This window comes from Scardinius erythrophthalmus (assembly GCF_964197995.2).
Source record: "Scardinius erythrophthalmus genome assembly, chromosome: 1".
Taxonomy (NCBI): Eukaryota; Metazoa; Chordata; class Actinopteri; order Cypriniformes; family Leuciscidae; genus Scardinius; species Scardinius erythrophthalmus.
Window position 1 is genome coordinate 68,707,311 of NC_138221.1, and position 144,179 is coordinate 68,851,489.

Genomic DNA, 144,179 nt, shown 5'->3' on the forward strand with positions numbered 1-144,179 from the left:
TATCAAAAATTAATTTCAAAGTGAACTATCCCTTTAAGCTTCAGTTGCATTAACGGTTGTTTTCTCTAGAAATGTTTTAGAATGTTTATCAAATTAAGCAATAATAATGACTAACCATTAAACATAAAAAATAGGCCTACATCTTATCAGTTTAGTAATGTTATCATTCTTATATCATCTTTTTGTAAGTAAGTGTTTTTGTAAATAAGTCAACACAAAAACATATTGGTGTAGAAGACTCAGGTAGCCTATACCAAAAATGAAGGAAATGTATAGTTATAAATGCATAAAAAATATATATATACACTTTTAAGACACTATCTAAAAGTAATTTTCAGTAAATGAACGCAAGAATAAAAAAAAAAAAAAACATTTTACACAGAAATATGTTGAGGGAGATACTTTTTGTTTATCAAATTTAAACAGTATAGTGTTTAGGATATTTAGTTTACCTTATGTATATTGTATTATATTATTAGCACGGTATATGCTCTTCTTTAAATTACTTTAAATTATATGCCCATGATCAACCACACCTGAGAAAGTTCTTTTGTGACTTGAATATCTGTTCAATTCTTTAATGAACACAGCTATGGCCAATAAAAAAAATTACATTCATTACATATAGTTAGTGAAGCATTCAACATCCAATTATCTATGGAGATGTGTTAAAAGAATAACGAGACTCAATCACAATTCATATAAATAAGCCTACCCATCTTTGCTGGATTTTCATTTTGGCTGTCAATATGGAAAAGCAAATGTTTCAAACCTTGTACGAATTAAAAAAAACTGGAAAGGTTCCCCATGGCATTTCTAAAAATGAAAAATATGTCCTTCTTAGAAGGGCACAGAACTTCACAATCAAGGGTGAGAAAAGTCACACTTAGTGATTTCTCTGACAGTCTCTTCATTACCAAAACGTTAAACTTCTTTCAGATGAGGTTTTATACTATATACGGAAAAGAGGAGAGGGTGTACTGGCCAAAGTTTTGGACTCAGCAGAGGAGGCCAAACGGGTATTTCATGAGTTCCACAGCAGTCCAATTGGTGAACACTGTGGTGTTCAGAAGACAACTGATGCCATAAGTAAAAGGTTTTATTGGCCTGCCATGACCATTGATATTAAAACCTGGGTGAGTGCAATTAACTGACATTCGTGTCTTAATACTTTCCTAGCTCTATCAAAAATTAAACCATTTTAACAAAAATGTTTTAGGTTATGCACTGTGTAGCATGCCAGAAAAAGCAAGCTGAAATTAACCCTCTGAGGTCTGAGCTGTTTTCAGGGCCCTGGAGGTGTTCTGACATGCTCTGACATTTCTGGTTATTTCTGTTGCTTGTGACATTTTCATGGGTAAAGTCTAATTAAACTGTATTCAGCACAAACTCTGCTACAACAATATATCAGCAGCATGTATGTAAAAGTTTGTAGTTTTGAGATAATGACATTTATGCGTGGTTTGTGAAAATACAAAAAAAAAAAAATTCTCACTGAAATAAGGCCATGAAACCCATACTGATTATTTCTTCACAAGACTTTTGAAAATTGTATCACGTAGCCTAGAATATTTGCTCTAAAACGATGTGAAAATCACCCTGACTGCTCATTCAGATAAGACAATATATTGATTTAAAAATTTTACGACGTGTTTTGTGTGAAAAAGCCTTATGCGGGACCTCATTAATATGTAAGCTTTTCTCACCTGAGAAAGACAAAGACACTCCCTAATGGTCCTATTAGGAGCTATCCTAATATAGCTCCTAATAGCCCTGTCATTCTGAGCAACCTTGCACAATACTGTAAATGAGGAGATTTAAAAAAAAGAATGGCTTTTAAATTGTTTGGATTTATTTACAACACAACATAACCCAAAAATAACACAACAAATGCCAAAAAACACTTCAAAGACAGACCTTTGTGCCATTCCTAAAAACATTGTACATACCTTTCATTTCTAAGGTGTTTGATTTTCACTTTACCATGTTCATGTTCCAGAGACTCATGTGTATGTTGAAGTCGGCAGGACTCAGTGGCATCTGGGCCCTGAAAAAAAAGTGAACATACTGATATCAAGAGAAAGGCCTGCACGATTTTGCAAATAAATATTAGATTTTTCTGGTTAAAATTGCTTTTTAAAATTCACAAAATACACACACACACACAAATGTTTCCAAATATATATTATATAATGAACACCAGGTTTGTTGTGCCTTGTAGGCATAAGCTATGCGCAGTGCTGGGTAAAATAATAATAACAATAGATAGCAGTATAAATCTTTCAAAATATTTCAGTAACAACCAAGCTAGAGAAAAATATATTGATTATCATGTTACTTAAAAATGTTTCGATTCGTTATGATGATATGAAATGAGATAATAGTAAAAACATGAAGCCGTTTGGTGTGTTTTGCTTTTCAAATTTTCAAATGATACATTCAAACGCGATCGCGCTGCACAATCTGATACATTCAAACGCGATCGCGCTCAAATATAAAACATTATGGTTACCATACATATCTACGTTTGACCAGATATCCACAAACACAGTAGGCTTAACAGTAAACACGGGTCTAAATATTATAATATTCCCCAATATTCAAATCGCGTTATTCTTCTTCTGAGGTAGCCTAAATCCAATGTAAGCTCTGGCGCGTCTTTCAAACACAGTAAGGAGTAAGTTACGAAGTCTCTGCTTCTTTGTTTTGACGTGATGAGGGCGTTTACTGGTCTGCGTTTCTCCGCATGGATCATTTGCATGTCAATCGCTCGTGTGCTCGTAGGCGTGTTCAAATTAAATTAAATTAAATGAGGACGCGTTTGAGAAACTGTACTTGCCGCTGTTTTCGTATGGATTACTTAAAAATAGAATATTTGTTTTTTATATAATTTACATGCTTTAAAAATAGAGATTCCAAGCGTTGTATAGACATGCGTTTCAAGTCTGTGTGACAAACATTCGCTGAGTTACAGGTCATTTTCTGTCGCGTTTCAGAATGAGTTTCACATTGAGAGAGATGGCAGAACGCGCATCATGTTTATTTTCTTTGTTTTACGAAAAACACAACATTTTGTTTTTATTATGAGTGTACACAAATAAAAGAAGACATTTAACAGTTTTGAATGATGTACAATACAAGTATGTAAAATCAAAATCAACAGAGTATTTTGCACTGATATAAAAAAAACGAGCAGATCACGCTGGCGTGATCGTCGACCTCAGGGGGTTAAGGACAAAGCTGAATATACCCCTATTGAGGTAAGTTGTGTGTTTGTTTAATGAAGAATATTCTCACTTTAAGAAAGTAATTTTTTATTTATTTATTTTTTATCAGGTGGCTGAGCCATGGGACATTGTTGGCATGGATTTAGTGGGAAAGCTCACACCAACTAAAGAGGGCTACCAGTACATTTGTGTAATGGTAGACTATTTCACAAAGTGGTGTGAGGCTTTCCCACTAAAGACTAAGCGTGCTGAGGAGGTAACAGCCTGCATTGTTAAGCTATTTTACAAATTTGGTGCCCCAAAAAGGCTTTTGACTGATCAAGGCAAAGAATTTGTGAACAAGGTTAGAGAATTACGCCTTTAAAATTTGAATAATTGGAAAAATATGAATAATTAAAGTCTTGTGTTGGTTTGTCTAGATCAATATGGGTGTCTGCCAAGTACTTGGCATTAAAAGAAGTTTATGTGCCCCATACCATCCGCAGACCAATGGACTGGTTGAAAAATTAAATGGCACAATTCAGAGGTATGTAAGTGACCATTCAACTGATAAAACAATACATGAATGGCAGATGAAGAATGTATCTGCTCTTGTCTGTTCATTGTATATTAACTCATTTATCAGGTACATTTAATTGAAATGCATAAGTCTCACACTCACTATAGGTGATTAACTGTAAGACTTGTTTTTCAGGTCTTTGAGCAAGCTTGTGGGAAAACGTCCAGACACATGGGCAGATTATTTGGAGGCTGCAATGTTCGGTCTCCGAACTAAAAAACAAATAACCACCAAATTCTCGCCCTACTTTTTAATGTTTGGCCGTGAGGCAAGGTATCCTTGTGAGGTGCCAGACAATTATGAGGTAAGCACAATGCATCTAAATTATTTTTTAAAAAGCAATCAAACCTGCAATTGCCAATCAAATAAAATGTCTTTATATAGATCAACGAAAGTGTGGAGGACATTGTGGCAGAGGAATGTATCACAGAATGCATTAGAAGGCAGGACAGCATTTTTAAAACTGTGCAGGACAACATTACAAATGTGCAAGGTAAAGTTAAAAAAAGGAAATTGGAGAAAGGAATGGCCATTGATATTCAGGTTGGAGACAGGGTCCTGCGGCAGAACATCAGAAGCAAGCAGAGAAAGGGGGGCAAGCTGGACCCAGATTATTTGGGTCCATACACTGTTACAAACGTGGAGGGCAAATCCATTGATGTGGAGGATGATGAAGGGAAACAAATTCCCAAAATCAATATTGACCATTTAATTCATTTTTTGGAGGATCCTCCTCCAAAAGTTCAGAAGTTTTGCCCTCCTGCTACTGTGCCTTCAGTCCCTCACGTTCCTCCCCAGTCCCCTGTTCTACAATCACTTCTCAAATTCATGCCTTTCCTCCACCCTGTTACCCTGCCCTATACACACCTTTCCCTGCAGCTGGTATCACTACCTCTCAATATGCCTTTTCTCATGCCCCTCCCTCATGTCGTGATGCATCCTGGAACACAGTGTTCTGTTCTTTTTAATCCAACACCTGCTGGCCCACCATCTTCAAAATCCATTTCTGCTGCCTGCCTTGACCCCCAGCCTACCTCCAGTCCTGCCACCCAGTCTCCACCGTTACCTGGCCTTGCACCTCATCCTACCTCCAGTCCTTCCACCCAGTCTCCACTTTTACCTGGCCTTGACCCCCAGCCTACCTCCAGTCCTGCCACCCAGTCTCCACTTTTACCTGGCCTTGACCCCCAGCCTATCTCCAGTCCTGCCACCCAGTCTCCACTTCTACCTGGCCTTGACCCCCAGCCTACCTCCAGTCCTGCCACCCAGTCTCCACTTCTACCTGGCCTTGACCCCCAGCCTACCTCCAGTCCTGCCACCCAGTCTCCACCGTTACCTGGCCTTGCACCTCATCCTACCTCCAGTCCTGTCACCCAGTCGGACGTACAGCATTCCCCTCAAATATCTTGTTCTTCAGGTATGTGTTGTACGTGTTTTCCTTCGTAATTTATATCTCCTACATGTAAATGACATTTGTTGAAGATTGTCTTCCCTCTCTCTGTAGTGTTACAAGACATATGGGCAAAGAAAATGGGTGGGAAACTTTGCAGTAAAGTTGGCCCGTACAAGGTCTTTACCTGGGATTTGGAACGCCTCAAACCTGGGGTGAAACTTGAAAGTGAGGTTTGTGCTGCAGTTAACATGATTGATACAGTTTACTGTAGTTCACTTTCATTTTGCTTTTAGAATAGACCATATTCTGTAGTCATACAGTTATACCTTGCAAGTCTGTCATCCTTCCTTTTCACCACAGGTCATTAATGCGTACCTGACCTGCCTTGTGAGGAATTATTCAGGCAGGGCATTTGTCCTGGATTCCTTTCAAGCCACCAATATTTGGAAGAGGAAGGCCAGTTTGATGAAAAGGGTAAAAAAACAAAATCCTGATGCCATACAAGTAACTCATGTTCTCAGATAATTTGGTAATCTGTTATTGGAATGCCACATTTATACCTGTATGCTGTAGATGGATCTAGAGACATATGATGTGCTGGTGGGGTCTGTTAACGAGACTAACTACTGGACACTCCTGGTTTGTTCATTTTTAAAAAAAAAAATTCTCCATCCTTCTCTGTAAACTACAAAGGCTTAAATGTGAGTCATTAATTCATGACCCCATCTTGACAGATGATATATCCCAAAGAAAGGAGAATTTTGTATGTAAACTCCCTTGGTGAAAGCCGAGCCAAACTGCTTCACTGCAGAAAGGTTGTAAGGTAAGGACAAATGTATGAAGATACTCAAAATGTTGATCTTAATTTTTATTAATCTTCTTTTCTTCTACCCAAGTGAATTTATGGCCAGCAAAGGCACTCCAACCACAAAGTGGCAATGTCAAACATTACCACACAGCATCCAAAGGGATGGGAATTCATGTGACCAAGGCTGTATCTGTCACGTTTTGATGTGTTGAGTTCTGTTCTGTGATCTTGTTTCCCCCTGTCTTTGTGATTTTTGGTTTAGTCCTGTTAGTTTTTCCCTGTCTGTTTGATTAGAAATGCCCATCACCTGTGTTCTGTTAATTATCTCATTAGTCCCAGTTCTTTTAAGCCCTGTGTTTTCCCTCAGTGTTTGTTGGTCGTCGTCGTCTATGTATGGTTGTGTGTTTTGAAGCCCTGGAGTTTATTTTCCTTTGTTCCTGTATGTTCATAGAAGTTAAGTTTGTAAATAAATTACCTAAACCGCAGTTCCTGTGTCCTCGTCCTCGTCTCCCTACACAAACCTGACAGAACGACCAACCTTTAAACAACAACTACCCTAGAAGAACCAAGAATGAGCCAGAGGAGATGTAACCGGAGGAAAAAGGTGAAGTCATTTAACACACCTATCCTCTTTCAAGGTGAACGCTCACTGGAAGAATTTGTGGGGCTTTACCTGGAACTCTATGATGACGTGACGTGGGAAGAAGAGGAATTGACACAGAGTTTCTGGGGTGGATTAAGGGACCCTCTTGCCCAGCTGATTCTGGTAGAAAATCTCGATCAGACTTTCCTGGAGTTTGTGGACCACACGCTGTGGGTGTGTGGGTCAGACTATGTGGTGGAGGATTTTCCACTCAAATCAGTTCCGAATCCGGTATGTCCTGAATCCATCATCTATCCGCCAGAACCAGAACCCATAGTCTGCCCACCTGAAGCTGAACCTGTCACCTGTCAGCCAGAGATTGAGCACATTACATGTGAGTCCACTCAAGAAGACACAGCGCTGATTGTGATGTCTGCGGCGATTCTGTGTGTGTGGGCTACACACACATCAGTTCTGGCCCATGAGTCCAATCCCGAATTCCCCAAGATGCTGGTCCTGTCCAGTCCCGAGTCCAATGATGTGTTGGTCCCGTCCAGTCCCAAGTCCCATGATGTGTTGATCCCGTCCAGCACAGAGCCCGCTGATCCAGCGCCAAAGCCCGTTGATCCAGCACCAAAGCCCGTTGATCCAGCGCCCGTTGATCCAGCGCCCATTGATCCAGCGCCCGCTGATCCAGCGCCAGAGCCCGTTGATCCAAGGCCCGTAGAGCCAGAGCCCGTTGATCCAAGGCCCGTAGAGCCAGAGCCCGTTGATCCAGCGCCAGACCTACACAAACCTGACAGAACGACCAACCTTTAAACAACAACTACCCTAGAAGAACCAAGAATGAGCCAGAGGAGATGTAACCGGAGGAAAAAGGTGAAGTCATTTAACACACCTATCCTCTTTCAAGGTGAACGCTCACTGGAAGAATTTGTGGGGCTTTACCTGGAACTCTACGATGACGTGACGTGGGAAGAAGAGGAATTGACACAGAGTTTCTGGGGTGGATTAAGGGACCCTCTTGCCCAGCTGATTCTGGTAGAAAATCTCGATCAGACTTTCCTGGAGTTTGTGGACCACACGCTGTGGGTGTGTGGGTCGGACTATGTGGTGGAGGATTTTCCACTCAAATCAGTTCCGAATCCGGTATGTCCTGAATCCATCATCTATCCGCCAGAACCAGAACCCATAGTCTGCCCACCTGAAGCTGAACCTGTCACCTGTCAGCCAGAGATTGAGCACATTACATGTGAGTCCACTCAAGAAGACACAGCGCTGATTGTGATGTCTGCGGCGATTCTGTGTGTGTGGGCTACACACACATCAGTTCTGGCCCATGAGTCCAATCCCGAATTCCCCAAGATGCTGGTCCTGTCCAGTCCCGAGTCCAATGATGTGTTGGTCCCGTCCAGTCCCAAGTCCCATGATGTGTTGATCCCGTCCAGCACAGAGCCCGCTGATCCAGCGCCAAAGCCCGTTGATCCAGCACCAAAGCCCGTTGATCCAGCGCCCGTTGATCCAGCGCCCGTTGATCCAGCGCCCGTTGATCCAGCGCCCGCTGATCCAGCACCAGAGCCCGTTGATCCAAGGCCCGTAGAGCCAGAGCCCGTTGATCCAAGGCCCGTAGAGCCAGAGCCCGTTGATCCAGCGCCAGACCCTGCTGATCCAGAGCCAGAGCCCGTTGATCCAAAGCCCATTGATTCAGCACCTGTTGATCCAGAGCCAGAGCCCGCTGATCTAGAGCTTGCTGATCCTGCGCCAGAGCCTTCTTCGCCGCTAGTCCTGCCCAGCTCAGAGCCTGCACTTCACGCCAGTCCAGCCGAGCCTGCACTTCATGCCAGTCCAGCCGAGCCTGCACTTCACGCCAGTCCAGCCGAGCCTGCACTTCACGCCAGTCCAGCCGAGCCTGCACTTCACGCCAGTCCAGCCGAGCCTGCACTTCACGCCAGTCCAGCCGAGCCTGCACTTCACGCCAGTCCAGCCGAGCCTGAGACCAAGAGCGTCATGCACGCCGAGCCTGAGACCGAGAGCATCATGCACGCCGAGCCTGAGACCAAGAGCATCATGCCCCCAAAGCCAGAGCCAGTCATCGGCCCAGATGTTCCGAGTCCAGTTCCGAGTCCAGTTCCGAGTCCAGTTCCGAGTCCAGTTCCGAGTCCAGTTCCGGAGCAAGAGCCAGAGCCAGTCTTCCCAGAAGAGTTTCCTTCGCCTCTGGTCCCGTCCAGCCCAGAGTTTCCTTCGCCGCTGGTCCTACCCAGTCCAAGACCCTCTTTGCTGTTGGACCTCCCCTTTCCTGTCAATTTCCCCATTAAAATTTTGGGGGGGCGCAGTATACCTGCTAGGGGGACAGTGGAGGGCTCGCCGATGCTGTTCCCAGTACCACCATGGCCGCCCGAAGGGTCATCTCCGCCATGGCCGCCCGAAGGGTCATCTCCGCCATGGCCGCCCGAAGGGTCATCTCCGCCATGGCCGCTCGAAGGGTCTTCACCACCATGGCCACCCGAAGGGTCCTCACCACCATGGCCACCCGAAGGGTCACCACCGCCCTGGACTCCCGAGGGTCCGACAGCTCCGCCCTGGACGTCTGAGGATCTGACAGCTCCGCCCTGGCCACGTCCACAACCTGCTCCATCGTGGCCACACCCACAGCCTGTTCCGCCCTGGTCCCCTGACCAGCCTACTCCGCCTGGACCATCCTGGAGTCCAGGATGCCCACCCTCCCACCCCTTTGGATGTTATACGGCGCGAGGACGCGCCTTCGGGGAGGGGGGGGGGGGGGGGTACTGTCACGTTTTGATGTGTTGAGTTCTGTTCTGTGATCTTGTTTCCCCCTGTCTTTGTGATTTTTGGTTTAGTCCTGTTAGTTTTTCCCTGTCTGTTTGATTAGAAATGCCCATCACCTGTGTTCTGTTAATAATCTCATTAGTCCCAGTTCTTTTAAGCCCTGTGTTTTCCCTCAGTGTTTGTTGGTCGTCGTCTATGTATGGTTGTGTGTTTTGAAGCCCTGGAGTTTCTTTTCCTTTGTTCCTGTATGTTCATAGAAGTTAAGTTTGTAAATAAATTACCTAAACCGCAGTTCCTGTGTCCTTGTCCTCGGCTCCCTACACAAACCTGACAGTATCTCAATATTAGTTTTACTTGATCTTAGTGCTGCGTTCGATACTATAGATCATACAATACTCTTAGATCGATTACAAAATTATACTGGTGTTCAAGGACAAGCATTAAGCTGGTTTAGATCGTATTTATCTGACCGCTACCATTTTGTTTATTTAAATGGAGAAAAATCTATCATAACTCCAGTAAACTATGGAGTGCCGCAGGGATCTGTGTTAGGCCCTCTATTATTCTCAATATATATGCTGCCACTTGGAAATATTATAAGGAAACATGGAATTAGTTTCCATTGTTATGCTGATGACACTCAAATCTATATTTCATCACGGCCAGATGAAAACGCTAAATTATCCAAATTGACAGAGTGTGTTAAAGATATAAAAGATTGGATGACGTGTAATTTTCTTTTATTAAATCCAGACAAGACAGAGGTACTACTTATCGGTTCAAAAAACCACCCACAAAACCTCTCACAATACAACTTTAACATAGTAGGATGTCCTGTTACTTCATCCTCTACAGTAAAAGACCTGGGTGTTATATTAGACTGCAACCTGTCTTTTGAAAATCATATTTTATATGTTACAAGAACAGCCTTTTTCCACCTTAGAAACATTGCTAAGCTACGTAATATGCTATCTGTTTCTGATGCAGAAAAGTTAGTTCATGCATTCATGACCTCGAGACTAGATTACTGTAATGCGTTATTTGTCGGTTGTCCTGCATCCTCAATAAACAAGCTACAGTTAGTCCAAAATGCCGCCGCTAGAGTTCTAACTAGATCAAGAAAATATGATCATATAACACCGATTTTATCATCACTACATTGGTTACCTATAAAGTCCCGTATTAATTACAAGGTATTGCTACTGACTTATAAAGCCCTAAACGGCTTAGCTCCAGTCTATTTAACGGATCTTCTATCGCCCTATAATCCATCGCGCTCTTTAAGGTCACTAAATTTGAGGCTTTTGGTCATACCTAGGATATCCAGATCCACCAAAGGAGGGAGAGCATTTTTACATTTAGCACCAAAACTCTGGAATAGCCTTCCTGATACTGTTCGTTGCTCAGACTCGCTCTCCCAGTTTAAAACTAGATTAAAGACGCATCTCTTCAGCCAGGCATTCATATAATACTTTTAATCTTACAGTTAAATCCGACCTCTAGTTCATAAACGCCAGAGGAGAACTGGCCCCCGACTGAGCCCGGGTTCTCCCAAGGTTTTTTTTTTTCTCCATTAGGTCACCTGATGGAGTTTTTCGGTTCCTTGCCACTGTTGCCTTTGGCTTGCTCAGTTGGGGATATTTGGGGATATTTGGGGATATTTAATTTAATTAATCAATCAACGATACTATTGATCAGCATTACCAAACGTAGACGTTCCACTAGAAACAAACATTGATGTATTGTTCTAATTTATTACTGTGAAGCTGCTTTGATACAACCTATGTTGTGAAAAGCGCTATATAAATAAACTTGACTTGACTTGACTTGACTTGGTGTATTTGTCTGCAAGGTACAGAATTGATACATATATGTATATGTATATGTATATGTATATGTATATATGTTGATTTTGCTTTATCAATGCTCTTTGTAGTTTGCTGAATCAGTTCTAAATGGGGGCAGCTTGGAGTTTCCATGCACTGACGCAGATGTTGCTCTGATGCGGCAAAACATAGGCCTGTGTGTGCTACAGCAAACTGGTGGGTTTTTTTTTTTTAAACCCAAGTTATACATGATATTGCTTGGTGATATGCATCATTACACAAATACCTTGATGCTTTTGTTTCCACAGAAGACCTGTCTGACCTATGCTTGTCATGTGGGGACAAATATCCTTACACACAGGACAACATTGACTCTTGGGTATTTTAATCTGTTCTTTATTTTTTCTAACTTTGCTCATTTAATTTTTCATAATGTCTGTCACTGTCTCTTTCAGATTGAATGTGACAGTTGCAATGGCTGGTACCATTGGATATGTGTGATATGGTTTTCCTTTGCCCTGCATGCCAAAGCCCTTAATTTGGTATTCCCATCCACAGCATGATATCAACGACCATCAGAAATTTGACTGTGCCAAATAAAAAATGAATCAATTTTCTAGCGTTTTTTCTTGTTTTATTACAGTTTAGTGCACTTACTTTTGGATTGTTACATTGTTTTGAATTATGCCTTAAAACATAAGTGGCCTCTTCTTTGTTTCTTTTCCTGAGTACTGTTCAATGCACACAGAGCATGCCTTCAAGAAACATCTCACAGACTCCTTAAAACATTTAACCACAAGTTCCTATATATGTGAAAATGCTAATAGCTGAGTTTCAATTTAGAGCTACATTCATGGAGCAAATTCTAACCCATAATGAGTTAGTAGCCTAATTATTTGGTGACCAAACTTGGCTGTTATTATTACATAATGAGGTCAGAAAAGGGAAATATTACTACAATAGAAAATGGAAATAATTCTCACTTAATTTGACAACATTCTAAAACATTGCAAGAGAAAACAACGGTTCATCCAACTTAAGTTTAAAATTTATGATAGCCTTCGAAGTATGAGGATGGTATATCAAAATGATTTTTTGTTGAGTGTAAAGCAACATTCAAAACATGCATCTTCAAGTTCTTGTGTTGTCTTGAGCAATCAGCCTATAAGTTTTAATAAAGACTATTCGAATATGCAGACAATTTCGTTTGACAGAATAAAAACAAGAATATATTTTTCAATATTTATTTAAAGATGCAATCATACACATTTAAAAAGCTTTTTTTAAGTCATTCTTGAGAAAATTGAGAAATATGCATTTTATTGTAGGTGTGTTGTCTTCCAAGGCGTCCTAGTGATCAGGTCTGTAATAGTTAAGGTAAACACATGCTACAAAACCGATTCATTAACATGTAAATGTAAAATGTGACCACTGACCAGTTATAGGAGTATTTTAGCAAAACGCGATCTGAGGCGCTCGCTAATAATTTCTGTTCCACTCGCCTGTTGCTACTCGCCTGTTGGTCGCCCCGCCCGCGATTTGATCTCATGAATATTCATGATAGCCCCACCCACTGGAACCAAATATTTCAGAAACCGAATATATTGTAACACCGGCAGACGCATCAGTGTCTATTGAGAACGTTTTGGTTGCAATTGGCAGAGAAATAGGTGCACAAAACATCATGTCTGCTTCTAGAATGAATAAAGCAATGGTTGTTTTTTTTTGAAAGAAGTTGAAATGGTCAATCATTTAGTAGAGTGTGGTTTGACTGTTCATGATGTTTTTATTCCTGTATTACCTTTGTCTAACCTCTCGAAAAAAGTAATGTTGTCAAACGTACCCCCGTTTATCTCTGATAAAGCGCTTGAGGGTATTTTAGCGCGTTATGGGAAATTGGTTGGGACGATTAAGATGATTCCTCTGGGTTTGAAAACCCCAGAGTTGAAACATATCATGTCATTCAGACGTCAGGCTGTTATGATACTGAGTGCTGAATTTGCAACGCTTGAAGTGTCGGTTAAACTAACAGTGCTTGGAAAAGATTATACGATCTTTATCAGCACTGAGTCCATGAAATGTTTTGTTTGTGGAAAATTTGGTCACATTAAAACAGCCTGTCCTCTGGTTAAAGAGGCTCAAACTCCAAGAAATGGAGTTGAATCTGATTCAGGGCAGATTTTGAATGATGAGAGTAACGTTAGCGATCTGGCTGCAGTAACTGGTGAAAGCGCAGCGCCCGGTCCGAGCACTGAAAGGTCCGCGTTTACTGATATTGGAGAGCAGTTGCATCAAGGTTGTAGTGTTGTTATCACTGAGACTGTTGATTCTGGACAGAGTGAAACCAACGACAGTGGGCAGGCTGTTGTTGAGTTAGAGAAATCTAGTGATCAAGATCGGCCTAAAGAGAGTGATGGCTTGAATGAAACGCAGGCTTTAAGTAGTAATGTGTGTGATATTGATGCTTCAAAATCACAAGCAATGGATAGTGAATCGGACAGTGATTGTTCAGAGTCGATTGCTGATGAATTGTCTGAAGCTAACTCTCAGGGAAGTACTGTTGGGAGATTTGCAAAGTCTCGACTTTATACAGTGGAACAACTCAATGATTTTTTAGACGCCACAAAAAATCAGAGAAAGCCGGAAGTTGAAAAGTTCTTTGTTGATTTAAGGCTTTTTGTTGAGTCCTCGCTGATGGCTATGAAGAAAGCCACTTTAGAGGAACTGGATCAGCCTAGGCGCTACCGCCTTAAAAAGTTTGTGAGTGCTGTCAGAAAAAGACTTAAAAACCCTTAAAGAGTTATGATGAACAGAAAATATCGGATTAGGTATCTTTTCTCTTTTTTAATCCTGATGGCATCCTTTAACATTGGATCTTTAAATATAAATGGCTGTAGGGATGTACAAAAGAGAACTACTTTATTTAAGTATTTACACCTTAAAAAAGTAGATGTAACTATGTTACAGGAGACACATACCGATGCTTATAATGAAGTCGACTGGACAAACGAATGGTCAGGGAGCATTGGCCTTAGTCATGGCACAAATCTGAGTGCTGGTGTTGCGTTTTTATTTTCAAAACATGTAAAAAATGATCCAGACTTTTTAGAAATAATACCTGGACGCCTATTGCGTGCGGATATAACAATAGACAATACTAGTTTTTCATTTTTTAATATTTATGCTCCTAATATAGGAAGTGAACTAAGTGTTTTTTTTGGAAAATTTTCTGAAGAATTGTTGAAATGTCCTCAGGATAACATTGTTATAATAGGTGGTGATTTCAATTGTACTGTAGATCACAAATTAGATAGAAATCATGAGGAACCTCATCCTAGTTCAGCGGGTGTTTTTAAATCTTTAATTAATAGACACAATCTGTTCAATTTGTGGAGAGAGGCTTACCCTCATGTTAAACAGTACACCTGGTTGAAAATGAATTCAAATAAGGTCTCTGCTGCGAGACTGGATCGTTTTTTTGTTGAAAAGGGTAACAAAGGAAGATTTTATGGCAGTTGTATCTCACCAACATCTATGTCAGATCACCATTTAATTTCAATGTCTATGTCTGTTCTGTCGTCTAAACCCTATCAGACACACTGGCACTTTAATAGCAGATTACTGCACGATCACATCTTTGTGCACTCTTTTGATCTCTTGTGGAAATCTTGGATGGAAGAGAGATTTAGCTATACATCTTTAAATCAGTGGTGGGACTTGGGAAAGGTGCAGATTAAAAACTTTTGCCAACAATACACTGCACATAATACAGAAAATTTGAAAATGAAAATGAAGATTTTGGAACAAGAAATTCTTCAGCAAAGCTACATCAACGAAGGAGGCAGATTATTGTCAGCTGACATCATCAAAGCGAATAAAAGCCTTTTGAAGGATTTATTGGATGAACAGGAGAAGGAAACTCTTGTGAGAACAAGATATTTAAAGCACAATGAAATGGATGCTCCAACTGCCTTCTTTTTTGGACTAGAGAAAAAGCCAAAAGAGCAGAAGTTGTTCCATAAGCTGAAACTTTCTAATGGCAGTGAAACTACTGACCAGCGAGAAATTATAGCTTCTGCTATTTCTTTTTATGAGAACCTCTATCAGTCAGAACACTGTGAGGAAGCAGCAGTTGAAGAACTTCTTCAAGGTCTTCCGCAGTTGTCAACGACTGAGAAGAAGGAGCTGGAGGGATTTCCGACCTTTGCTGAGCTGTCGAGTGCTGTGCTGGGGCTGAACAGTGGCAAATCACCTGGGCTGGATGGTCTGTCTGCAGAGTTCTACAAGGGTTTTTGGAATGTGCTTGGACAAGACTTGTATCATGTTTTTCTGGAGTCCTTTAACCAAGGTACTTTACCCTTGAGTTGTCGAAGAGCTGTGCTGACTTTAATACCCAAAAAATGAGATCTTGGATACTTGAAGAATTGGCGTCCTGTTTCATTACTGTGTACTGATTTTAAAATACTGTCAAAAGCCATAACCAATAGGTTGAAGAAATGTATGGCAACTATAATTCATGAGGATCAGTCATACTGTATCCCCAAAAGAACAATTTTCGACAACCTATTTTTGATAAGAGACATTATTACAGTTGCCAAAATACATCAAGTTGATATTGGACTCTTATCTCTAGATCAAGAGAAAGCTTTTGACAGAGTGGACCATTTGTATTTACTAAAGACTTTGAAGGCTTTTGGTTTGGGCCACACTTTATCTCTTGTGTTAAATTATTATATAGTGAAACATCTAGTATGCTGAGAATTAATGTTTGCCTGACTAGACCTTTTGCACTAACTAGAGGCATACGGCAAGGATGCCCTCTTTCCGGACTTTTGTACTCAATTTCTTTCGAACCTTTTCTGTCATCTTTAAGGAAACGATTGCATGGACTTGTTGTTCCTAGGTGTCCAGAAATTCCACCTGTGAAACTCACAGCATATGCAGATGATGTTACTGTATGTATCAGAAACAATGATGATATATCTGCTTTAATTTTTAGCTTGGAAATTTTTCAAAAAGCAACATCTGCTAAAATTAATTGGGATAAGTGTACATCCCTGCTACTAGGTGAGTAGCAAAATATAGACCCTCCTCGGCTTCCACAACAATGTAGCTGGATTAAGGATGCTTTTAAGGTTCTTGGGGTACATTTGGGAACCGACCTTTACATGAAAAAGAATTGGGAAGGTCTAGCTGATAAAGTTACGGGCAGACTACAAAAGTGGAGGTGGATCCTTCCAAAGCTATCTTATAGAGGGAGATGTTTAATTGTCAATAACTTGGCAGCCTCAGTGTTGTGGCACCGGTTTACAGTGTTGGATCCTCCTGAAGAGCTACTTGTTACAATTCAGAAAAGTTTTGTCAATTTTTTCTGGGATGGGTTTCATTGGCTTCCTCCTGGGGTTTTATATCTCCCAGTGATTGAAGGAGGACAAGGACTCATAGATTTAGAAGCAAGAATTAAAACAATGAGACTTCAAAAGTTACAGAAATTGCTATACTGTTCAGATAAGATTCCCTGGATTGCATATAGCTTGTCTATTCTCCAAGATATAGGAGGAATCGGAATAGATAAGCAATTGTTCTTAATTGAAAAATCCTTTGTTTCAAAAGTAAGTTGTTGTCTTTTAAAGTTGTATGAGTCTGTGTTTAAAGCTTGGCAACTGTTAAAGAAGGTTAGAAAGGAGAGTGAACATTATGGGGTTTTGGAACCATTATTCTTTAATTCTCTTTTTAAAATAAACTCATCGATTTCAAGTACAGTAGTTGATATGTTTCTAAAGACTGGAATAGCTACTGTAATGGACTTAATTGATACTACAAAAGGTCAATGGCGTGCGGCTGTATCAATAGCTGATCAAGTTGGGCTGAGATCAGAAAGATATGTTGAAGGGTTCGTGGAGGATCTTAAAAAAATCTTTTCCTCAATCTTTCTTGACCTTTGTACAAACTTTTTTTGAAAATGGTGAAAAGTCCCTGACCTTTCCAGATCTTAGAGTAGAAATAGGATCTGAATTGGATGAGGATTTAAATATGTTGTTATTGAAGGGATTTAAAGATATTTTGTTTCAGAATGTGGAAAAAAAGATGTTGTATGGAATGTGTGTGAAATCTTTGTTTTATGCTCAATTGAAAAGACGCACTGATACCAAATGGAGAGAATACTTATCCATTTCTTCAGAATTAGCTCCATCATGGAGGTGTTTGTATAAACCCCCTATTCCTAAGAGATCTGGAGATCTCCAATGGAGAATACTCCATTGTTCTGTGGCAACAAATAGTCTTGTGTCAAAATTTAATGCAAGGGTTTCATTTGCATGTCCGTTTTGTAATGTTCTTGATACTGTTTTTCATTGTTTTTCTGATTGTTTTAGATTAATTCCTTTGTTTGAACTGTTGGAAAAAATATTCACTGAACTTGGGTTTATTTTTACCAAAAATCTGTTTATTTTGGGCTTGAAATACAAGAAGGAATGGAAAGCACAGTGTACTCTGGGTAACTTTCTATTAGGGCAGGCAAAGTTGGCAATTCTAAAATCCCACACATGTAAAAATGAGGGGGAAAATATTGATTTGGTTGGAATGTTCAAATCATTGGTAAAGTACCGGGTCGCTGTAGAATATGCCTATTGTAAATTAACAAATAATATTGATTTGTTTGATGCAAGGTGGAGTGTGAAAAATGCTCTTGTGGTGAGAAATGTTTTTGGAGAGTTATCGTTTAATTGGTAATATTGTGACTTACTGTCATTATTATTATTTCATTTATTTATTTATTATTATTATTATTATTATTATTATTATTATTTGTTTGTTTGTTTGTGGTGCAAATATTGTTTTTAAACTAGTTGTTTGATTAAAAGAGTTTTAAAAGTCAAAAAAGTCTCTCTCTCTCCCTCTCCCTCTCCCTCTCTCTCCCTCGCTCTCTCTCTCTCTCTGAGAGCACAGTGAACACAGTCTCTGTACACACACACACACACACATACACACACACACACACACACACACACACACACACACACCTCTCTCTGAGAGCACAGTGAACACAGTCTCTGCTCTCTCGGCTGCCATCTCTGCCTGTGCCGGCCTCTCTCTACAGCCAGACTGTGGTCACTCACACAATTCAATTTCAATTTCAATTCAAATTAGCTTTATTAGCATGACTGCGTAACACAATGTTGCCAAAGCATCAAAATATTATATATAAATAATAAAACAAACAAAAAAAACATATATGTGTAGATCATGTCATATGTAGCATATTAAATATAAATAAATAGATAAATAAACACAATCTATCCTAATAAATGAATATATACAGTGGGTCTCTCTAGAGAATTAGCTGACTCTGGTGTTGTGAATAGCTAACACATATTTAGCCGCTAGTGCAGCTGTACTATCATCTACTCTCTCTCTCTCTCTCTCTCTCTCTCTCTCTCTCTCTCTCTCTCTCTCTCTCTCTCTCTCTCTCTCTCTCTCTCTCTCTCTCTCTCTCTCTCTCTCTCTCTCTCTCTCACACACACACACATATTTAGCCGCTAGTGCAGCTGTACTATCATCTTCTCCCAGTAAGAAGAACATTTTTTCAGTGTCACTCAGTTCAAAGAACGATGGAATCAAGATTTCAAATCTGGGCAGAAAGGCTTCTCTTATACTGGAGTATCTGGAGCAGAAGAGCAGAAAGTGTTCCTCATCCTCGATGTGCTGTAGATCACAGTGTCTACAGATCCTCTGCTCTCTCTCTGTCCATGTTAGTCTATGTCTTCCTCTCTCTATCTCTAGATCATGGTCACTTAATCTGTATTTGGAGAGGATTTGTCTTTCTTTAAAATGTTTAATAAATAGATAACTGGCCAATTTAGTGGTTCTATTGAGGGTCGAGTAACATTGGAGTTTATTCTGGAGGGCAAAATGTGCTTTTAGTGCTTCATCATGAGTGACTTTTAGATGTTTGTGGATTTGGTTAATGATAGGTTTGGGGTTGATGGGGAGTATAGTCTGATGGACGAGTTGGAGAGCGAGTGTGTTCAGAGGATGAGGTTCTGCTGAGGTTTCATTGGCGAGGAGGGCTTTATATTGCACTGACTCTGGATCAGACTGATGGAGGTGATGCCAGAACTGAACACATCTCTTCTGGATCTGGATGTTCAGCGGGTACAGGCCCAGCTCAGCCCTGCAGGCGGCAGTGCACGTGTTTCTGTGAACCCAGAGAATATTTGTGCCAATTTCCAATTGTAGTTTTTCTAGTGATGTTTTATCCCAATTTTTACACTTTAGTACTGGTCCCCAAATTTCACATCCATATAGAAGAATTGGTTTTATTATTGAATTATATAATTTTATCCAGGTTTTAATGGGTAATTTTAAGTGTCCACATCGTGACTTTATAGCATAGAAAGCCCTCCGAGCCTTTTCACCGAGTGTTTTCACAGCCAGACCGAAGCGTCCCGAAGCGCTGATGTCGATGCCCAGATAGCTGTAGCTAGTGCTGTACACACACACACACACACACACACACACACACACACACACACACACACACACACACACACACACACTCAGATAGCTGTAGCTAGTGCTGTACACACACACACACACACACACACACAGATAGCTGTAGCTAGAGCTGTGCTGCAGGACCTGGCCTTTACACAGGAACTGGTGTTTGTGTGCCTGAGATCGGGCTTTCTTCTGGAACACATGGGGCTTCAGATAAAGCACAGTTTGGCAGTGATCGGACATCGGGAGCTGAGGTCTGACTGTGAAGGCATTAATAAAGCTTTGATCAATATCTGTTATTGAATAATCAACCACACTGGTTCCTAATCTGGAGCAGTGAGTGAATCTACCTAATGTGTCTCCACGAGTTCTGCCGTTAATAATGTATAATCCTAAACCTTTACAGAGTTTCAACAGGTGTTTTCCACTAATGTTCACTGAGGTATCGTAGCTGTTTCTCGGTGTGATATTCGATGAGGGATGAAACGTGGTGTCATTGGGGATGTGCTCATTATCTACAATATTTACATAATCAATTTCTCGCCCTGTTCTGGCGTTTAAGTCTCCGCAGATGAGGATGTTTCCTCTGGACTGAAAGTGTAAGATGTCAGTCTGTAATGTTGGGAAGCTTTGCTCTTCGTAATAGGGAGAGTCATGAGGGGGAATATAGACTGCACAGAGATAAAGACTAGACTGATATATGACGGATTTCACTTCAAGCCAAATAGATGATTTTCCACTTTTAGCAACTTTAATCAAATGTTTTAAAACGTCTTTGTGCCATATAAGTATTCCACCTGAGTCTCGGCCACATTTAATTTTAGAATGTTTTTATGAGGGAACCATAATTTCCTTGTATCCTATTGGACAATGTAAGGTCTCATTACTACGACACCACGTCTCCTGAAAGATACAGATGTCCATATCTCTCACACTGCTGAGTTAGTCTTGGTCTGCAGTCTTATTACCAAAAGTAGAAGAGTGCAGACCTTGTATATTCCAACAACTGATTTTAAATGATTTCATGGATAGGTGTGTGTGTGTGTGTGTGATGCAGGTTATGTCCTCAGCCTGGAGCAGATGACGTTCAGCAGATGTCGTGTCTGGTTGAGTTCAGCGGCTGCAGGGTTCTGTGGTTGTTGAGCGGCCGCTGTGTAGCTCTTGTGTAGTGATGGAGGTCCGGCGGTCCGTCTGGGCTCTGCTGGAGGACGAGGGCTTCTTGGTGGCTGAGAGCTTCGCCTGTTATCGGAGTTTCTGCTGTTTCTTGCTGTGTTTCCAAGGGCTGTGATTTTCAGCACTCTGGCAAAGACTTTCACTCCTTGCTTATTGAGATGTACGTGGTCATACATATGATGAGGCTGTATGTCTTTGTGATGGGCGAGATGAACATTAGGAATGAGTGCGCAGCTTCTGGAGAGTCCACATTATTCCCGTGGATCACGTGGATCGGCACATCGGTGCGTGGCAGCAGTGTGGACAGAGTTACTCTAGCCTCTGGGAAGCGTTGTGTGGCTCTGATCGCCACCTCTCTCATCACAGGAGCCACACGGCCCTTCATGGCCCTTAAATCACTCGTCCCTGTGTGGATTACGATGTGCTTGTAGTTTTCATGTTTACTCTCAGACAGGATCTGAAAAGCACTTCTAGTGTTTGGGCACCAGATTTTCTTGGCTCTCATGTTTGGTAGTAGAAGTCTCTCATTGACATATTTCCCATTAGAGTCCGTCATGATAAGAGCATGTGTTTCTCCCGGGTCCTGTGCAGAGGAGCTGTGGATCTGGGGTGCTGGATCAGTCGAGCAGTGAGGCTCTTCTTCCACTGGCAGCTGTTCAGGTTGAGGATTTTCCATGAGCATCTCTGGACGAGTCAAGGGTTTGGCAGAAGACTCTTTAGGTGCTGAAACAGAATCGAGTCTTTCTTTCAGATCTGTGATGAGTTCATCTTTGGTCTGGAGTACTGACTTCAAGGCCGATAACTCCTCCTGCATTTCTTTTCTAACGTCTGTTAGTTGTCTTCCTAAAGTAGATTTTACTTCCCTCAGTTCATCTTTAGTTTTCTGAAGTTCTTCTGTCATTTCTTCTCTGTGTCTCTGCAGAGATTCAACTTCTTATTTTAAGTTCTTTATGTCAATTGTCACTTGTTCCATGTTGTTGTCTTTCAGGTGGGATAGTATTAATTCTTTCATCTCCACGACTTCTACTTCCAGAAGTGAAAAGTTGTCTTTCATTCTTGAAATTGGAGATGGGATCGCAGTTGCTGAAGTCACTGTCGTCTTTTGGTTTTGATTTTCCAGAGGAGGGAACAATGTTCGCATTCTTGTCCACTTCATCAGACAGTGCCAGCTTTTTTATTAATTCAAAATCTTCAATGAAGACCTTGAGAGCAGACTCTGATCCCTGGACCATGACAGTGCCATTTTGATATAAGTTCAGGGTCAAAAATCTTGTTTCATCATTTTTTTCAGCATCTTCAAATGCTAAGATCTGTCTGCCTTTACAGATGCCTCTTTTCTTGGTAAAGGTGAGATGTTGACAGAAGGCAGTGTGCCATAAAGGGCTGTGTTCGGTGTAAAAGAGCAGGTTGTTGATGGCACTGTGGTCCTGTTGTTCAGCAAACAGTGTGTCGGGCCTCTCCTTCATCTGCTTGTGTCTGAGCATCAGCCTGGAGGCCTCAGAGCTCTTCTGAGGGTAGATGAAGGGGCGGGGCCAAGATGATGCGCTGGCCATCATTGATTTGGAATGTAAACAATCAACTGAAATAACTGCCACTGTTTTGAATTGTTTTGTTTATCATCTCTCAGTGGAGATATAAAACTGGTAAAAATGAGTAAATAAGCCAAAAATGGGCAAAATATGAAAAATTCCAGTTGTGTCCAAAATGTCCAAAAATGTTTTTTCTGTGCTGTTCTTTCAAACAGGAATCAAGCAAGAAGTAGTAAGAGCTGCCCTTGAAAGGAAGCTATTGGCCTGTTCCAGCTCTTCACCAACAGTGTTTCCTGCACCCTCCTGGCTTCTCCCGCCCCACCTAACCTGCTCCCAAGAAGAAGACCAAGACCTTTATCATTCAAATCTTATTTATTAGTTTGTGTATCATCAATTGAATTTGGTGCCATGAGCAAATTTTGATATGTTTAATATTTGAAAATATAAAATGTTTTGAGGTAGGATAACAATGAAAGAAAAGCTTTCACAACTGCAATTGTGCAGTCAGAACTTTTGGACGGGATCAGGAAGCATATCCTGCAAACAACCCTGCGGTTAAACCAGAATGACCAGTGCTGTTGTACCAGTGTGATCACTGATAGTAATGTTAACTATGTTTAAAAAGTTCATAAGCATATATACACACACACACACACACACACACACCCAACACACAGACACTAAATAAGTGGTTTTAAACTTGTCCTTGAGGATACCCAGCACTACACATTTTGTATATCTCACTTATATGACACACTTGATTTAAAGGTTGGGTAAGAATTGTCGAAAGAACTTTTTTTCAAATTGGCTTAAACTGTCTTTATATACCAATACATAATTAAAATGTAAGTACTTTAAAAAAGAGAGTATAAAAATCGAGTGACTATAGTGTTTTTAATCTTCAAAAAACACAGCTCATTAATTCCTACCAGGACGAAACAAGTGATTGGCTTGCGCGACTGTCACTCTCCGTCGCCATGACTACCGCCGCTATTACTGGCTCTGACTACGTGCGCGCAGTCGCGCACCCGTTTTTAGGTGGGAGTGAATGGAATTAATGAGCTGTGTTTATTGAAGATTAAATACACTAGAATCACTCAATTTTTTATACTCTCTATTTCAGAGTACTTGCATTTTAATTATGTATTGGTATATAAAGACAGTTTAAACAAATTTGAATAAAAGTTTTTTCAGACAATTCTGACCTACCCTACCTTTAACTCATCAGCTCATTAGTAGAGACTGCAAGACCTGAATTGTGTGTGTCAGATAAGGGAGACATACTGTACACAATGCAGTGCTGGGGTCCTCCAGGACAGGTCTGAAAACCACTGCATTCAAGTATTTCAATAATGTTTACTACTTCTGACTTATGAAACGTGCATATTTACCGAGATAATAATCAAGCTACATGTTTCTGATGCTGTAAGGATGTTTCATTAAAACATTAAAACGTAAACTTAACTCACACACAGTACCTCACATTTGCCAGTGTGAGCCTTGGCATGCATTACAGATAGAAAAGGCTTCATCATGGTAAGTGGTTGGAGCTCGGATAACTTTTCTGCCATCTTTTCCAAATAAGGCCAGTGCCTGTAAAGGGAAAATGGCCAAAACTGGAAAGGAGACAAACCAGGATCTAAGTGACTAGTACAATTCCTGTAACACTACAGTATGTAGTCATATGTATGGTAATTTGTCATATCAGCACTGATAAGGTAGTAGCCATATTCATTTTCTAATTCCATAATATAAAAAATGTGTGATTTTTAGCTAGTCATGGTGTTATTCCCATGCATGGCATATATTAATAAAGGTAAAACATCAGTAAAAACTTCAGTTATCATTTGGAAATGGCTATCTCCCTGCAAGCAATGTCCATACAAAAGAGTGTGTCATTTGCAGCGTGTGCCAGCTCCTTCTGCAGGAACATTGGGTCGGCATATATTTCACCACGGTAGAGGCTCAAGCCTTGCAGCGAGACTCATGTCTGCACACAGCTATTTCAAGGCCCTCTTCATCCACCTTGGCCCTGGACTTCTGTGCTATTTCTCTGCCTGCTGGAAATGTTGCCGGTCCGCAGACATCATGACCTGTCCTCTGAAAGTAGAAACAATATGTTACATGTAATCCCAGGACAAGAAAACATTCAATTAAAAAGAGTTAAAGAAATCCCTACACTTAACATCTGGCTTCTAGTTTGGTCAACAAAGGCAGATACTTTGGCATCTTGTGCGATGAACAGTCCATCAAAAAGAGATGGTTCGTCTGTCCTGTTAAATAAGAGGAATTCATCGCCAACACAATTACATAATAATGATTAAACGTTGCACTCGCCTAAATTAATATGACAATTAACCATAAAGGTGCCACACATTTTAGTCTGTATGAATCACATTTGATCTGGATCACTGTGTTTAGAGTATCAGCTTGTGTTTGTCCTGTGGAAATGAATGCTGTAATGTGGAATTAACTCGTGTAAGAAGTAAAAAACACACTGTTTAAAGTACAAAAATAAATAACTAAATCTGTATTTGTGTTTGTGTCTTCAGGCTACAGAAGGGAGAAAAAGTTCCTGAACAATTTACCAGATTGCTGTCGTAGAACTGTAATATAACAAGCTTGTTTAAAACAGTGCTATATCTCTCAAAACACTTTTTAAATTTTAAAAGCATTTACGTTTGAATGTGAAGCAATCACACATTTGACACATTTTGTTACTTTCCATGAATTTCAAATAAAAGTATAATTATATAATGACTAGAGCCAAAGAAAATTATGTTAAAGAAATATGTTTAGATGCCATAAAATGATTGATATTTGTTTACAGAAATAAGGTAAAGTACAGTTGCTCTATAAATAACTATCAGTCCATTCAACCAATAGCTATACTTGCTTTTCCTTTAGAGGGTCATGGCATGGGGGGTCTAGAGCCCATCGCATCTAGCACTGGGTGACAGGAGAGATGCAGCATGGACACAAAAATACCACTGCACCACCCTATATCCAAATTATAAAAGAAAAGAAAGAAAGATTACACTTACCCTTTGGATTTCTTGAACCGGTGATGTTTTCTATTAGCGTCTGCAGATATAGCCAGCATGTCTGGTGTGCATGCTGGGCATTTAAAGGGCTCCATCAGGCACAGATCTTCTTTCTTAAAATTGCAGAAGGCAAACTCCCGAAAGACTCTGTGGAAGGTATCACCACAAACACTACCCGTCTGGAAAGAAGGATGGTATTATTTTGGTTAATAAAAGATTTTGAAGTCTGGAATTGAAACACTTTGGAAATAAAAACAGCCCTTACCCGACCAGTGCAAAGACATCGATGTTCAAGCACTCTGAGAAATGCTTGTTGGGATAAAGCTGGGCTGGCTAATTTCATCTGCTCAAATGATGTGAACAGATCAAACTTAAACAGCATTTGGCAGCTGGTGGTTGCTGGCCAGTATCTGTATTGAAGCAAGTCACTAATCCCAGGAGTCCATCTGGAAGAACAAAGTGGACAGCTTATACACGGCAGACACAGGTTGTGTGGACCTTAAAACAAACATGTGTTTACTATTTGACCAGTATTTGTACAGCACAGGACAAAAGAATATAGTCAGCCATTATTATGCTTGACTTCATCTGGTCGGATATAAAAAGGTAGAAGGAAGTGACAAGACATGCCGTTGATAGTCACCAATACGGTCTGCTTTCCTGGGATAACTGTGAAGTCTTGGTTTGGACCACAGGAACAGATTTGTATCGGTGGAGGAACTGGAAGCACACACACTGCAGTAAATCACATTTCAGAAAGTAATATCAGTAATGTCTACACATTTACTCAACAAAAGATTCAGTTAAAGGAAACTGCAGAGGGCACCCACTACATTATCTGAACATGCCTTGTTCACGGAGTTGATATTGGCCACTTTCAGCCACCACTACGGATGTTGGTGGAATGGGTTTTAAAAACCATCAAACATCGCTTCCCTATCATGGAAAACAGTTTTTCTGTGGATCTCGGTGTCACATGATGAACAGAAACACTGATTTCCTGAGGGGACACAGTCTAAGCACCGGACAACAGCATCAGCAGTTCTGCATTGTTGACAGCAATACTGGGTAACTGTCTCTGCAGCCGACATGCAGTTCAAGATCTCTGGCATTGCAGCTCTGCATTTCTTTTCAGAGACGACCTGTCTTTTGGTCCATGCAGACATGCTGGGTGTCTCTTCTACTTCCACTGATGCAGAGACAGTGACAGAAGTTAGCAGGTTTTTTAGCCTCTGAAGATGTTGATCTAAATTAATAAAAAATAAATAATAATAATAATAAGGAAAAAGCCAGTTGCAATAATTCATTTTAATAAAGCAAATTAGCAATTTCTTATATGGCTTTGTCACTTCATATGCATTATGTAAATGGGAATTACATACTTTTACAGTTGCCTATGTGACATTTTAAATTTAAATATAAAAGCTGAAATTATTTAGGCTTTCAATTCAATATGCTTACCAAGACTTGGCACCTCTTGTGGGATATCATTAGTTTGCAGCTCCTCGACCTCTGAGAGCTCCCTAGTGCCGGCAGCTTTAACTGCAAACACAACATGTAATGATATATAAAACATCACTGCTGACCAAAAGCTGAGACACTTGTGAACAACAGTATGCAGTGTATTTCACTGACCAGATCGACTCTTCTGAACACGTTGTGGTAGGATGAACCCATGCTGGACTCTCTTCCTCCAGGAAACACTGGAGACTTCAGTTCCCTTTTTTTTCCTTTTAGTCTGAAAGTAAAAACTAAATGATACATTTGGGGGAAGCATTTGCAGAGGCATTTTCTTTTAAATTTAGGTAAATACCATGATAGAGAAATAATGAAATATGTATAATGAACAATGAAAAACTTTACTTTTTGGGTTTCCAACTCATCAGCCATGGTTTTTGCTGCTTCCAGACATTCATTAAATTGTTTTAATGACTCTGATGCCATTTGTAGATGTTTTTAAATAGAAATAATTGAAGGATAAAGTAAAAGCACAAAGAAATACAACACGGGAAAGAGAGAAATAGAGAAAGAGAGAGAGAGGAGGAAAAAGAAACTGGCTCTTAAAAGAACCGATTGATTTGTAAAATATTTCAGTGATAAAGGATGGGTACAAACACCTGAAAACAAACAGATGAGATGATTAGACTAAACAAACCAGGGCTCTGTAAGAGTGGGCACGGACTGGTCCTTGTCAACCTGTGCGTGTCTATAAATCTGAATGCACTAGTGGGTATTATTAAATACATTTTATTTTGCATGTGAAGTGGGGACACTTAATATTCAACAATATTATTGATCTGCCTGCATTGGCACCATTATATGAGAACTGAGCTGAGCTGGATGATGACATCACTGTTTTCATTAACTAAATTAATATGTTTTTTTTTTTTTTCAAGCTGATTTGAAACAATCTGTATTGTAAAAAGCACTATATAAATAAAGGTGACTTGACTTATGGCTATAATCTAAAATAGGCAATAACAATGAATCTGAACTAGGGATGGGCGTATCGATCCTGTGGTATCGATAGATCGATATACTCGCGCTACTCATTTGGCATCGATTTCCTTAAAAAAATATCGATATAAACTAAAAAATTATAATTGGGGGTATGTATCACTTTCAGCTGTTTTAGATTACTTCCTTAAATTACTATGTGCCGGGACACCCCTGGCTGTACCTGGCGGCATATTGAGCTGGCCCATGTCACGTGACAGGAGACGAGCGAATGAGCGACATTGTGCAACACAGCCGACAACAACACACAGTCACACACACACACACACACACACACACACACACACAGCCAACCAAGGCCACCAGCCCAGCACGAAAGCGGGAGCCGGAGGGAAAGAAGCGTATAATATGGCAGACAAAAAAACGAAGCGTGGTGTGGTGTTATTTTTCACCAGTCGATAAACTCACGGCAAGGTGCCAAGTGTGTGATAAAAAAGTTTCCCACAGCAGCAACACAAGTAATTTATTCAAACATCTAAAGACGACGCACCCCGAGAGCCACAGTGAGCTTGAAAAAAGACAGGCTGCTGTGAAAGTCCAGTCTCCTGCACCACCCGCAGTCCGGCAGAAGACCCTGCACAGGAGTCTGCACAATAGCCAAGTGTATCCAGGTACAGACTTGACAGTGGAGTGATAAAGTCTATAAATATTACGATCACAATCTAATTTTAACAGACACTTCAGGTGAAGGGGATAATTATATCCAGTAACGTTACTGTCCAGTTGTTGATTAGCCTACTTAAAACAGGCCTTGGTTTTTAGTAATGTTAATGAATATTTTGTTTAAGTAATTATCCGAAATTCAAATAATTTCCATGCCTTAAAGGGGAATTTATTGAAGTTGAAAATTGCTGGAGTATTAAAACAAGATAAGAAAATATGAGATATAATTTTGGGGATTTTTCATCTTTGCATGACAGTTTTATTTTTTTCCATTGAAAAGAAAATATTATAAACTATGATTTTAATCTGTAACATGATTTCTTACATTTGGAAAACATAATTTCATATTTCATTAATTATATCACAAACTTCTGCAGCTTCTTTCGATTTAGATATGACAGTTAATTGGAAAGTGACGTGAAAACTTTATCCTTTTCAGGTGAGTCTCAAAGAGCACGTGATATCACAATGGGCCTGGCCAAAATGAGTGTGAGGGACTTACAACCCATTTCAATGGTAGAGGATCAAGGTTTCCGGCATTTTATGAAGGTGGTGGAACCCCGATACCAGATCCTTGTCGGAAATCCATGATGACAGGTGAAATTCCCAAACTGTACGAGCAAGGACAAAAAACAGTAAAGGACTCCATACAATCAGCAAGCAGTCTGGTTTTAACAACCGACATGTGGACTGCAAGAACCACCGAAGCTTATTTGACTCTGTCAGGACATTTTATTGAGGAGATACTGGCAGATGCAGTCTTGCAATCTTACAACAATCCATGTAGCTGTGCAGCACACAGCAGACAATATATCTGAACTCCTCACAGAAATAACTGATGAATGGGGCATCACCAGTAAGGTTCATGCCAATATGGTCTCTGCTGTGCGTAAAACTGGTTTGAAACATATTCCTTGTTTCTCTCACACACTCAACCTCATTGTGAAGGACTCCATTAAGGCTGACACAAGTCTTGAGTCCAGCTTGGAGAAATGCAGTGCTATTGTTCGCTTCTTCCACCACAGCACCAGAGCGACTGACAAACTAACAGAAGTACAAAATCAGTTGAACTTGCCACAGCATAAACTAATCCAAGCACTGGATACTAGATTGAACTCGGTGTTGTACATGATTGACAGACTGTATGAACAACAACAAGCCATCACAACAGCACTTTGTCTTCTTGGGAGAAACAACATGTTTCTAAGTGATGGAGAATGGTCCCACATCAGTCAGGCCATTGACGTCCTCAGGCCTTTTGAAGAGGCCACTAAGGAGATTTCAGCAGAGCAGTATGTGACAATTTCCAAAGTCATACCTCTGGTCTCTCTTCCCCAGCAAGCAACCGCATCTGCTGGGCAGAGTAACAGTCTGGCTTCACAACTTGAAGCACAAATGCAAGTGACGGTTCCACAACATTGAACGCAACCACACTCTTGCAGTCAGCACCTTTTTGGACATTCGCTTCAGAAACATTGTGTTCTGTGATTCTGCAAATGTGGAAATGATTAAATCACGGATCATCACAGAGATGAAACACATTCGAACAGACATGAAGCCGCTGCGACTGCATCAACTGTGACACAAGGGTCACCTGCTGAGTGTTCATCATCCAAGGGATTATGGCGGGAGTTTGACAGTCGGGTTATGGCTTTTCAGAGCAAACGCACAGCAAACACGAATGCATATATTGAAATGAGAAGATACATGGAGGAAAAGGTGATCCCAAGGAGTGAGGACCCTTTGATTTGGTGGAAAAAAAATGAAACCACATTTCCACTGCTGAACAAAGTTGCGAAAAAATACCTCGGACCTGTTGCAACGTCTGTTCCAGCAGAGAGACTCTTCTCTAAGGCCGGAGAAGTAATCAGCCAGAGGCGTAATCGTCTTAAAGCAAAAAATGTGAATATGATACTTTTTCTGAACAGCAATCTGAAACTTCAGTAAAGTGTGACGGCATATCTCGAGTGCACTAAAGGCGTGATGGTGTCAGAAAGTTTTCTAGCTCATTTTTCCAAGTTCATTTTCTCAGGGAACAACTGTCTTTGTTATGCAGGTTTATAGGATACGTAAATCCTAGTTTATTATGATCTTTATGACGTCTTGTTTTTGCTTCAGTGAAGTGTTACATGTTTACTTCTACAAAGGGGCTCGAAACGTAACATTGTTATGATGTATTAGGGTTTTTTTTGTTTTAGTTTTTTTTTTCATTTTAGCTTTTTCTACCAATATTGGTCTTTTTTTTTTGGAGAAATAAGAAAAGTGAAAATGTGTATGTTTTTGTTCATATTTAATTTATACCACGGGCTGTTTAAATACTCGATTCTGATTGGCTGGAAGGTGTGCAGTAAAACCGTTTAATGCACAGGTAGTTCCAGTCAGTTTGATTACAGTTTGAAATTAATCCGCTACTATAAACATTGGTAACCATAGTAACACAGTTACACTTGCAAACAGAGTGAGAGACACATATGCAAACGTTTATTTAGGTAGGCTAAATGGATGATTTTTGCATATCGTTTCATTTGTATGGTGAATATGCCAATTTTGAGAAATGGGCCCAGGCACAAGATGAAATAGAAGACTTGAAGAAGACGTTGAATGACAAAAAGCGGCACAAAGACACCGGGAGAGCTAGATAAGATCGAAGACGACAAAGATGAGGTCAATACGAAAAAGACAACTAAATGGGCAGTTAACACTTTCAGTGACTTTCTGCGCCAAAGACAGAACAATTGTGATTTTGAGACCTACTCTGCTTCTCTTTTAAATGAGACATTGCGGGAGTTTTATGCCTCTGTTCAGTCTACCGCTGGACGCAAATACAGTGTTGCAAGTTTGATGTGTCTCAGAGCAGGTATAAACCATCACATTACAAAATACAACATCATAAGTGATAAAGATTTCAAGTCAAGCAATGCCGTCTTTAAATCAGTTTTAAAGCGCTACAGGAAAAATGGAAAAGACACCAGCGTTCATCATCCGCGTATTACTGATGGTGTGTTCCAGGCAACCTGTAACCCGTGTTTTTCCAACCTTATACCCGTGAAAGTGCACTGGAACGGCCGTCAAACCCGTGACTTCCCACCCGTGAACTCGTGCTAGATCGATGTACTCCCAGTTACAAGCTCTGACGTCACATAGCCCGCAAAACCATACAAAACAACAATGGCAGCCCCTACGGATGCAGTGTTTCTGCAGGCGGTACACGGTGAGAATACACTTTAGGACAATATAACATTGCAGTTAAATTAATAATAATATAATAATATTGTATTGTTGATTATGTATTACAATGTTATGTGTCTGAAACAATAAGTATGTCGAGAAAGTGTATTGCCGCATTGTTTACATCTAGCTACCACAATTCCTTGCATATTGCATAGGTATGATGGCGTGACTGGCCTGGAACGCTACAAAGTCGTGAGTCGTGGTTTGAAGTCGTGATTTACGTGCTCAAAAACCTGCCTGGAACGCAGCATGAGTCTGACTTGGAGAAAATTAGAAATGCACCTGCACTCTCCCCTTTCACACCCACAGGACTTGTAAGAAAAGTTTGGTTTGACATACAGCTGTGTTTTGCACGGAGGGGAAGAGAAGGAAACCGTAACCTAGAGTCTTTCGTTCTCCGGCAAGACGAGAATGGGAAAGAGTACCTGACCCTGGAGCATAACCCAGAGACAAAAAAACACAAGGATCCCACTGCATCGGATAGGGAAAATATACGAGGATTTATGTTTGCGAGCCCCGGCGACCCACTTTGTCCCGTGGACAGCTTTAAAAAATATCTGTCAAAGTGTCCAGAAAATGCCGGAGCGTTCTATTTGCATCCGAGACGCATCCCTCTGTGCAAACTTGAGAGCACCGAAGTGTGGTTCACCAGGGAGCCGATGGGGCTCAACTACCTTGGCAATATGCTAAAAAGTATTTGTGAAGAGGTTGGTAATAGATATTTAGTTTTTGCCCATGAATTTAAACTGTGTTTATATTATTTTCCAAATCGAAATTGTATACTTTAAATTCTTGTTGTTCAGGTGGAAGGTATCTCACAAATGTACACAAACCATAGTTTGCGGAGCACTGCCGTTGGACGACTCTCTGATGCAGGACTAGAAAGTCGCCAGATCATGTCAGTGACAGGCCACCGATGCGAGGCGAGTTTGCGGTCATATTGGGCCCCATCTTTGTCAGAGAGGAGGGCATGGAGTGACATACTGACATCTAGAACCTCAACAAGCAAAGCTAAACATAATTTCACCTCCAAGCCTAAACCTGAAATTACCCTTTTCCATGTCTAACTTCACGATAAATGGAAATGTGGAGTTTAACATCAATTAGTATAATGATGAGTAAAACAATCCCCTATCGAAATCTCCAACTGTGTTTTTTTTTGTTTTCATTTAATTTAATGCATTTCAATAAATGTAATGTGTCTTTATCGTGGTTATAGACGCCGGTTTTATTTCACACTCTACATAATTCATTTCAATAAATGACATGATTAGTTCAAATAAAGATTGCCTTGTCACTGTCAGTGTTGCCTGTCATTCATAAATAATTTTGATAAATCCATTAAAGAATCATTAAGTTAGCTATATGCTTAAAGGGATAGTTCACCCAAAAATGAAAATTCTGTCATCATTTACTCTCCCACAAGTTGTTCCAAACCTGTATGATTTCCTTTCTTCTGCTAAACACAAAAGAAGATATTTTAAAGAAGGTTGGTAATTAAACAGTTGCTGGTCCCCATTGACATCCATAGTATTATTTTTATTTTTTTTCCTACTATGGAAGTCAATGGGGTCCATCAGTCATTTGGTTACCGACTTTCTTCAAATTATCTTCTTTTGTGTTCAGCAGAAGAAAGAAAGTCATACTGGGGTGCGTTTCCCGAAAGCATCGTTGGCCAACTATGGTCGCAAGTTCATCGCAATGTCCATTGAACTCTATTGGTAACGACGGAACTTGCGACCATAGTTGGCCAACGATGCTTTCGGGAAACGCACCCCAGGTTTGGAACAACTTGAGGGAGAGTAAATGATGACAGAATTTTCATTTTTGGGTGAACTATCCCTTTAAGCACCGAGGGGACTGTAGGCTTTATAGAAGAGACGCACACAGGTACTCGCGCACGCATCTCTCTCTCTCTCTCTCTCTCTCTCTCTCTCTCTCTCTCTCTCTCTCTCTCTCTCTCTCTCTCTCTCTCTGTTCCTTCTCTTTCAGTTCTCTGTCTCTCTCTTTTAATAATGAATTTAAATAAATGTGTTAATTCATTCAAATAAAAGCAAGATGGCTCTACTTTATTTAAAGCGGTCGGAGTGCTAGAACTAACGAGCCGTAACTTAAGAAAATAACCGTCATTTTTACCCGTCTGTTAAAAAAGTACACTGTAAACATCAGTTACAGCTTTAACTTGTTTTTAACTTGGCAAATAACCAAGGTATAAGCGGGATAATCCACGGCTAGCCATGCATTAAAGGATTTTAATGCACGACGTAGAGGCAACCACCCTCCGCTTCGCGTAGTAAGTAGGTAGGACTGAGAAGCTTTAGTGGTGTTGATGGACTCGATCTACTCCGTCTGTGTTTTGATCGTCGTTCTGAATCTGATCCAGACACAGTCTTTGATAAAAAAGGGATTTTCTCAGCTTTTTGCTCAAAATGTTGCTTTTTTATGAAACTTACCCACATTAATGTGTTTATAAAAATGAAGCTAGAATAAAACTGGCTGCCAACTTTTTTAAAAATCAAACGCAGACGAGTAAAGAGTTAAAAATAAAGCTCAGTCTCGTGATTACGCTGGAGTCCTGTGGAAGTCTGTGCAGAAACTGTACACTTTCACAAACAGCACAACGTCTTTTTATCCTCGACAACTTCAGCTTTTTCTCTCTAGTTTAGCAGTGCTTTTGAAAAGCCTGACGTGATCTGCAAACCTCTCAGCGCTTGACTTCAACATTCTCTCGTTCCCTCACTGCCGCTGTGGGCCGACTGAACTGATCAGCTCAAATAAGCTTTAAAGTGCTGTTGTGGAGACGCTCAGATGTAGATATCTGTCGCAGTGTGATGTAAAATATGGGCGGAAGTGGAAAACAAGTCATTTTGGCAGCTTGGTTTCAACAAATGCTGTTCAGTTAGGATGCTTGTTTCAGGTCTGAAACTTGTGATATGTTTTTATAGTGCAATGACCTTTTATAAGTCGAAAGACCAAAGCGAATGTGAATCCTCATGTCATGACCTCTTTAACACTGAGGATTTTGCCGTGTTTGTTACCAAAGGCCCCTGTGGATCATTGTTGGCAATGCTTTCCTGATGAAGAGATGAGGGTCGAAACATTGCTTGAATAAATTCTTTTGGAGCAGTAATTTTCAGTGTGCGGACTTCAAAACACCCGATGACAACGCAGTGCTGAAGTGCCAACTAGTCTCTCCCTATGGAGGATCCCTTTCCCACTCTACAGATAAAGCGTCGTCGGGAAACTCAATTCGCGTATCTACCCCGAATTGATAAAATTAAATTAAATTCTGTATCAAAAATTATAAGGAAACACCAGTACTTTGTTTAGGCTTGGTTTGTAGGGAATTACAAACCTGCACACATATATTCAAACGCACATAACTATTGAACCCGTTCTTAATGCGCATGTGAACGCCATCAGCGTTTCTCACAGGTTCGTGTTTAAAGTCTGTGTAGAGAGAATTGGGTCGTCTTAGCGGCCCCTAATTTAATAACAAATGATCGTTGTGACGGAAGCGAATCAATCAAAACTAACTTTAGCTGGAAAATAACTTTATTAAAGAACCGCTATAAAGCCCAAACAATCTCTGTTACCATAAATTATACGTTTATCTCTGTAAAGCTGCTTTGAAACAATCTACATTGTTAAAAGCGCTATATAAATGAAGATGACTTGACTTGACTTGACTTCACACTTCTTTATTTGTCTATATCATTCAGTTGTCCTGCACCTGTGCCCAATCTGGGTGTTTGGGATGTGCACACCATTTTTGTATTTTTGATTCTTTAGCAATGCTTTCTGAACATTGTAATAATATGAGACTGAAACATTGTTTTCTTTGTGACAGACTTGTTAGCAATAATGAAATTTAGTTGATGAAATTTAGTTATAATGACCTTCTTTTATTCGCAGGTTTCCTGCAGTTTGACTAATTTGTTCTCCTCAACCTCATCATCACCATATACTCGTGTGATGGATATTAACATAAAACTGTGTGATAGAGTTGAATTGTACACATCAGAGCCTATGTGTCCCACATTTCCATGATTCACACCAATTTATGTCCGTTTGATTTACTAATTTAAATTTTTACTGTTGAATACATGATTTATAACATCTGTCTTTATTTCAGTTTTAATTGAAATGCAGTATTGAGTATCTAGTATACAGGTGATACATATCCACATAATAGGCATAGCTATGATCTTGAATATGTGTGTTCTTGTAACTGATAGAGAAGAAAACACCATGTTGGACATTGAGTGGTTGGGCCGACGAGTCGCTTTGAGGGCAAACAATGGGAAATATGTCTGCACAAAGAGAAATGGCCAGCTTGCAGCTGTGAGTGATTCTGTGGGTGAGTGCACACTGATTCTTCTCTGACCTTTTACTAAACTTCCACTACTGGATACAACACGAGTCAGATAAATCCTCTCATGTGTTCGGCAGGGGAGGACGAGCAGTTTGTGCTAAAGCTGATTAATCGTCCTATCCACTGACTCTGTTGGGCACTTCTGAGCTAAATTCCTGATGCATGTGTTTTCTTTTTTTCTACCACAGGTGAAAATGAAGAGTTTTGGTATGTCTCCGGCAGTGGTCTGGTGTGCTCAGATGGGGACAAACCGGAGGATTTCTTCTTTGAGTTTGTGGAGTATGGACGGGTTGGCATCAAGGGTCAGAATGGCAAGTACCTGCGTGGAGACCAGGGAGGCACGCTGATGGGCGATGGGTTAAGCGTGGACGCCTCTTCCCTGTGGGAGCACTGAGTGCTGAACCAGAGACACAAACACAGACTCACTCAGAAACAATCAGTTCTCGCACTGACACCTGTTAAACTAATGACTTTCAGGAGAACGCTGTTCATTCATGTTCTTTCCTCAGGCTTTTTTGTGAGTGAGTGAAATATGTGTGGTTTTATCTGTTTCTAATACTGTAAATGTTAGTGTCACCCTTTGATTCATCAGAAAAATACAATATTACACTTCACTCCTTGCAGTGGCGGATCTAGAATTTTCTAAAAGCATGGCCACAATCGGGCCACCCTTCACAGAGAGCGGCCAAGCTTAACACAAGTCATGCACAATTCTTAAATCAATGAGGTTTTCATACACTTTCCTGAGTTTCTTTGCTGCTGGCTCTACCACTTTGTTCATTCACTGTTATTTATTAAACTACTACAATAACAGCTTAAATATTTCCATGTTTATTTATTTTTTTTCTTCATTAAGAATAACATATGAAACAACATTTGAAGATAAAAATGTTCTGTTTTCACACGTTGCTGTGTTTTGAGTTCCAACAAGAATATTCATGAGCATATGATAAAATAAAATAACTATAAATTAATGTTGTTCTGATCATGTTTTATTTCAAATCTGAGGATAACTCTTAAACTTTTTTACACCATGCCATGTGATTTTGTTTAGAGGAGACTAAAATGCTAATAATAGTTACTCATATGAGACTTCTTATTACAGATTAAGGTAAGAAATACATTATTTTGTAGTATTCTACTGTGATAAAAGCTATTTCGATTAGCAATATAGCTGGGATTAGCTAAATACTTTATTCTTATGAAAATACCTTTTATGAGTCTTCTTTGTACTTTCTGTGCGAGAGCGCCCTCTGGCTTCGAGTATGAATAGAGTGAATTACACACCAAAAAATTTTTTTCAACTAAAAACAAAATCAGACATAGAATAATCTTATTTGGATGTCAGAACAATGTTATAAAGAACCCTGAAACAACGAAATTCACAAACCAGTCGGTATTGATCCACTCCAAACTTCGAGGATTCGCATCACCTGGACGAAAGTTATATGGCCTGAAGACTGAGCACACGATTTCAGTTCGACTGCCTATCCAGCAGAGTCAATATCTCCTTCTCAGTTAATATTCATCTTGATAGTCATCAACAGACAGTTTTTCTCCATCATTAAAGGCATCTGCTCCACGAAAGTAAGCTCTCTTCCCCTCTTCTCCCGCCACCTTTACCCATGGCCATAGCAGCTTCTTCTGTAGTCTTTCAAATGCCAGGTCCTCTGCCAGGCGAACACCTCTTTCATTGAGTGCAGGATGATCCCGTGCAGCTTTCCAGACTTTCTCTCTGAAGGACCGGAGCACGAACTGGATGATGACCGGCCTAGGACGGTTACTTCCAGAACCAGGACGTCCAATCCTGTGGATTGTGACAATGTAAAAACGGATGTCATCTACCTCGTCTGGAGTCTGCATTTTTAGGATTTCGAGCATTTTGACTCTGATATTTTCTCCATCTGTTTCTCTGAAGTTGTTTAGCCTCAAATTCCACCTCCTACTGTAGATCTCGGCTTGATCGCACTTGCCTTGAACCGTCCGGAGCACCTGCTCAATCTGCGATACCTTGTTAGTCTTGACCCTTGCAGATAGAGATTTCATCTCCTCTGCCACAAAGTCAGCCGTCTTTGAAAGATTAAGCGACCGAGTTCTGGGCTATTTGTTGTAACTTTCTGTCTTTGTTCTTTGGCATTTTGGAAAATTCGCACATGGGCTGGCAGTGTAATTAATCAATATAGAGGGTTTTCACTACACTTCATCAATCCGGAAGTCGGCCATTTTGGAGGCACTGAACGTGAACAATGCCACTGAACTGAACGGACTCGCAAATTTGGCTGATTATTGCTGCTGAAAAATGCTTGTGTTTTGGTCTGTACTAATCGGTCGCACAGAGAAAAAACATTTCGAGTTCTATAGACGGCCGAAAGTTAAGAGTGCAAAAAACTGATGAAAGATGGTGTTTGTGGTTGAGAGAGGCACAGCATCAGCTACATGTGTAAATGAAAAGTAGCCTTCCTGTGTTCTGGAGGAATTTATTCATTACATCTTGTTGTATTACATCACACCTTCCAAGTTTGTGTCTTCTTATCTTTTTTATTTTGCTTTAAAAATAGCTTACAATATATTGATTAATAATACAATAATTGCAGATTAAAATAATTGATTGATTAATAAAATTATACTTGATATGTAAACAGCATGTCAAAAACAGTTGCCAAAGTTATTGTCTTACTGTATATTTTGTAAATTCAAGTGATGAAGAAAGTGGATACAGGATCCACTGTGTGTTTCCTATTATACATTAAAACTGAAAGTGTACTGGAGACTCACTTCAAGTTAAGGCCTAAACTTTAAGAATTCCTAGATGCAAAAGGAGGGTATAAGTGTTCTGGTGTGTGGAAGTGTTTGATGTTCATTTTGCAGGAGCTTTGGTGTTTAGAGTGTTGAGAAGAAACTGAAACGGTTTTATAATCTGGTGATGGCAGCGCGGATGCTCTGGTATCTCCTGCTAGAGGGTAAGAAGGGTGAAGTGGGTGTGTAGAGTCCTTCATGATGCTGACGGCCCTCCAAATACACTGAGCATTGTAGATGTCATAGACTGGTGGGAGTGCAGATCCTATGATCTTACTAGCTGTCTACACTATCCGCTGCGGTCGGAGGCCCTACAATTCCCACGCCAGAAAGTGATGCAGCTGAGCTGACTGAAACATTCTCTATAGTATCTCTGTAGAATGTGGTGAGGATGGGTGGAGGGGGGCTTTCCTTGCTTTCTTCAGGCGCCACAGGAAGTGGAGACGTTGATAGGCCATCATCTGTGCATTATGGAGAGGGGATATTTTTATAGCAGGTTTAAAAACGGTCTGAAAAAAAATCCCACTATAACTTTTGTCAGGAAACAAGAAACTTGTCCATATTCACTGCTGTTATTAGACATGATGTACAGTATTCACACAATAAAACACTTGATGATAGTCCATCATCTGTACAATTGCTTTTTGTGTATGACATTTCCCACTATTTAAGTGCAATGGATTATTAAATGATTTTGATAATAATTCACCGTGGAAGTTGGAGGGGGGATTCAGTACAATTTTATATCCAAAGGCTGTGAAACGTATGGTCGTCTTAGTTTTTCAGTAACTTTAGATATTCTCAATTCAGAGCAATGAAGTTCGATCTTTAACCTACAGAAGAATAAAAGCATTTATTTTGATAGATGCCACGTGATAGCTGTCTTTGCTAAACCTCGTTGATAAAACAATATCAGTAAAACGATAACTGAAACAATTCACTTGTTATAGTTTCAATTACTTTGGTCAAACCAATTTACTGCTAAATGCGTGCGCACTCCCGCGACCGGGGATACATTTCCTTTCAGGGGTAAGTACCTTGGCACCACACCTGCACCACCCCATTAGACGTCCTGAGAGGAGGAGCTGGACGTCATTTGACCAAGTTCAAGTACCACTTGATTTTTTTTGACACTTTTATCCCCATGGACACTTTATTCCCCTTCTTTGGACATTTTATTTTAAATGTCCAAATGTCTTTTATGTAATTTTATGTTATGTCTCCAAGGCCTGACGCCGCACCCACTGTGGAGATCTTTGCTTCTCCAGCCACAATAGTGCACAGTGGGGTTGTGGGTAATATTAGCCTTCAGAATGTGCACGGATCCACACTTCGAAAATCCACCAGAAATAGTAGACCATCCGGGGAATTCTGGCATACTCTTTTCAACATACTATGCTTTGGGACACATTTATTTTAATCTCACATAGGCCTACTGTTTAGGATGGATAGTATGGACATTGAGAGGCAGGGTATTACATCCATATCCTGGTAATCCAGAGTTCTCACGAGAGCACAAGTTGAATTTGCTCAGCGAGTTACTCTGGTGTCGAGTAATGATGCTCATTAAATATGTCCCTCTATCTGAGCAGCACCAATCACATCAGGTTATCTGATATAGGCGGGCCAGAGGCGAGATGACGACAGTGCTGTGACGTCGAAATCATTAATAAACATTGCAAGATGGCTATGGATGAACACCATTTGTTTGATACGGCTTTGGACGCTACAATAAAAGATTTAGACTTTTTCTCTAAAAAGGAACAGAAGACGCCGCTAGATCGTTCCTTTGCAAGAAGGACGTTTTTGCTGTTTTGCCGACCGGATACGGCAAGAGTCTAATCTACATAGACAGTATATAAACTGGACACAGCGACCCCATAGGTTTCAACGGAGAAAAGTGAAGTCAACTAGATGTACCGCATGGCGGTACAAAATATGACCGCCGCTCAGGCCTGCACTGGCTTTCCACAAAAAATATACTTATACATACTAAGTATGAAAAATCTGTGATTTTTTTTTTTCAAAGGACCCTCCCATTCAATTTCTACAAACCTCTACCAAACGGTTGAGGTACCTGTTGATGGTAAAAGTCAGTTATCTGACTTTGGCATGGGTTTGTTGTGTTTTACTGAAATAAAAAACATTTTTCCCCAAAAAAGTGGTTTTATCTTGTAGCCCTGGTCCCAGAGTTTTAAAAAAACAATGTTAACAAAATTAAACTCATTCCCACTGTACCTAGTAGAACACTTAAGTAAATGTCCCATTGAAATTAATGGGATTTTATGGATTTAGGTGAAGAAAGTGTACACATAATACATTTTGGTCTGTACCATGAAGAGAAAACTGATTCAACTATATAAACTATATATTTTCTGAAAGCGTAGACTCTCAGGATGTGATCTAACATGGCATGAAACATGTCCCACCCACCTCATTAGTATACTGCCCAAGCATAACACATTGGGTATTGGTAAATCGGGTATATGGCTGATACCTAAAAAAAGTAGTAGTATGTGTGTGTCTGTGTGTGTGTGTGTCTGTGCGTGTATGTATGCGTGCGTACATGTGTGTGCGCGTGTGTGTTTGTGTGTGTGTGTCTGTGCGTGTGGATGTCAGTGTGTGTGCATGCTTGCGTTTGTTTGTATTCCAGCATGTGTGTGTGTGACAGTATCATCCTAAACCAGCAACCCTTCGCTCAACAGCACCATCTACAGGCCGATGAGTGTACAGTCACTAAATGTGCACATAAATGCATTTATTTTATACCCCCCCCCATGGATGAAATTCTACGAAACTTAGCATACCCCCAGAGGATGTCAAGTTAATCATACACATGAAATATGGTGCAGTTCTGAACATCTCAACTGAAGATAGAGGCGATTAAAGCAGAATAATATTGTATTTTCATTTTTTATGGGAGGGGCGCAAATCACAAATGAGTGATTATGGGCTAGGTTGATGTGGGCCCTTAAGAGCAACATACCATAAAAATTTCTTCATCCTCGGTGCCACGGTTCAGGTAGTTATTTAGGAAAAACTGCATTTTTTGGGTTTGGGGGGGCCCAGCGCGGGGGGGGAGTGGCCCCCGGGGACCAAACGAAATTTTTCCGTAAAAGTCTAGTGGGGCTACATGCCCACCAAATTTCATGTTCCCCGGTGTTTCGGTGCCCCTGGTATCGTTGACGAAAAATTCAGTAGATGACGGGAAAACAAAAAAAAAAAAACTTTGACAATCCCTATATGACCGCTTTCGCTAGCTACGCTAGCGGCGGTCATAATTAGAAGCACTCACTTCCTGATGGCTGAGCGTACTGCGCAGACTCAAACTGAGCTGGACGACGTAGATGTGACGTGAGCAACCCGTCTGTCTTCTAGTATCTGTGCCAAGAGAAATCTGAATCATTCCCTTCCGAAACTTGCAGAGACAGAGAGCGTGAGTAGGAGGTGTCCATGAGCTAGAAGCAGGAGCAACTTTTGCTAAGTATTCTGATTAATTACTTTGTCATTTTGCCCCCACGTCCCCCCGATTGCCCGCGAGCTTCTGCTCCTGTCCATACGGTAATTCTCTACTGTGCGACAGAGAGTCGCGTGGTTATGACGCAATCGTTAGCCTATTTTTACAAAAACTGCATCTACGGGGCCATAACGTAAGCTACAAGGTAAGGAGCCTTTTATACATTTTCGTGTTTCTTTAGAAATAAATAATGGACAAATGGAGTCTTAAAACGCCTCAGATGTAAAGTTATTCACTGTCAAAGTGACGCCAAAATGAATGGGAGTCAGTGGAATGCTAACAGCAGGTGGGGGTCCGCTAGCCAATGGCGGCGCCCAGGGAAGCTTCAATATTTTATGAAACCCTGCCCCCCTGAATCTACCAGTTAGCTCCGCTGAAAGCTAAGCGATAACCTGTTGTGATTGGTCGTAGTGTTATCCAATTGCGTGCAGTGAGATTTTCAAACGCATGCTTGGTGCCGCCCCTCGAGCTCGCTGATTTTCATTAGTCGAGCCAGACCATTAATCTTTTAGATTTAGTTCTGAATTTCCAGGCTATTACATCCATACATGAAGGTTTACAATTTTAACATGAACGATGTCAAATGCATGTTTACTAATACCAAACTTTATGGTTTTGTTGACAGAAGACGCTAGAGAATAAGAGACTCTTTTTATTTATTCACTTTTATTTTTACATAGCCTATAATGTCTGTTGGAGGACCATAACAATAAAGTGTTAGAAGATATTAAGCAGACTGTCTACTAATATCTAATCTAATGACTGATATGGAGTTGCAAAGTTAATCAACAGAATGTTCAAATTAGTAGGTTTCAAGTAGTAGTTTGGTAATTAGCAAAATTCTAAATTGTAGCATTTTTTTTTTTTTTTTGTATTTCCATTAAAATGTCCAATATTTCCATTTAACATGTTCAAACAAATGAATCCCCCTTTTTTTTTTTTTCTTTTTTTTTACTTTTCTATTTTTTATAGCCTAATACAAATTGTGGAAGTGGGGATGCATTTTCTTTTAATATGGTCTCGCATTTATATGGCACAGCTGTAATTTATTTCCTGGTTCCAAACCCGGAAGTGAGAAAAGAATCCATTCGAGGAGGAGCTGCTGGATGTTTACCTGTGACATTTACCTGTCGCACAGTGAAATCGAAAGCAGTCGATGACTGTAAAACGCCATTTCGGAAGATAGAAAATCAGCAATCGCTTTACATGTGACAGTAAGTTCGTTAAACTTTTCATAGCTGTAATGTCAATAAAGTATTTGTGTCTCAACACACCTTGACGAACTCAAACTCAAATACATGATAAGTGTTTAAGGTATACTTTCGTTATCTAGTCCTACTTCACGACACGTCAACTGTAACACTCATAAAATGGCAGAAAAACTTACTTTTTTCTTTAACATGAGAATATTAGTTTAATGTTGAAATCTTCGGTTGACTTTAAATACGTATTTAATTATTTTTTTTATAATATTGTAATGTGTGTTGAGTGACGCAGTGAGACTGGGGAAAGGAAGTGTGGCCGTAGGATAAACAAAAATAACATCATAAAGCGAGACGACTAAACGGATTGTGAAAAACACCTGCAAGAGTTCAGCAGTGTCATTAAAGTGAAGGTGAATCCAGTGTTTAAACGCCGACATGTCGGACATGTTGCTCTACAAACATAACTGCAGAAAAACTGTTGACGTTAAGTTAAAATGAATTAAATGCCATTTAAATAAAATGTGTCAAAATTCAATTGTGTTTTGTGCATGTTTTCTGTGTTCACATACAGGCCTTACATAAAGTGTCACGTCAAGGAGGAAGAGGAGAAATGTACCTGTAAAATGAGTGTGTGTGAGGAGAGAGAGGAGGACCTTACCTGTAAAATGAGTGTGTGTGAGGAGAGAGAGGAGGACCTTACCAGTAAAATGAGTGTGTGTGAGGAGAGAGAGGAGGAGGAGAACCGTACATGTAAAATGAGTGTGTGTGAGGAGAGAGAAGAGGAGGCGTCTGTTCACTCCCAGAGAGCAGCATCTCTAGTATCCAGCTGTGTGTCCATGAAGAGTAACCACTCCAAGCATGAGCCCCTTAAAATCAGTGATGGACCATCTTCAGGATTCAGCTGTGTGTCCATGAAGAGTAACAGATCCATACGTGAGCCCCCTGATCTCAGTGATGGACCTGCTGTGACCTCTGACCCTGTGTGAGTAACATGAAGTTCAGGGCTTTCTGGTCAGTCAAGATATTATATTGGTTCATCGCCTCTAAAAACTGTTAATAACACCCATATAGACAAAAACAATGTATGGTTGCACAAAAAGTTGTTCAAATAAGGGCAAAAAGGCTATATAAAATCCAGATAACTAGTTAGTCTCATTAGTATGAAAGTAAAAAAATGACAAATGTTTTTGAAACAAAAAAGCTTGTTGATATGCACTACTTGCAAAATGCAAAAATATGCATTGCATTAAACCCTGCTTGCATTTTAAAACATTGTATTTTTAGGGCTTGCATTTTTATGGGCTGAAATTCAGGGGATATCCGGGAACGGCAGGAATATCAGTAGATTGCCGATTGATAATCTCCATCTGCTGTTAGTCGCCCTCACCAGCTGAGTCAAGTCAAGTCAAGTCATCTTCATTTATATAGCGCTTTTAACAATGTAGATTGTCTCAAAGCAGCTTTACAGAGATAAGCGTATAATTTAAGGCAACAGAGATTGTTTCGGCTGTACAGCAGAGTTAAGTTATTTCCATCTAAAGTTAGTTTTAATTGATTTGCTTCCGTCGCAATGATCATTTGTTATTAAATTCGGGGCCGCTAAGACGACACCATTCTCTCTACACAGACTTTAAACGCGAACCTGTGAGAAACACTGATGGCGTTCACATGCGCATTTAGAATGGGTTCTATAGTTATGTGCATTTGAATATACGCAGGTTTGGAATTCCCTACAAGCCAAGCCTAAACAGAATACTTGTCTTTCCTTATAAATTTTGATAAGGAATTTTATTTTATTTGTTGCTTTGGGGTAGGACCGCGAGACGAATTTTCCCGACAACGCCTTATCTGTAGAGTGGTAGTGGGATCCTCCATAGGGAGAGACTAGTTGGCACTTCAGCACTGCGTTGTCATCGGTCCAGGCGAAGGTCCTTCGTCAGATCTGGATACGGCCTGGATCCGGCAGGCTGCAGGAAAACCTCGGGATAAACACAGACACTAAAATTAGCGTAGATGCCATTCTTCTCATGATGTAACGAGTACATCAGGATTTTTGGGAAGTGTTCCCGGTTCCGGCTGACCTACTATATGCAGCCTAACATTAAATTATAGAAGTCTATAATGTATTATGTGAAAGCTAGGTCAAAGAGATGTGTCTTTAATCTGGCTTTGAACTGACAGAGTGTGTCTGCTTCCCGGACAATGGTAGGAAGACTGTTCCAGAGTTTTGGTGCTAAATAGGAAAAGGATCTACCGCCAGCAGTCGATTTTGATATTCTAGGTATTATCAACTGGCCGGAATTTTGAGATCGTAATAGACGTGACGGACTATAATGCGTTAAGAGCTCGCTCAAGTACTGCGGAGCTAAACCATTCAGTGCTTTGTAAGTAATCAGCAATATTTTAAAATTGATGCGATGTTTAATAGGGAGCCAATGCATTTTTGACAGAACTGGGCTAATATGGTCATACTTCCTGGTTCTGGTAAGAACTCGAGCTGCTGCGTTTTGAACCAGCTGTAGTTTGTTTATTAAGCGTGCAGGGCAACCACCCAGTAGAGCATTACAATAATCTAGCCTTGAGGTCATGAATGCATGAACTAACTGTTCCGCATTTGTCAATGAGAGCATATGGCGTAATTTAGATATATTTTTAAGATGGAAAAATGCAGTTTTACAGATACTAGACACGTGACTTTCAAATGAAAGATTGGTATCAAAGAGCACACCCAGGTTCCTAACCGACGACGAAGACTTAACAGAGCAGCCATCAAGTGTTAGACAGTATTCTAGATTATTACGTGAGGAAGTTTTTTGTCCAATAATTAGAAACTGTTTTTTCAGAATTCAGAAGTAGGAAATTACAAGTCATCCAATTTTTTATATCCGCTATGCATTCCGTTAATTTTGTGAATTGGTAAGTTTCGTTAGGTTTTGAAGAAATATAGAGCTGAGTATCATCGGCATAACAGTGAAAGCTAATGCCATGTTTCCTAATGATATCTCCTAAGGGTAGCATGTACAGAGTGAACAGCAGCGGTCCTAGTACTGAGCCTTGTGGTACGCCATACTGAACTTGTGATCGATGAGACATCTCATCATTTACTGCTACAAATTGATAACGGTCAGATAAGTATGATTTAAACCATGCTAGTGCATTTCCCGTAATGCCAACATAATGTTCTAATCTATTTAAAAGAACGTTGTGGTCGATGGTGTCAAATGCAGCACTAAGATCGAGTAACACTAATAGCGAGATACAACCACGATCGGATGATAAGAGCAAATCATTTGTGACTCTAACGAGAGCTGTTTCGGTACTATGGTACGGTCTAAATCCTGACTGGAAATCCTCGCAGATATCATTTCTTTCAAGAAAGGAACACAGTTGTGAGGATACCGCCTTTTCTAATATCTTTGACAGAAAAGGTAGATTCGAGATCGGCCTGTAATTGACTAATTCTGAAGGATCAAGTTGCGTTTTTTTAACAAGCGGTTTAATCATAGCCAGCTTAAAGTTTTTTGGTACGTATCCTAGAGACAAAGACGAATTAATGATATTAAGAAGAGGATCTATGACCTCTGGAAGTATTTCTTTCAGTAGCTTAGTCGGTATAGGGTCTAACATACATGTTGTAGATTTAGATGATTTAATGAGTTTAGTAAATTCTACCTCTCCTATAGCAACGAATGAATCAAATTTTTCCTCAGGGAGACTACAATGCACTGCCTGATGTGATACTGTAGTAGACGGTTGCATAGTTATAATTTTGTCCCTGATATTATCAATCTTATAAGTGAAGAAGTTCATAAAGTCATTACTGCTGTGTTGCTTGGAAACTTCGGTGCTTGAAGCTTTATTTTTCGTTAGTTTAGCCACCGTTTCAAATTAATACGTAGGATTATGTTTATTTTCTTCTAATAGGGTTGAAAAATAAGCAGATCTAGCAGCTTTTAAAGCCTCTCTGTAAGTAATTGAGCTCTCTTTCCATGAAATGCGAAATACCTCTAGTTTTGTTTTCTTCCAGTTGCGCTCCATTTTTCTGGCTGCTCTCTTAAGGGCCCGAGTGTGCTCGTTGTACCACGGCGTTGGACTATTTTCTTTAATCTTCTTTAAGCGCAACGGAGCAACTGTGTCTAAAGTGCTGGAAAAGAGAGAGTTAAACGTTTCTGTTGTAATATCTAGTTCTTCTAAGCTATCTGAGATGCTGAGATGATGAAACTGATTAGGAAGATTATTAATAAAGCAATCTTTAGTAGCAGAAGTGATAGGTCTCACATATTTGTAACACGGAGTCGGCTTTGCAGCCTTGGCTAAATGGAAATTACACGAGACTAGGTAATGATCTGAGATGTCATCGCTCTGCTGCAGAATTTCAACGGCATCCACATCTATTCCGTGTGATAATATTAGATCTAGAGTATGATTACGACGATGAGTAGGTCCTGACACGTGTTGTCTAACTCCAATTGAATTTACAATGTCTTTAAATGCCAATCCCAATGCATCTTTTTCATTATCGATGTGTATATTAAAATCACCAACAATTAGTACTTTATCTCCAGTCAATATTAATTCTGATAGAAAGTCCGCAAATTCTTTGATAAAGTCTGTATGGTGCCCTGGTGGCCTGTATACAGTAGCCAGCACAAATCTCAAACGTGATTTATCGTTTACACTATATATTTTTACATTAAGCACCAATGCTTCAAAAGAATTATATTTAAAACTTGATTTCTTAGTGGTTTTGAAACTATTACTATAAATTACAGCAACACCACCCCCTTTGCGTTTCAGACGAGGCTCATGTTTATAACAGTAATCTTGCAGGGTTGATTCATTTAAAGTAATGTAATCGTTTGGTTTTAGCCAGGTTTCTGTCAAACACAGCACATCTAGGTTATTATCTGAAATCATATCGTTAACAACGAGTGCTTTTGAAGTAAGCGATCGAATATTCAGCAACCCAAGCTTTAGCATTTGCTCATCTGTATTATAGCTGTTTTTTATTTGTTGAACATCAATAAAATTTTTAACCTTAGTTGGGTTTAAATCTTTTTTTGGTTTCCAAATTCGGGGAACAGACACAGTCTCTATATGATGATAGCTAGGTGAAAGAGGCTCTATGTGATAGGATTTATCTGACCTTGGTGACGCGAGGTCGCTAGCAGACAGTCGGTTAAGCCAGTCTGTCTGCTTCCTGACCTGAGCCCCAGATTGTCATGTTTGAGCTCTAAGACTATGAGCCATATTACTAGAGAGAAGAGCAGCACCATCCCAGGAGGGATGAATACCATCTCTTTTCAACAGGTCAGGTTTGCCCCAAAAACTTTTCCAATTGTCTATGAATTCTATATTATTAAGCGGACACCACTGAGACAGCCAACCGTTAAGCGAACATAATCTACTAACTATCTCATCACTCCTGCGAACAGGAAGGGGGCCAGAGCAAATTACAGTCCTTGACATCGTACTTGCAAGTTCACACACCTCTTTAATATTAATTTTGGTGATCTCCGACTGGCGGAGTCGAACATCATTAGTGCCGACATGAATAATGATCTTAGAGAATTTACGATTAGCATTAGCCAGCACTTTTAAATTTGCTTTGATGTCAGGCGCTCTGGCTCCCGGCAAACATGTGACTATGGTGGTTGGTGTCTCTATTTTCACGTTCCGTGTAATAGAATCGCCAATAACTAGGGCACAATCATTCTCAGTGGGTGTTTCACTGAGCGGGGCAAATCGATTTGTTATGGTAATCGGAACGGAAGAGTGGTTTTTAGATCCGCGACTAGAGCGATCCCTCACTGTCACCCATTTTCCCGGCTGCACGGGCTCTACTTCAGCCGGAACCACGCTATGTAAAGTGTTCGCTATTCTATGCGCATCCAAAACATCTAAAGCACTAGCACTCTTACTATCCTCAATTAAAGTTTGGATGCGTGTTTCTAATTCTGAAATCTTCTCTGTCAACCTAACTGTCTCCTTACATTTATCACATATAAATCCTATATTGTCGACAGAGAAGGCTATACTAAACATGTGACATGAAGTGCAAGTGACAATAACAGGACAAGACATTACTCACCGTGTTTGTTGACTGATTCTTACTCACCTGAGCTTTTTATGAACTCAAAGGCGCGGACGCGCGAGAGAAAAATAAATAAATAAAATAGCTGAGCGCACGGGTGGCGCGTTAACAGGCTAGCGAATTACTAGTGTTTTGTGCTAGTAGTACTAATAACAAAAGCTAGCGATGTCAGGTTAATCTGAGATGTTGGGTAAAATGTAGTAGTATAAACAACTAGAAATAGTAGTAAAATGATGGTTCAAAACAAAGAAATATAAGGCTAAGACGGAGCTTACCGCACCGAAGCACACAAACACACTCACAGCAGGCAGCGAGGCAGACAGGAGCAATCGATCAGCGATCAGACAGCTGAGGGTGCAAGCGGCTGTTGATGGGAGAAAAAACTATAGAGCAACGGGTGAGAGACTCATTCATTCATAAAACCGGATTTACAGAAATGGAGAAAGCAGTTAGACTGGGTAAACCCAGCCTTATCTGGGGCGTTTTGATTTCGCCCTGCAGCTCAGGCTGGAAACCTGTACATTTTATATCTGCTACTTCAGTTACAAATTTGCGGGAACCAATCACAAACTGGCTTATCCACATGGCGTGCTATTGGCGGGTTTAACCCAATGACAATAGAGAAGCAAGCACACTCTGATTTACCCGTCTCTCGCACAACCGTCAATCCAATTCCGTTTAACCTCTCAACGATGCTCAATGGCTTATTTAGTTCAGCAAACAAATCGCTCGAGTGGCTGTATATACCAATCACTTTTATGTTTTATTTGCACAACCTGCAAAAATCGCTCGATGCACTTGCTGCTTTTGCAAACCGCTGATCAATGCTACAAACCAACACGTATGTTAAAGCTCCACTATGTAAATTTTATTGACCACAAGAGGGCGCAGTTTCCAACAATAACAAAGGCGAAGCTTGATGACGCTATGAAGGAGGTGACGATTGGAGATGTCGTTTTTGACAGCGTTGGCTGATTCCGGAGAAACATACGATGTAAACTTTCGTTCCTACCAAAACATTAGTTCTGAGAAAATGTAGGAGAAGCTGATCATCGCCGTTGCTGGGTTTCCTATCATTATCGGATTAATTGCACAGTTTAACAATCATAGAGTGAAAGTTTATAATTTGCATGTGTTTTAAGTCCTGTCAGTTTAACAGGGCGCGCTTGACAGGGCATATATATACGAATGAGCAGAGAGAGAGAGAGAGAGAGAGAGAGAGAGAGAGAGAGAGAGAGAGAGAGAGACCCGGCCGCGCACGCGCACTCACTATTAATAATAATAATAATAATAATAGCTAATTATTTTTCCCCCGACCAAATGTGACCAAAACGATTATAAAAATGCTGTCATTATTAAAGGTGTCTAGTGTCAATGTATTGCTTGTTTTTTTCTGTTTACATTTCATGGTGTGACACAGACTTCAGAGCGCCCAAAGCGTCAGCAAGCTTCTCCGTACTTTTTGACAAGCGTCCTTGACAGGGCGGCCAGAGCTTCTTTGCAGCGGCGGTGTGAACGTACAGTAATGCGTTTTCACCATCTAGCGATGTATTTAAATGGAATTAATGAATCATGATCACGGATGAGGTAATTTATTCGTTTTTGTATTACTTGTATGTCTGATCGTATTATTTTATGTCATCATAATTAATGAACTGCAAGGAACGTGAAATGTTATGCTATATTATCCCGTTACAACTTACAGCTATTTGTCAAATGATTTGTTGGGTTAATGTTGTGCAGTTTTACGTGTTTATGGTTAATGCCGTGTTGTTTTACGTGTTCAAACCAATCGTTCTAAAAGTATATTTGGACGAACATTTGCAAGTAATGACTAAATATATTTTTTAACAACACATATCCGATTGTATTTAATTGTACTGCCATAATCTCGGTCACCACACGTGATAAAAAGCCTTACCGAAGTACAAAGAGCAATATAACTTTGTTTATAAGTGCTATTATTGACAGTTGCATGTGTTGCAGGGAAACACAGATGCATAAAAAATGCTACAGTGACAGAATGTACAGGCATGTGGTGTAATTCATATCTATTAAAATCATCTTTACTGTAACTATTACGTTACTTGTACAATAAAAAAATAATTGATTTGCTTACCTGTCTATCAATACACTCGCGAGAGCAGAGTCTCTGCCAAGTCCAAGATTGTCGCGCAGCTCTCTCCATCTCGAAAACGCCTGGCCGATATTTATCCAGGTTTTATTCCTCCATTTCTTGTCACACAGTCTGCGTGTATCCGAATATGGATGCTATCGTTTTGTTGGCACTTCAATACTCGCCAAAGAGTAATCATGATCCATAACAACGCAGTCTATGGCTATAACGCTATAACCACAACTTCCGCATTTGATTATGTGATATTCCAGTGTGGTGGAATATCACATGGTCCACACCGGAAAACAAGGATAGTGCGGACATTGCGTCACTGAGAGGCGACATTTCTTTTCCGGGACGGACAGTTATTTAAAATCGGAATTTCTCTGAAATAAAAAATCTTTAGAGACTTTTGAGATATTGTAAGTACACAACTGGAGGAAATATATCACACTGTGCAAGTTATTTTCGGAAATTTTATTACAAAATTATTACATATTGGAGCTTTAACACGTTTCCTGCCTGGAGTTTTCGTGTCGCTGATTGGTTGAAGGACTATCCAATTGCGTACAGAGTCATTTGAACTATGCCTGTTGTATGGCTGCAAATCAATGACAAAATTAACGGAGCGCACAACTGACGCGCGCAGTAAATGACATTCGCGAAAGGATAACAGATCTACACACGAGGAAACTGGAACTCGCAAGCTCATTCAAACCCTGCGCACGCACATGACATCTCTACTGTTTTATTAACCTCAAATGTCATTGGTTACAATGTGATTGGAAGCCTCCTTGACTTCAGACATGAGACATCACTTAATTTGTTTTATTTATTTATATTAACGTGTAATGTGATTTAATGCATTGTTAATATGGAATAGATTCTTACCAGATACTTTATTAACAGGAAGTCTTACTAGTGATTGCATTGTGTTGTTAAGAGATATTTACCGACTGTAATGATGCATTTTCATGGTTATTAGCATTGTAAATCTACCAAAAATTCGTATAAATTTTTACGTAAATCCTAATTTACTCTCTTACCTTTGTTCTTTGATTACCTTTGTTCTTTTGATCTGCTGACAGAAACGCGGTCTGACACGCGTCCCATTTTCTCACAAATCTTTACGTTCATTTAAGACTTTATTTAAATCATTTAAGACTGCTCTTATGAGGACGCTCGACAAAACGGACATTTTGGCATATGTGTGTGTTACGGTTTGTTCAAGCCCGAAAGAGAACTCGATACTGACACACGTCTTTTCTCTGTGTGTGTGTGTAATAGGCAGGACTTACAGCGTGGTCTCTTTAGTCTTGTCGTGCTTGAATGGTTTAAAAGCATTCACATTAATAAGAACGTGATCATACAACGCTAGTCAACGGGTGACAGAAAAAAACGGATACTGCATAATTGCGTTAAATATTTTTAACGCTTTAAACTTTTCTTTTTTTTTGATACCGCAGTGGGCAAGTGATGAAACCGGTGTTGCGACTGAACACTGTGTAACACCGGTAACACCGACTATCGTAGCAAGCCTATTATTTATGAACCGCTTTCTGTGCATTTGTAAATCTCTGCACACGTTTGTGAATCTCTTCTTGTGCATTTGTAAATCCCCTCAGGCATCTGTGGATTTTGAAACAAAAATCACTCAAAAATAAATATTACATAATAAAATAACTTGAGAACTGGCTGACTAAAATCAGCTTGAAAATGCTATCTCATGAAATAAAGACGAAATCGAAAAATCATTTGTGATTAATTGCACAGCCCTAAATGATAGAATTATTGATTTAATTGCAGTGACAAAAGCTTGAACTAAATTGAGCTGGATGATCATAATACTGCTTTAACAACCTGCTTTATAGGTGAATTGAATTTGATAATCTCTGGAACATCGACACAGTTATTGAACTGAATTGAATCAACATTTAACTGACTTGAGCTGAAAAACAACACTATCTTTAGTTGAGCTGCTTATTCTGTAGCTGAATTGAGCTCTTCATAACTGGTAAACTGCTCTGTTATTGAACAACAAACACACTAATCTCAGACAACATTGAACTGCATTAATGGTTTCATTCTGCTTAACTTTTAATTGGAAAACTTATTTTCATTTCTATAAGAAAACATGTCAACAACTCAGAGGGCCCTATCTTGCACCCAGCGCAATTGACTTTGTACACCGACGCATGTATCATTCCTATTTTGCACCCGCGCAAAGCGCGTTTTTTCCTCCACAGAAGCACGTCGCTAAACTAGGGAATGAACTTGCGCTCCCTGGGCGGTTCAGCGCAAAAAAGGAGGCGTGTTCCAGCGCAAACGTTCCTTCATGCTATTTTGCAGGTTTAGAAAACAGTTGCGCCACTAACCAGGAAAAAATGGTTTAAAGTCAATGGCGCGTTGCGCATGTTATTCATATGCTATTTTAAGGGCGCATGCTTGGCCATAATCAATGTAGCGTGTGCACAACGCGCATACACTTTGATTCTCTCATCTACACAGAAGCAGCAGTTTTCATTTTTGCAAATCATACATTATTACGATAGATAGATAGATAGATAGATAGATAGATAGATAGATAGATAGATAGATAATTTATTATAAAAGCATACATCTAGCTTACACATTTACCCAAATTATCATACGCCTTTTTAACCGAAGTTAATTTGGGTGGGTTTCTCCATCCCCAACGTCCCTGACGAGAGCGTTGCTCTCCTCGGCTGTGAACCGCTCCTCGCGTGCGTCTGGCAAACCCGCCGTTATAATAGGAATCCGCTTTAGAACAAGCGCGCCTGCTCTTAAAGGGAATGTGAGATGACGCTCTGATTGGTTTATTTCACGTTTCGCCCAAACCACACCTATGAATAATGAAGCTCTTCAGACCAACCCATTTTAGATTTGCGCCTGGCGCAAGAGTAATTTATCCCGCCGGGAAAATAGCAACAGCGCCAAGACCCGCCCACAAAGTTACTTGCGCTTTGCGCGTTGACACTTGCGTTTCAGATCGTTAAAATAGGGCCCAGAGTGTGCTTGTGAGGGCCTTAACCAGTTAAACTTTCAGATGCCTGCTGAAAATCATCTGTATGACCTCTGACATTAAAGCTTAGAACTAGGAAGTTCAGTTTCCACTGTGTAAAGTTCCTAGTACCTGGTATTTTTTTTAGTACCACCTCAGTTGAGGTTCCAAGTGAGCCGTACTGAGACTAAAATGTGACGTGTAAACACTGCAGATCACTAATTTGGCCAGAGAGGATCTTCACTGCAGCGTCATTGAATTTGCGACACGAGACACCAAACCCGCCAGATTTAAATAGTCAGCAACAGCCACCGCAGGATCATTTGTCCGCACAACTTTTCTAAACGACCGTTGCACGCAACCTGAAAAAAGAAATGTCTGTTTCGTGGTCAGTAGACGAGGTGGCGGCACAACTATAACGATCAGTCTATAATCCCACCCATAGGCACTGATTTATGTTTCTGCCGGTGCCCACACTCCATACACAAAAAGTGGTGAGGACATGTTACCCACCCACAAGTTACGCCTATGTTACCAACCAAACAAAAGCACATTCCATGAGTGTTGTCGCTCTGAGAGTCGCGCTCTTGCTAATATCTGATGATCCATAATGGTTCACTAAATAAAATAGCCTAATTCAGTAAATACCTATTTACAATAAGCACTTAACTCAAAAATAACTATTAAATAATAAAATAACTTGAGAACTGGCTGACTAAAATCAGCTTGAAAATGCTATCTCATGAAATAAAGGCGAATCCATAATTTCTTTATTTGAAAGGTACACGTGTTATTTCGTCAGTCAGTCAGTCGTGAAAGTCTGGTGGTTGAAAGCTTCTGGCAACATTAAATCCAGGAGAGAAGAACATTCATCAGACAAGAGCCTGAGACTGAGATATTTGACAACGATTGTCCAGTTCTGTGTGAGAGTGAAGGAGATCCGCCGGCGAGTTGAGAGATTTGTGCTCGCGCATTACTTGGATGCGCTCTCGACATTTGTCATTAAAATAACGCCATAGAAACGGCCTCAAATAAACTATAAAAAGGTGAAGATAATCGTGTCTGAAAACTGCAATAGATTTTTTTATTGGTTAAAATCAATACAATATATCTCGTATTTTTCTTTGGGTGCTTGACCATGAGATCGGCGCCTATGATCACCGAAGCGGTGCTAAACTGCAGTGGAAAAGCAAACCAAGCCAAAAATAAAGAGAGCCGAGCTGAGCCCAGTCGTGCCGAGTCGAACCACGCAGTGGAAAAGTGCCTTTAGACGTTCTACTAACTATAAGTAAATCACAACTACATGTCAACTAACTCTCATTAGAGTATTAGTAGACTGTAGTGGACTGTTAGGTTAGGGTAAGGTGTTAGGGTTCGGGTTAGTAGAATAAGTTGACATGTAATTGTAAAGTCACTTATAGTCAGTAAAATGTCTGTTGAGGATCATCAAAATAAAGTCTTAGCAGAGATTAAACAGTCTACTCATACTCTAATGACTTGTAGTTCACATGTAGTTGCAAAGTAACTTCTGGTTAGTAGAATGTCTAAAGTGAACCATCGAAATAGTTACCACAGTTTATTTGTTTAGCACTTTTTAAAGGTGCTCTAAGTGATGTCACGTGTTTTTTAGGCCAAAATATTTTTTGTCACATACAGCAAACATCTCCTCACTATCCGCTAGCTGCCTGTCCCCTGAACACACTGTAAAAAAACGCGGTCTCTGTAGACACCACAGGCTCCACAAACGGCAACAAAAACAAACTGGGCTCACCCGCACCAAGAAACACAACAAACAGTGTTCCAGCCAATAACTGGTGAGAAGTATTTGAGGGTGGGGTTTGGGGTTTAGTGCGCATGCACATGAAGGGGGTGTGAGGAGGAGAGTGAAGCATGAAGAGGGATGTTTGAATTATGGCCGACACACGACAAAAGAGACGATGTTCCGATTAACAAATTGCAAAGAAGATGGACAAGGATAAAGAACGCGCGAAGTACCAAATTTACATCGGAAAAACCCTCGAAAGGTGGCGAGAACTCTGCCGGCAGAAGGGCTTCCAATCCATCATTCAGGTTGCTCTGTTTTTGCATAACAGGTAGTAAATCCATTTTTCTTTCTAAACTGACGTTCATGTTCGCCAAACCAACACAATGATGTAATTAGCTAGAACTATTCAGTCAGCGTTAACTTTGGTGAATACAACATATATGTTTCTAGCAGCGATCAATCTCTATTGTAAATGATCAAGCAAATTCATAGTAGGGCGACAATTTGTGTGAATGATTGTTTTCACCCACGGTTTGTTATGGATTTGAATGTTCATTTATAGGCTATTCCACTTCCTGCTCAGCTACTGTTCGGACGCTCTTGCTTACTGCTCCGCGCTTTGCTCTATCGCTTTTACATTTTATCTCCTATTTTTTTATATTTTATTTCCTTTATTTTATTTCCTTTTATCAGCTAATTTTAACTTCAGCAAATCAGCACAGTGCTCATACGACAAAGTTTGGATTACTACAAAAATTGAGAATTCTTTTACCCGACCAGCTTACATTCCGGGAAAGGAAAACACAACTGCCTACAAGGATAAGAGAAAATGCCTCTTCTGGAATCTACTTGCTGCACCAACTGCCACAGACTTCTACAAAGGATTGCAGTTCTTGAAACAAAGTTACTTACGGGACCACCAAACCAGACGGAGTACACAACAGAGCTTCGTCATGGACACCCTCAGCATACCGGTGAGTCCCATGAAATTAGTGCTCCTCGACAGGTAGAGAAACAAGCCGATCGACTTACTAATCGATGGCACAAACAGGGAGCGAGACCCAAAGGCACTCGAGACATCAGATTGTCACAAGCAACACATATTGCCGCAGTAGCATCCTCTACCCCAGATACAGCTCTGACAAGGATTGCAAACACTGGTCTACTACCACCGCCTATACATCTTGAGAACAGATTTGAAGTACTAAGGAATGTAAATGAGGAATCCCCAAACGTGATGAATGTGATCGAACACAGACTGAATGGGCCAGTGGCTAACACTGATGCTAACTGGCGCTCAAGGTCGAGCAGACAGCGGCACTCAGCTCAGAGCGCAGCCGAGCCCAGGACTCTGATAGTGGGGGACTCCATAATCAGAAACATTAGCAGCAGGGATACAACTACGTGCTGCCTTCCACAAGCAACAACTTCTGATATAAACAGGGAACTTCAGAACATTCTGATGAAACATAAGACTGCAAATCGACTCATCATTCATGTGGGGAAGAATGATATTCATAAAGAGCAGTCAGAACTCCTTAAGAAGGATTTCCATGAACTTTTTGAAACACTTAAAAGACTGAAAGTCCAAACATTCATCAGTGGACCTCTCCCAGCAAGAGGAACAAACCGGTTTTCACGGTTACTTGGGCTTAATACGTGGCTGCAAAAAACCTGCAATATAAAAGCAGTGAACTTCATTGACAATTTCAATCTTTTCTGGAGTCAGAGACAACTGTTTCATCGGGATGGCCATCACCCAAACAAACTTGGTTCAAGAGTGTTAAAGGACAATATCTACTTCTCCCTCAATCATCCTTCTGCAGTGTGTGCCAATCCACTCAATCTGAACGGCACACACACACCTGGACACAGTATGAATGACCACGGGACTTCACTTCAGCAGCAAAATGGACATGATAACACCACTCCACCACAACAACCTCTGCTCACGGACACAATCTCAGCTGAGCCCTGCCCACAGAGCTCACCACAGACAGACATATCAGAACTGCTTGAAGATTCAACACCCAAGGACGACTTCCTGGAAAACAGCCAGGGAAGCCAGGACAGCATATTACAGCCTCCGATAACACCAGAGCAACAGCCCCTTTCACCAGACACGTTAACCCTCTCCCCAGCATCGCCACTTCTGTGCTTCTCACAGAAAATGGAAGAACTGGTGCATGCTGGAACCAGACTATCCCACTCTTTTGCTGCAAGCCCCCAGATACCAACCAAAAAAAGACAGGCACCATTACCACCAAAGCCTGCGAGCCCAGCTCGCCCTCCCCCTCCTGTGAGAGCTCTTCGGCCTCTGCCACAACGCCAGGGCCCACACCCTCCTCCATCTGCTCGAGGTGAACCAAAAACAACTGATACCAGCTCTCAGTGATATGTGTCGGGTCCCCGTTTTGATAACAGTAACTTTCTCAAATGTTTACAGAACAAACGGGAACCCAGTGTGCCTGTATCTTTCTCTATTGCTGTTCTATTACAAGATAGAAAGTCTAAGGCCTTCAATAGCCGTACAGCAAACCTAACTAATCTGGTGCCTATTACACGTCAAACTAAGATTGATGTGGGGAAAAGTAAGTCTGTTAAGTTAGCACTCTTTAACATCCGCTCACTTAAAAATAAATCACTTCTAGTCAACGACTTAACCACAAACAATCTGGATTTTATGCTTCTGAATGAAACATGGCTAGAAGACAGCTGCAGTGCAACAGTCCTCAATGAAGCAGCCCCTCCTAACTTTACTTTTATGAGTGTCTGCAGAGCTGGTAAGAGAGGTGGGGGTCTAGCTGCTCTTTTTAAAGATATCTATCAATGTAAGCAAATATCATTTGTGAATTACTTGTCTTTCGAATATCTGGGTATTGTGTTAAAAGGTGCTCCACGCATTTTACTTATCATTATTTACAGGCCTCCAAAATACTCTTCAGCCTTTGCTGAGGACTTTACAGAACTATTATCAACAATTACATCAGAGTTTGACTGTTTTGCCATTGCTGGAGATTTTAACATCCACATAGATAGTGCAGAAAACAACATGGCTAAAGAAATCAAAAGTGTTTTAAAAACTTTTGATCTGACTCAGCATATACATGGACCCACACACAATCGTGGACACACTCTAGATTTACTTATCAGTAAGGGTCTAAACATTTCATCGATTGTTATTAAGGATGTAGCACTGTCTGATCATTTCTGTATTTTCTTTGATATATTGATCTCTCCTGCCATTGAAGCTAGATCTGTGTCTGTCAAGAAGAGATGCTTAAATGAGAACATTAGTGTACTATTTATGAAGGCTATATCCTTAACACCAAGTATATCTGCTGACTCTGTTGATTTTCTCCTTGATTCTTTTAACTCAAAAGTTAAAAGTGTAATTGATGATATTGCTCCTGTCAAAGTCAGGAAGAAGAATGGCAGACAAAAAGCACCTTGGAGAAACTCAACAGCAGTGCAAAATATGAAAAGACAATGCAGAAAAGTAGAGCGCATGTGGCGGAAGACAAAACTTGTAGTCCATTATAACATCTACAAAGACAGCATCCATGCTTTCAATATGGAACTAGGCAAAGCTAGACAGACTTTCTTCTCAAATATTATAAACAGTAATTTAAACAACACACACACTCTTTTTGCTACTGTAGAGAGACTTACAAACCCCCCAAGCCAGATTCCCAGTGAAATGCTCTCAGACAACAAGTGCAGTGAGTTTGCTTCTTTCTTCTCTGAGAAAATCAATAATATCAGAAAGGTGATCAGCACATCCTTGAGTTGCACTGGGGTCAGACAGATCAAACCACCTGAGAAAGTAGTTACTATGTCTGATTTCAAAGAAACTGATGGCAAAATTTTGGAAGAAACCGTCGTACAGCACCTTAAAACATCAACCTGCGCTCTTGACACACTTCCCACATCATTTTTCAAAAGTGTGTTAAACAGTTTAGAAGCAGATCTTCTAGAAGTGGTAAATGCTTCACTTCTCTCTGGGAGTTTTCCAAACTCCCTGAAAACTGCTGTTGTCAAGCCCCTCCTGAAAAAGAGCAATCTGGATAAGACCATATTAAGCAACTATAGGCCGATCTCAAATCTTCCTTTCATAAGCAAGATCATTGAAAAAGTTGTCTTCAATCAGCTGAACAAATTCTTATGCTCGAATGGATACTTTGACAATTTTCAATCTGGTTTCCGACCGCACCACAGCACAGAGACAGCGCTCATAAAGATAATAAACGATATTCGCTTAAATACTGATTCAGGCAAATTATCAGTGCTGGTACTACTCGACCTCAGTGCTGCATTTGACACTGTCGATCATAACATACTTCTTGACAGGCTGGAAAACTGGGTGGGGCTTTCTGGGATAGTCCTAAAATGGTTCAGGTCATACTTAGATGGGAGAGGTTATTATGTGAGTATAGGAGATCATAAGTCTGAGTGGACATCCATGACATGCAGAGTCCCTCAAGGCTCAATTCTTGCGCCACTCCTGTTCAACCTGTATATGCTCCCAATGAGCCAAATAATGAGAAAGAACCAAATTGCTTACCACAGCTATGCAGACGACACACAGCTCTACCTAGCCCTATTGCCTAACGATTACAGCCCCATTGACTCCCTGTGCCAATGCATTGACGAAGTCAACAGTTGGATGTGTCAAAACTTTCTTCAGTTAAACAAAGACAAAACTGAAGTCATTGCGTTTGGAAACAAACATGAAGTTCTCAAGGTGAACGCATACCTTCACTCTAGGGGTCAAACAACTAAAAATCAAGTCAGGAATCTTGGTGTGACACTAGAGTCAGACCTTAGTTTCAGTAGTCATGTCAAAGCAATAACTAAATCAGCATACTATCATCTGAAAAATATTGCAAGAATTAGATGCTTTGTTTCCAGACAAGACTTAGAGAAACTTGTGCATGCTTTCATCACCAGCAGGGTGGATTATTGTAATGGACTCCTCACTGGCCTTCCCAAAAAGACCATAAGACAGTTGCAGCTCATACAGAACGCTGCTGCCAGGATTCTGAGCAGAACCAGAAAATATGAACATATCACACCAGTCCTCAGGTCTTTACACTGGCTCCCAGTTAAATTTAGGATTGATTTTAAAGTATTATTACTGGTATATAAATCATTCAATGGCCTAGGACCTCAATACATTGCAGATATGCTCACTGAATATAAACCCAACAGATCACTCAGATCACTAGGATCATATCAGCTAGAAATACCAAGGGTTCACTCAAAGCATGGCGAGTCTGCTTTTAGCTATTATGCCAGCCGCAGCTGGAACCAGCTTCCAGAGGAGATCAGATGTGCTCCTACTGTAGTCACTTTCAAATCCAGACTCAAAACACATCTGTTTAGCTATGCATTTAATGAATGAGCACTGTGCCACTGCTCGTCCGACTATCTGTACTGTACTGTATTTTATTTTTTATTTTTCTAAACTGTTTTAATTATTCTTATTTCTTTTTATTATTTTAATTTCTTCTATGTAAAGCACTTTGAATTGCCATTGTGTATGAAATGTGCTATATAAACAAACTTGCCTTGCCTTGCCTTGCCTATTGACAACTTTGACTAAATTTGTTTACGCCGCCGCCGTTGTTTATGCTTACTGGGAAACGCGAAGCTAGCGTTATCTTGCTATTATTGCGTCCTTGTATGGGAGCTAACGTTATAGTTATAACCTCAGGTGGCGAGACGATTTTAAGACAATGTTTCTCTTTTTCTGCATTCTGTTCTGCAATATATAAAAGCATTTATCTAACTTGGTGACATTACACATTGAATGAAGTATCAGTAAACCTTAACTTTGTTTTTAGTGACTACTTTGACTTTCCTTTATGCCGGAAGGGAGGGGAGGAGGGAGGAGACGGGATGAGGAGGAGGGAGGGTCTAGCTAGCCTCCGTTTTGTTTGACAACAATTCGAATGTCAACACTCCCGGCATCACTTAGAGCACCTTTAATATAAACTGTTTAAAAGCAGTGTAACAGAAGATGTATGTATCATATATGCACAAAACAGCATAATTATTTGGATTAATGCCAATATTATTTGAGGTTCAGATGAATGATGTTGCTGTCAGTGAAGAGTCTGATCAGAGCAGCATCTAAAACTTCTCTAGGCCGACAGAGCTGATGATATTGATCAAACGCTGCTGTCTGACATTATTGTTATGTTAAGGGTCTAAACACTGTCAAACTGTGGTGCAGTGAAGGTGAACTCAGGTCTGCAGTTGTAGATTTAATAATAGTATTGATCTAATATGTAGCCACATTGGCTATGAATCATGGCTCATTGAATCAGAACACAAACGCACATTCCTTCTTGCTGTCCCACTCTGAACCCCCGAAGGTAAATCAGTTGTGTTGGCTCCAGCTAGTCGGCGACAAATGGACTTTTACGACACTAATTGCACCTCAGAGACATTCCAAACCCCTTTCCCCTCTCTGGACCACAGAGAGATAACGAAACTTGAAACTTTCTACACACACACACACACACACACACACACACACACACACACACACACACACACACACACACACACAAACATCCTCCTATAGAAATATAGTTTTAATATATGTAACTCAGATTTGGGTTTGACCTTCCTGTATGCATGTTTTATTAATTTGTTTGATCATATAATTATGATTTTCTAGAGGTGTGGTTTTGAAATGTGTTCTTTAATCAATAGTGTTTTAGTTAGAGAAGGTGCACTAACATTCTCTGGCAATCCCTTCCCCCCTGTGTTGAACTGTGTTTTATTGCCTAATGGAATGTCCAGCAACAGAGATTTTAGGAGTGGAGCAGAGTTAGTGTTAATCTTTAACCCTACTTAAATCCTACATTTTCCATATGTATAACCATTGAAGAAATATGTAAACCTGAATGTAATTTCTCTTTTCCACGATTGTTCTTCTCTGTGATGGGTTTTTGTATTCTTGTAAACCTTAAAGGAATAATGTTTCAGATGTGCACCCTGTTGTAATCATAGATATGCCATGTGGATCTTTTTAAAAGTCCAATTTTCATTTCCATTTGTAAATGTACATCACATTTTGGGTTAATCTTATTCCTAGATTGTTAGTAGAACTCTTAATGCTTATTTTACAGAATAAGAAGTCATTTCTATGCCGTAGCTTTTAAACATACCAAATGTGGTCTTGAATTGAACCTCCATATACCCGTAGGAAAGATATGGGTACCAAATTATGATAAAATGCATTTTACTGCAGTTATAATTGTTTAAAGTAGAAATGGCATGATCCTAAGACTGTCATAAAACATGCAAATCGAACTCCTAAGTGAGACAAAGGAAATTTCTCCCGCCTGGAATTTCGCGTTCCAATTGGCCCAAGCGCCAGGGAGGAGGGAAATTTCGGTACCCTAGAAAAGCGGAACGCTCCGCGTTCCGTTCAGTTGAGTTCGGTATTTTCTTTCGTCTTGTTTGTTCCTGCTTGTTCGAACCCTCCTCATCAGGGAGACCATCAATGGCTCCCGTTTAGGGGGCTTTATATTTTATTTTCTTTAAGTCTTTTAGTTTTGTTTCGTCTTCGAACTTCAGCCGACAACTTCAACTCAAAGGAAAAGACTCTTTTGAAAATCCCGCGGCGCGCGCTCCTCTTCATTGAGGACGTGCACGAGCACTGCGTCTGAGGAAATTCCTGGCTCCATGGGACCTAGGGAGTCCTCATCTCCGTTTTATTTTCTTTACTAAGTTTTATTTTCATATTCGTTACTCCCTCCACAAAGGGAACTGAACTCTTAATCATGTTTCTGGCCACTTCACGTTTCAGTGAACCTTTAAACTGCGCGCGAGTCTGCTCGCCCCGAAGACACGAGGAAACACGCCCCGCTCTTAAAGGAGCTCTTCTTCAGCAACAAAGAGAACCATTTTGCAAGATAAGTTTACTGAACTTTTAATGTGATTTGATTTCTTGTTGTCTCTCAAGGTTACTGCCTGTGTTTTTGCCATGCTGAGATCATCTCGGTGATCTCTCTCGTCCTGAAACTTTAGTTTCACTTTCTCCCTTCCTCTCCCTCTCTCATCTGTTATCCGTTTAGTCTTGTATTTTGTTTACGTGTCCTGTACATACATATTTACTCGTGTAAATTGTAGAACTTGTATTCCTTAGTTCGATGTAGTATTAGTCCAATTATTAAAAAAAAACATTATATCCTAGATTGTCTCTGTATAAGTGTTCATTGTACAAGTCAATGAAATGATGATCAAGCTACGCTTTACAAAGGTGCTACTGTTAAGTAACCTACATTTTATAAGAACAAGAAGCTAATTTTCTTGGCCAGAAAACATAGCTTTCTTCGAATTATAAGAAAGAGTTAATTTTGTTGAGAAGTTGATGGAATTAATTTTACGACCAGTTTGCGGGACAAACAACTGTTTAATTAATACATTAATTTCCCTCAAAATTATTTTGATTAATTGATCTGAAAGAGGGACATTTTGGTATATTAATGATTGAATTATAATTCATTGTAATTGAACATTGATGTATACGAATAAGTCTAAATTTCAGCTTCAATAATTTATTAATATTGTAAGAATATAGATGAATCAACCCGATTCATAATTTTGATTCCCTATAATCATTTGAGCTAAGTCATATTCCTTACAAATATTAACTGAGTATGTTTTTCTGGCTGCCTCTGGAATCTCACTCTCTATTCAGAGCCATTTGCTCTTTATGCATAGTATATGATTGCAGAAAAAATACATGTTTTTACTGAATATTGATGGATCAATACATTTTGTGGGAAAATAAATCATTAACGTGGTTTGTTTTGGTAAAAAATCTTATACATGTATGAGGCGGCGATAACCTTTAAGCCTTTTACCCCCGACTATCCAGAGTATGGGTTAAAAAAAGAAAAAAAACTTATTGCCACATCATACATTTATAAGATTTAAAAGACTCACCAGGATGGGGCAAAAGGCCCCCAGTATTTATACAAATACTTTAGCAATAAAGTAATGTGTTTTGCATAATATCTAAGTTAGTACTTGTTCAAAACAATCACTTTAGTTTTGTTTATTTTAATAAATAATTATATATAATTGATAATTGATAATAATTGATTAATATATACTGTCATTAAAATTAAACTGTTCATTATAAAAACACAGAAACAAATATTTAAAAACTAAAGATTCTGAAAGCTTTGAAGGAGATCCCATAAAAAAATTATATTGGGTTTACAGTAGTAACAATAATTGTGATATTTTATATGATTAATATAATTTATTTTTTTAAATACAATTGTTTCATTATAAATATGATGATTATCTCTAAGTTGGACACCCAACTTAATACAATATTTACCATCTGAATCCATGTCATGTATACAAATGGAAAAGTAAGCCAGCTGTTGATTATCATGTTAATTATTTTTGCCTTTAGCTTCAACAGCAAACTTTACATATTCTTCAGAATAACTGTTGATTTAAGTATCATCTGTCACCATTTACAAGTAATTCAATTACATGTAATCATTCCACATGAACACTGCTTTTTCTTCATGTCAGTGTTTCTGTGATATTTTAAAATAATGGTTTCTGATGAATCTGGTCAAGAATTTTAGCCGCCTTTCTCTTTTATTCGAACATTTTGACTACTGAAATATTGATTTCTCATTAATTTTACTATGCAGGTCATTATCTGCCCCCAAATGCCTGATGTGCATAATTAATTTACAGTTTGTTGGCAACATGGGTAAACAAAATCTATGCGAGAACTTGCAAGGATCTCCATGTGTGATATTAGGAAGTCAGTTTCTACATGTAGTATGATTTTTATATTTATTAACAGAGGTTTTTGTGTCCCTGTCTTCTTAATGTGTTTTCAGTGGTGGGAGAGCTGACCAGATCAGAGATGTGTCCTGTCAGACCAGCACAACCTCCTCCTGTCAGAAACACATCAGTCATCATGACACAGAAGCAGCCCTGCAGCTCGATTCTCACCAGCCAGTGCATGATAATCTGCAGAGAGTCAAAGACCAGCACAAAACCAGCATGAAGAACAAGTATGAGAGCTTATTTGAGGGAATTAAGCTACAAGAGAATCAGACCCTCCTAAACAGAATTTACACACAGCTGTACATCATAGAGGGAGAGAGTGAAGGAGTGAATGAAGAACATGAGGTGCAACAGATGGAGAAAAGTTACAAGACCCTCCAAGACACTCCAATCAACTGCAATGACATCTTTGATCCTTCACCTGAACTAGGGTATGAGGAGAAGAGAAGAGAGAAGAAGGACAAAATCAAGACTGTTCTTACTAAAGGCATCGCTGGAATTGGAAAAACCGTCTCTGTGCAGAAGTTCATTCTGGACTGGGCCGAGGGAAAAGCCAATCAGGGTGTAGATTTCATGTTTGTGCTTCCATTTAGAGAGCTGAACTTGATTAAAAATCATCAGTACAGTCTTCACAGACTTCTGCTGGACTTTCATCCTGAACTTCAAGATCTGGACTCAAAGATTTATGATGAATGTACAGTTGTGTTCATCTTTGATGGTCTGGATGAGAGCAGAATTACACTGATGTTTTCAGACAGTGAGAAAGTTTCTGGTGTGACTGAGTCTTCATCAGTGGGTGTGTTGATGTCAAACCTCATGAAAGGAGATCTGCTTCCCTCGGCTCTCATCTGGATCACCACCAGACCAGCAGCAGCCAATCAAATCCCCTCAAACTACATTAACCGTGTGACAGAAATTCAGGGATTCAATGACCCTCAGAAGGAGGAATATTTCAGAAAGAGAATCAGTGATGAGGATCAAGCCAGCAGAATCATCTCACACATCAGAAGAGCAAGAAGCCTCCACATCATGTGCCACATACCCGTCTTCTGCTGGATCTCAGCCACTGTGCTTCAAAACATCCTGAAACAAGATCTCAGTGCAGAAATCCCTCAAACTCTGACTGAAATGTACATACACTTCCTCCTCATTCAAACTAGTATGAGGAATCAGAAGTATGAAGAGAGAGATCCAGAGAAACTCCTGCAGTCCAACAGAGAAGTGATTGTGAAACTTGCTGAACTGGCTTTCAATCAGCTGATGAAGGGCAATGTGATGTTCTATGAGGAGGACCTGATTGAGAGCGGCATAGACGTCACTGATGCCTCAGTGTATTCTGGGATTTGCACTGAGATCTTTAGGGAGGAATCTGTGATTTATCACAGGAAGGTTTACAGTTTTGTACATCTCAGCTTTCAGGAGTTTTTTGCAGCACTGTATGTGTTTTTCTGTTATTTACACAAGAAGAGTGAAGTTATGAAAATGTTCCTGAAAGGAAAATCCAGAATTTGGTGTAGATTTGTTTCTCTGGATGTGTTTCTGAAGGGAGCAATGAATAAAGCCTTGAAGAGTAAAAATGGACACCTGGATCTTTTCCTTCGATTCCTTCATGGCATCTCGCTGGAGTCCAATCAGAGACTCTTACAGGATCTGCTGATTCGCACAGAGAACAACCCAAAGAGCATCAAGAAAATAATCCAAAACCTTAAAAAACATGAAAACACAGAAAGTCCAGAAGACAATGTCAGCCCTGAAAGATGGATGAATCTGTGTCACTGCTTGATTGAGATGAAGGATAGTTCTCTTGTTGACGAAATGCAGGCATTTTTACAATCTCGAACAAGTAACCAAAACCTTTCTCTTGCACAATGTTCAACTTTGGCAAACATGATCTTGATGTCAGAAAAGGTGATGGATGAGTTTGAGCTTAAAAAGTACAGCATCAGATCATCACAAGAGGGTCGAAGGAGACTGTTACCTGCTCTGAGGAACTGCAGAAAAGCTCTGTGAGTGTGAAAATATGAAAATATCAACTGATTTGGAATTTGAACATAATACCTCTCATGTAGGCTAATAGTTTAGCTGAATGCACTTTAATTACTTTTTTATTTACATAAATTTGAAGAGTCTACAGATTAAAATATTTAAAATAATTATGTTAATTTGTAATTATAATTGAAATCCAAGTAATTACATTTCTGAAGTTTTAAAAGCGGAATATCTTTTCAACCAATGAATTTACATGACTTTTCCATTGTTCATAATTTGCTGGATAAGGATTAAGCATCTTTAGAAAAATATATTCATTTTCCTGGTCTAGAAATCACACTTTTAAAATTAGGCTACCTTATATCTAGTTGCGGTGATGATGTATTAAAATAAGAAATATCTTGATTTAGGTCAGTGGTTTTCAATCCTAGCACTGTAGATTTTTGATGACTCTTTTATCTAACACACATATTAGAGGTCTTGGAGTCTTTACTAACTAGCTGATGAGTTGAATTTGAAAATGTGCAGTGCTGTGGGTACTCCAGGAACAGGATTGAGCAGAAACTGTCTCTGAGCCTTCTAGTCCGGGCCTTAATGCTATGGTACTGTAACCGTGATAAGAGCACTGAAAATGTTATGTGACGGATGGCTTGAGTCCTTGTAGAGTAATTTACTACGGCTTAGAACACGGCTCAACCATTCAGAATCAAGGTCCAGAACTATCTGTTTTATAACTAATTATTGACATACAAGAGGGCTTTTCACACTAATAATAGTTAACCCTGGGTCATTGTAAACCTTTACACTGGTCATAATTTACCTGGGGTTAACAATTAATCCTGGGTATTTATAAACTGATGTTTCATGCTGTACACTCCTAAACCCTCGATTAACATTCGTATTTGCACATTTGCAGTGTTAGATTCATTGATTAGACGAACGCTGCATGCAACCTGTTTACATGAAGGCTCTTGCATCCTCATTTTATATTGCCAAGTTGTAAAGTTTTTCACGATTAAAACCGTTCCAAATTATCTTACATCCAATAAAGGACATATAAATAATCCCACGGTTACTAAAGAGCCTATCCTTTAGTCGTGACTTTAAGAGTTAGGCGATCAGTCTATACGAATTCGTATTCTATTGTAAAGATAATATAAGATATTATAAAGATAACATAAGATATTATAAAGACAATATATTCACCCTTCGTATTGTAAGTCTACCTGTGTAGGTACTCTTGGACCGTGTTTGCTATACAACAACACTCTTTTGTAAGCTGCCTCTTTGGCTAGGCTTTCTAATCAATCAAAATCTCACAATGCATACATTTTCTTCTTAGAAAAGAATGCTTACCCTCCTGCCGTTTTCCTCCAGCTAGAATCTTTTTTGATCCAGATGAAAGGAGGGTACACATACTCAAAAAATCCAAGTTCCAGTCAGATGATTTTATAATAAATGGTTAACAATATTTATTAAAAAGAATCAAAAGTGAAAAGAATACTTGTTACAGATTATATCAGAGTACTATTCTAACAGATAAGTAATAGCTAGGCTTAAAGCTTCTTGCATCCGAAAACTGCTGGTGTTCCGGAGTGGTGGTTGCAAGGAAGAGCACTGAGTCCTGTCCAGGGCTCATCTTAAATAGTCAGAATTCAGAAATCTTCATCATATTTACTTTAAGGCATGATTGTTCATTTCAATGTCACATGTACAACTGCGGGTCCCAACAGTTAGAAATCCTGTGACTCCTTTACAAACATGACTCTGTCCAGTTAGTAGTTTATACAACAGTTCCTTTGTATGTGTGAACAATGACTCTAGTCACTGTCCTCGCATGTGACTTGAGCAAGACAGAGATGAACAGTGACTTCTTTATTTCAGCACAGTATTTTTAAATAGTTATTGGTTTAAACAAACCAGCTAGTTCCTCAATGACAGCAGTATTCACAGGTTTCTTATTGTGACCCTTTCTGCGTTGACGTCGGGTTTGAGGAGAAAGATAAGTGAGGGCAATGCCACTCTCAGGTGGGCCTTTTTCACAAATCACTACAAAGTACTATCAAGTTTTTTTTCTCTATATGGACTTTTTGGACAGTAAAGTTAATAATGAAAAGGTATCTTCTTCACTCCAATTGCCTAATTTTCTGTTGCCATTTAAATTGTTTCCCATTAAACGCTGAAATAACTGTTTACACAACACTCATGGTGGGTCCGCAATTGTGTACCTTTCGAGGAGGCACTACATTTGAATTAGAATATCCTTTGCAACCGTTAAAAATATATGATATATATAGTATGAATTAGGGCTGCACGATATTGGAAAAAACGTACATTACGATATTTAGTTTTTCTCCTATATATATTGCAATATTTAAATGAACAGTTTCACCAGTTGATTTGAATAGCTCTATTTGAATAGAATTAATCAGTCTAGAATAATTGGGGTGATTTTGTAGGGAAGTGAATCTGCATAGTAAATAATAATTTATGAGCATAGAAAAATTAGGTCCACCTTTGTCGAGTCAGAGTCAAATCCAAGTCCTTAACAATCGAGTCCAAGTCCGAGTCCTTAACGCCCGAGTCTGAGTCAAGTCCGGCCGAGTCCACAAAGATTTAAATAATTTGAAATTGACCTTTAACAAAGACCCGCCCCTCTTAGTTACTGTTGCTACATCCGACAAGCCATTCCGCACTCACACCACACATCATGTTCTCACACAGTAAAAAATATATTGCAGAGCAAAGAGGACACTGACAATGCGCCAACAGACAAGACAGAGCAGGTTACTTTTGGTGTGAAATAAAGTCTCAGTAATTTCAAACATGACTGACACTTTAATGTGTAGCACATCAGTTCAAGCAGCACGTGAACTGATTATCTCTTCTAGTTATAGTACAAATTAAACATGAATGAACATCAAAACTGCAAAAAGAATACACACCATTTTTCAAGTTCAAGTCCACTAGACTTTAATCTACTAACTGGTTTGGTTTGTTTGTTGGACAAAAATGGTGGATATCTGCATTATAATTGGTCAGGTCGCCTCTCAATCAAATTCCGGTGAAAGGTCTCAACACTGAGCTCTTAAATTAAAGGTATAGCGGAGGATCTTTCCGAATTTTAGATAAGTCCCGCCCTCTCCACTTTTTGAAAAGTTTGATTGATTCACCAGAATGATTGACAATTAGGAGGACCAATAGTATAGGGTATCCACCCGGAAGTAAAAAAATCCTCCGTTATACCTTTAACCCTCTGAGGTCGACAAACGCGCCGGCGCGTTTTGCTGCATTTTCTCCACATTGTAGCACTATAAACTTAAATTTCTCCGTCATTTATGGTCATACAGAAAAAAGAAATATAAAAAAAGAATCTGTGGTATTTCTACTTTTGTATGTGTCCACTTCCAATCAAATCAAAACATTGTGCTTTTGTAAAATAAAGAAAATAAACAGGGTGTGCGTTCTGCCTCTCCGTCGCGGTGAACTTTTTTTTCTTGAGCACGTCTATAAACTGAAACAAAACTCAGCGAATACTTGTCACACATTTATGAGCCATACACCTTTATAAACATTTAAGTGTGTACTTTTAAATGATCGGATTCAAAACGAAAACAAATATTCTCTGTTTAAGTAATTTGTATAAAACCAACAAGATGTCCAGCTTCTCAAACGCTTCCTAATTATTTTTTAATTTACCACGCCCACTCGCGCAAAAGATATTCACATGCAAATCTCCACATGGAACGCGATCGCCCTCATTACCTCAACAACAAAACACTTCACTTCACTTTTCGTCGAGTTTGAAAGAGTGTCTGAGCTTAGATTGGATTTACATCAGAAGAAGAAGAACGATATTTGAAGACAAGAAAGATAAGGTAAGATTACATATTAGTTTGCTATTGTTGCATAAATTTCACAATGCAGTTGAACTGTTGCTAGATATATGGTGAATATTATAATATTTAGACCCGTGTTTACTGTTACTGTGTTTGTGGATATCTGCTCAAACGTAGATATGTATATGGTAGGCCTAACCATAATGTTTTATATTTGAGCGCGATCGCGTTTGAATGTATCATATTTTTGATCGCGATCGCGTTTTAATGTATCATTTTTGAGCGCGATCGCGTTTGAATGTATCATATTTTGGAAAAGCAAAACGCTCCAAACGGCTTCATGTTTTTACTATTATCTCATTTCATATCATCATAACGAATGGAAACATTTGAAGTAACATGATAATCAATATATTTTTCTCTAGCTTAGTTGTTACTGAAATCTTTTTGAAAATATATATAGGCTGCTATATTGTTATTATTTTATGCAGCACTGCGCATAGCCTATACCTACAAGGCACAACAAAACTGTTGTTCATTATATAATATATTGTTGGAAACATTTGTGTGAGTGTGTGTATTCTGTGAATTTTAAAAAGCAATTTTAACAAGAAAAATCTAAAATGTATTCCCAAAATCGTGCAGGCCTTTCTCTTGATATCAGTATGTTCAATTTTTTTTTTTTTTTTTTTTTTTTTTTTCAGGGCCCAGATGCCACTGAGTCCTGCTGACTTCAACATTCACAGTACATGTCTCTGTACATGAACATGGTAAAGTGAAAATCAAACACCTTAGAAAATGAAAGGTATGTACAATGTTTTTAGGAATGGCACAAAGGTCTCTTTCTTCAATAAGTGCTTTTTTGTTGTGTATCTTTGGATTATGTTGTGTTGTAAATAAATCCAAACAATTTTAAAAGCCATTCTTTTTTAAATCTCCTCATTCTTTGTGCAAGGGTGGTCAGAATGATGGGCCCTGATAAGCTCCTAATAGGGCCATTAGGGAGGTTCTTTGTCTTTCTCAGGTGTGGAAAGCTTTCATATTAATGAGATGATCCGCCCCTTCGCATATTGCTTTCTAACACAAAACACGTCGTAAATTTTTTAAATCAATATATTGTCTTCTCTGAATGAGCAGTCAGGGTGATTCTCACAAGTCTTGTGAAGAAATAATCAGTAGGGGTTTCATGACCTTATTTCAGTGAGAATTTATTTTTGTATTTTCACAAACCACGCATAAATGTCATTATCTCAAAACTACAAACTTTTACATACATGCTGCTGATATATTATTGTAGCAGAGTTTGTGCTGAATACAGTGTAATTAGACTTTAGCCATGAAAATGTCACAAGTAACAGAAATAAGCACAAATGTCAGAGCATGTCAGAACACCTCCAGGGCCCAGAAAACAGCTCAGACCCCAGAGGGTTAATATTTTAACCCTTACAAAATGATTGCAATGTATAGTTGCAGTCATACGTTTACCTATTATACATCTTTCAGAATCTGCAAGGTAATGCTGAAGAATGCAACACGATGCATTAAGAGCTAGGGGCAAACTTTTGAGCAAGATGATGGTGATGTTTAAATTTTCTTATTTTGTTTTACATGCTAATATCTTATTTAGCCTCTGAAGGGCAGGACTACATTAATTAACTTTTAAACAAAATAAGAACAATTTACACGAACGATCAAGTTCAAAAGTTTAACCCCCTGGCTCTTAACGGATGCTTCCTTCTTGAGCATCACTAAATGTTTGCAGCGTTTGTTATAGTTGTGTACGAGTCCCTCAGTTGTCACCAGTGTGAAAAAATGGATCTCACAATTATAGGCACTGCTATTAAGGAGTCAAATATGCAGAAGGTTCTGGAAAAGCAAAGAATGTGCAGGAACTGAGGGTTTTTTCTAAAGACCATTGGGCAGTTTAAATGTTCGGGACAAACAAGGGACTCATGAACAACCATTACAAAAAAAACAAAAAACAAAAAAAACAGTTGTGGATCATTCAGGTAATGACACACAATATAAAAAATCAAGCCTATGTAATTTGCCTTGTATTTTGTGTTTGTATTTTGTCTTGTGGACTAGGCTATTGAACATCTGTTATGTGAAAAAGCTTTTTCAGGGCAGTACTAAATAGAATCAATGTCTTTATGATCCTTCTTATTAAAAAAAAAGAAAAAAAAAAAAAAAGAATAATAATAATTTGGGGCTTGCCTGTCCATCCCATCTTGTATACCGCCAAGAGAAATCTGGTTACCATATACACGCAACATCTAACAGCTGGTGCATCAGACAGTATGAGTAAAAATGTATGAAATGGCTGTGCTTCAGCAACAACAACATCATACCTTGGTTCTTTAAAACAGCTTTAAAACATGTTATTTGTATATCGAGCAGAAACAAAGCAACCTCGGCATCCGTTTTCAGGCCTTGGTAGCACTTTATTTTAGAGTCCTTTTCCTCTTGTACATAATATTTACTTATTACATAAGCTAATTAATATGTTATAACAGTAATTACAATAACTGGGTACTAACTAGGTACTAACCATGAACCTACCCCTAAACCTAACCTTAACCCATGCAGTTACCTTATATTACCCAGTACTTTCTAAAGTAAGTACACTGTAAGAACATATAAGTGTATGTAATGTAAAATATAAGTGCAACCCAGGCATTCCCGCTCTCTAACGTCTCTCCAGTATGCAAAAGCTTCTCAATTATTAACAAACTCTTGACTGATCATAACCTTTTAACAAGAGTCCTCTCTTTTTTTCAGATTAACAGCCTGTAATCTCACTGATCAGCACTGTGAAGTTGTGGCTTCAGTTCTACAATCATCATACTCACCCCTGAGAGAGCTGGACCTAAGTAACAATGACCTGCAGGATTCAGGAGTGAAGCTGCTCTCTGGTGGACTGAAGAATCCAAACTGTCAACTCAACATTTTGAGGTACTTAGAAGTTTTATGTATATAGTGCCTTTCCGTAGCTCAAGGTCGCTTTACATTGTACATTACAATACATTTACACACCCACACACACATTGCAAACCCATAAGGATACATATAGCCACATTATCCAAAGTACATGTTAATTAGATATGTTTTTAGCTGAGTCTTGAAGGTAGCCATAGATGAGATATAACGAAGTGTAAGGGGTAGTGAATTCCATAATTTAGGAGCATTAACACTAAATGAACTTCCACCTACAGTGAACAAAAAAAAAAAAAACAAGTTCAGCTGATCTAAGGGACTGGGCAGGGTGGTAGGAGTAAAGTAGATCAGATGGATATGGAGGTGCAAGACCATTTAATGCCTTAAATGTTAGAAGTAATATCTTAAAGTGAATTCATGATGCCACGGGTAACCAGTGATGAGCAGAGGAGTAATGTGAGCAGAATGCCTGGTCGATGTGAGAACACACACTGTAATCGATTGATGCATGAATTAAGGTGTCAGCATCAGCTAGAGAAGATCGAAGATGTGCAATATTAAGAAAATGGAAAAAAAGTGGTTTTAACAACAGAAGAAATATGAGAGCAAAAAGAGTTGAGTCAAATACAACACCAAGGTTACGGATGGATGAAGAAGGCTTAACATGAACCCCATCAATATCAAAGGACCGGCCCATCCTTTAAACTGAGGCAGCAGAGCCAATCATCAATATTTCAGTTGTGTTATTATTTAACTTGAGGAAATTCGGGGACATCCAATGCTTGATATCCCTGATACATGCAGTAAGTGAGTCGGGCAGGGATGCTCTATTAGAGCTGGTGGTGAGGAAAATTTGAATGTCATCAGCATAGCAATGAAATTGAAGTCCATGCATGTTTATGAGGTCACCAAGTGGATATATATAAATGATGAACAATAGTGGGCCAAGAACTGAACCTTAAAGGGGTCATATAATGCCATTTTTGTACAAGCTAATATGATTCTTTAGGGTCTAAATTAAAAGTTTGTAATATGCTTTAATTAAAAATTCTCATTAGTATTGTAAGAAAACACTCATTTTACCTGGTCAAAAACAGCTCTGTTTTCAGCACGGCGTTTCAGTGCATACGGCTTTAAATGATAATGAGCTTTGCTCGCCCCGCCCCTCTGTTCTGTGTGTACACAGTCAACCACGCGTTGTTCATTATAAACGTGGGATTATGAATTATATTGAGAACGTCGTACATAGAAAACATGCCGTAATGTACCCTGAGTGTAAACCTAACGCATTCATCGTGAAGCCTGCAGCAAGGTTTGCAAATTTGCAAAGATTAATATAAATATTAATATAAAGGTTAATAAAACATTACACTCACATCTTCTGGAGGTTCAGCAGGAACACGTTGGTACCGATCCGTTTTTTTCACGTTTGTAATGCTGTCTGGTGTGAAATGATTCGCGCAAACATGAAAGCATGGACGATCGTGGGGAATCCCCGTGAGGGAATCCCCGCGTCAATCCTTTGGGCATATCGCTTCAAAAACAAAACTCAGCCACTGCATCTTCAATGGTTTGGATTTAGGAACATCCAAATGATGCTGTGTTCCTTATTACACCGAAGAACTCAACACCACAATCGCAGACGCCATTCTGCTCCAGTGAGGGTATCAACAGTGACGCGCAAACTATGATGACAGACAGCTCGGTCACGAGCGAGGGCGGGTCTGTGTTGAAACGCTGCACTGTCAATCACCCATCGTGGGAGGGGCGTCAATATTGTGACGTCACAATATCGAACGGCTTGATTTCAGAGAGGGTCAAACATATAAGAAGATTAAAAAAAAAACACTGGATGGATTTTTATCATTTTATGATGGTTGTGTACAGGCACTGCCAACACACATTTCAGTACAATCAACTTGTAAAAGTGCATGTACCATTATATGACCCCTTTAAAGAACACCCAGTGTAAGTGGATCAGTGACCTATAATGATATAATACTTTCTGTCGCTGATGTAGGAAATGATCCAGGAAAGAGCTGAACCAGTGATGCAGATATCACTAAGGCGAGAGATGAGTATTTAATGGGAGACTGTGTCAAATGCAGCACTTGTTTATTAACCCTGAATCCATGGACAGAAGAATGTCATTAACCATCCCAAGATGAGCAGTTTCAGTGCTATGAGATGGGCAAAATCCTGACTGAAAAGGTTCAAAAAGACCATTAGGATCTAAGTATGATCTCAGTTGTGAAGCCACAACTTTTTCAAGTATTTTGCTTAAGAATGATAAATTAGATATTAGATATAAGCTGGCAGGATGTGGAATTAGACTTCATAATTAGATCACTTATGGCAGCAGAGGTAGTCAGAGTGAAAGCAGAGACAGTTTGTTGAATGAGCTGAATCAGCTTACATCAAATGAACATTTGAGTCACTTTGGTGTCTTTGGTAATGAATTCAATTGACTTCAACTTGTCTGAAAATAATTGAGAAAAGCTATTCACAAGCACTGCAGAGCCAGAAATAACATGTTGTGGTGGATTAGTGAGACTGTTACCTATAGCAAAGAGTGATTTGGCTCTGCACATGGAATTCTTAAAAGTACAGTTGTTACTCAACCAGAATAAAACGCCATTCCCGCAGCGGTAAAATTGGGGATGTGTATTTGCTGCCTTTTACCGCTAAGTGGCGCTATAATCACAGACTTTGACAAGTGTCAGTTTATTATATCTATTACGTAATCTGACGCTGTGCTGCGGCTGCAAAGTGAAACATTGTAGTTAAACGAATTCATAATCACAATTCGAAAGCTTACAAAGCAGTCGGCTCTCTAAACGCTCTCGTGGTAATTCTATGCTGTGTGCAAGTGTGTGACATCACGCGCTAGCAACATGTGCAGAACGCAGGCGGCAGGTAAACAGTTTTCAATTCAAACAAGCTAAAGTGCATACCTATCAACACTCCTGTTTTCCCCCGGAGTCTCCTGTATTTCACACCCATCTCACACCCCCCTCCCGGCTTGAAGTTGAACGAACACTAACACGTGCAATTATGCCAAAATGTCCGTTTTGTCGAGTATCCTCATAAGAGCAGACTGAGGAGTCTTAAATGAGTTAAATAAAGTCTTAAATGAACGTAAAAAGTTGTGAGAGAATGAGGCGCGTGTGAGATCCGTTCTCTGTCAGCAGCGGCAGATCTTAAAGGGACAGCAGCCAATGAAGCTTTCTGTCAGTAAAGTTAATCAAAGAACAAAGGGAACAGAGGAAATTACTCACTGCGCTTTTGTAACTTTAATAAGAATTAATCTATATATAATTTTAAATGTATGCAGTGCAAACTGTTTGATAACTTTTTTCAATTTCTGTATATTTCCTACCTGTTAGACAAATATTTAAAATATATATTAAATATAAAATAATAATTTAAAATATTAAAACATTTTGTGATTTTAATCTAGTTATGTTTGCAATCACTAAAAAGAAATAAAAAAGAAACATGAATAAATCTTATACATTCTTTTTATTTTTATTGAATATGTATTTATTTATGTTCATATCTGCGCAATTAATATGTATTTTATCCATCCAGCACCCCCCATAAAGTTAAGAAAGTAATGTTTAAGTCAAGCCTGCCTGATGCCTTTCACAAAAGAATGATCACTCTTCCACACAGTGAGGCATACTGTTTATTAGGTAATTCAGCACTGTTTTTATTTTAGTATCGGATCAGTGATCGGCCGATACTGAATCCCAGATATCGGAATCGGAGGCAAAAAATGCCGAACGGAGCATCCCTAGTCAATAGATTATGTGTCTTATACTTTGTGTTATTTCAATTTGTAAAAAGATTTATTAACTGAAACATAACAGTGAAATAAATTAAATTAAATGATCATAAAATTAAAACATTGATAAGGACTTGCTAACCGATGTTATTAAGAATGTTTCTTTATTAAGAAATAAATAGGCTTACAGTAGGTTGTTATGATTTGCATAATTTTCTTTAATAAATAATAAAAACATTTCAATATAAAACATTGCAATAAAAAATATTACATCAATGAGGCTTTGCATGAGCATAAGCAGGGCTGTACAGTGCGACATATGTCACACGACATAGTGCGACATAATGTCTCCACGATCTGCTTTTAAAGAAATATGATGGTATCGTGCTACAGCGCACATTCAATCAGCTGCAGTTCTGGCGCCTCAGTCCCAATACTGTAAAACCCGACGTACAATCACATAACATGTTAATGCAGTGGTAGAGTTACACTCACAGGACACTGCACTTATTCGCAATCACAAAAGTTGTCACAAATTATTTGCTCGTGCTTTAAAGCTTTGCCGGGTAAACATTTCATTGGTGTTCTCTTCTGACATGATGAAGCCCGAAGCGTGTGCACTGTCAAACAGCGCCAAACTGGACTTTATCTTTCGCGGATGGTTGTGCTAATACTGCCAAATACACACAAGGTTTACATAAACACAGTTGGTTATGTCTAAAGTGAACGAAAACAGTTGAGAGAAAATCGGCTTCGAGTTAACTGATGTCTGTTTCTAGATGTGTGCAGGTCTTACAGTGACCTAGTAAACATGCTGTCGCTTGTCCTTAAAGGGATAGTTCACCCCAAAATAATTTGTCATGATTTACTCACACTCATGTTGTTCCAAGCCTATATAAATTTCTTTCTTGTGACTTCTATTGACTTCCATAGTATTTTTTTTCCTACTATGGAAGTCAATGGGGTCCATCAACTGTTTGGTTACAGACATTTTTCAAAATATCTTCTTTTGTGTTCAGCAAAAAAAAGAAATTCATACAGGTTTGAAACAACTTGAGGGTGAGTAAATGATGACAGAATTTTCATTTTTGGGTGAACTATCCCTTTAATGAAAATGCAATCGCAAGTGTCTTACCTACGAGTGTAAATGCAATTAAGAGAAATAACATTTAAATGATCATGTTGCTACAAATTTTGTTAAACAATTCTTATCATTTCTGTATTACATTTTAATTTTGCAACTAATGCAATATGCATTCAATTTACATATTAAACCTAGTGTATTAAATGGCAAATGTAAATTATATAATTTAATTTTAATTTTAATTTTGCACCAAATGTTGCTCACATGTAATGGAAAATGTAAATTTATATACAGAAATGCATTGCCATTTTACATATTGCATTGTCATTTTGCATATTACGTTTCAAATTGAATATTGCTACCGATATGCTTCCATACAATACAGGAGCAGAAGCTCTGGTTCTGATTTTTTCAGATCTGAGGGGGGGTTACGATAACGTTTTTGTCAAAGACCACATCCAGATCGAATTCAGAACAATGATCAAAACATAGATGGAGTAGATCGAGTCCATCAACACCCCTAATGCTTGTACGTGCCTATAGCTCATCCTGAATCGACATTTAATTCAGTAACATTAGGCAGTTTTGATTTATATGCTGTTTAATGTTGGTGATTGTGTTATTTCACATATGCATATAATTACATATGAGATCCCTTGTTTCTGAATCTTCTTTGTGTTTTGTTCAGGAGATTCAGAACTCTTTCAGAAGATGCGTAATGGTGTGGAAAGTGTTAATAATAAAAGTCATAATTTAATCACCCTGGTGTTCTTCTAATGCAGTATGTCCTTCTTTTTTCGGACCACAGAAGGAGACTTAAAATAAAATATCCCGCTCTCGCTCATCCACATGATGGGAGTGAATAGCGACCAGAATCAAGCTTAAAAAAAGATGCAAAAATATCACAGAAAGGTCCCATGTGACGTGTCATATATACACATATATGAGTTCAAGGGGTATATGACAGCATTTGGTGAAAAACAAATCGAAATTTAATTTGTTACTTAATGAAAATCCTGACATTGGCTTCTGGTATTTTGTGCATGACTGTGCATTCATGAGACATGATTAGCATTGCAGTTCACTTTGACTTAACCAGAAGTTGGATTTGTGCTTGGTTTCATACAGTCTCGCTCCGTCAGAGCCAGTCGTCAACAGCTGGTAACTCAGAGGGTTCCCCTGACCACTGAAATAAAAGGTGTTGAAATCCCAGGACACATTGGAAAAGGGTAATGCCAGTGGAGGGTTTCTGAAGGGAATTTTGAGCATATTCTGCCCAGCGTAAGAAGCGGCTCTAGTCCGAATGATTCTGCTGACAGTACAATCTAAGAAACCTTGTGAGTTCTTGTTTTAGGCATTCGGTATGACCGTTCGATTGTGGGTGATATCCTGATGTGAGGTTTTTATTTACATTGGCGAAAGAAGGTTGTCCAGACCCGAGATATGAACTGGAAACCCCCGGTCTGAGACAATATCTTCAGGTAGTCGATAATAGCGAAACACGTAGTGGAAGAGATATTCTGCTGTTTCGAAAGCTGTTGGAAGCTTGGGTAGAGGTATTAATCAACGTGCTTTAGAAAAATGACCAAAAAAATCAATAGCAATGTGTGAACAAGGTCATCGAGGAATGGGTAGTGGGTGTAGAAGGCCTGAGATGGGTTGTCCAAAAAAATTTGCTGTGTGCAATACTGACAGTTACTAATGTATGTGATTTGTGTCTCTGAAGAAAAGGTAGACCAATGATGACTGGATTGTGAGGGGAACGGTTGAGGTAAAAGCATGTTTGCTCTGTGTGTAGAACTCCAACTACACAGAAGTAGGGTCCGAGTCAAGTAGGGCCGTGGTAATGATGGTACTCATAGAGAACATTATCTTTACAGTTACTTCTATACATGAAGTGTAATGACCAGGAACAATGGAGGTACTCACTAGTGATGTCACATATGACACTGAAGCTTCAAAGCGCTTATCGAGTACACAGCGCAATTTCTCATGAAGCTCCGTGTCGGAGCGCGTATTGTTTTCAGAGAAACGTGATCAACGAAAAAAGAAGCCTCGCTTTTTTTCTAGTCAAGTGAACGCTTCACTTTGCTTTTCAGAATGTTTGAACCCAAATCTATAGCCTATATTACATGATCATATATTCTGCCATAAACACTATAAAAACTACAAAATAATTAGAGCACCATTTACTTGCATCAAACAACTCTATTGGAATTATTATAATAGTATTATTACATTTAATTTACTGCCACACTTTAATATGTCAATTATATTATCAGATAACTGAATATTTTGCCTTGTCAGGCTTTTATTTGTGCTTAATGGATGAAACAATGGCGCTGCGCACTCTGGTTTATGGCTGCTATAAATTTGACCTGCCACAGTTTTCGACACTGCTGATGCTTCGAATCTTTTCCCGAAACAATCAAAGAAAAGCTTCAAAGATTCAAGAAGCTTTGTTTCTCCATCCCTAGTACTCACCCTCAGAGAATACTGTTGTGGTGGTCAAGTTGGGCAGTTTGCTCTCAGATGTCCTGCTTGACTGCAATACAGACATAGAGGTTCCCTGATCCAGCATTCTTGTATGGGATGAATATACTGTAGTATCAAAATGATTAACACGTGCAAGCACACTTATCAATGAACTTGATACGTTGCAGAAATGTTTTATCCATGCTTTTCAACTTGCGTGTGCAAAATTCAAAATTGAATGAATGTGTAGCAATTTGTACAAATAGAGACATTTTTGTGAATACAAATGTTTTCCTTTGTATTAGTGTATCATAATTTGCGCATGCAACAAAGATGTGCATGTGTGGATCAGGTGACACGCGTGCATTCATTGACTTCTGAGTCGATCTCATGTTATTCATTTGGATTTTAAAACTTTCTTTTCGCTTTTTTGAAGCATTTCACAACCGACACACAAACAACTACAAATTAATAGGCCTGGTGCTAATTATTAATGTATGCACAACTATCTATCTATTTGACAAATTCACAAATGTGCGTCACTACATTTAAACTAATACAATACCAAAATCCAAAATCACATGAATGTGCAGCATTTTGTACAAATAGAGACATAGTTGTTAATACAAAACCTCGATTTTGTATTAATGTAGGCCAGAATTTGTGCACGCAACGAGTAAGATGTGTATTTGTGGATGAGGTGACGCGTGCATTCATTGACTCGTTTCTGAGTCGATCCTATTTGATTCATTTGGATTTTGAGACTTTCATTTCGCCGGTTTCGCCTTGCACGATCCACGCACAGCTGTCTGAGAAAACCTGCTACCACTAGATGGCAGTATTCTGCTAAAACAGACAATGGCAGCGTAATCAAGCGTTCTTCCCCATTTAAGACGCTTAATTAGAGTGATATTGAAGCACCAAATTTAGTACACAATATAGGCCTACCATATTAATAAAGCATACTTTGTAGAGGCAAACAGATTAAATCAGATTATGAACATCACCCATTGAAAACCATTATAAAACGCTTAACGTGCAATAGCGCGTTGCATGCTCAATAAGGTGTATTCACGGGTTTCACATGACGTCACACAGCGGTGTGGCCGCCATTTGTAGGACCGAATCCAAACATGCCGTCTATCTGCTATGCTGTAAACTGCGATAACAGCAAATCTCAAAGAAATGAGAAATTAACGTTTTACAATATCCTCAAAAACCCTGAGCGTCGTCAGAGATGGATTGCTGCTATAAAGAGGGATCACTGGACACCTACAGAACACTCTATTTTTTTACACTCTGTTTGAGCACTTTATTTCAGGTAAATAATGGCTAGGTTAGCGTTAGCTGTTCTAACATTAGCACTAGTCCCTTACCAATCAGCCTTTGCATACAAATTGAATTAGTTAATGTGTAGCTAGCTAACATTTCCAGACAAAATAGGTCATCGTTAAGTTAACTATATCCACCGTTAGACAGTAACTAATTCTGAGTAGGTAACGTTAATTGGTGTCTCATCTTCTACCACTGCAGGCAAAAAAAGTGAAAATCCTCTGAACCCCGATTATGTGCCAAGTATTTTTGGCTACCTGTCACCTAAGCAACGACAAAGAAGAATAAATTGCTATAAAAAATATGAGCAGACACAGGCTGTTAAAATGAAGAGATGTACCAGTGATGTGTCAGTGTCACCCCATGATAACCTTACTGACATTGAAATTGACAACACTGACAGCGGGCAGAGTGGGGAACACAGCTACTCTAAAGAACCTATCCATACTGAGAGCCGTGTAGCATGCACTGATGAAGCCTGTCGAGAAACTGTGAAGAAACTGATGGAAGAGTGTACCAGACTGAGGGCTGAGGTTCATCAGCTTAGGGACAGGGCAAGCAAGTTATCAAGCAAGTTATCTACCTTAATTCATAAAATGAGGTATATTACAACTTCATTAAGTCATGGTAAAAAATTTTTTATATACTTCAGTAACCGTCAAATATTATTTTAGTTTGTAATGCACTAGTTTCATGGAGATTATGTTGAAAGGACGCTGATGTAAATAAGGGGTGAAACTGATTAATCAAAAAACTTTTGTAAATATATACATGTCAAATAACTACACGTTTTCTTCTGCACTCCACACATTTTCATGTCTTCGGTACCCTGCTCAATTTAAGGCAAGACTTGTGAAAGTGCTTCCGGGTACATTGTCCAGATGTGCAGGTGATGTCATCTGTGTCACAAGGTATACCACAGTAGCATCCCATTTCAGATGGCTGTTCAGTGGTTGTAGTGTGTGTGGGAGTATGGCGTGTTGCTGTATACCATTTTCCCAGCAGCTCTGGTAGTACTCTAGTCTTGATGAATTCAACCACTTTGAGGTAAGCATTGTGGAAGAAAACAGGATCATACTTGATCCGCTGGATGAAAAACTCCTGCGGTGTCCATACAATAAAGTCACAGTAACTCACCATGGAAACATGCATCTGAACTTGCACTTGATACATGAACTTGTGGTCAGTCTTAAGCTCCATTGTCCCATCCTCTCCTATGCATAGACAGAATGATGAATCTCTGCAGCTTTCGTTGAGTGAACGGTCCCTGCTGTTGAATGGGCATTTTATCTCCAGGACGCCATCACCATGACAAGTGCATGTTACCATGCCGTCGGGTGATGCTCCAATCCAGGGTAGGTCTGGGTTGATGATGAATCCAGATGCTTTATCCTGGAATGTATACACAATATATAGATAAACAGTAAATAAATATTGATAGGCTGTACTTGTATTAATTGTTGATGTCTCCATGGTGATCTTGCATCATAGATGTATTGTGTGCCCTTGCTCTTTCCTCATTCACTTGACCCCATCTGACAAAAATTTAAATACAAACTGTTTATTAAAATGTATTTGTCAGAATGACATTTACTGCCTATCAACATTTACCTTAAGGTGTTGCACTCTGACCGCAAAGCTGTCATAAATGCCTTTATGCTTCTATTTGCTTGTAAACTGCTTCTCATTTACTTGTATCGAATGGCTAAAGATGTTACATCATGGTAAGTAACCATGTTTAACCCCCTGAGGTCGGCTATCGCGCCGGCGCGATAGGCTCGTTTTTTTCCGTATGAGTGCAAAAAATAATTTTTTTATCTTATATGCTTGTGTTATACATCAATCGATCCTGTTTAGTGTGTATTTTTTTTGTGTATGCTCATAATAAAAACAAAGTGTTGTGCTTTTCGCCAAATAAAGAAAAATAAACATGATGCGAGTTCTGCCTACTCTCCGTCAGTGAAGTCAATTCTGAAACGCGTCCGAAAATGAACTGTAACTCAGCGAATACTCAGTCAAACAGGCATACAGTCACACAGGCATGAAGCTTGAATTCTCTTCTTTCAAATGAAGTATTTTTTATAAAAAACAAATATTCACAGTTTATATAATATGTATGTAAAGAGAGAGATGTCAGTCGTTCTCATCTCAGCTAATTAAGTTTTAATGTGACTCCGCCTACGGAGACCGCGCTATCCAAACGCAAATGTGAGGCGATCCATACAAACCTGTGAAACGCCCACATCCGCTGGATAAGGCCGGTGAAACACTGGATGCGTGGCGTAAGCGTCTCAGCTGCGTGGCGTGTCCGTTTTTATTTCGGCTCCCATCCATGTTAACAGTTTAGAGTTTGCATACTGGCTGTGTGAGACGCGCGTCTCAGGCGCGGCACGAGCCGCGTGGAAAACGCGTGCATTCTAGAAATAGAACCGACGCCTATTTTTCACGCGACACGCAAGCGTCTTGGAAGCGTTTCCATGCAAAATTGAATAGGAAAATCTGTTTATTTGTCATTTTGACACAAATACATATTAATAAATGTCCTTTTGATGTTTAAAAGTGTCTAGGTTTTGACATAAATGCAAATATAAATGTAATTTTACAAAATATGATCGATTTTCAAATACTGCTGTATTGAATGAACAGCTTTTAGCAAACTTTATTGCTATACTGAGATGAGGAATATATACTGTATGTGTTTTGTCAAAAATAAAGTCATCAACTAACTAATGAATCCTTTACTTTGAAATACGTATGATAAAATGTATACTTTAGTTTTGAAAGACGTTGACTAGTTTTGAAAAGATTATAAAGTATGTATGTGCATGCATATATATATGTGTGTGTGTATATATGAAGAGTTCAGATGCAAAAGCCTCTAAATGCCATCTGAAATTTTCTCCTAGAATGATCATTTTTATGAAGCTTGTATATTTAAGTTAGCTATAGGTGACACACCTGAATGAATGGCTCATTAAGTATGCAGGGACGTAGTCTCACCAGGTGTGAACTACTACATATGCATGATGCTGTTGGAGCGTTTACGCCCCCCTTCCGCATATTGGCTTTCCAAACTAAAAGTGTTTCACAAAACTAAAATCAATGTATCGTTTTTTTGTGAATGATTAGGCAGGATGATTTTCATATCATTTTGAAGAAAAAACACTAGGCGATGAAATCCATTAGTCAAAAGTCTTATTGCCACATATTTAGTATGTGTTTTGTGGCCTTATTTCAGAAACTTTAATTTTTAGTTTTTTCGATAACCATGCATAAACATTATTCTCTCAAAAATGAAAACATGTACATACATGTGGCTCACATATTATGGAAGTCCTGTTTGTGCTATATAGAGTGAATTTACACCTTTGTCATTAACCCTCTGGGGTCTGGGGTGTTTTTGGGGTCCTTGAGATGTTCTGACATGCCCTGACATTTGTGCTTTTTTCAGTTGCTTATAAACATATTAATGGCAAAAAAAAATTACACACTATTTAGCACAAACAGGGCTACCATAATATGTGAGCAACAAGAATGTACATGTCTGCATTTTTGAGAGAATAATGTTTATGCGTGGTTATTGAAAAAACTAAAAACTAAAGTTTCTGAAATAAGGCCACAAAACACATACTAAATATGTGGCAATAAGACTTTTGACTAATGGATGTCATCGCCTAGTGTTTTTTCTTCAAAATGATATGAAAATCATCCTGCCTAATCATCCACAAAAAAACGATACATTGATTTTAGTTTTGTGAAACACTTTTAGTTTGGAAAGCCAATATGCGGATGGGGCGTAAACGCTCCAACAGCATCATGCATATGTAGTAGTTCACACCTGGTGAGACTACGTCCCTGCATACTTAATGAGCCATTCATTCAGGTGACGTGTCACCTATAGCTAACTTAAATATACAAGCTTCATAAAAATGATCATTCTAGGAGAAAATTTCAAATGGCATTTAGAGGCTTTTGCATCTGAACTCTTCATATATACACACACACATATATATATGCATGCACATACATACTTTATAATCTTTTCAAAACTAGTCAACGTCTTTCAAAACTAAAGTATACATTTTATCATACGTATTTCAAAGTAAAGGATTCATTAGTTAGTTGATGACTTTATTTTTGACAAAACACATACAGTATATATTCCCTCATCTCAGTATAGCAATAGAGTTTGCTAAAAGCTGTTCATTCAATACAGCAGTATTTGAAAATCGATCATATTTTGTAAAATTACATTTATATTTGCATTTATGTCAAAACCTAGACACTTTTAAACATCAAAAGGACATTTATTAATATGTATTCGTGTCAAAATGACAAATAAACAGATTTTCCTATTCAATTTTGCATGGAAACGCTTCCAAGACGCTTGCGTGTCGCGTGAAAAATAGGCGTCGGTTCTATTTCTAGAATGCACGCGTTTTCCACGCGCGTCTCACACAGGCAGTATGCAAACTCTAAACTGTTAACATGGATGGGAGCCGAAATAAAAACGGACACGCCACGCAGCTGAGACGCTTACGCCACGCATCCAGTGTTTCACCGGCCTTATCCAGCGGATGTGGGCGTTTCACAGGTTTGTATGGATCGCCTCACATTTGCGTTTGAATAGCGCGCGGTCTCCGTAGGCGGAGTCACATTAAAACTTAATTAGCTGAGATGAGAACGACTGACATCTCTCTCTTTACATACATATTATATAAACTGTGAATATTTGTTTTTTATAAAAATTACTTCATTTGAAAGAAGAGAATTCAAGCTTCATGCCTGTGTGACTGTATGCCTGTTTGACTGAGTATTCGCTGAGTTACAGTTCATTTTCGGACGCGTTTCAGAATTGACTTCACTGACGGAGAGTAGGCAGAACTCGCATCATGTTTATTTTTCTTTATTTGGCGAAAAGCACAACACTTTGTTTTTATTATGAGCATACACAAAAAAAATACACACTAAACAGGATCGATTGATGTATAACACAAGCATATAAGATAAAAATTAATTTTTTTTTTTTTTTTTTTTTTTTGCACTCATACGGAAAAAAACGAGCCTATCGCGCCGGCGCGATAGCCGACCTCAGGGGGTTAATATGTTTATAAGCAACTGAAAAAGGCACAAATGTCAGGGCATGTCAGAACATCTCAAGGACCCCAAAAACACCCCAGACCCCAGAGGGTTAACCCTCTGAGGTCTGAGCTGTTTTCTGGGCCCTGGAGGTGTTCTGACATGCTCTGACATTTCTGGTTATTTCTGTTACTTGTGACATTTTCATGGCTAAAGTCTAATTACACTGTATTCAGCACAAACTCTGCTACAATAATATATCAACAGCATGTATGTAAAAGTTTGTAGTTTTGAGATAATGACATTTATGCGTGGTTTGTGAAAATACAAAAAAAAATTCTCACTGAAATAAGGCCATGAAACCCCTACTGATTATTTCTTCACAAGACTTTTGAAAATTGTATCACGTAGCCTAGAATATTTGCTCTAAAACTATGTGAAAATCACCCTGACTGCTCATTCAGAGAAGACAATATATTGATTTAAAATTTTTACGACGTGTTTTGTGTGAGAAAGCTCTATGCGGAAGCTCATTAATATGTATGGCTTTTCTCACCTGAGAAAGACAAAGACACTCCCTAACGGCCCTATTAGGAGCTATCAGGCCCCTATCATTCTGAGCAACCTTGCACAATACTGTAAATGAGGAGATTTAAAAAAGAATTGCTTTTAGATTGTTTGATTTATTTACACAACATAATCCAAATAGACACAACAAATGGAAAAAAAGCACTTATTGAAAGACAGAGACTTGAAGATAGAGATGTTGAAGTCGGCAGGACTCAGTGGCATCTGGGCCCTGAAAAAAAAGTGAACATACTGATATCAAGAGAAAGGCCTGCACGATTTTGCAAATAAATATTAGATTTTTCTTGTTAAAATTGCTTTTTAAAATTCATAAAATACACACACACACACACAAATGTTTCCAACAATATATAATATAATATAATGAACACCAGGTTTGTTGTGCCTTGTAGGCATAAGCTATGCGCAGTGCTGGGTAAAATAATAATAACAATAGATAGCAGTATAAATCTTCCAAAATATTTCAGTAACAACCAAGCTAGAGAAAAATATATTGATTATCATGTTACTTCAAATGTTTCCATTCGTTATGATGATATGAAATGAGATAATAGTAAAAACATGAAGCCGTTTGGTGTTTTGCTTTTCAAATTTTCAAATGATACATTCAAACGCGATCGCGCTGCAAAATCTGATACATTCAAACGCGATCGCGCTGCAAAATCTGATACATTCAAACGCGATCGCGCTCAAATATAAAACATTATGGTTACCATACATATCTACGTTTGACCAGATATCCACAAACACAGTAGGCTTAACAGTAAACACGGGTCTAAATATTATAATACTACTTTTACCATGCTGTGTTTTATTATAGAATATAAAAACATCCTCGTGTTGAACACGTATACAAGCACTGAAAGGTTGCCTATCATTCTAGTTCACATTTCACATTTCATGTTTCTGTCTATATATACATGTACATATATGAAATTAGGCTTAGTTCATGTTTTTACTCCAAACTCATTTCATAACATACATTTTAATCTGGCACGACCAGTTTAACATGTCTTACCTTAAAAATCTTCTCATCTTCAAATCGCGTTTGAAGTAAATCCGAGGCAAATTCAAGGTAAACAGCACAGCACAGTACAGCTTACAGTCGTCCAAACGCGATGAAAAGGAGTAAGTTACGAAGTCTCTGCTTCTTTGTTTTGAGGTGATGAGGGCGTTTACAGGTCTGCGTTTCTCCGCATGGATCATTTGCATGTCAATCGCTCGTGCGCGCGTAGGCGTGTTCAAATTAAATTTAATGAGGACGCGTTTGAGAAACTGTACATGCCGCTGCTTTCGTATGGATTACTTAAAAATAGAATATTTGTTTTTTATATAATTTACATACTTTAAAAATAGAGATTCCAAGCGTTGTATAGACATGCGTTTCAAGTCTGTGTGACAAACATTCGCTGAGTTACAGGTCATTTTCTGTCGCGTTTCAGAATGAGTTTCACATTGAGAGAGACGGCAGAACGCGCATCATGTTTATTTTCTTTGTTTTACGAAAAACACAACATTTTGTTTTTATTATGAGTGTACACAAATAAAAGAAGACATTTAACAGTTTTGAATGATATACAATACAAGTATGTAAAATCAAAATCAACAGAGTATTTTGCACTGATATAAAAAAAAACGAGCAGATCACGCCGGCGTGATTGCCGACCTCAGGGGGTTAATTGTGCTTTATTCTATTTACCTTGTTGCCTCAGTGGAAAACTGAGAAGAGTGTGGATAGCAAATTCTTTTGATCAAGGATACCGGTCTGTTTGCTTTGGCTGCCTCATAGAATACTGACCCTGTGACTCTCCCTGCCCTTTGATCAAACCATACCCTACTTTTACTTTGCTCCCTGGTCTCCTCCTCAACTACCAAACACTAGAGAAAGGTTTGTTAGTTATTTAGTCAATTATCTAGATAGTCATGAATTTAAACTGCACAGGTAGAAATATTAGTAGTAATTAGTTGGTAACGTTTTTATACTAACCTGTTGCTGTGTCAGATGTAGGTTATCAAAGACCTTGGCACTCTCAACCAGTAGCGTGGGCAAGTCCATCTCCAGCCAGGTGCTTGAATGTATGTTTGACAAAGGAGTGGGCAAGTCCAGCTGCATCACCTTTGGCGCGTACCTGCAGTGGTGGAAGATGTATTCAGATATTTGACTTGAATAAGTGATAGTTATCATTTACTCACCCTCAAGTTGTTCTAACCTTTTATACATTTCTTTCCTCTGCTGAACACAAAAGATGATATTTTAAAGGTATAGCGAAGGATTTTTTTACTTCCGGGTGGAATACCTATACTATTGGTCCTCCTAATTGTCAATCATTCTGGTGAATCAATCAAACTTTTCAAAAAGTGGAGAGGGCGGGTCTTATCTAAAATTCGGAAAGATCCTCCGCTATACCTTTAAATAATGCTGGTAACCAGACGTTTTTTTTTTTTTTTTTTTTTTTTTTTTTTATTTATATAGCGCTTTTTACAATGTAGATTGTCTCAAAGCAGCTTTAAAGAGATAAACGTATAATTTAAGGTAAGATTGTTTTGGCTTTATAGCGGTTCTTTAATAAAGTTATTTTCCAGCTAAAGTTAGTTTTGATTGATTCGCTTCCGTCGCAACGATCATTTGTTATTAAATTAGCGGCCGCCAAGACGACACCATTCTCTCTACACAAACTTTGAACGCGATCCTGTGAGAAACGCTGATGTCATTCATATGCGCATTAAGAATTGGTTCTATAGTTATGTGCGTTTGAATATATGTGCGCAGGTTTGTAATTCCCTACAAACCAAGCCTAAACAAATTACTGGTGTTTCCTTATAGTTTTGATTCAGAATTTTATTTAATTTTATTTTATCAATTCGGGGTAGATACGCAAATTCAGTTTTCCCGACGACGCTTTATCTGTAGAGTGGTAAATGGATCCTCCATAGGGAGAGACTAGTTGGCACTTCAGCACTGCGTTGACATTGGGTTCAAGCGAAGGTCCTTCGTCAGATCTGGATACGGCCTGGATCCGGCAGGCTGCGGGAAAACCTCGGGATAAACAAAGACACTAAAATTAGCGTAGATGCCATTCTTCTCATGATGTAACAAGTACATCAGGATTTATGGGAAGTGTTCCCGGTTCCAGCTGACCTAATCTATGCAGCCTAACATTGAATTATAGAAGTTTATAATGCATTATGTGAATGCTATGTCAAAGAGATGTGTCTTTAATCTAGCTTTGAACTGACAGAGTATGTCTGCTTCCCGGACAATGTTAGGAAGACTGTTCCAAAGTTTTGGTGCTAAATAGGAAAAGGATCTACCGCCAGCAGTCGATTTTGATATTCTAGGTATTATCAACTGGCCGGAATTTTGAGATCGCAATAGACGTGAAGGACTATAATGCGTTAAGAGCTCGCTCAAGTACTGCGGAGCTAAACCATTTAGTGCTTTGTAAGTAATCAGCAATATTTTAAAATTGATGCGATGTTTAATAGGGAGCCAGTGCAGTTTTGACAGAACTGGGCTAATATGGTCATACTTCCTGGTTCTGGTAAGAACTCGAGCTGCTGCGTTTTGAACTAGCTGTAGTTTGTTTATTAAGCATGCAGGGCAACCACCCAGTAGAGCATTACAATAATCTAGCCTTGATGTCATGAAAGCATGAACTAATTATTCCGCATTTGTCAATGAGAGCATATGACGTAATTTAGATATATTTTTAAGATGTAAATATGCGGTTTTACAGATACTAGACACGTGACTTTCAAATGAAAGATCGGTATCAAAGAGCACACCCAGGTTCCTAACCGATGACGAAGACTTAACAGAGCAGCCATCAAGTGTTAGACAGTATTCTAGGTTATTAAGTGCGGAAGTTTTTTGTCCAATAATTAGAATCTCTGTTTTTTCAGAATTTAGAAGTAGGAAATTACAAGTCATCCAATTTTTTATATCAGCTATGCATTCTGTTAATTTAGTGAATTGGTAAGTTTCGTTAGGTTTTGAAGACGGTTGACGGTATCTACTGACTTCCATAGTATTTTTTTTCCTACTATAAAAAGTCAATGAGTGCCATCATCTGTTTGATTACAAACATTCTTTAAAATACATTTTTGTGTGCATATGCAAGATGTTGTAAGCATGATATTGTATATCAATTTATACAGGTTTGAAACAACTTGAGGGTGAGTAAATGATGACAGAATTTTCATATTTGAGTGAACTATCCCTTTAAAAAAATACCATAGTAAAATATGTTGTGTCAGGTAAAACTGACACAAAACTCAGGTATATACTTCATTAAAGTATCATATGCATTATGTTATTGGATGCACTTAGTTATATTTCAACACGGTGTACCTGTGGGAGTGGCCCTCAATGACAGAAAGGATGGCACTTTTCTTTGGCTTTGACTCTTGCATTTCACTGTGATGAAGCATCTCAAAAAACACCCTGCACTCTTCATCTGATGGTGTAATGTCAGGAAAACCAGGGCCTTGAACATGACGGGGCTCTTGTTTATGACAGAAACTGATGTTACGGATCTCTGCATATTGGACACCTCGGAGAGACTCCATACTTGGCTGGGCCCATGCACAGGGCTTCTGGGTGCAAGCCTGCCCATTATTGACATCAACAGAAGCCAAAACACAATACATTAGAGCTGCTGTATGAGAGCAAACCTCTCCTAAACCAGCCTTACAGGTGCAATGAGCCATGAGAACAGTCCCATCTTCCTGTACTGTTATCCAGGGGTGTGTTGGTGTTACACTGAGGCTTTGTGAATGCTTCACCTGGAAATTTAATAAAAGTAAAATTACTTTTAATTTTACATTATTATTGCATATTACAGGTTACCTAGCTAAATTAAAACATGTACTTTACAATTGGAACACGTATAACGTCATTCTAGACAGCTATCTATTTTTACATTACTAAACTTAGTTGTATGTATGGCTGAATGATGTTGTTGTTACCTGCTTCAGTATGCTAAACTACTGCTCACTGTTTCTGCCTTAAATTAATACATTGTTTAAATTAATAGATTATAGCTAACTGCGTGATTTTTAAACATTTCTGAAATGCATAACTTGGACCCTCTAAGTTGTAATGTAGACCCATGCATTTTCTGTAAAGCTGCTTTGAAACGATATTGTGAAAAGCGCTTTACAAATAAATGAGAATTGAAAATAAAGGTGTCCAAACCTCACTAATAATACAGGAGATGTGCTTTACCGACATTATTAGCAATTCAGTTCAGCGATGCAGCGATTACTCGTGTAACGTTAATATCACTTACCCGTCCTGTTATCAAGAACATTTTCTTCATCTCCAGATGATAGATTTTGGGATCATTAACCCATCCCAAAGTGAAGTAGAGGTAGGCTTCAGTGCTTTTAAATGCCTTGAGAGCTTCGCCGGTGTATGGAGAGGGATTGTGGACGAGGTAGATATAAATATCAGCAAACGTCAAATCTGGCAAGTTTTTACAAGACTTTAGTGGAGTCAGCAGTTCGTTTGGCAGTAAATAAGGATCTATACTAGAGGTGGGCATAGATTAATTTTTTTATTCTAGATTAATTAAATCTTTGAGAACGGGTTTCTCAAGTCAGACCAGGGGCTCATTAGACCAGGGGCTCATCTCCTGTTTCCAAAATGCATCACAAACTGCTTGAGAAAGCTGTTCTACTCATAGACTGTAAAAGGTTACTACTGTACTGTTACCGTCCGTAGGCAACATTAGGTAGGCCTATGTTATTATCAACTACTATAGGCTATCAATTAGGGATGGGCGATATGGCCTAAAATCCATATTGTGATATACAATATATATTGCAGCCTCTTGTGATAACGATATATATTATAATAAAACCATTTCAGAACAGGTTACACAGACCCTGCTAAACAACTGCTAAATGTACTTTTTTTTTTTTTAAAGGGTGTATGTAGTTTTGAGAACATATATTGTGCAAAACTGTAAGTATACAACATAATTTTGCAGATAAATAAAATTGAAGTAGGCTACACTAGCTGCAGAGACTTAAGTAGGTGTAATGTTTATTATGGCTTGGAGCTTATGAAACCCCAAATTTAAAATTAGAATATTGTCTAACTGATGTCTTTTCAGTTAAAAAGAAACACAACAACGATTCTTAAAATCGGGCGCAGACAGAGATTATGTGCAACACAACTAAGATATATTGGGAATAATACGCGCGCGCTGGTATTCAGTGATATCATGTTTCGTTTTGAATTTGAGGTGGTAGAACAGATTAGTCGTGTGTTAACTTACCGAACTGTTACCCCACACACTCTGTCTATATAGTTTGCTGCTGCTCGTCGGACGGCTTAAATCCGAACCAAGTCCAAATAATGGATGTTGCACCGATCTTTTTCACCAGCTTTCACTTTCAGCCGTGTTTACTTAAAATGACGACGAATATGATGCGTTGCAGCTGGGTTTACCTCGCGGCCGCGGATAGATTGCGTCATCATTGCTTGTGTAGTATAGAGCAGCTCCCAACCCAACTTGGAGAATAGATTAACAGCGATATTTTTTTTATCGCGCGATAAGAGTCTCACGTTAACGCAGCACGTTAACGCCGATAACGGCCCACCACTAATCTATACCTAAAGTATCTATTTTATTTAAATACTATTGCTTTTCGTCTGTAGTGAGGTGTGCTATTTTAGTGTGCGACATCTTTCCAATCACCAGGGAGAGGCTACTCAATTTAACTCAAAGGTCCTAAAGATGGCGACCACAACAAAAAAGTCACGTGACTGAAACCCATGAATAGGCTACTGAGTTTAAATATCACCGTCTTACTGCATTGACATTAAGCTTTTTCTTTATAATATGCTCTATGGGAAGAAAACTATAGCCTACAGACAAGAGCCTATATGAACACGACGTGCGGCGTTTCACGTTAATGGCATTTTTTTTAAAAAGTGAAATTTCGCAGTTGCGTTCATTTTATAGGCTTATTTTTTCTAGAAGGTAACTAGAAGGTAGTTTTTGTAACTATCTAGAAGTACAGCGATCAGTTCAGGTGCAGAGATGCACAGATGCAGAGATGATCAGTTCAGGTGCAGAGATGCACAGATGCAGAGATGATCAGTTCAGGTGTAGAGATCATCAGTTCAGGTGCAGAGATGCACAGATGCAGAGATGATCAGTTCAGGTGCAGAGATGCACAGATGCAGAGATGATCAGTTCAGGTGCAGAGATGCACAGATCCAGAGATCATCAGTTCAGGTGCAGAGATGCACAGACACAGAGATCATCAGTTCAGGTGCAGAGATGCACAGATACAGAGATCATCAGTTCAGGTGCAGAGATGCACAGATGCAGAGATGATCAGTTAAGGTGCAGTGATGCACAGATGCAGAGATGATCAGTTCAGGTGCAGAGATGCACAGATCCAGAGATCATCAGTTCAGGTGCAGAGATGCACAGACACAGAGATCATCAGTTCAGGTGCAGAGATGCACGGATACAGAGATCACCAGTTCAGGTGCAGAGATGCACAGATACAGAGATCATCAGTTCAGGTGCAGAGATGCACAGATGCAGAGATGATCAGTTCAGGTGCAGAGATGCACAGATGCAGAGATGATCAGTTCAGGTGCAGAGATGCACAGATGCAGAGATGATCAGTTCAGGTGCAGAGATGCACGGATACAGAGATGATCAGTTCAGGTGCAGAGATGCACAGATGCAGAGATGATCAGTTCAGGTGCAGAGATGCACAGACAGAGATCATCAGTTCAGGTGCGCTCCATGTTTCCACTTAAACAGATATGCAGCTATAGCGATCTGTCATATGCATTAAAGAGTGTCAAAATGTTTAATTTAAAAGTTATGACCTTGTTCTTATCAAAAAAACAAAGCTCATAGCAATTATTTGATAGGTACAACAGCCAAAATTCCTCAATAGCTTATTTAATTTGCTTCTTCGGCAAGTACAAGAGATTGCATTGTTCCACCATGTTTTCAATTTGAGAGTTTCACGTGCACTGAAAGTTGATTTGCACGCACCCTGCCTTACCTAGACAATCACTTAGTGAACTCAGCTACTATAGTAACAGCCTGACAGAGTATCCAGACAGAGGGCACGCCACACACAAGTCTGAAAGACTAATTATTATTTATTTATTTTTTATAAAAAATGTTAACCATAGCTTCCAAATTCTTACTGTTTAATAACGTGACCATTGTAATCACGGTCAATTTTGAAATTGGGTAATCTCAACATTACTAATTGCAATCAATCAGAGGTCCTTGTAAAGATAATTGATGGGTTGAAGAGCCGTGTTGTTTATTGTAGTGTATATTCTCTAAAAATGAAGCACACTGACATGAACACTTAATGTTGTTGTAGATTATCTCAGTGTTTGGTGACAGAGGAAGGTTGTGCTGCTCTGGCTTCAGCTCTGAGTTCAAACCCTTCACACCTGAGAGAGCTGGATCTGAGCTACAATCACCCAGGAGAATCAGGAGTGAAGCTGCTCTCTGAAGCAATGAACCAACCAGACTGCACACTGGACAAACTCAAGTAAGTGGATCAGTAAGAATCATCCTGGCTGTTGTGTATGTGAGAGAGACTGAGAGTTTTTAATAGTTTTTGAACACTGAAGGGGTCCCAGTGTGTTAAAAAATGACACCAAACCGTCCTGACAAAGCATCCAGATGAGTTGTTAGTGAGAATGTGTTGAGAAAATAATGTATAGACTCTGATAATATAGAAGCTGTAGAAACCTCACAAAGACGTAGTACTGGAACTCCATCCTTCATTTCCCAACATACTCTTTAAGAGACCCCCATCTTACACCGATCACATAACCTTCTCGAACATGTCTGTGAACCCATTTATGACACGGCGCGTGTGTGAGAGAGGTTATTTTATATATATATATATATATATATATATATTTAAAACTTTATTTCACAGTCAATTTACAAATAAATAAAATACAAAAATGAAATCCCCCATAAAAGTACAGAGAAAATGTTATTATAACAGCAGTGCATTTCAAAAGATGTAATATTGTTCATTGCTATAATGTTAAAGATCAACAACAATCCTAGACATAAACGCATGAACAGCCAAAATTGTTGTTTTGGAAAGCAATTTTCAGACTTTTCTTTTTTTTCACCCATTCAAGCATTTGCCTTCAGACAGTATCACTTATCACATTTATTAAAAACTGTGACAAAGCATTTTTAATAATGTATAACCAATTGCACACGTTTATGTTGAGTTTGAGTGTGATGGCCAATCAGTGGCGTTCAGATTAGTCATCGCTGAACCGAAGTGCTCGCTTTCTCTGCTGAATTCTGACTGAAACTCGAGAATTATCCCATCATAAACAACAAAGTGTCAGGGTTCTGTCACTTCTGTCTAGTTCAATTATTGGTCTGACACTCTCGGTTTTGTCTCGTCTTTGTCTGAGTGCACAGTTACGAGCGTGCTCGAGCCGTGCACTATGACAAGCCAAAGTATTCATTAACGGCTGGTCAGGCGTCTGCTTGCACACTGACATGTCAAAAGCGTGCATTTCGACAGCCAAACGCGCGATTTGCCATAAAAGCATGTGTTCTTAACGTGCACTTAGTGGTCACGGATCAAAACGCGCGTCCTCGACGTGTGATCTGCTATTTAAAATGCACATTCTCGACATGTGCTTTGGGGTCACCGAAAACGCACGTTTTTGACGCGTTTATCGTAACAAAAATGGGTGTCGAAAACGTGTTTTGAGTAGGACAAAACGCATGCAATCAAGTATTTTCTTTTAGTGGCAACTTATTTGGCATTATTGCAAATGTATGTGGCATTATTGCAATAAGAAGACACTTCAAAAACTAAAAAATCTAAACTTTGACAAAAATACTGATTTAACCCTCTAAGACCGCGTGTGTCTGTTTAAGAGCCTATAGAAACTGAAACCAAATGGCTAGCTCAATAATTATTTTTGCATACAAAACCAGAGATGTAACATGTTCAGATCAAGCCTCCAACATGCTCCTGTTGCGTTGTTTTCACCCTCTAATGAGTCTGTACAAATTGCGTAATATGCGTTTACAAAAAAAACCACAAAAATGCATTGCGCGTCTTTGCACACATGTTCTGTAGATCTGCGATTGATAGTTACATCTTCCGATGCTCATTGACGTATCACTTTCTGTGCACTATGACCCCAGGAGTTGTCACATGTTGTGACGTCACAAGCTGCGTCATTTGACCATGCGTTTGACTCCCATTTGCTGTACCGGTATGTTTCTTTCTTTTTGTTACTGTCTTTTTATCATTGCTTCATTTTATCATTTATTTCTCATTTACACACACACAAATACACGTTTACAAATGCAAGCACATTCAAGGACGAAACCGACTTTCTTGAAGGAATAGAGATCCATCCCAGGAAGAAAGCCAGGTGTGCAGCCAAAGAAAGAAATGACGTGCAATGCGTTTTTGTGGTTTTTTTTTTTGTTTGTTTGTTTTTGTTTTGTATTTGTAAACGCATATTACGCAATTTGTACAGACTGATTAAATGAGTGTATCTTAAAAACTAGTTTATGTAAACAGTTCAAATCAATTCTGTATAGTTTTAAATTGTTTTATGCACGTTTTTCACATTGACAAGTTTGAGGTTGACATTTATCAAATTTCTGTATTGAATAAAATATGTAGAAAAAAAATATTAAAAATTGTTTTTCTTTTTGTTAATTGCAATTTTGAGATATTTATCTAGTTACTATTGATTTATTACAAACATAGCCTTCAAATTTGGAAAGTAAGGATTATTTTGATGTATGGCATATGAAAATGCTCAAAAGAATGACAGCACAGCATGTAAAAATACAAAGATATACTCTGGCAGAACTGTTCTATGGTAGGTCATAAAGGGTTAATGTATTTTAAAACGATTAAATATATATTCATAACAAAAGCTGTTAGAAGAGCAGTTAGTCACAACCAGAAAAATAAATGGATCTCTATGGGGCAATTACACTTTCTGGCTAAAACTATATTATCTGCAAAACAAATTCTAACCAGGTGGCAGAATTATGCATCTAACAAATAGATCAATATCCAGAAACAACTCATATTGAATTTTGATCATTATTAATGAATGTTTTTTTTTTTTTTATGTAATATTTCATATGCATGCTAATGGTGTAGCTGAGGAGTTTTGCAGTAAATAGGAAGGCTACAAAATGACAACATGCGAGAGATCTCTTGAGATTCTTTGTGCTACAGTGCAGAGAACTGTGGAGAAGCTTTCCTTGTGTACAATGTCCAGCAGATGCTCCATATTGCAGATGTTGTGTGTGTGTGTGTGTGTGTGTGTGTGTGTGTGTGTGTGTGTGTGTGTGTGTGTGTGTGTGCACACATTTAACATTGTGCTTGTAGTATAGTGTTGCTTCATCATTTCTGTGATTTTCATGACAAGTTATCGGTTTTATGGTCTAGTGGGGTATTATGGATCCTATATGGGGTCAAAAAAGACCCCGAACATCCGGAGTGTGACTTTAACAACATAGAGCCAGATATTTATTTATTTATTTATTCAAACCTTGTTTGGGGCTGTCCAATAGCACATAACTGTGACAAGCCTTTTTACATTTCCTTGATTGGAATACTAGCAGGGTAAACTTAGTGGCATGGGAGGACAGAGCAAATTAATTTACCATTTTATCAATATAATACGATTTTTTCAATATAAAATAAAAATAGAGAAATGGATTAAGGCAGCCAGAATTTACTGTCACTCCCTCGGCAGCGCTATTAGAAACACCAGTTACTGTTACTTTATTTAATTATTCATTTTATGTCAGGGCAGAATAACGCAAGGGATATTAAATGTATACATTCATTTTTTCAAAAAATAAGAAAATATATAAACTGTATAAAGTTATATAGTTTTTAAATTCTCACTGAAAGAGCGAGGCAGAGTGTGTATAAGCTGTGGTCAGAGCCAGAGCGCATAGTGGACGTCTCCTGGATCGCCACAGTAAAGGTTGTCGTGGAAATTCTTTCTCAACTTTAAATAATAATTGGAAGACAGCTGGAAATTTCAAAAGTTATAAATATTCAATACGCAAATAATTTTCTTATTTACTACGTAAATAATTTTCTCTCACCGTCTTTTGATGACCTTGTGAGTTCAGTTCTAGGAGTGCATTCACCTCGGTCGTCGTGATGAGTAGAACAATTCTCTCTCCTTAAGATTGAGGATATTGAGCCGCAGAGTATGGACTCTCGGGATGGTCAATTGTTCCCCTCAGTCACGCCGATCGTCGGTTTACTGCATCGCATCCGCCTCGTCGCCATTTGTCGTGGAAATTTTTTCTCAACTTTAAATAATAATTGGAAGACAGCTGGAAATTTCAAAAGTTATAAAGATCTTTATTTCTTGCAAGAAAGGCTGTTCACACATCAGTCAGAGTCTGATATGAGAAGCGCCCCGACTTCTCCTTTTTGCCCAGCTTATATACACAAAACACATCCTGGTCTGTCTCAAAAGATCGCCTTAGTTACCTTAAAAGGAAACGTCTTTGTTCAAGATCTCTTGTCCAACATAAATTCTATCTAGACAGAACAATATCACGTCTGCAAAAGTTTCCTGTTTTTAGCTGCTGCTCTTATTCACACATTTTGCCTATCTTTAGTTCGATCAAAGCTGCGCACATACTCTTTACACTTGAAGTACACAATAGGTCACTTGAGTACTCATAGTCTCTTTGCTACCCAGAACATTTTGTTCCTGCAAGCTTATATAATTATATTTCTTATATGCTTATGAGTAAAAATAAATGTTCAACGTTAACACAAGTTGCACACATCTGAAAGTAAAAAACACATCTAAATGTAAAATTTCCATTACAATCCACCCCATGTTCATTCAAAGAACATACACACAATTTGACATTTACTTCTCCATAATCATAGTAATTTACAACAGGTAAATTTTTCCCATGGTCATTTCATTTCTTAGTCAAACTCATGTTCGCTCTCGTTCTCGTATACCTCATCTTCAGACACTGTAACCTCAACTTCATCTTCTTCCCAACATTCTAATTCTAGCAATCTAATTCTATTTTCAGAAAAATACTAATCATACCATAGTACATTGCCTTTTAACTTTGAATCAAGCTAAATTTTGAATCACATTGATCTATTAGGCCTTTAACAGGCTGATACAGCTGATTAACCATTTTTCTTAACCTTATTTTGCTAGCTTTTAATTCAAGTAGGCGATTGTTTTACTTATTCAGATCCATTTAAGGATCTGTGTAATAAAATCTAACCAAAAAATTTCTATAATTTTCATTTTTATCCTTAACACAAATATCAATAATTGTATTATCTTGTTTCAAACAATGTCATTAATTTTAAAATTAACTCAGCTCAAACCAGGTCTTGCCATTTAATCTTTAATTACTTATCTTCCTACAGTCCTATTTTTCCAGAATTAACTGATGGACATAACATGTCCTGCCTCTATTTGTTGGCAATGCGGAATAATTCATAATGGATCCATTGATCCAGATCATTAAATCTGTATCTTCATTCTGAATTAAAAAAGCTTTTTTTTTTTCTTTTTTTTTTTTTCGAATTTTGCTTTATGAGCAAATATTCTATTTCACTGAAATGTCTTAACTGTTTAGATTCATTTTAGTTTTTAAATTGAACATTTCAACTGTGTTAAATTCAAATTCAAAAGTGTTACATTGTTCTTGGTCTAGGTTTAACTTTGTGCCCCCTACATAATTAATTTTTTTTTAACACGTTGAAGACCTTTTTCAACAAAGCAAGTCCATATTTCATTTCTGGAAGCCGGCTAAATAAGCAAGTACTGTTACTGTATTCCTAGATAGACTAGACCCGCAGTCACCTCTCAGATATCAAATACAGACATTAGACAATACATGAAAGGAACAATAATCAATTCAACAATAATCAACAATTTCAATAATCACACTGGTAACTTCTTTAACTAATAATAATCCAGAAATTAAATATGTTTCCCAAAATCAATCTCCTTTTGAAAGTTTTTCTTTTTCTATTTTAACAAATGGAAACACCTAAAAAATATTTAATTTAGTCATCAATTAATCGCTATAGAAGTTTACCCTATTATCTATTCGGACCTAGTCCGGCAAAGTAATTTATCCTCTCTTAATAGGGTACAACTATTACAACTATTCAATTTTTTTTTTTAGCATCTATGATATCTGAATTAGGGTGCTAAAACCCTCAAGTTTCTTCAAAAATAGTCCCTAGATTATTTATTATCTTTACAGTAATGTACCTATTTAGAGTCCCTATACTCTACAGAATTTAGAGATTTTCCTCTTCTTAATTTACGTGTACCTGAAATATTCAAATTAATTAGTAATTGTTCAAATCATTAGATCTATATCAATTCTCAGTCGTACAGTTTGATTGAACTGAATAAAACATCAATTAACATCACACACAATTAATTATTATGCTAAGCTTAAACCATTAGTTGGTTCACATCTTCCTCCAGATGTGTTGATCATCTCGTTGCCCCATGGACATTCCATCTTCACCAGGGTGATTCTTTGCGAACCGTCGCAATGGGCTTTCCCTCGTTGGCAAGGGAGGAACGTTACTAGCACGTCCTTGGTCCCCCACTTGACGCTGTGTGTTGTAGGCGTTGGTGTGTGGGGTTGTTGAGGGCTGGTTGGTGTAGTTTAAGTCGAGATGCTTGGACGGAGGTGTCACACACTGCAACCTTGCTGATAGTTGCAAGATTTTTCCTCAGAACACAACCGCAGTCCACTGGACCTTGTTTGTGGAGTGAACCATAAGAATAACCTGTGAATGGAGACCTTAAGTATTTTTGTTAGTGACAACATGTATCATGTCGCCAGACTCATCTGCTTGTCTGACCGGTCGTCCTTTTTTGATGAGACCTGTAAAATTTCATGTTAAACAGTAACAAGACAATATTTTATATACATTTGGAACAGAATCAGTTCTGTTCAAGTCAAGTCAAGTCAAGTCATCTTCATTTATATAGCGCTTTTAACAATGTAGATTGTCTCAAAGCAGCTTTACAGAGATAAGCGTATAATTTAAGGTAACAGAGATTGTTTCGGCTTTACAGCAGAGTTAAGTTATTTCCATCTAAAGTTAGTTTTAATTGATTTGCTTCCATCGCAATGATCATTTGTTATTAAATTAGGGGCCGCTAAGACGACACCATTCCCTCTACACAGACTTTAAACGCGAACCTGTGAGAAACACTGATGGCATTCACATGCGCATTTAGAATGGGTTCTATAGTTATGTGCGTTTGAATATACGCAGGTTTGGAATTCCCTACAAGCCAAGCCTAAACAAATGAGATCCATCATGACATCCTGTAAAAGGAAAAAGTTAAGTATGGGGTGGACAGGGCAAGCTTGCTTGCTCTCTGCATTCCCAAAGTTATACGCTGCGCAGGTGTGGCATTGTTTATTTCTGCCACAACAACAATAACCCAGCTCAGGATAGTTAGCCATAATCATCCATGGCCATTATTTTGTTGGGTATATTTTAATCTGTGGGCTCATATTTTACCATGTGGGCCCACTTTATAAATTTAGATACAGCTGTTTTGATTGACAATTTATTTATCTCAGTGTCTCTCAGAACACCATCTTTCACACACTCACTTTGACACACTTTCACACACCCCTCTCTGGCCAGAGATTCATTCATTCATTCATTCATTCATTCATTCTTGTCTGCCTTAGCAGTTTATGAACTGAATGGGGAACATATATATTTATTAGGAGTGGAATACCACCAAATCTGAACGGTAACAATGTTCGACGACGACAGAAACTACTGAACGTAGACACACTGTGGCATTCCCCTTGCGACAGTGTCTGAACGTTAGGATATAAATTTTCAATTGTCCGATGCAGTCGCCATGTGATTGAGTTTACACAGTGGACGTAAACCTAACTTTTCAAAAAAAATAGATTAAACACTTTTAAATAGAAATCGTATAGACCTACAATTGCAGTTGAGAGAATCCGTTTTAATTTCTCAAATGCAATTTGTCATTCTTTTCACAATTTCAATTTTCCACTTTTTGCTGTTGCTCATAAGCTATTTAAAATAATATTTAGAAATCTTCACACAATCTTTGATCCATGGACAAAAAGAAAATAACATTTCTATCTCGTAACCCCGGTGATGACAGCATGTGATTTCAAAAGTTTAGAATTAGAAAACATTGTTTCTATTGAATCTAGAAAATTACCTTTAAATGAAATGGAGTGACCAATATTTTTGTCAAATCACAATTTATATTTAAAGTTGGTCACCCAATCTCATTCCCATATGCACAATGCACAAAAATTATCTTAGTTAAACATACAGTAAACCATTGACTCTTAGAATCTCATAGATCAAAACCATTTTTCCTCACTGTCTCCCAGGGATAACGGGATACAAATTCTAGACGCCTTCATATAGAAAGTATAATATTTAAACATGTGCTATTCATCACTTTAAGACTTCTGATTCCCTTAATATTTTTTTCTTAGTGACTGTTTGTAAAACCCTCTGCTCTCAGATTGCCACACATTTTTGTCAGTGGTTGGCCACCAATCTTTTAGTGAGTCACATTGTTTCACAAAAAGCCCAAATTCTCTCCACTCTGCAGTCTGTGGTTTAGCTAAAGAGATGTGAGGGACGGCCCCCTCCACATCATAATACAGTGATGCTTAGCTATCAGACAATTCAACCATCACAGCACACCATTTATCTGACCAAACTAACTCTGAGGTTTTCAGTTCCTCACTCTCTAGTTCAGACCATTTTTCAGCAAAAATTTCATCTGGCTCACTGCTAACATGACATGTGCAATGCAAATCACTTTCTTCCATGAAATCATGGTCAGGAGGCATCCTATTTGTGGCTTTGTTTTGCAGACCACACTGAGGAGTGCTCCATTCAAAAACATATAATGTTTCAGTTGGCATTCTCACCATACTCATATCAGCAGTGACGCCACTGTCATCACAATACAAGTTCAGCTTCAGTTTACACATCAAATCTCTTCCCAGAAGATTACAAGGACAGGTAGTAGTTACAAGAAAAGCATGAGAAAATGAGCGATCACCAATCTGACAAGACAAATCTGCTGTATATGGTTCCTTTACCAGATGCCCTGTGGCACTTCTGGAGGTTGCCCATTTTCCAGATAATACAGTTAAATCAGGCAATTGTTCATTTTTAATTACTGAGTTCGTCACTCCACTGTCAATTTAGAACTTAATTTTCTTTCCCTCGACACTAATGTCAATCATTGGTAATTTTGCAAATGCTTTATACATTCGTTCAGTGTCAGCAAGCGAATTTTCTTCATTGCAAGAAACAGCAAGCACATTTTCTTCATTGCAAGGAGCAGAAAAAGAGATAAGATTAGACATATTTACCACCTGGGAGTCAGACCCTTAACCGTCGCTCCCCTCCCCCTCCTTCATTCAATCTCCTTGTGGCTCTGGTGACTGTTGAAATCCTCTCTTCTTTGGAGGATCCGGACAGTCATTTCTCCAGTGTCCTTTTCGCCCACAATTATAACAAGCTTCAGGGTCCATTGTGGGTTTGTCACCCATTCCACGTCCTCTTCCTCCTCTGCCTCGTCCTCTTCTGCCACCTCTTCCTCCTCCTCTTGCGTAATTTTCCATCATCAACCCTCCCATCTTCAGCAAAGCCAGTTGAGTGTCTTTGTCAGTCTTTTTCTGTTTGTTCTTGGCTTGGTCTCTCAGCAGCTTTTGTTGATGCGTTGCGTGTCGTCGGATTTCTTCCAGCCGCGCTTGGTGGTACCCCACACAAGACGTTTTGACCTTTTTCCCTATTTCAGGGTCCAGACCGTCCAGAAAAACAGTTTTCAGATATTCTCCATACGTACTTATCTTTGATTGTCTGGCCTGTGCTTCTCTTTGGGTTGGTGAACATTTACGAATTTTGGAGATGGAGGAGTGTAGTCTGGAGGAGCAGAGGGCAGGGTGATCGAACCTAGCAGGCTTCGATATGGGTGTTTTGGTGGTCTTGCTTGCAGACTCGTTCCCTCTTCTCATTTGTCTTCCTCAGGATCTTGACCTCCCATTGCTCCTGGTTGTCTTTGTGGTTCGTGGAGGGCCACTGCTGGTGGTGGTTGGTAGGGGGAGTAGGGAGCCGGACAGCGGTCGTCCTCAGCCAGGCGGGTTTTCATGCATCTCATTTCCTCGGAAGAATTAGAAACAGAGTTTAGTAAAGTTTTCCTGGCTTCCTCTGCCTTCGTCTCTCTACTATTTGCACTCTTAACATTGATGTATTGTTTTAATTTATTACTGTGAAGCTGCTTTGATACAACCTATGTTGTGAAAAGCGCTATATAAATAAACTTGACTTGACTTGACTTGACTTGACTCTCTAATGGTGCTAATGCTGCGTTTATCTGTCTTCTTTGTCTGGTAATTGCCTCATTTAACCATACATCTATAATTCGACCATCAAAGTCATAATTATCTTTTTCCTTTCTTTTTGGACTTGTTTTTTGTCCAATTTTCCTTTGTCATTTGCAGATGGCTTACACTCAGACCCCCATTAAATCCATACAATTTAATTAACTGTGGTATCCTATGATGCCACCACGTTCCATTTTTCTTGGTCATGGAACAATAATTCCCTTTTGAGAAATCCACTGTCTCCAACTCTTTATCATTAACATTACCCATTTTTGCACTAATTTTACTCAACAGTATTTATATTTGCGTATTTAAATTTTTCCCCTGCTTGGTCACCACGCACTATATTTACTGTATTAATTCTTTCCCCAGCGTGGCCACCACGCACCTTGCCTATATTCGTCAATATAGGACTTTCAAAAATGCCTGCATCCGTCGATGTAGGTCTTTCCCAAACGAGTGCCTCTGTAATGTTTGAAAATTACTATCAGGCTTATTTCAAACAAGCACCCGTCTGGTGTTTGAGAAATTACTATCAGGCTTATTCTCAAACTCTGGCCCTTTTGGGAAAGCAATTAACACATGGCATTCGAGAAATTACTATCAGGCTTATTCTCAAACCCTGTTTGGAAATTACTTTCAGGCTTATTCCAAATCCAAAATCCTGACCCTTTTAGGAAAAATATTCAATACGCAAATAATTTTCTTATTTACTATGTAAATAATTTTCTCTCACCGTCTTTTGATGACCTTGTGAGTTCAGTTCTAGGAGTGCATTCACCTCGGTCGTCGTGATGAGTAGAACAATTCTCTCTCCTTAAGATTGAGGATATTGAGCCGCAGAGTATAGACTCTCGGGATGGTCAAGTGTTCCCCTCAGTCACGCCGATCGTCGGTTTACTGCATCCCATCCTCCTCGTCGCCATTTGTCATGGAAATTTTTTCTCAACTTTAAATAATAATTGGAAGACAGCTGGAAATTTCAAAAGTTATAAAGATCTTTATTTCTTGCAAGAAAGGCTGTTCACACATCAGTCAGAGTCTGATATGAGAAGCGCCCCGACTTCTCCTTTTTGCCCAGCTTATATACACAAAACACATCCTGGTCTGTCTCAAAAGATCGCCTTAGTTACCTTAAAAGGAAACGTCTTTGTTCAAGATCTCTTGTCCAACATAAATTCTATCTAGACAGAACAATATCACGTCTGCAAAAGTTTCCTGTTTTTAGCTGCTGCTCTTATTCACACATTTTGCCTATCTTTAGTTCGATCAAAGCTGCGCACATACTCTTTACACTTGAAGTACACAATAGGTCACTTGAGTACTCATAGTCTCTTTGCTACCCAGAACATTTTGTTCCTGCAAGCTTATATAATTATATTTCTTTAAATGCTTATGAGTAAAAATAAATGTTCAACGTTAACACAAGTTGCACACATCTGAACGTAAAAAACACATCTAAATGTAAAATTTCCATTACAAGGTACAGTAGCCTACCTAGTCTACTCACTTATCAGTTTATTTAATTTACATTTAAAGCCCCATTATGTAGGATTTCCGTTTTGGTCAAACAACGACCCCTAGAGTCGCTGTGGACTACTTGTATTTAACGTTACTGTCGTAAATACCACTCACCCAGAGCAGTCTATTCACTCACGGCCTGATCCCCTTCCCCCTGTATACCGGTCCCTGTTCAGTCGGATAGAAGCTGTAACGAGTGGAAATAAGGTGTGGCCCCTTTAAGAGCTGCGCGCGCCCTGTTTAACTGTATGTGCACCTCGAACACCCCGCAAGCGGGTTGTTTCTGTTTGATGCTCATTCTTGTCCTATTTTTGTCTATCAAGTAATGCTGTGGACGGTAGAACGTGTGACAGACAGTTACACGAGTTCGATTGGGGAATAAACACAACGCGTTACAAATCGCCGGACATCGAACAAGCACAGCTAGCCTCCGAAGATGTCTACTAATCCATCAACAAGAACGCCAGGTGCTTTTTAGCTCACACCAACGAGTGAAAGCTTGTCCAAGTGATATACAATATAAGCAATATACTTACAAGCATAGATATCATATAAAGGCTTACAAGTCCAACAGCATGTGAGGACGTTTTGGGGGAAGTGAGGTAGACTATGCCGTAAAGCAGTCAAATTTTGTAGTTCTTTTTGTGCTGCTCGGGTTACTACCCGAAACCCGAAGATTAAAAGTACGAGTAAAAGCGATACAGACCCCATCAGGCTATGGCAGACGTGTCATTCAACCTATTTTAAGTCGATGTACCATCACAAGGGTTTTGGAAATATATAATGAAGGTTGAAAAGCTACATAGTGTTACTTTAAAACTAAATATATAAATATAAATATGACATTTCAAAATATGACCAGAGTAAATAATAAATTATATTACTATGACATAGTATGAAAAGTTTGTTTTCCTCAGCAATTATAACAACTAAAATAAAAAAAGAAATTTATAGGTAAGAGTGACGGTTGAGACGTTTGTTGCAACGCTCTTAAAGAAATCACTTTCCTCAGGGACTTTTCCTCCTCAGTGAAACCCTTACTAGAGGCTGCATGTAAACCACTCATTCTCTGAACTGGCACAAACTAACATGGCGGCATCGGGCATATAACGCTATAGCTCAAACTAACGCGATTGTTGTAGAGGTGTTTAAAGGGGACATATCATGCTAAATCCACTTTTTTAGCCCTTAAATGCATTTTGTTGTATATTTGGAACGTTTAGAAGTACAGAAAAGTTGAAATTATTCTCTTCAGGTGCTTCGTTGATATCTTTATATTCTGTTTTGGTCATATTTTTCAACCTGTTCCGATTTTTCTGTTATCTATGACGTTTTTTGAACTATTACGTCACAGTATTACTTCATTACACCGTCTAATGTAGATGAACTGCCGCGCTTGTGACAGGGCGCATGTTTAACTGAAAGAACGAGCAGAGAGAGACCCGGTCGTGCGCGCGCGCACACTCTCTCTCTTCCGAGCCAGGCGAAAGTGTAAACAAGACTTCACCGTCTCCAAACTAGACACTGTCTTGCTCTCTCTCCCTCGCACATATTAATCAAAATAAATCGACACGGTGGTAAAAGGTCGGAAGACCAAAGTTTCATGTGTAAATACAGTAACACACCATTGCGATACATCCATATGAAGACGTTGTTCTGCAGGTTCGTCGTCTTCATTTTCATCTCGCTCCGACTCTGGCTCGAACATGTAAGGCTGGCTGGACAAGTCTTCCGTTGTTGACATTTTGTTAATAACGTGTGAATAAAAAGTTTCTGTGCTGCTAGATAATCGTATCTCTGCTATCAAACTACAAAAATGGCCGAACAGGGTGGAGTTGAAACTCTGCAACCTGGAGAGGGGGCGGGCTATGAAGTGTCTCAATTGTATTTAAAGAGACCGCACCAAAACGAGTTGCTCTCAGACGCACACCAGAAAAGGGGTAGAAAAGGGGCCTGTGGAGCAATAATAATGAGGAATTCAGACCCAAGCATTCAAGTTCCGCTTTATATAGACAACAAATGTATGATTTATATGTAAAAAGGAACAATTTAAAAGCATGATATGTCTCCTTTAAACAACAAAACACATCCACTTGCACATATTTGACAATCGGAATATCAGATATGTCGTGCTATAGCTAACAAATTTGTGAATATTTTGAATAAAAAAGGGAAAAAAGCAGATCATCAGCTTTTGTGGTTGCGGTGTGTCACGTGACTAGCAATGACGCTATAGCATGACACCGATACGCTTGGTGTGAGTTTTGATGAGTTGTATCTTGACGACTTGATATTATTTCTTATTCAAAAGTGCCTTTTACAAACTTTTAAAAACTTTTACATTTTTTTAGGCATTAACTTAGTTATTGTTAACTCGCAAGACAGTAAGGAGAAAATGACAATTAGATGGATAATTTAAATATATCCTGCCATCACATTTTGGTAATGTATTCATTCTGCCGTCACATCTGAGCGGAAACGCTGCTTGGGTAGTTTCAAGATATAAAAATAATTAATAATACAATAATAATTGAATTGTTCATATGTGTTTATTCTTGTTGGAAGATTTTTCTTTTACTGATTATGAACACAAATTAATCATGACAAACCAAATTAATTGTAATTGTATTAATTATACCATTGATAAAAATAAGCTGATACCAAGGTATTTTAGGCCTACAATTCTGACACAATTTTTCATGAAAAATCATAATTGTATTTATTTATTTTTCCGAAAGTAAGGTTAATGTAAGCAGCTTCTTACAATACTCTACTAAATGCGTAATAAAACCTAAGTGCAAGGGACCTGGATATTGGATAGGGGGCGCTGGCCCAAAAAAGGTTGAGACCCACTGCTCTAAATAACGGTCGCCTTTGAAAAAATAGTGAATAAGATTATTAATTTTTTGTCAATTTTGTTTGTTCTTTTTGCATGCAGTTTGCAAAGTGACAAAATGAAGCAAAGCACAACTAGTCCACACTTATCTATTTTATTTTAATTCGATGTTATCATAGGCAAAACACAATTGCATTATTATTATCATTTACTTTTGAACAAAGTCTTATTTCATGCAAAGTGATAATATAATTGCACTTTTATTTTCTCTATTTGAAAGTTTGTAATGCTGTTTTTTGATGTTGTTTTTAAAATGTGATGTTAAAGGAGAACTTGGTAACTTTTTTAACTTAATAAAACTGTCTAGAAATCATTTGGATGGTTAAACAACCTGTTCTGGTGATATTGGTGACTTTCCCCGCTCCCCCCAGCGTTCCCTGGCGGAAAACCAACCTTGCAACTTGGGGACTACCGTCCCGGCAAGATAGAAATAGGAAGTCTCGTGAGAAGCGAGAAGCGAGAACGAGAACGAGCGCGGAACACGAATTGCTTTACGGCAATTCGACATAAACACACACGCATGTATGATGTATTACCAGATTACCCACCTCGGTAGACATAGCTCCACACGATACAGTTGGCTTGCTCCGATCAAAACAAACGCACATGAGCAGCGGTAGAGAGGGGGAGGAGGCCGCCGCAAGTGAGTTTTTTACGACCGTGTAGTGAAATATACGTCCTCCCACAGCTGTAGGGGGAGCTTGTGGGGAAAACATGCGACGACAAAAGGGAAAATCAGCGAAGAAGTGACTAGAGTTCGCTAGAGTTGCCGAGTTCTCCTTTAATAAACTACATTTTATTAACCCTTCCCTACCTCCAAAGTGGAGAATGTCAGAACACTGCTCTAAACTGTGTGTGTGTGTGAGAGAGAGAGAGAAAGAGAGAGATGTTGAATTTTGTATGATTGTGAGATTGTATTCTTGAGATAGATTTACATTTACTGTTAAACACACTTACAGATGTAATTAAACTAACAATAGACACAAATATGTGAGTGCTCTGAGTCTGACTCTTCCCAGTTTAGTCTAACGCAATATACGTAATTTATTTTATTCTCATTTTTTATATAGATATAGAAAAGAAAGGAAAGTGTTAGTATTTATGGATCAAGTGTTGCTGAAAAACATGCGACTTCAGTGGTTTCTTGAAGATGTTTAGGCCAGCAGCTCGGGTTGAGATATCAGTTATTTCCCCAGCGGGAACAGTCCAGGTGAAGGTGTGTGTGTGTGTGTGTGTGTGTGTGTGTGTGTGTGTGTGATTCTTTGTGTCTCTGAGAGGATGTTCACTCGCAGAACTCAAGCTTCTTATGAGTGTGTGTGTGTGTGTGTGTGTGTGTGTGTGTGTGTGTGTGAGAGATTCTGTGTGTCTCTGAGATGATGTTCACTCGCAGAACTCAAGCTTCTGAAGAGAGAGAGAGAGAGTGTGTGTGTGTGTGTGTGATTCTGTGTCTCTGAGAGGGGTGGGCGATATGGCAAAAATATAATATCACGATTCTTTTCAGGAAAATCAGGATTCACGATTTTATCACGATTCTTTTTCATGTTGGTTTTACTATTTTGTGACTGAGCATTACAGCCAAACTATTGTCCATATTAAATAAACTGTGCTTTATGTTTTCAGCTACAGTAGGTGTGTTTAACAGTAGCATTGAAGAAAGTGTTTAAATGAACAAATATGAAAATAAAACACAACATCATCTTCATTATAACTTCATTATATGTATAAATTATACATTGATACTTAAAAGCTATTTAGGTTCTCAGTCAAGAGCAGTGAGTGATTTCCTCTTTTCGTTTTGTTGTTTAAGTAGCATTAAAGGGATAGTGCTCCCAAAATTTACTCTGTCATAATTTATTCTTTCAAGTTGTTTTAAACTCAAATCAGTTTCTTTCTTCTGTTTAAAATAAAAGTTATTTTGAAGAATGTGGGTAACCTAACAGTTGATATACCCAGTGACTCAATAGAGTCTGTCTGCATCCTGCAAGACTTCAAGCTACGTCCCTTCAAGCTACGCCCCTTCAAGTTACGTCCATTCAAGTTACGCCCCACTTCAAGTTACGCCCCTTCAAGTTACGTCCATTCAAGTTACGCCCCTTCAAGTTACGCCCCAATTCAAGTTACGCCCCAATTCAAGTTACGCCCCTTCAAGTTACGCCCCACTTCAAGTTACGCCCCACTTCAAGTTACGCCCCTTCAAGTTACGCCCCACTTCAAGTTACGCCCCACTTCAAGTTACGTCCCACTTCAAGTTACGCCCCTTCAAGTTACGCCCCACTTCAAGTTACACCCCACTTCATGTTACGCCCCTTCAAGTTACGTCCATTCAAGTTACGCCCCTTCAAGTTACGCCCCACTTCAAGTTACGCCCCTTCAAGTTACGCCCCACTTCAAGTTACGCCCCACTTCAAGTTACGCCCCTTCAAGTTACGCCCCTTCAAGTTACGTCCATTCAAGTTACGCCCCTTCAAGTTACGCCCCACTTCAAGTTACGTCCATTTAAGTTACGTCCATTCAAGTTACGCCCCTTCAAGTTACGCCCCACTTCAAGTTACGCCCCACTTCAAGTTACGCCCCTTCAAGTTACGCCCCTTCAAGTTACGTCCATTCAAGTTACGTCCATTCAAGTTACGCCCCTTCAAGTTACGCCCCACTTCAAGTTACGTCCATTCAAGTTACGCCCCTTCAAGTTACATCCCACTTCAAGTTACGTCCATTCAAGTTACGTCCATTAAAGTTACGCCCCTTCAAGTTACGCCCCTTCAAGTTACGTCCCCTCAAGTTATGCCCCTTCAAGTTACGCCCCACTTCAAGTTACACCCCACTTCAAGTTACGCTCCTTCAAGTTACGTCTCACTTCAAGTTACGCCCCTTCAAGTTACACCCCTTCAAGTTACGTCCATTCAAGTTACGCCCCACTTCAAGTTACCCCACTTCAAGTTACGCCCCTTCAAGTTACGCCCCTTCAAGTTACGTCCATTCAAGTTACGTCCATTCAAGTTATGCCCCACTTCAAGTTACGCCCCTTCAAGTTACACCCCACTTCAAGTTACGTCCATTCAAGTTACGTCCATTCAAGTTACGCCCATTCAAGTTACGCCCATTCAAGTTGCTCACTGTTTAAAGCAGCGCTGCACAGACCGGTCGGTGTATGATATCAAAGTACCGCAAGAGCGATTAGAGAACAGACAGACAGTTCTATATGCTTTTGAATCGCTCTCTCGCACGAGTTTAACATAATCAGAACATACTAGAGTTGATTAAACTGACTCTTAGCTGTTCACGAACCGAAATACTTGTTTTGGTATGCAGTAAAGCAAGCTGCAATCTGCATTAGTGCCAGGGTATTGAACATTTATTACAAGAAACCATATTGCGATGTATTGTTTAATTTGTTTTATCAATTATTCTTCCCACCTCAACTAACTGAAATTGGGCTTTATTTCTTTTTTTTTCTTCTTTTTTTAAATAAATAATTTTAAACATATTTTGATGTCTTATTGTATGTACAGCTAAATGCACCGCTGACAAACAAATCTTATGATACTTTTAAGACAAATGAAACAGTCGTAAACTGGTATAGAAAACAATAAATTAGGTGACATCTATGCATTTTCATCTATTAGGTGACATCTTACCCATGCATTTACATTTAATAATGGAAAGTGACCACTCCAGGGCGATCTACTAATGTCCATTTTTCTGTCCCTAGCCTTTACAGAAATATTACACATAAAAGACACTTTAGGATTACAATTTCTTTATTTTTAAAATAAAACAATGTTATTTGAACAATTACACCTTCTTCTCAATGTGGCAATATTTGATTTTTAATTAATTATATAGAATTTCAAGCACCACAGAAGTGCTCGTCCCCGGAAAATGCTTTATTTTTATGTCAATAACAGGGTTTTCCACCATTTAAAATACAATAATGTATACATAACTATCAAAAATATTATGTAAATGACATAAAAAAAACAAAATGCTGAATAAATATTATAAAATTTATAATGAAAGTAGTAGTCCCCTGGAGTTGTGTCACTGGTGCTACCGTTAAACAAAAATCTCTTATATTAAAATAAAAATCACACTTGACATCACTTGACTTTCTTCTTCCAATTTCCTGAATATCTATAAAGAAAAGCCCATAGTAAATCCACTGTCTCTTTTCAGTTATCAGACATTTTCTCATTTATCTCATGATTTCATATGAAGCTTTTAGTTGAACTCATTGGTATGACCTACTTAATTGTTAGGGAATTGTAAAAATCTAGAATACAAATGGATTAAACTACTTAATTTAGTATACCATGATTGACAACATGTGGTTTGATACCTTGCAGCAGCCATTTTGTAAAATGAATTTTTCATGAAAATTGTCACTGGTGTCACCTTTCTTATGGGCAACACCAGTGTCTCCCATTTATAGATACACTTTATTCAAAGCTATTAATTTAGATTGTTTGCCAGATGTAACAATTTAGTCTCATCTACTTAATTATAGTTGAAGAATAATGATCTTTGGTCTTAGGAAAAAAGAAGACAGTAACACCAGTGACACAATGAATCACCAATGACATGCAGTACGTCACATTAAATACAATATCACATGATGATAATTTTACATCCATTTAATTCTGCTTACACTCAAATGTTAAGATTTAAAGAATTGCATCATTACTTGATTTTAACTGGTTTTCAAATATTTTCATCGTTATAGCAAATACATGGTTGCACAAATTAACTTTCAAGCACAGTTTTAACAAACCTGATTAAAATAAATAAAACATAATCTCCAGATCATAATCTGTTGCATTATTATTATTATTTTTCTGTTACTCTGACTACATGTGCTGAAAAACCTTTAATATTGCACAATATTAATATAAAATAAATGCACAAAAAATATATAAAAAAATCATTAACTGTAATTTATGTGTACTCATAAAGTCAAAGGGTAATCTAACATCTTTCCATACAAAAGTGGACGTTTCTGTAGAATGACCTGGCATCTGTGTGACACTCAGCGAGACAGATTGACAAGCTCAAAGTTCCAGACGCTTTACTCTGCCCTTGCTGCAATGTAAAAAGCGGCAATATGACTTATATACACTTCGATTTACACGGTTATCTCGGGAAAATATTCTTACCGTTGTCTCTATACGAGCTGGTATCTTGCCGACAACATCTCGTTTTGAGTTTGACATATCGCCTGGTTCTGTGTGATTTGGACAACTTCAAGTTACGCCCACTTCCTGTTACGCCCCTCTCTTGCAGTCCGCAGACAGACCCATCTCCAGTGACTTCCATAGTATACAGTATATTTTTTTAGAGAGAGAGATAGTGTGTGTGTGGTGTGTGTGTGTGTGTGTGTGTGTGTGTGTGTGTGTGTGTGTGTGTGTGTGTGTGTGTGTGTGTGTGTGTGTGTGCGTGTGTGTGCGTGTATGTGTGTATGTGATTCTGTCTCTGAGAGGATGTTCACTCGCAGAACTCAAGCTTCTGAAGAGAGAGAGAGAGAGTGTGTGTGTGTGTGTGTGTGTGTGTGTGTGTGTGTGTGTGTGTGTGTGTGATTCTGTGCGTCTCTGAGAAGATGTTCTCTCGCAGAACTCAAGCTTCTGTAGAGAGAGAGAGTGTGTGTATGTGTGTGTGTGTGATTCTGTGTGTCTCTGAGAGGATGTTCACTCGCAGAACTCAAGCTTCTGAAGAGAGAGAGAGAAGATCAGAAGATTCTGTGTGTGTTTGATTACAAACTGTAATAGTGTGTGTGTGTGTGTGTGTGTGTGTGTGTGTGTGTGTGTGTGTGTGTGTGTGTGTGTGTGTGTGTGTGTGTGAGAGAGAGAAGTGAGAGAGAGAGTGAGGGAGTGTGTGTGAGAGAGAGTGAGGGAGTGTGTGTGTGAGAGACAGAGAGAGAGACAGAGAGAGAGACAGAGAGAGAGACAGAGAGAGAGACAGAGAGAGAGACAGAGAGAGAGACAGAGAGAGAGACAGAGAGACAGAGAGAGAGAGAGACAGAGAGAGACAGAGAGTGAGTGTGTGTGAGAGTGAAGCAGGGCCGTGCACAGACATTTTGAGGGGCAGTGGCTTAAACCAAAAAAGGGGGCAATATAAGGAGTTTGACTCTGAGGCAGTATCATCTTAATATAGAGAATTAATAACAACTCTTTTATAATTATGGGCAATTAGATTACAATTAGGATTTAGTGCTAAATCAATTTATGTTGTTAAAATTACTCTTCCAATTAAATAATTAAATGCCTGTCTTTCTTATCACACTCTAGGATATTTATTTACTGTCAGCCAGTTTAACTGTCTTTAGTTGGCTGATGCTCCAGTGGGCTCTCCCGCACTCTTTGAGCTGCCTCATCTTAAATGGAAGAATTAGACATTTAATTTAATATTATACACAATTACAGTATAAATTGAAATGATATTAGGTTACAACAGTTATAAAGTCACACCGGGGTAAAATGCATATTTGACTTAATTCTCTTTTAGACCACAAATTCAGCTCAGCACTTTTTTTCATAAACGCTTTTGATGATGGACTTGGAAATTTGGCTGATCCTTGACTTGATCGCGGCAAAGTTGATTCTGTACTAATTTGATCTAATATTTTATGTTTTAAAGGAGCCGTATGTAAGATTGTGGCCAAAACTGGTACTGCAATCACTTTCAAATTACTGTAGAGCGGTGTATCCCCTCCCCCTCCCCCCTGACCCGAGGTTGCCAGAGAGGCTGCAGGATCCAGCAGGAACATTTGTAGCTGCAGCTGTGATAACTAGAGCAGAGCTGGCAACCCGGATACCGAAACACTACTGACTTCGTGATTGGTAGATAGGTGCAGGGTGGAGCTTCAGGCCAAAACACAACATGACAACATCAACATCAGTTGAGGGCTGCAACTTCACTTTTAAATGACAATATCCTGGCCGTACTACTGTTGTCAGTGATATAAGTATTTGAAATGAACATGATTTCTTAATGTCTAGTGACATCCAATAGCCATATTATAGCCATATTATGATTAATTGAAATACATTTCTTACATACAGCTCCTTTAAACTTATGTAGCAATTTAAATACAAAGATCTCAAGAATCTTTTAGTTTTTAAAATAATTTTGTTTTTTTATTTTTTAAGTAAATTTTGATGACAGTATATTTATTGAACAAACATTATTTATTTAATTTATCAAAATAACCCCAAAAATAGTATAAACTTTGCTAAAGTGATTGTTTTGAACAAGTATCAACTTATGCATTATTAAAAGCATTTTAATTTAGCTAAAGTATCAATACTGTGTGTCTTTTATACCGTGCTGGTTTTACCTCCTTGCCACCTTATACATTACGATTTTTAAACTAACAAACCACCTTTATGATTTATTTTCACACAAAATCTGTTGCTCATCAATTTTCAAACATATACTTTTATGCAATCATACACTAGTAAGTGTGTGTGAGAGAGACCGAGAGAGACAGAGAGTGAGTGTGTGTGTGTGTGTGTGTGTTAGTGTTTGAACTTTAATTAGTTTATTTTCCTTTGATCAACAAGAAAATCTCTAATTTATTAATATTGAATACGACTCATAAGTGTACTTTAATTAAAGTTTTGTTTCATTATTTGTGTGTGTGTGTGTGTGTGTGTGTGTGTGTGTGTGTGTGTGTGTGTGTGTGTGTGTGTGTGTGTGTGTGTGTGTGTGTGTGTGTGTGTGTGTGTGTGTGTGTGTGTGTGTTTTCTAGTGTGGATCACGGAGGAGAGTTCATGATGACATCAAGACTACACAGATGTAAGTCCTCAAACACACAGTTTTAGTGTGTGTTGTTGTAAATGTTGCTGTTGTAATGTGTGTGTTCTTGTGTTCAGATGCCGTTGATCTCACACTGGATCCAAACACAGCACACACTGATCTCGTTCTGTCTGAGGAGAACAGAAAGGTGACGCGTGTGAGAGAGAGTCAGTCGTATCCTGATCATCCAGAGAGATTTGATGTGTGTCAGGTTCTGTGTGGAGAGAGTCTGACTGGACGCTGTTACTGGGAGGCTGAATGGAGTAAAGATGATACTCAAATATCAGTGTCATATAAAGGGATCAAGAGGAAAGGAGGGAGTTCTGACTGTGTGTTTGGAGGGAATGAGAAGTCCTGGAGTCTGAGATGCTCTGATCACGGATTCACTGTCAGTCACAATAGTAACTCCACTGCTGTTTCTGCTGGTTCAGGATCCTGTAAGAGAGTAGGAGTGTTTGTGGACGTGTCGGCCGGCACTCTTTCCTTCTACAGCATCTCTGACACACACACACTCACACACTTACACACATTCACACACACATTCACTGAACCCCTTTGTGCTGGATTTAGACTTAATTTTTATAACTCTTCAGTGTCTCTGTGTCCCATTAAACAACAAACACACACTGACTGACACACACACACACACACACACACACACACAAACGCACTGTAAAAAATTTGCAAAGAAAATGTGGAACCATTTAAATTTTCTGGGATATTGATTTCGTGAGTTTCATAAGCTGTAAGCCATAATCATCAAAATTATAACAAATAAAGGCTTGAAATATCTCACTTTGCATGTAATGAGTCTATATAATATATTAGTTTCACCTGTTAAGTTGAATTCCTGAAATAAATGAACTTTTCCACGACATTCTAATTTATTGAGAAGCACCTGTATATATATATATATATATATATATATATATATATATATATATAGGGTGTCGCAATATACCGGTGTTGACGATAATCGTGATATTCAAAGCATGAAATATCGACATCGTGTTAACCACAATGTTTAAAATGAATAGGACTCTTATGATAACATGACACGTAAATACTCCAGCGCCAGTACCTGGTTGACCTCTCAGGTGGCAGTATTGCACCCGCGGACACCTATCAAATAAGAAGACGACGCAGCGCTCGTCCACGCCCGTGCAGCTAGAGTGAAACACTCTGTCCACACCCGAAAAAAGTAAGCTCGCCAGTATTAAGAACAGAGTTCTTCGGCTTCAAAGAAAACAGCACCTTAAAGGTGGTCGCACACCGGACGAGAAGCGCAGCGCCAGCGTCTTTAAAATTCGAGCACATTCTGTATGAGTGTAGGCTACAAACACCGGCGGCCGCGGCACCCAGCAACCGCTCAGGACTTTGTTCAAAATCCTGCCGCGACACAGAGCGCCATTTACATCGTTTTATATTAAATTTACATTATATTTGTCTCAAATCATTGTAAATTATTTCACCCTGTGCTGCAATATACATTTATTTACAGAAATCAGCTGCTTGAATGAAAATTGCTGATGTTATCGGATTTTCAGGCGATGTTCTCAATTCATTCAGTTAACGGATGCTCTGAGGTAAAGTGTTCAGATCACAGACTCAGCAACTATTGTATTTAATTGTACAGTATAATCATAACATAGTACAGACATTATCTCAATTCCATAATGTCCTTAACCTGTTAAGCTTCACCAGTGCGTGGGCGCACTGAAGCGTTTTTTTATTTATATAGTTCAAAGTTACTATCAGATTTAATGTTATACCTTGACAAACTATACATCATTAAAAAGATATAATACTCAATTTTCAGTATTTGACCACTATTGTATTCTGAGAAACTTATAGTGACAGTTATGTCTTAATTTGTGTCAGGAGTTATGAAATGAAAAAATGAGTCGATACCTTTAATATGAATTATGCGCGTCAGCCGCTTTCATTCATAAAAAACTCCCGTGCTGTCGTCATGACAGCGATACACAAAACAACGTCCTTCAGGGCTTTTAGCTCAAACATGTGCAAACTTGGAGAAATATTGATATATTCTCATAGATTCACGTCATATTTCTAAAGACAGGAATAATATTTATTGAATTTATACCCAAATGTGTCGATGTAATCATTGTGAGCGCTTCTTACTGAGATGTGCAGTGTTTTCAATTCATACCAATAGCCTGAGGGCGCTATATGCACAAAAAATAATCCATATATGGAACATGAAGAAGAGCCATAATCATGTGACATTCCAGGACGTCACTGCTACACACAAAGCTACAGAGATCCCGCTGTAATATGCAGATAAAAGATGTTTTGAAGACAATAAACATGTTTGCTATGATATTTGATTTGCCTGTGTTCTTCAAGCCATGCCAGGTATTTTCATAATAATAGATTATATTTATAATGTAATGCTAATCGATATAGACTTTATCATCGTGCATAAAACTATAAATAATGTTTTCTGTCTGATTTTTTTTTAATCTGAAGCCAAATTATATCACAGAAGATTATTTAAAACACTCGATTGCGTTATGAAGTAAGTTTGGAGCACAAACATGGTTTTAATCTCATAAATGGTCGTGTATTGATGGTGTGCTAAGCTAACATGCTAGCTAGCCCAGGTGCACCTGCCACCAGGGGTTATTCTTTTATGAATTTTGTTCTAAATAAGAATGCTTACTGATATGTTTTAGTGCATTTGACCACTATTTAGTGCACTTCAAATGTGAAGTGAGAACTTTGATAAAAGAAATTAGGGATTGAAACCCTATGAATAGCCTGTGATTAGCCAGTCGTTAGTAACTATAATGCAGACAAAAGAAATGCATATTTCGAGCCATAACCAGTCTGGAGAGGTGTGAATGTGTGCAGGGGGAGACTGAGACTGAATGGGGCTCGTTTGCACCACAAAACAATAGAGACAAAAGACGGAATGGATGCTTAGACGATGACTAAACATCAGTAGCATTTTTAGAGTAGCCTAATCAAAATAAAGTCATGACATGATCTTGAAAAACATTTAACTAAATACAGAGTTTTAGACTTATTATCTTCATATTTTAAATATAACATGGTCAGACATGTGGCTTTAGCTGTAGTGCATTTCTAGATTGCTCCAGTGCCAACTTCAATTTTATTTTCATTAATATGTTTCATAAAAAAAAAATTCTAATAACTTTACAAAACTTTGAAGCTATTTAAAAAAAAAAAAATCATTATGACAATAATTAATTCTACATTTACAATAAACTACCAGGTGTCAGCTTTCAAATGAGATCATACTTGTGCTTTTAGTGCAAAGGGTTCATGAACTGTATCTGTTTCAGTTTGGGTATGTCATTTCTGGGGATTTTTCAAAAGTGGGGTTGCAGCTTAACAGGTTAAACATAATGATATTGCTGGTCATAAACTGAGAAAGTGCGTGTATGGTGTGCGATACCTCGAGTTGTCATAGATGCGACGCGGCTATTATTTTACTAGTCATGGAATGGGAAACGTGACATTAACTGTTAACAGGGGGTTTCTGTGTTCATATATTTAATAAAGGGTGATTATTAAAATTAAGAACCCCGTTTTCTTTACTCATCTTATTTTTGTATTTGTATTTGCACTTGATTTTTTTGTTCAAATCTGCTATGTGTATCTGCATGACTTTATTGGCGCTGGTGTAACAATAGGTTTAAGAGCTTTTCAGTTCTTCAGGAAACCTTCAGACAGTGTTTGGCTTCAGTTTGAAACCAGATAAACTTCACATGCTTGTCTTCCTTCCTTGCGTGCTTCTATGATCCTGAGAGCTATGCTGGAGGGAGCCTATGGCTCCTGGCAGGTTCAACCATACCAGACTGGTCTTGGGTGAGGAGTGAGACGAAAGGCAGCACCTGGCCCTCCTGGTTGGGGGTTGGGCGTGGCGCTAACAATGCCACCCTGTAAAAAACCTACTGTTACAGAAACTACAATGAGCAACACTACTTACATCAGGCCCATAGTAGACCCTGGCCACCCAAACTCTTCGGATGGCAGTATAACCACCCCTGATGAAATCCGAAGGGAAGTCAGGAGTGCGAAAGAGGGCCTACTAGGACCTAAAACCAAGATCCGCTTTGGAACATGGAACGTCCGTACCATGTGGGAGACCACCAAGACAGCACAAGTCCTCAGTGAGATGAAAACGTACCACCTGGACATCTTGGGGATAAGTGAGAGTCACTGGATCGGCTCTGGTCGTCAAGTCCTGCATGGAGGGTCTGTTATCCTCCATTCTGGTCACGAGAAACACCCATACACATGGTGTAGCCATTCTAATCTCCAAGGAGAAGGCCAAAACCCTGCTAGAGTGGGAACCAGTAAGTGAAAGACTGATCCGAATACGCCTCAACTCAAAGTTCTGTAAACTCACCATCTTACAGTGCTATGCACCAACCAACGAGGATGAAGAGGAGGTCAAAAAAGACTGGTATGAACAACTGCAAATGGCGGTTTCCAAAGTACCCCAACACGACGTTCTTCTCCTAACTGGTGACATGAATGCCAAAGTGGGAACCAACAACTTCAACAACGAAAGAGCAATGGGTAGACATGGATGTGGCGACAGAAACAACAATGGTGAACGCCTTGTTGATTTCTGCATGAGTAACAACCTGGTCATCGGCGGCACCATCTTCCCACACAAAAACATTCATAAGCTCACATGGCAGTCACCTGATGGTAGGACCATCAACCAAATCGACCACATCATCATTAACAGTAAATGGCGCAGGTCACTGCAAGATGTTAGAGCCTACCGGGGTGCAGATGCCTATAGCGACCACTACCTAATTGCTGCCACCATTAAACTCAAGTTGAAGAAGTTAATCCCACAAGGCCATTGGCAGAAGTAACTTGACATTGCAAAACTCCAGTACCCAAAGAAAAACAAGGAGTTTGTGTTGGAACTCAGAAACCGATTCAGCACGCCAGAGGCTTCTTCCGAAATAGAAGAAGAACCCACCACAAACAGCAAATGGAATGCTATCAAAACCATATACTCTGAAACAGCAAAAAAAAGTCCTGGGCTTCAAACAGAAAGGGGCCAAAGAATGGATATCCGCTAACACTTGGCTGAAAATCGAAGAGAGGAAACAGCTGAAGGCAAAGATGCTGAACACCAAGTCCCAACGACTCCTCGAGAAAACCAAGATGTCCAATAAAAACAAGGACAGAGAGGTGAAGAGGAGTGCTAGAAAAGACAAAAGGGTCTTTGTTGAACACCTGGCAAGTGAAGCCGAGAAAGCTGCAGCCTATGGAAATCTGGGCACAGTGTACAAAATCACAAAGCGACTCTGCGGCAGATGCACAAACCAAACTACCCATGTTAGGGACAAGAATGGCAACATCTGTACATCAGAGAGTGAACAAGCAGCCAGATGGGTTCAACACTTCCAGGAAGTACTCAACCTCCCTGAGCCTGAACAACCAGCCAACATCACAACAACAGAGGGTATCCTGGAAATCAACATCAACCCCCCTGACTCTGCTGAAGTTAAAGCTGCCATCCAAACCCTGAAAAGTGGCAAGGCATGTGGCATAGATGCTATTCATGCCGAGATGCTCAAGGCTGACATTCTAACATCAACAAGAGTGCTGACGGACTTATTCCAAAACATCTGGAACAGTAACACCATCCCTGAAGATTGGTCCAAAGTCCCCAAGAAAGGCAACATTAAGAACTGTGACAACTGGCGTGGAATTACTCTTCTGTCTATCCCAAGCAAGGTGTTCTGCAGAGTCCTTCTCAACCGCATGGAGACAGCCATTGACACCAGGATTAGACAGGAGCAAGCAGGCTTCAGGAAGGTAAGAGGATGTATGGACCAGATATTTGCTTTGCGTAACATCATAGAGCAGTGCTTGGAATGGAATACACCCCTCTACATCAACTTCGTGGACTTCAGGAAGGCCTTTGACGGTGTCCATCGACACACCCTCTGGAAGATACTGCACTCCTATGGAATACCATCAAAGATCATCTCAATCATAAAAACATTCAATGAACATTTTAAGTGTAGTGTCATTATGGGAAATCACCTCTCTGAGTGGTTTCCTGTGCAGTCCGGAGTGAGACAAGGGTGCATCATCTCCCCGATCCTCTTCCTGGTCGCCGTAGACTGGATCACAACCAACACCATAGCAGACAGACCCAGAGGCATCCACTGGACTCTGTTCTCCCAGCTGGAAGATCTTGACTTCGCTGACGATCTTGCTCTCCTATCAACCAACCAGTACAACATGCAGGCTAAAACTGATAGGCTGAACAACTTTGCCAGACAAGTTGGGCTCAGTATTAACACCTCCAAAACACAAGTGATGTGTGTCAACTCCATCCCCACAGCACCCATCCTTGTTAATGAGGAATCACTTGAGTTTGTGGAAGATTTCACCTATCTGGGCAGTCTTATCAGTAAGGACAGTGGGGCATCTAAAGATATTAAAGCAAGGCTGGGAAAGGCTCAGGGTGCCTTCTCCCAACTCCGTTCTATATGGAGATCAAAACAATACAGCCTTAAAACGAAGATGATCCTATAACTGTAATGTAAAGTCTGTTCTGCTGTACGGTTCAGAGAGCTGGCCAGTTATCAAAACTGACATGAGGAGAATGGAAGTGTTCCATAATGGATGCCTCCGACGAATATGCCAGATATTTTGGCCTAATAAGATCTCCAACAATGAATTGTACAAGAAAACAGGAAGCTGGAGTATCACCAAGGAGATTACACACAGACGCTTGAGATGGCTAGGACGTGTTATGGATGGAGCAGGACAGCATCACAAAAGTCGCCCTAAGATGGACACCACCTGGTAAAAGAAAACCAGGGAGACCCAAAACCACCTGACGTAGAACTGTGACACAAGAGCTGCAACAGATGAACCTGTCATGGGGAGAGGCCCAACATGCTGCCAGGGACCGAATACAATGGAGAGTGCTCATTGAAGCCTTATGTCCCATAGGGGATGAAGAGAAATGATGATGATGATTGTCTTCCTTCACAAAAATTTGCTATAGATTGAGTACGCAAGAAGTAAAAATGCATGTGCCTTGTGTTTATCATTATCCTTATGTTTGTTGGGTAAAAAAGAAAAACTATCTAAACAAAGTAAAAATTAATTTGACTGATAACTACTGAAATAACTTCATAGTTATCGACGTAACATTATTAAAAAGAGATGGATTATTGTTACTGGACAAATATTAGGTCTATAATTATATCGTCTAATCAAGATTGAATAGGCCTAACGTTATACGTTGCATGTCAGATCATTAAGGGACATTATTTTTCTCATTATTTAAAAATGTAATGTAATTATATGGATTACACACCTGAAAACGATGTCTTAATGTACATAACCAAGATAGTATTTATATTCCAGTAATGAGCATTGTTACTAACACTTTTTGCTGTCTTACAGTGGGAAAAAGTGGAAAAACTCCTGGGAGCCAAGAGAAAATATTCAAAGTTCATCCTGAAGGTGTGTGTGTGTGTGTGTGTGTGTGTGTGTGTGTGTGTGTGTGTGTGTGTGTGTGTGTGTGTGTGTGTGTGTGTGTGTGTGTGTGTATTCCGATGTATTTTTTGTTGCTAGGTTGTAAAAGAGATGCCTTGTATGACTTGCAATTTTGTCTTTCAGTGTTAAGACACAGCAGTTCTGGTTTATTCTTGTGTTCTGTTCCTGTTGCTGCTTTGTACAGAACATTATCTGTTTTCTGTGTTTGATGAGTGGACTCATAAAATGTTTTGAAATATGTCGCTGGCTCTGTTCCTTCATATACTCTTGATTTTTACGATTGTTTATATTTGTTATTTAAGATTAAGAGCAAACATATATGCACCCTAAATGCATTTAATGATGTGTTTACTGCTGAAAATTTCAGAAAGCCACGTAATTATTATTATTATTTTATCATTCATTACCCTAAAGGACCTATTAGCCCACAGTCAAGATGTGTTTTTTTTAATCTATAATGTGTGTATGGGAGGATAGACCAAGATACTTTTGGGCCTTGGGTTAGAAGCACCTGAAGCTGGTACTTCCTTTCTCTGCAGGAAGAACACAAGGAAGACAGTGATTGAATACTATTAATACGAGAACAATGCTTTTAAACGACGCTCCATGCCACGCCCACCCGCCACTGGGCTTTGAGATAATTGGGTAATGTAGTCCAGATTTATCCTCTGTTATGAAATCGCCCATTCATTGCAAAACTTGTTATTGGCCTGAGAGATATAATCATTGCCATGGGAAACCCCTGTCTTTGCTACACATTTAAAAACTACAAATGGCAGAATTTATCAAATTAATCATGATTTTGTGAGACACACTCTCTCTCTCACACACAAACACAGGCACACACACTCTCTCTCACACACATACAAACTCTCACACACAGACACACTTTCTCTCTCCCTCTCACATACAAACTATCTCTCTCACACACAAACAGACATACAATCTCTCACACATATATACTCTCTCTCACACACACACTCTCAGAAACATACTGTAGGCACACACACTTTTTTAACACATGTCTCTCACACATTTTCAATTTCAATTTCAAATGAGCTTTATTAGCATGACTGTGACACAATGTTGCCAAAGCATCAACATATATATATAATAATAACAATGAATGTAAATAATAAAAACAAATGTATAGATCATGTCATATGTACAGTAGCATATACAAATAAATAGATAAATAAACACAATCTATCCTAATAAATGAGTAAATACAGTGGGTCACTAGAGAATTAGCAGTCTCTGGCATAGTGAATAGCTAACACATATTTAGCCGCTAGTGCGCACACATACAAACTCTCACACACAGACAGACACACTCTCTCTCACATGCACACATCTCTCACACACAGACACATTTTCTCTCTCCCTCTCACACACACACACACACACACACACGAATGTATCTAACCCTAACCCCACATATCCATCTATATACAGGATTTTTTATTGCTGTAATAAATTAAAGGAGTAAAATCCTTCAACACAATGTTTCACAGGCATTATATTTGCATATGCTTGTCTCTGTGTAATTATTGGTAGCAAATAAAGCAAAAGTAATATGAATGATGTGTACATTATCTTGTATGTATTGTTATGAACTAATATCCTGTTTTGGCCACTTGTGAGCAAAATGCAAAAATAGGTTATAAAATGAAGAACATCAGTATCAGCATTCGGGGCGCTATGATCACGTTAATTATCATTAAGGATAGTGATCATGGTGCAAAATAATAATGAATATATATTAAAATATATAAAATATAAATACACTGTAGTTTGTATTGTTCTTCGTGAGTAGTATTGTAGTTAATGTTAATGTAAAGTGAGGAAGAAAATAAAGAGTTTTTGTCAGATTTATTCAAATTAATTAATGTTTTAAAATGGGATATAAAACTTGAGATTAATTATTAAGTCTGTGCATACAAATTAATATGCATATGCTAAATGTAATATTAAATATATTGCCTCAACGACCAAAACGTATATGTTAATATATTTATTAAATGTGCAATAAATAATAACCATTATGTTTAACAGGTGTAGGTGTAATGTAATGCCACGTGTAAAATATGGAATATAAAAGTAACAAGTGAGCAAGCGATGCCTCTATAACAATGGTGACAGAGGCTTATGGATAATGTAGACCCTTCTGTTATTCAAATCTGCAAAGAGTTAGAAAATGTAGATGTGACACAGTAGCTCAGGGTAAGAATGACTTTTACTTATTTATTTATTTTAATTCATCTGAAAAATATTTCATTTCCAGTCTCAAAACTCGGATCTTGAGGTAAACAGTGAAGAACATTGACATTGATAATTAAGCAGCATTTCATTAAAAAAAAAACAGCTAACAAGTATTGTGATTTTTTTGAAGCAATATTTACAGGAAACTATAACATCCTGGTTAGTGGGATCACCATATTTTTGCACATTAAATAAAAAACATTTATCGTACATACTATGGATCTTGATGTCCTCTTTAGTCTCCCGAAGAAGACTGTCCAGTTTGTCCAATGTTTTGTTTAGATGTTGATAATGCTGAGTCATCTCTTTTACAATGATCATCTTCTCCTCCTCCATGCGCCTGACCAGCAGGACTTGGTCAAACAGTCGCCTCTTCAAGCGGAGACTCGCCACTATTTCTGAAAATAAAAGTGGAGGGGAAAAAGCTTCAAACACTAACACACACATATTCAGCTTTACGTCTAGCACAGTGTTCTTCACTAGTCATTCTGAGGGCCTTGAGAATAATATTGATGAAGAACTTTATAAGGGTAATAATATAACAATATCCTAACTGTATCATCCCTTAAGTATGCATATAATAATGCAGCCAATACACATAATTGACAACAACTGAAACATCACACTACAATATAACAGAAAGTTAAAGAAATGCTCATCCCAGTATTAAGATTTTTTATTTTTATTAAAGACATATTGAAAGGATATCTAATTGGTAGGCAGAGTTATTTCATGCTTGGGTTGGATTTTGCCATTTCAGAATAGATATGGTTTTCTTCTTAAATGTGTTTGGCTATTGCAGCTCTTATAAAAGAAAAGTGATGACCACTACTAGTATAGAGTGTGTGTTACAGGAGTAACAATAACTATCAGATTATCACTATGGGCCAGTTGTTCAAAACATTTAATCTGGATCAAAATTATCCGGATTTGGAAATCCCATTTTTTCTTGTTCAGGATCAGGTGATCCGTCTTACTTTTATGCCGGTTTTTCAAAGCAACATTGGACTGGATCACCCTGATCCAGATACACAGTTTTCAAGATTACCAGATCCGGATTACCAGTGCTCTAAATGGGACAACATATCACAATGTGGGCTAGCAGCGATGTGAAGAACAGGTAGAAGAGCCAACATGGGGTCACTGTAAGTGTTTCTTACTTAGAGACAAAACACAGAAATAACATGAACATCCACTTCTATTCATAATTTCTTTTATGACCCCTCATCTGAGCCACAAAAAAATAAAACACACATATATACATTAACAAATACATTGTGGATATTTTGAAAACATCTTAAAAAAAATAAAATGGCTAAATGTCCAATAGTTAACAAAATAAAGAATGTTCAGGGTTCTTCTTCATCTCTGATGATCGTTTCTTTGAAATTAATATACGGAGATGAATGACAGAAAAATGGAATATTATTATTTTTGTTAGTTACTGAAATCTGTTTGGGTGATTATTTCATGGGGACAAGATCATTTTTATTTTATTTTTACTTTACTATACTATACTGAATAGCTTAACTGGTAGCCTATGTCTACTTTATCACTGTTAAAACGGTTACACAAGTCAAGTGCAAAATATAAATAAAAGTATATACACTAAATAATGCAAATGTATTATTTGACCAATTTTAAAGTTTTACTACATTTTCTTCCTGGAATCCACCTTGAAATCCTGTTGGGATCAGGATGATCCTGTTTTTTTGGATCAAAGTTATCCAAATCCTACTGACAAGTTTTGAACAACACAAACTAAAGGTTTGATCCAGATTAAAACTAGGATTGGATCCCGTGATCTAATCTGATTTCAGATTCCTTCTTTCCCTTTTGAACAACCCATTTTCAAGATTTGATCCAATCCGATAACCAAAATCCGATCAGCTTACCTTTGAACAACTGGCCCTATGTCTTCATATGGGAACATTACAGATCATTTTTCAGATAGCAACAGAATATATAATGTGTTATTCTTTACTGTATGTTGCACCTTTTTTACTGGTTGGCAGTGTTAAATTGCTGAGTGTTATTACTTGTATTAACAATCAACTGAATTTTGTGAATTCAAAAAAGCACAAAAATAAAACACATTAATTAGCATCTCCTTGTGCTTCCCAAGGCAGAATAAAGTCATCAGAGAGACTGCACGCTTTCAGTTTTCTCTTCACAGCCAGGAATGGTGTTGTACAGCACTATCTTCTCTCTGAGTGTCTTTCTGAGCTCACCAAGTCTTCTCCGTTTGCGTTGCCTTGTTTGGTTGCTGTCTGTAAGTTTAAAAAAAATTAAAAATTAGAAAAAAAATAACAATTACAAAATGCAAGTTGAGTGATGTAGTATCAAATACCATTGTGTCGACACAGATCATGCTTCTTTCTTCGGATGGAATAAATAATCTCATGGATTTCACTCTGGAGCTCTTCCTGCTACTGTGAGTCCTGTGTCTCTCTTGAAAACCAGAAATAAGCAAAGTCGACCATTACAGAAAACACAGTATCACTGCAAAAATGTAGACAAATATATATGGAAATGTATACACCAGCGACTATATTACATACCAGTGGCTGCCCATTGCTTGCCATCACACACCCACCGATCTGCATCCTCCATAGAGATGTTCAACTCCTGCTTGAGACTCTCAAGATCGGCTGCTTCTATTTCTGCTCTCTGTGTAGTCTATTTAAAAAGAGAAAAAAATGACAGAAAACACAGTATCACTGCAAAATTAACCACAATCGCCCCTGAAAAAAATGCAGGGGAGAGCACAATCACATTCATAGTGTCTCCAGGGCCCAGGAAACACCTTAACGTGCGGTCTAGGCTTCTTACTTTGACTAATCTTTTCGCCAGTGTCTTGTGGAGACTCTCCACCTTCCTATTGCTCCATCCCATGGCAAGTACAGTAATCATATCTCCTCTGCCTATAAAAAAACAGAAACAAATCAATTGTATAATCTAGCATTGTGTGTCAAACACACTGGTTAACCCTTTACCTGACTTGGTCCTGTAGTTTGTAGTAAGAGCTGCCCTTGAAAGGAAGCTATTGGCCTGTTCCAGCTCTTCACCAACAGTGTTTCCTGCAGCCTCCTGGCTTCTCCCGCCCCACCTAACCTGCTCCCAAGAAGAAGACCAAGACCTTTATCAGTCAAATCTTATTTATTAGTTTGTGTATCATCAATTGAATTTTTGGTGCCATGAGCAAATTTTGATATGTTTAATATTTGAGAATATAAAATGTTCTGAGGTAGGATAACAATGAAAGAAAAGCTTTCACAACTGCAATTGTGCAGTCAGAACTTTTGGACGAGATCAGGAAGCATATCCTGCAAACAACCCTGCTGTTAAACCAGAATGACCAGTGCTGTTGTAACAGTGTGATCACTGATAGTAATGTTAACTATGTTTTAAAAGTTCATAAGCATATATATATACACACACACACCCAACACACACAGACACTAAATAAGTGGTTTTAAACTTGTCCTTGAGGATACCCAGCACTACACATTTTGTATATCTCACTTATATGACACACTTGATGTAACTCATCAGCTCATTAGTAGAGACTGCAAGACCTGAATTGTGTGTGTCAGATAAGGGAGACATACTGTACACAATGCAGTGCTGGGGTCCTCCAGGACAGGTCTGAATACCACTGCATTAAAGTATTTCAATAATGTTTACTACTTTTGACTTATGAAACGTGCATATTTACCCAGATAATAATCAAGCTATATTTTTCTGATGCTGTAAGGATGTTTCATTAAAACATTAAAACGTACACTTAACTCACTCACAGTACCTCACATTTGCCAGTGTGAGCCCATGCATTACAGATAGAAAAGGCTTCATCATGGTAAGTGGTTGGAGCTCGGATAACTTTTCTGCCATATTTTCCAAATAAGGCCAGTGCCTGTAAAGGGAAAATTGCCAAAACTGGTAAGGAGACAAACCAGGATCTAAGTGACTAGTACAATTCCTGTAACACTACAGTATGTAGTCATATGTATGGTGATTTGTCATATCAGTACTGATAAGGTAGTAGCCATATTCATTTTCTAATTCCATAATATAAAAAAATGTGTGATTTTTAGCTAGTCATGGTGTTATTCCCATGCATGGCATATATTAATAAAGGTAAAACATCAGTAAAAACTTCAGTTATCATTTGGCAATGGCTATCTCCCTGCAAGCAATGTCCATACAGAAGAGTGTTGCATTTGCAGCGTGTGCCGCTCCTTCTGCAGGAACATTGGGTCGGCATATATTTCACCACGGTAGAGGCTCAAGCCTTGCAGCGAGACTCATGTCTGCACACAGCTATTTCAAGGCCCTCTTCATCCACCTTGGCCCTGGACTTCTGTGCTATTTCTCTGCCTGCTGGAAATGTTGCCGGTCCGCAGACATCATGACCTGTCCTCTGAAAGTAGAAACAATATGTTACATGTAATCCCAGGACAAGAAAACATTCAATTAAAAAGAGTTAAAGAAATCCTTACACTTAACATCTGGCTTCTAGTTTGGTCAACAAAGGCAGATATTTTGGCATCTTGTGCGCTGAACAGTCCATCAAAAAGAGATGGTTCGTCTGTCCTGTTAAATAAGAGGAATTCATCGCCAACACAATTACATAATAATGATTAAACGCTGCATTCACCTAAATTAATATGACAATTAACCATAAAGGTGCCACACATTTTAGTCTGTATGAATCACATTTGATCTGGAACGCTGTGTTTAGAGTATCAGCTTGTGTTTGTCCTGTGGAAATGAATGCTGTGATGTGGAATTAACTCGTGTAAGAAGTAAAAAACATACTGTTTAAAGTACAAAAATAACTAAATCTTTATTTGTGTTTGTGTCTTCAGGCGACAGAAGGGAGAAAAAGTTCCTGAACAATTTACCAGATTGCTGTCGTAGAACTGTAATATAACAAGCTTGTTTAAAACAGTGCTATATCTTTCAAAACACTCTTTAAATTGTAAAAGCATTTACATTTGAATGTGAAGCAATCACACATTTGACACATTTTGTTACTTTCCATGAATTTCAAATAAAAGTATAATTATATAATGACTAGAGCCAAAGAAAATTATGTTAAAGAAATATGTTTAGATGCCACAAAATGATTGTTATTTTTTACAGAAATAAGGTAAAGTACAGTTTCTCTATAAATAACTATCAGTCCATTCAACCAATAGCTATACTTGCTTTTCCTTTAGAGGGTCATGGCATGGGGGGTCTAGAGCCCATCGCATCTAGCACTGGGTGACAGGAGAGATGCAGCATGGACACACAAACACCACTGCACCACCCTATATCCACATTACAAAAGAAAAGAAAAAAAGATTACACTTACCCTTTGGATTTCTTGAAGCGGTGATGTTTTCTATGAGCGTCTGCAGATATAGCCAGCATGTCTGGTGTGCATGCTGGGCATTTAAAGGGCTCCATCAGGCACAGATCTTCTCTCTTAAAATTGCAGAAGGCAAACTCCCGAAAGACTCTGTGGAAGAAGGTATCACCACAAACACTACCCGTCTGGAAAGAAGGATGGTATTATTTTGGTTAATAAAAGATTTTGAAGTCTGGAATTCAAACACTTTGGAAATAAAAACAGCCCTTACCCGACCAGTACAAAGACATCGATGTTCAAGCGTTCTGAGAAATGCTTGTTGGGATAAAGCTGGGCTGGCTAATTTCATCTGCTCAAATGATGTGAACAGATCAAACTTAAACAGCATTTGGCAGCTGGTGGTTGCTGGCCAGGATCTGTATTGAAGCAAGTCACTAATCCCAGGAGTCCATCTGGAAGAACAAAGTGGACAGCTTATACACGGCAGACACAGGTTGTGTGGACCTTAAAACAAACATGTGTTTACTATTTGACCAGTATTTGTACAGCACAGGACAAAAGAATATAGTAAGCCATTATTATGCTTGACTTCATCTGGTCGGATATAAAAAGGTAGAAGGAAGTGACAAGACATGCCGTTGATAGTCACCAATACGGTCTGCTTTCCTGGGATAATTTTGAAGTCTTGGTTTGGACCACAGGAACAGATTTGTATCGGTGGAGGAACTGGAAGCACACACACTGCAGTAAATCACATTTCAGAAAGTAATGAAACAGGAGCATCAGCATCTGTGAACATGATCTGGACACACACGTACCTCTAGAAATGTTCAGGTCTGCATCTGGATTTCAGTATCTGCCTGAGCTCTGACTCTGAGCTCTGAGACTCGGCTTTGTAGTCGAGAAAGATCCTCCAGCACAGACTCTTCTGACGACCTGACCACAGAAACAGCTGATCGTTCACTCTCTAATATTATCCACTGAGGAACATCATGTCCTACGAGCACGGCTTGTTTTTGAGTAAAGCTGATGAAAATGACGTCACAACAAACAAAGCCTATTTTTAAACCTTTATTTTCCACATTAAATGTAACATATAATTGTATCATAATACTTTGTACAACAAAACATCAAAGCATCGTCAAGTAATGTTTACCACAGGTTTTATTTTACTCATAAATTGAAAGTGAACATTAACGCTGTGAAACATTATAACACCATAAATCAGTTACAACTAAGGTTGGTTATTGAGGCTGTTAAACTGTTCAGTGTAAAAGTACTCTATTGAGGCAAGATTTTTAGCACCTTATGAATTAAATGGTACTTTTGACTAATGTAAGTAGTTTCCGGCAGACGCCGTACGCATCGATTTACTAGGCCGTCTGCCAGAAGCTAGTTATTTTTATTCGACCAAATTTTAAATAAGGGTATTTTTCTTACATGAACACATGACTTCACTTCAGAAGGCCTTTATTTGGAGCACTTTTATGATGGACAGATGCACTTTGATGGACTTCAAAACAGAAACGGCCATTCACTGCCATTACAAAACATTTTTGGGAATTTTATATAACTCTGATTGTATTCATTTGAAAGAAGACGATGTCTTATGATGTTATATACATCTAGGATGGCTTGAGGGTGAGTAAATCATGGGCTAATTTTCATTTTTGGGTGAACTATCCCCGAAATAATAATTTAATGAAGAAGAAGAAGAAGAAGAAGAAGAAGAAGAAGAAGAAGAAGAAGAAGAAGAAGAAGAAGATTCCCTATACCAGATGTAGATTTAGGCATTCATAAGGAAATCAAAAATAAATCAAAGGAAGTAGCAGTGAGGGATATTGTTAAATATTATGCATTTTTCTGACCATACGTTCATATTTACAGATGGTTCCTAAGATCCAAAGGCAGGACACGCTGGGTCAGCAGTGTATATTCCAGAGAATGGGGTAATATGTGTCAGGAAAGAATAACAGATAATTTATCAGTATACACAACAGAGCTGGGAAATGATTTAAATAACTCAGTGATTATATCTGATAGTTATTCAGCTTTAGAAAGCATGAAATCTGGGAAATCTATAAGAAATGATATACTTCATAAAATTAGTATGGTTTTGAAAAAATTAAATGCAAAGGATTTAAAAATCAGGTTTCTTTGGGTACCTGCACATGTTGGAGTGAAAGGGAACGAGGAGGATGATAAACTTGCAAAACAAACACTGAAACACAATAGAATATTACAAGATCCATATAGCAAATCTGAAGCTAAAATGTTTATTAAAGCAAGATCAACATGGCAGGAGTATTGTTTGGATCATGATAATGGGAGACATTTATATAACATACAACCAGAAGTGGATATAGGAAGGACAGAGTGTAGGAGTAGAAGAGAGGAAAGTATAATTACACGGTTAAGAATAGGACACACAGGGCTCAGTTCTTCATTTAAGATAATAGGGAAACATCCAACAGGGAAATGCCAACATTTTAGTCATTTAGAAACTGTAGAGCATATTTTATTTCATTGCACAAAGTACAGCCAAGAAAGAAACCAGCTTTTTCAGTCTTTCAGAATGGTCAATCAGAATAATTTTACAATTCAAGGTTTATTAGGGAAAACATCCAGTAACATTTATCACTTTGTTATTAAGTTTCTGAGAGACACACAGACTTAGTCAAAAGGTTTATTTATTATTATTATTTTTTTTTTAGTCAAGTTCAAATATCTCCTGATTCACACTCCAGCCCAGTCGGTGGCGGTAATGCACCGTTAAGTTGGTTTGCCAACTGCCATAAAAAACAAAAGAAGAAGAAGGAGGAGGAGCTGCTGGGTGTTTACTCGTCTCACAGTGAAACCGAAAGCAGTCGATGACTGTAAAGACGACATTTCGGAAGATAGAAAATCAGCAATCTATTCTCATGATGTGACAGTAAGTTCGTTAAACTTTTCATAGCTGTAATATCGATAGAGTATTTGCGTCTAATCAGACCTTATGATGAACTCAAACTCAAATACATGATGAAGTTGAAAGTTACTTTTGTAATATCTAGGCCTGCTTCACAACACGTCAACTGTAACACTCATAAAATGGCTGAAAATGGTTAAACTTGCACTTACTTTTTCCTTTAACAGGAGAATATTAATTTAATGTTGAAATCTTCGGTTGACTTTAAACAATTTAATTATTTTTATAATCTAGATGCGTTCAGTGACGCAGACTGCGGAAACTGTCGGAAACTGTCGGCCTAGTCGCAGGATAATCTCATAAACGCGTAAAAATAACATCATATTTCTGCTTAATGTGAGACGAAAAACGGATTGTGAAAAACACCTGCTAGAGTTCAGCAGTGTCATTAAAGTGAAGGTGAATCCAGCGTTTAAACGCTGTGTTTGAAAGTGACACTTATATTTTGATGTGATTATCCTGCGACTACACTTCTTCCCCCAGTCTCACTGCGCCACTGAACACATCTAGATTATAAAAATAGCATTAGGATTCTGCTGTGCTTCACTACAGATACCTGCATTCACAAAGGGGAGAACACAGCTGTCAGCATAGGAGGTGGAAGAAACTAGAAAAATAGCTAATGTGCCCCAGCTAACATGAGTCCAGCGGGACAGTGGCGGATCACTGGCGTTTTGCTCATCGTTATTCTAGCGTTTTCCCGACGGTGGTCCGCCATCGTGCCGCTGGTTTATAAGTGTTTTCTGGCGGACCACGGTCGGTCCACGGTTTATAATCATTTACTCATGCTAACCAAAATTCACTATAATGGATAAAAAATAAGCAATGTACACCAGTCTCAATAGCAGTTCCAAATGTATTTTTATTAAATTAATTTTCAGTGAACAGATGAAATGGATACATTTGTATTACATTTATCAGATTTGCATTTGCAGTAAAACCATAGTTGCTAACAAAATGAACCATGGTTTCACAACAACCAAGGTTAAAAACATATAGTCATGATTACCATAATTTTACAGCAATTATTACAGCAATATCACTAGTTGAACCATGGTTTGAAAAAAACAAAACAAAAAAAACATGGTTGGTACAGTTACCATAGTAAAACCATATAGTGCTTTTCACAATACAAATCGTTTCATAGCAGCTTTACAAAAAATTCATGTTCAAGGTTATACAAGCGCAAAATGTCCTTTAATCAGGCAGAGGCGACTGCTACTCACTGGAGAGCATCTTCTGGCAACAAATTAATGTCCATAAGATAATCCAAGTCATGAGTTTAAAGTCCTAATTGCTATCCTTCAACATTTTTAAAGGGTAAGTTTGCAGATTTTCAACCTGCTATTCTTACAATGTTGGTAATATGTTAGAACAATGTTTACTCTTTCTCTGATTTACGTGTACTGAGATATTCCTGTTTATTTGTCAGCAAAACTGTCATGCAAACCTTTCCCGGTTTCACAGAAAAGGCTTAAGATAGTCCCGGACTAAAATGCATGTTTGAACTGTCTTAACTGGAAGCAACTTGCACTGACATATCTTAAAATATTTCAGTGCCATTGTTATGTCTCAAGATGCACACCAGTAATGTCTAAAGTACATTTTAAAAAGCTACTTAAATATCCTAATTTAACTAAGGCCTAATCCTGGCTTAATCTAAGCCCTGTGTGTGAAACCGGGCCAATGCAATATAAGGATAATATCTGGCAGTTTTGTGTCCATCTATAGTTGCCATCATCTGAAGTCTTTGTGAGTGTTGGTGTCATTAGAAGTCTTCATGATTGAGGCTGGATCCACACTGGAGCTGCTGTAATCTCTAGAGAACTTGCTGAGCATCCTGAGATAGAAACAGGGAAGCAACAGGAGAAAGATTAGCATAGCTGCAGTTCATATTATTTCAGGCAAAAGATGATCATGTGCACTTTTTACTATTTCATCACATACTGTATAACTGAAGTGCAAGATTATGAGATGTGTAAATTGAATGCTTGGCTAAAGAGATGTCTTTAATCTAGATTTAAATTAGGATCATGTTTCTGGGCCCCAAACATTATCAGGAAGGTTATTCTAGAGTTATCCCCTTACATTCTATTGTATTAATAGGAAATCGTCAGATTTTAATGAGAAAACATGACCTAATGAGTCAGCATTTTTATATTTGAATACTATACATTCTCACAATTCAAACGTCCTAAACATTTCTGAGTATTATCAATGTTTAAGTTGATGTGCTGATTAATATTTCTGTGAAAACCAGTATAACAGTTTAATCCATTTCCTTTTTTCTCTCTCCAGGATTAATTGTTAAATAGATCCAACATATCTAAATGGTACTTTACACTACTATTCAAAAGTTTGGGTTCAATAGAATTATTATTTTTATAAGAATAGAAAATAAATATTTTTATTCAGCAAGGATGCATTAAATTGACCAGAGAGAGTAAAGATTTTTCCAAAAAAAGCTTTTTTCCCCTTTCTATTCATCAAATAATCCTGAAAAACAAAAAATATGAAGCAGCACAACTGATTTCAACACTGATAATAATCATAAACGTTTCATCAAATCATCATATTAGAATGATTTCTGAAGGATAATGTGATGCTTTTCCATAGAAAACAGTTATTTAAATGTTTTAATATTATTTCACAATATTGTTTTTACTGTATTTTTAATTAAATAAATGCAGTCTTGGTGAGCATAAGAGACTTCTTTCAAATTATTTTTTTTTTTTACCAACAACATTAGAGTATGTTTGAAGTTTTAGTTTAGTTCCTTTATTGTCCACAAGTGGAAATGTGTCTTTGGCTTGGTTGTACTTACTAGTCATCGGGTTGATACGCCTCAGAGATGATGATCAGCTCAACTCTGCTACGGTGAAGGGCATCAGCATGAAGGATCTAGGAACACAACAAACCATTTGCCACAGAGCCAACAATATTATTATACAATGACTGGTTTATTAAAAGGAAAGAAGCTACAGCAGAGGTGAAATGCAGAAACGAGAAAGAATATACAGAAAATTATTTCTTAATTAGGCTAACAGAATTTATGTTTTTAGGTTTACTTTTTCATTGTGTCGTGTGTGTTCAAAACCCTACAACACTTGTGGTGTTTAATTTTTGATTAAATCTTTTTGTCAACTTGTTTTCTTTCAATTAGGACTGGTTTTATATTTCTATTTGCATCTGATTAATCGTAGGCCTCATTTATCTGAGAGTAGGCATTCATGAATCATTTTGGAAATATTAAGTAAAATATGAACATGTTCATTATGTTCATGAACACATGTGCATGTGTGCTTGCAAACATCGAGCCCTTGGACCTGTGCATGTGTCGATACATGCATACACACGCAACCAAAACACACACACACACACACACACACATACACACACACACACACACACACACACACACACACGTTAAAACAAACTATTTTGAGTATTACACATTCTTTTTCACAGAGAGAAACTTGATCCTACCCTGAACTGCATCTAATATTAATTTATCCATCTGACATTGATACACACAATACAAATCAAACTTCCTTGTGAAACATTAAAGTAGACTAGTTTGATCAACAGAGCAATTTTTTTCATATTTTATTTAATATTTCAAAAATTATTCATAAATGCCTACTCTCGGTTAAATGAGGCCTACAATTAATCATATGCAAATAGAGATATAAAACCAGTCCTAATTGAAAGAGAACAAGTTGACAAAAATATTGAATCCAAAACCGGGTGATAATTAGGGGTGTGCCGGTTTCAGAATTGGTGATGACTGTTATGACGTGACAAGGCAATCTGGTCTACGTACGGCTTGGCTATAGCCCTGATTCAGACCAGCGAGCTAGTATAAGAATATTAGTCTTAAAAATGTTTTCGCTCACACAGCTTAATGTTTGCTGTCACACATAAACATAACATTCATACACAATCTGACTGTCTTATCATTTCAAATTAAATCAAATGCAATTGCATTTCTCAACCGCTAGATGGCACAATCGAAACACGTGTTTCGATTGTGCCATCTAGCGGTTGAGAAATGCCATTGCATTTGATTTAAATTTGAAATGATAGACAGTCATATCGTAGATTGTGTATATGTTAGCCTATGTTTATGTGTGACAGCAAACATTAATCTGTGTGAGTGAAAACATTTTTAAGACTAATATTCTTATACTAGCTCGCTGGTCTGAATCAGGGCTATAGCCAAGCCGTACGTAGACCAGATTGCTTTGATTTCGCCAGGTGGGCTAAAGCAGACCGCTTGCTGGGTCACGTCATAACCGTCATCACCAATTCTGAAACCGGCACACCCCTAATTATAATCATTCATCTCACCTGTTTCCCCTTTCCCCTGATGTTTCCTGCTATTTCTAACACTATCTTTATCTGCCTCTTTGTCAGTTTATTCCAAGCTATCTAATGCTGAAGACGCTTCTCTTACCTCTCTTGTCAAACGAATCGAGTCCTGTCCTGTCCTGTCGTGTCGTGTCGTGTCCTGTGTGGTTTGTGTGGGAGCCTCTCCTTGAGTCAGTATACTCATCCTTTCTCTTGCTGGCTCACTGAACTCTGCCCTGCCAGTTCAGACACTGAGTTCCTGATCAAGACGCGGTATCCAGCCTACGGTACCTTCTCTCTCGGCGGACTTCGCCTCTCACTACAGTCTCCACTCGGAGCTCTACTTCGCCTGACGTCCCGCTGCGCATCCTGAGTTCCAGTAATATCCGCTACCAGCAGTTTATGTTGATTTCTACAAAGTTTTCTGTTGACTGTTTCCTGAGAATCCTGAGAAGATTTATGTTCCTTGTTGCTTCAGTTATTCGCTTCTCATTTCCATTAAAGACTGTATAATTGTGAATCTCGCTTTTTGGTCCTCTATCTCTCATTATAACAGTTACTGTTCCAGATGTTTTGGAATAGGTCCGTCAGCACTCTTGTTGATGTTAGAATGTCAACCTTGAGCATCTCCGTATAAATAGCATCTATGCCACATGCCTTGCCACTTTTCAGGGTTTGGATGGCAGCTTTAACTTCAGCAGAGTCAGTGGGGTTGGTGTTGATTTCCAGGATATCTTCTGTTGTTGTGATGTTGGCTGGTTGTTCAGGCTCAGGGAGGTTGAGTACTTCCTGGAAGTGTTGAACCCATCTGGCTGCTTGTTCACTCTCTGATGTACAGATGTTGCCATTCTTGTCCCTAACATGGGTAGTTTGGTTTGTGCATCTGCCGCAGAGTCGCTTTGTGATTTTGTACACTGTGCCCAGATTTCCATAGGCTGCAGCTTTCTCGGCTTCACTTGCCAGGTGTTCAACAAAGACCCTTTTGTCTTTTCTAGCATTCCTCTTCACCTCTCTGTCCTTGTTTTTATAGGACATCTTAGTTTTCTAGAGGAGTCGTTGGGACTTGGTGTTCAGCATCTTTGCCTTCAGCTGTTTCCTCTCTTCGATTTTCAGCCAAGTGTTAGCGGATATCCATTCTTTGGCCCTTTTCTATTTGAAGCCCAGGACTTTTTGTGCTGTTTCAGAGTATATGGTTTGAAACAACATGAGGATGAGTATATGATGACATAATTTTCATTTTAAAGTGGAGTATCCCTTTAATACAAACTACACAATAGTAAGAGCTAAACTGTTGCTTCATTTATCCAATTTGGAAAAAGTGCTAATTTGGAACTC

The 144,179-nt window shown here is 38.8% G+C and overlaps 3 protein-coding genes across 4 annotated transcripts in view; 2 read left to right on the plus strand and 1 right to left on the minus strand.

The window, feature by feature from the left end:
• Window positions 1-43,656: 43,656 nt before the first annotated feature.
• LOC308687203 (protein NLRC3-like) lies at window positions 43,657-80,927 on the plus strand (the record flags this gene model as incomplete). Its single annotated transcript, XM_081359561.1, has 6 exons — window positions 43,657-43,741; window positions 44,304-44,361; window positions 44,493-44,714; window positions 66,623-68,578; window positions 75,182-75,355; window positions 80,897-80,927. The coding sequence occupies exons 3-6, from the start codon at window positions 44,569-44,571 to the stop codon at window positions 80,925-80,927; spliced, it is 2,307 nt and encodes a 768-aa protein (XP_081215687.1). The 5' UTR covers window positions 43,657-43,741; window positions 44,304-44,361; window positions 44,493-44,568.
• Window positions 80,928-83,983: 3,056 nt separating this feature from the next.
• LOC308688186 (uncharacterized protein) lies at window positions 83,984-102,176 on the minus strand. 2 transcript variants are annotated; one of them, XM_081361110.1, is made up of 4 exons: window positions 101,823-102,145; window positions 94,034-94,467; window positions 91,670-91,811; window positions 83,984-85,407 (listed from the first exon to the last, which is right to left on the minus strand). In XM_081361110.1, exons 2-4 carry the CDS (start codon window positions 94,390-94,392, stop codon window positions 84,829-84,831), a joined length of 1,080 nt encoding a protein of 359 aa, XP_081217236.1. In that variant the 5' UTR covers window positions 94,393-94,467; window positions 101,823-102,145; the 3' UTR covers window positions 83,984-84,828. The 2 variants fall into 2 exon arrangements, with proteins under 2 accessions (XP_081217236.1, XP_081217237.1); XM_081361111.1 differs by lacking the exon at window positions 83,984-85,407 and adding an exon at window positions 89,766-89,893 and having other exon boundaries at window positions 101,823-102,176.
• A 36,189-nt stretch (window positions 102,177-138,365) lies between these two features.
• LOC308687981 (NACHT, LRR and PYD domains-containing protein 3-like) overlaps window positions 138,366-144,179 on the plus strand; it is a 50,077-nt gene continuing 44,263 nt past the window's right edge. The window contains exon 1 of the mRNA XM_081360798.1: window positions 138,366-138,458. The gene's annotated coding sequence lies outside the window, so the exon portion shown is untranslated. The remainder of the gene's footprint in view (window positions 138,459-144,179) is intronic.

Bases quoted from the DNA above. Each gene is read 5' to 3' on its own strand.
- LOC308688186 (XM_081361110.1), bottom strand. From the start codon at position 94,392: ATGGCTCATTGCACCTGTAAGGCTGGTTTAGGAGAGGTTTGCTCTCAT. The intron at 91,812-94,033 runs GTACACCGTGTT...CCACCACTGCAG, and splicing joins ATTGAGGGCCACTCCCACAG to GTACGCGCCAAAGGTGATGC. The intron at 85,408-91,669 runs GTTAGTATAAAA...TATACATTCCAG, and splicing joins TACATCTGACACAGCAACAG to GATAAAGCATCTGGATTCAT.